This window comes from Chionomys nivalis, chromosome 21, assembly GCF_950005125.1.
Source record: "Chionomys nivalis chromosome 21, mChiNiv1.1, whole genome shotgun sequence".
In the NCBI taxonomy this organism is placed as follows: domain Eukaryota; kingdom Metazoa; phylum Chordata; class Mammalia; order Rodentia; family Cricetidae; genus Chionomys; species Chionomys nivalis.
In genome coordinates, this window is record NC_080106.1 from 5,624,058 (window position 1) to 5,737,243 (window position 113,186).

The 113,186-nt window shown below is 46.8% G+C and overlaps 3 protein-coding genes and 1 pseudogene across 5 annotated transcripts; 3 read left to right on the forward strand and 1 right to left on the reverse strand.

Annotated features, from left to right (window-relative positions):
• Positions 1-15,308: 15,308 nt before the first annotated feature.
• Positions 15,309-75,598, forward strand: LOC130863765 (eukaryotic translation initiation factor 3 subunit A-like). The gene is made up of 3 exons (XM_057754042.1): positions 15,309-15,902; positions 69,555-69,639; positions 75,478-75,598. The coding sequence occupies exons 1-2, from the start codon at positions 15,434-15,436 to the stop codon at positions 69,572-69,574; spliced, it is 489 nt and encodes a 162-aa protein (XP_057610025.1). The 5' UTR covers positions 15,309-15,433; the 3' UTR covers positions 69,575-69,639; positions 75,478-75,598.
• Rhou (ras homolog family member U) lies at positions 57,852-66,973 on the reverse strand. The gene is made up of 3 exons (XM_057754040.1): positions 66,602-66,973; positions 65,196-65,254; positions 57,852-60,792 (listed from the first exon to the last, which is right to left on the reverse strand). Exons 1-3 carry the CDS (start codon positions 66,870-66,872, stop codon positions 60,337-60,339), a joined length of 786 nt encoding a protein of 261 aa, XP_057610023.1. The 5' UTR covers positions 66,873-66,973; the 3' UTR covers positions 57,852-60,336.
• A 15,805-nt stretch (positions 75,599-91,403) lies between the features above and the next one.
• LOC130863842 (ferritin light chain-like) lies at positions 91,404-91,929 on the forward strand (annotated as a pseudogene).
• An 8,260-nt stretch (positions 91,930-100,189) lies between these two features.
• On the forward strand, positions 100,190-107,877 carry LOC130863326 (zinc finger protein 120-like). Of its 3 annotated transcripts, none has more exons than XM_057753249.1 (5): positions 100,190-100,362; positions 102,739-102,865; positions 103,114-103,174; positions 103,937-104,679; positions 106,560-107,877. In XM_057753249.1, exons 1-5 carry the CDS (start codon positions 100,360-100,362, stop codon positions 106,757-106,759), a joined length of 1,134 nt encoding a protein of 377 aa, XP_057609232.1. In that variant the 5' UTR covers positions 100,190-100,359; the 3' UTR covers positions 106,760-107,877. The 3 variants fall into 3 exon arrangements, 2 of the variants coding, with proteins under 2 accessions (XP_057609232.1, XP_057609233.1); XR_009055720.1 differs by having other exon boundaries at positions 100,214-100,362; positions 103,937-105,116; positions 106,560-106,606; XM_057753250.1 differs by lacking the exon at positions 106,560-107,877 and having other exon boundaries at positions 100,214-100,362; positions 103,937-105,826.
• The last annotated feature ends 5,309 nt before the right edge of the window (positions 107,878-113,186 follow it).

Below are 113,186 nucleotides of genomic sequence, written 5' to 3' on the forward strand. Positions count from 1 at the left end.
ACAACTACACATACAACCGTACACACACTACCACAACACACAAACATATACACACAACCACACACACATACATACACAACAACACATACAACCATACACACACAGTCATACACGCACAACCACACACACATACACACATAACCACACACACAACCAACATACATACATACACACACACACAGTAAGCATTCCAGAGACTGAGAAGAGGTGCCCTAAACATTTAGTTTCCTTTGCAAGACCTCCTGCTGAGGCCTGCTGAGACTTTGCCTAGGGGCAAATACAAATCTGAATGGCTGGCAGTGTTTCCTCCGGTTTCTCTTTCTTCTCCATTCTTTGGTTCCTCAGCAAAGCAGTTTGGGTTAGAGAGGGCACAAGTGTGCCACCTACTCGGTGCCTTTTACTGCAAAGGAAGGTTCCCGTTCCTTTTCCTCTGGGAGCGCCAGGACTGAGGAGGGGCTTCTGGGCCATTAGAGGTCATCAGAGGGAAGAGTCGGCCCTGGTGCCCATACCTACCTGCAGCCCGAGTAGGTGATAGCCAGAGGCCAGAGACTGAGGCAGGTGGATTGGTTTGCTTCTGCCCACACCTACAGAACATCTCACAGTGGGGATCCCCAAGGCAAAAACAATTCAGTGAGAAACCTTTGCAAAGTGAGTCTTCAGATGTCTCTGATAAAAACCACTCAGGTAGATTCCTCTACCTGTCTCTAGCCAACTGTCTGGAACTTCAACCCTGAGAAGCACTTGGAGTCCTCTTACCAGTGTCCCTCACTTGGACCCCTGCGATGACCTCAGCCTCCTCACTGACAGCTGCTCCTCACTGGGCCTATCACTATCAATGGAAAGATGACTTTCCATCCAGAACAAATATTTACAGTCCAGGGCTCTCAGGTTTGTTCCATAGCTCTGCTGCCTTTCAGGGTTCGCATTGCCCTTCCTCAGAACCTTACACTTTTTTCTTCTAGAAGCTTCTCTGTCTTTCATACTCTGCTCCCTACCATAGTTCCCTTCTCTGATCTCCCAGGGTTTCACTCCAACTTCAAATTTTGAAGCTTCCCCCCTTCCAAGACAAGGGTAGGCCACAATATACACTGTCATTCTCACGGGTTTTCCTTACAAACCATCTCCCAAAATGAGGGGGAACTCAGACATTTCCAGAGAACAGACTCCTAGGGATAAACAGATAATAGTCCTATGCAGAAATCTTCAGCTCCATGGCAGTGCACTGGACAAAGACCTGCGGCTGTGTGGAGGATCACAGGTGATTCTCCTGGGTGAGTGTGAGCAGCTACAAGCCTGGTGACCTGGTTTGTAACCCCACGTGTGTGAGATGAACGCACGAAGAGATCACTGACCTGATGTGTAACTGTGTCGTTTTGAGATGCCAGTAACTAAGCAGGGCAGACAGGAACTGCACAGGAGCCAGGATTTTGTATGTACTTGGCGTCAGGTTGGTATATAAATTCACATCGCAAGGTTTTCATTTTAGGGTGTAAAATGCAATCCCCATGGAAACCTCAAAAATAGCTATAGAACACATGCGTATGGAAATGAGAAGGGACCAAAGTGGATCAGCAGGAAAAAAAAACATACTCGTACCACTGTAATGCAGGAAGAGAGACAACAGCATATCCACAAGGCAAACAGGAGACAGAGGATGGAATGTCAAAAGTCTGTGTATCCGCCTGTCCAGTTGCTTAAGATGAGATTCGCCAGCCAAATGCTGGAAACTGGCAAAGGGCATAGAAAACCCAGCGTCTGTCTGCCGTCTGCAAGAGACTGAGGGTCCAAGGACCCAGCGAGACTTAAAGGGAAGGGGTAGAAAAAGATATTCCACACAATTCACTGAGCAGTGTGAATAAAGTAAGCCTTCAAGAAAAGCCTTTGAATTCAAATTTCGTGTTCGAGCAGGATTACAGGGACAAAAATGATATTTAAGCAAATAAAAGGCTCAACCCGGCAAGGTGTGAAACCTCAGCTTTCTAGGAATCTAGCAGACCAGTGCAATAAAAGACTGGGAAACCCCTCTGCTGGAAGGGAGGAGCAGGCAGCTCCGCAGAGGTGGGTGGAGGCTTTAATACCTAATGCTCCGTGGGTTTCGGAACTGACTGAGGAGGGAAGTGAGTTGTAAACCACACAACACTCAGCTAGACCTGGTCAGTCTGTGCAGAGTGTACCACCTAAAGTAGCGTGAACTGGGGTTTTGTAGGTACTTGGAGTTAGAGTGATATAAATTCACAGTACAAGGTTTTCATTTAGGGTGGAAAATGCAACTCTGTGGAAACCTCAAAAAAAAAAAAACTGTAGAATATATATACGCAGGAGGCTCTGCCCAATCACACCAATAAGGGTCACAAGAAAAACTTGTAGATTCTAAAAGACGTGTGTCCTACCAAGAGTCTTCCCTGCGATGAAGCTAGAAGCCAGGAACAGAAGAAAAATTGGAACGTTCGCACATCTGTGGAAATTAAATGACACACTCCGAAAGATAACAGCTCAAAGAGGAAATATAGTAACACATGAAAAGCTGTTTAACACCAGGCATCATTGGAAAAGGCAAATCAAAATGCACAGAGTCTTTGGTATCTTGTATCCATTAGGATGATGATAACCAAAAAAAAAAAAAAAAGGAAGAGGAACTTGTTTAGAGCTAAGATGTGGAGGACACAGCCCAGTGTTCCTGAAGGCGGCATGCAGGAGACTTGGGTTCTGGTGTGGTGTTGGGAGATGATGAGCTTTCACAAGTGGGGCTTAGTAGGCGGTGTTATGTCTTGGGCACTGCTCAGGAAGGGATGAAACTCTCAGGAGGGTTGCTATGGAAACCTAAGCTTAAGCATCAGGTTAGTATTGATTTGAAGGTCATCACATGGTGTTCATCTAGTTCCTTCTAGTTTTCCTCAGACGCACAGAGAAGTGACCTTCTGCACAGCTGCAGGGCGGGCAGGAGGTGGGCCTGGACCCAGGTGGACGATCTTTCAAGAGTCTGGAGATTGCAGAGGGTCTTCTGGGGTGGCCTTATAGGGTAAGAAGGAATTCAGTTTGTTTGAATACACTACACTGCTTGTTTGTTGTGTCATCTTGGACCGACAACTTAACTTCAAGGGGCTTCTGCTTTCTATCAAAACACGGAGCACACACCTTTCTAACTTGCTGCTGTGTGTGTCTACTTGCTCGCCGGTGGGTGCAGAAGAGGTTATGGTGATGGCAGTGTGCATGTTTCACTGGCTAAGGCCCCATCAGCTCGTCAGATGGCTCATGCTCTGAATTTATTTTGCGCTCAGCATGAAGCTACATAAGTCATGAAGAGACGCACGTGTTCACAGGAGAGCAGACTGTCTGCAAAGCCATATATATGCTAAACAGAGAGCAGTGGTTATTCTGATTGCTTATAATCATGAGTCAAGGTGGGGTGATACTGATGCTAATCGGCTCATACTTGCGTTTTATTTTCTGATTGGTCCCCCCCATCTTGAATGGAAATCTCTCACAACAATCCTGAGTAGCTGGATGCATAGACCCAGGATCAAAGGGCTTCTCACAAGCATACCAACCAAACAAGGCCTGGTAAGAGAACTGTGCCAAGCTCTCCTGCTCCCTTTCAGTCCCCGTGGAGCACTGATGACCTAGAACGGACCTGTGGAAGACTCCGACTTGCCTCCCCCACTGAAGATGCGCATTCGTTCTTCACTCTGGGGTTGGTTCGTTATCTCCAAGGGAAACAGGCTTCCCACTGCCTGGAGAGATGAATGGAGGGATGGAGGGTGAAGAAAAGACAGCGTAGAGGCTGGAAAGGGGCTTTCCCCCACCAAGACAGCGAAAGAACATGGGATCCCTCATAGTTAAAGATCACTGGTGTTGGCCCTGGTGGTGCAGGCCTGTGATTCCAGCTACTGAGAGGCTGGAAGAGGAGGATGACAAGTTCAAGGCCTTCCTGAATACCTTCAAAAGAAAAAGTAAAAAGAGGGTTGGGTGTATGGCTCAGTAATGAGAGATTGCCTCCTATGTGCAAGGCCCTGGGTTCAGTGCTCAATTCTGAAAAAGAAAAAGACATTGAAAAATACTTGTGAAGTTAGGCTACTATGCAGTCATGTAATTTTATACCTAACTTAGGTGGCAAGAAACAGAAGGGCATTTCAGCACCTTCATTCTTCATTTTCATTCTTTCAGATCAACCAAAAAATGCTACTTTCATGTAAAGAAAAAATAGGAATAAGATGTATGGATTAACTGTGGGGTTTTGTTTGTTGGTTGGTTTTGTGTTTTTGAGACAGGGTTTCTCTGTGTAACAGCTCTAGCTGCCGTAGAACTTACTTTGTAGACCAGGCTGGCCTCGAACTCACAGGGATCCACCCACCTCTACCTCCTGAGTGCTGGGATTAAAGGCATGCGCCACCACCTGCTATGGATTAGTTCTTATTCTCAGATCTAATCATCCATGGACATTTGGATTATTAATTTTTAGGATTTAAAATTCTTTCCTCTTTAGAAATTCTTTTTTTTTTTTTTTTTTTTTTTTTTTGGTTTTTTGAGACAGGGTTTCTCTGTGGCTTTGGAGCCTGTCCTGGAACTAGCTCTTGTAGACCAGGCTGGCCTCGAACTCACAGAGATCCGCTGCCTCTGCCTCCCGAGTGCTGGGATTAAAGGCGTGCACCACCGCCGCCCGGCTTAGAAATTCTTTTGAGATCGAGTCTCACTCTGTAACTCAGGCTGACCTTGGCTTTTTACTCTTACTGTGGCCGGCTTGATTCTAGACTTGCAGACCGTGGCCAGCTGTTTTCCTTTCATTAAGGAAGACACATCTACTTAAGTCTTTTGTTGTGGTGGTTAAGCTCCTGGAGAAGTTTAGTTGCACATGCGCATCTCCATCCTTGAGTGTCAACACCTGTGCGGATGCCCCTGCCAACAGACCATGCAGCCATGCAGCACTCCCTCTAAACAACAGGCTGCGTCTACTTCAATTTTTAGTTCATGCTTTATTTAAGTTGGCCACGGCACGCACCGTGCTGCTGTATTGATCAAACGCCGTGAGAATGAAGCTCAAAACGATGCCCCTGATGTCAGCGCATTTTATTCTTTACATCCGAGCCCTCCCCCACCCCTGTGTAGGATGACACCCCTTCTCCAGACTGCAGGGGTACAGGAAGCAGCTGGTGGGTGTCGGCCCGTTACAATCACTGTCATTCTTCCCGTTCACGCTGTGTCCAGGTCCACTGAGAAAATATGATAAACCCACATTACTAAACGGGCTCACATTTTCCACATTGTGAAGGGCTCCTTCACTCACAGGATTCCAAGGGGATTCATTTACGTAGGAAGTTCTCTGTGTTATTTAAGTGGAGCCTATTTACAAACTGCCTGGAAAACACGGACTCTCAGGGACTCATTTGTCAGCTAAGGAGGATCCATGCTGGGCCCTCACGTCTCTGAAAGACTGTGAGCTGCCTGAGCAGGACAGGGCCCTGCGGTCCTCTTAAGCTGCTAGAGGACAACAGACAAACCACTGGAGATGAAGGGATGGCTAAGGTTCATAGTCAGCCTGACGGGATCCAGAATCACCGAGGAGCCAAAGCTGCTAGAGCCATGGTTCTCAACCTTCCTAGCGCTGAGACCCTTTAATACAGTTCCCCATGGCGTGGTGACCCCAGCCATAAAATTATTTTTACTGCTACTTCATAACAGTAATTCATAATGACTGTTAAGAATCATATTGTAAATATCTGTGTTTTCCCAGTGGTCTGGGTTTGCAACCCATAGTTGAGAACCATTGTTCTAGTATGTTTATTGAGGTGGATTGACCCTCCCTGACTGTGTATGACATCACTCTGTGGGCTGAGGTCCTGGGCTGCATTAAAAGGAGAAAGGCGACCGAGCATAAATCTTCATCTCTCTCTACCTCTTCACTGCGACACAGTGTAACCAAGCAACTGTCTTGTGCTCCATCACCACGATGGGCTATATTCCTTAAGCTGTGAGCCACGGTCGCCCGTCCCTCCCGAAGCTGGTTTTCTAGGGTATCGTGTTTCCTCAATGAGAAAAATCACTAACAGGTGTCTTCCATGAGCGCAAAGTTTTGTTAAAGTAAGATTGATCCCCATGAGAGCGGAGACCAGGCTCCTGGGACAGGCATGTCCTTGACCCATCCCAGCCATCCAGAGGGTTCTGAGCACCTACACCTGTCTCTGTCCCGACTGTCCAGGAAAAGCCTTGGCGTCTTTGTATGGCTGAAAGAAAACCCTTCAGTTGAATGACTCCCTGAAAAGAGAGTTTCTCCTACCCAGGGTTCAGATTTGAAAAGACAATGACGAGAGACTGAACCCCAAAAAGTCAGAAGTGCCTTATGTCGAAGTGAGCACAGTTAGAGAAAGCGCTCCTTTCTCCAGCTGGCTCTGGTTCATATGTGCTGAGGGCTCTTTCCCTGCTGTCCTGTGGGGACAGCTCCTGGGTGGGACTCTGAGGGGAGCATATGTTTTGTATCTGCGTGGCCCCAGCTCCCTTGTCTATAGTGACCATAAAAACAGATAGCTGTCTCGTGGCGGGTCCACACTCCTGCAAAAAATAATTTTTCACCTCTGCATTTTCCCATCAGGATTAAAAGACTTTTTTTTCAGAGGAACGAGACCTCCTCCCTGCCTCCCTCCATCTGTTGTCTGTCTGTCTAGCTATCTAACTTTAAAGCTCATTTGAACACAGTGGTCTCTAAGACAGAAAACAGGCACCTACAGAAATAATTTTAGGGATATGCTGGAGAACTTCTGGTGCCATTCTGAGACAAAGGAAGAGATCCAGTTTCCCGCAAGTGTATTTGTCTAAGAGCAGAATACTGTTAAGGCCTTGGTAATGTTAATGCCAAGCCTTTGTTGTAAATACCCATATTAACGTTTCTTTTCCCTTCCCATATCCTAAGTTGTTAGAGACCAGTGGTTTGACTCCCTAATTGGCAACTGTTAGACCTGGTACCCCAGCTAACTCAAGCAGAGGACAATATGCCAAGCAGCCAGTCCAACTGCGGACACAGCAGCCCAGTTTCTTCGAACATTGCAGAGACTGCCTAAGGAAGCTAGCTACTTTTGACCACAGCTACTTGCTATGGAAGCTTAACTCTAGCTCCGAACAGCACCGTTCCAGCCAGGGCCATGTCATAAAATGGCTTGAACTGGACCTTTCTGCCACCTCAGCCTCAGCGAACTCTAGCAGCCATTGGTCTTCTTTTTCCTTTTTTTAGATTTTCGAGACAGAGTTTCTCTGTGTTATAGTCCTAGCTGTCCTGGAACTAGCTCTTGTAGACCAGGTTGACCTTGAATTCACAGAGATCTGCCTGCCTGTGCCTCTCAAGCACTGGGATTAAAGGTGTGCGCCACCACCACTGAGCTTCTAGCAGCCATTTTCAATCAGCCATGGGGTGGGGGAGCGTGTACCCTGTGGTCCAAAGAAGCCATGTGATTGGTACAAGCGCAGTTCACAAAGGACTCCCAAGGTTGATGCAAACACCCTTGTCACACCTCCTTTTTGGCTATACAAGCAGGCATGTTCATTCACTTTTCACTGCCCTGTTCTCTCTCTCTCTCTCTCTCTCTCTCTCTCTCCTCTCACACACACACACACACACACACCTCCAGGTGTTGAAGCGTTGGCAGTGATGGGGAGAAATCTGATCATTCTGAGAAGCTTTGAAAGTCTCCCCAAGTGATGGCACCTCAGTTTCATTGAATAGGAAAAAAACAAACCTCAAGACTAGCAGAATTGAGAGGAGGGGCCGCTGTGGAGAGCTCTGCAGGCCGAAGTCAGACGGGCCATGAATTCCTGCCCGTGACTGTCAGATGGTGGAGGACCTCTCTCCCTCCCACCTCCAGCATTTCCTGTTGTCACCTGGGGCTTCACCCAATCAACAGGCAGTTCTGCCTTCTGCACCCAACATCACCTGATGGTCTCTGATTCAATTCAGTCCTCGTCTACCTGTGTCAGAACCACAGGCTGAGCCCTCATCGTCAGACTGCTGGACCTCATCAGTTGGTTGAAAGTTCCTGGTCTTGCCTTAGCTTTTAGCTGGCAGGCTATAGGTGGGGTATCCACACCCTCAACTTGGGTTTGCTTACGGTCAAGGCACGAGAGAAAAGCAGAATTCTAAGGGTGCATGCCCCTCCAGAAACTTCCACCGTCCAGCCCTCAGAAAGCTTCTGCAAGCTGTCCTTTAGATTTTAGTGGAAACTTCATTACGCAGTTGTGGTGGGCAACACCGCTGGATTGGTGACTAACTCCACCTCCAGTCCCATTCTCCCCCAGACATGGGGTAGGGCTCTAATCCAATTTACAGATCCACGACTGGTTTCCTTAGCAACAAGCTTGGCTAAGGCATTGCAGTGTTGGGTGGAGGGGTTGCTTCATCAGAACAAAAGATATTCCACCCATCACTCAGGAATTGACTAGGGTCAGGAGCTCTGTCCCAGGGCCTAGGATGGAGACTATATATATATATATATATATATATATATATATATATATATATATATTATACTTTATAGTTGCAACAATAAGTGTGTGCATGATGTCTGTGCACTCATGCATATAAATGCATGCATGTATGCATATGCTTGTATGTTCATCCAAGCCGCTACATAAGTAGCTCTGGATTTAGGGGCTTTCAAAGCATTTCATGGGGTCTTCTTTGCGTTAGGTGTTTTCCACTTACGACTTGGCCTGCAGGCTGATATCTCAGTTGCCACTTGGTCAGCTGCTTCTCAAGGACTTACTGTCCACTCATTGGCCTCAGCCCATGCTGTACTCATGCAGTTCTGCTGACCCTGCCTCAGCCTGCCATGCCCTCCCCACTGTGAGCAGTGAGCCCTGCCCAGCGTCACAGCCCAGCTTCTGTGCTGAACCCTCATTACACAAGCACCGAAACAGCCAGAGGTTTGGACTGGAGCAGTCAGGTGCTTTAAGGATTCTGTTTGCCTTGTTCTGGTTACTCTGTGGGATGTGTCTTGATCAAGTTACTCAGGCTCTGAGACTCAGCTTCTTCACCTCTGAACTGAAAATACCTTGACCTTGTTGTCGAAGCGGTGAGAAGAAAGTAGAGCAGAGACTGGAACAGACTGAGCCATGGAACTGGGAGAAAACGACACCCACGGGGCCTGAACACCTCATCTCCTGCCTCTGCCAGGTCAGGACAGCAGTGACTGTCCCATGCTGGCAGGAAGCCAGGAAGAAACTGAGACCCCTGATCTCCTGAGTCTTCTTTTCCTGGGAGTGTCTGTCCACACAACCACTCTCCGTGAACAGATTGGAGCATCAGCGGGAACAAAGAGTCGGCAGGCCAGCGTGCCTGCTGACAGGGTGGGCAGGAGGGCCATGTTTTCTGCCCAGTGACCCCACCTTCATATTTGAGGGTAGAAGCGGCAGGGCTCTCTCCACCCAGGATTCGACTACTCCAAGCTAAAGGACATGCCTATTTTTAAATGTCCAAACAAAGCCACAGAGAGTGTTTGGGACTGGAGGAGAGTGGACTGGCGTGGCCCTGCCCTGCTCTCAGATAATAAGAATGCCTTACATCAGGGTCGCTGGGCTGTGTTCTCTGGCCAGCAGTGTGAGTCACCAGCCCCTGAGGTCATTCTGGCTCCGACTCAAAGTAAACAGAGCATTGAACAGCGTATCAGGTGAGAAGTGAAGGTTGGAGGGACGGGGGAAGGAAGTGTGTGAAAGGAAAAATACCAAAGCGAAGATGCCGGAAAAAGCCCAGGCACAGGGCAGGCAGAGCCCCTGCCCAGTTCACGTCAGCAGCGAAGGGCTGAGGCCTTGGCTTCGCCATATGATCAAGCCAGTTCGGTCAGCAGTTTGCAGAAAGAATGTGACCAGCAGATACCCCAAGGCTTTCTTCTCTTTGCTGTTGCACCCATTGTTTCTCTACTCTCCAAGCAAATCCTCAGGGCACCTACAACTGTCCCAAAATCCACCTCTCTGAATTAAAGTCTTCACTTGTTAAAGTGTGGGCCTCTTCTGGAAGACTCAGCGGTTTGGGATGGTCCTATGTCTATAGTCCCATTGGGGATTAACAGGCTGAGGTCTGGGTTGTACAGGGCAGGTCCAGTTCACCCAGTGGATGTTGCCCAGAGGCAGAGGCAGAATGCTGGACTCAGCTCCCTGTTAATGTTCCAGCCTCCAGCCTGCTGATTTCTCATCTCCAAAACGCTGGTCCAGAGTCTGATCCCCCACTGTGCATGAGGGACAGCTGGCAGGAGTGCCAGCTTCCTGTATTCTGCCTCAGAGCCCGCTGGCGGCCTGGTGCTCCCAGTTCCCACTGGCAGGGATGCCTGGCATCCTTACCCATCATATTCTGTGAGGCCTTGAGGAGTTCACAGGACCCACACAACACAGCGGTGTACGACAAGCTTCCAGGAGCCCCACAGGACAACTGAAAAGGCCAAGACTGTCTGGGGAGGTAATCCGTGGACCTGAAAGGAGCATTCTGTTTACTTCTCTTTGATGGCATAGTTTATGGTAATTCCTGCATTTTAGGACACATCACAAACAACCATTGCTGAAGACCTTTGCAATGTGAGCCTTCACCTCCTGCTCAGGACTCACTCGATGTTAGGTGGCCTCAACCTCTGGAATCTGTTAATTCGAGAAAACAAGGCGTAGCTCCAAGAAATCCAGAAGGTCATTTCTCCAGATCAAATTATGGCATATCTGTCCCCAGCTGTAACTTTTTCCTTCTTCCTGCTGATGTGTCTTGCATCATGGGAACTCCCAGGAAAGGGGCGCTTCTCCCTGCTTCTGTGTGGTCCTGACACCCATCCCAGTCCAAAACAGATGGAAGCAAAAATGACCTGTGACCACCCAATAAAACACCATGTGTGCTCATTAGCCCTGCTACCACGTGGGACTGTGTGCTCGGGTTAGCAAGCACCAGGGACCTCTGAGGAACTGCAGCAAGCTGCCAAGGTTTCCTCAAGGATGAATGTGTGCCTTGATATAGGCTGCTCTCACGGCCTGGCAGGGCCTTGTGCTCTAGGTCATTAAAATGCGCAAGTTGCCCTGCTTATCAGGACCTTTGAGCTCACAGAAGTTGCGAGGAGGCACAAGGAAACAATGGACTGGATTCCTGCCCCTGGGGAGTCTCTGTTTTCTGGGAGAGACAGGCACAGGGAGACAAAAGCTGGGTCTGGTGAAGGATGTACAGAAACGAAACGCGGCCTTCTTCCTACAAGAGTAATGGGTGGGTAAACACGGGAGGGAGAGCTGTGGACATTGACTCGACTACAGACTGGACCACAAGTCCAGGTGCTTAAGTGTGAGCTATTTGGGAGGAGGCTGTGAGCCTCCTTGAGCAGATGAAGGAAGGAAGATGAGCAAGGAGAACGTGCACAGAAGGCCTGCCCACGTGGAACACGTGACCCTGTCGCCTACCTGTGATTCGGCAAACTTAGAGTAGTCTTGGCACTGTCCCAAGTCTGCACTAGTCTGCAGAATTGGGGTTGGTTATGCAGGACAGGCAGGAACTAAGCGATGGCCTGTAGGCGCTGGCCTGGGGGCTCTAAACATCAGCAGACTTACAGGACCATAGAGCCTAGATGTGAAAACACAAAAGTTAGCAAGACTTAGATCTTTATGGGGGGGAGGGGGATGACACCAAACTTGCACTTTTTTTCGAGACAGGGTTTCTCTGTAGCTACGGATCCTGTCCTGGAACTAGCTCTTGTAGACCAGGCTGGCCTCGAACTCACAAAGATCCGCCTGTCTCTGCCTCCCGAGTGCTGGGATTAAAGGCGTGCGCCACCACCGCCTGGCGTGTTGTGACCTTTTAAATTAGACTAAGATGTTAGCAGCGGACACAGTGTGCTGCAATTGAAACAGAAGGCGGGGGAGCAGTCTTTCATATTAGAGGATAGCCATTATTTTATCAAGTTCAGTAAAACCCAGACAACATAAAGTGAAAAGAAGCAACATTACCCAAATGGTTGCCGATCATGTGTCAGCTCCTTTTTAGTCTCTACAACAGGCAAAGGACAAAATGACCCAGAAACATGGCTGGCTGAAGGAAGGGCATGCACACCTAACCAGAGCCTTCTAGAACCTTTGGAGAAGCCTGGCTACAAAGTCTGGGGTCACTGCGCTCAGCTACAGCTGGCTTGCTGGGGCCTCCCTTCTCTGAAGTGTGCCTACCTCTTCATTCCCATCAAAACTCCCCCGTTCACCACAAGATCAGCACACTCAGACATGAGCACAGCTCCAGCGCCTGCCCTGAGGAGACCACTAAACCCCCCCAATGTTATTGGGCACCCTTGGTGCTTCCTTCATACAGGTTTCTTCACACACTCAGGGCACCACAGCCTCCCACCTGTCTTAGCTGCTGTGTTCTGAAATACTTCTGCAATATACCTAAACAAGTGTCCTGTAAGCTCCATTAATGTGTACACTGTAAGAAAACTCAACGTTATAACAATATAACAGAGAGCCTTGTCCTTCCTATTGTGTCTCTGTAAGTGAAGTTGTCCTAGGCACACGAGCTGGGAAAGTGCCAAGTGTTTCTGGCTTGGGGACCTCCCTTCAGTAGATCAGTGCTGAGGGCAGGCCAGCAGCTTCCCTGGTAGCTAAGCTGAGTGTAGGCGGAGGAGGAACTGTCGTTTCGGAGAATGCTTCCCTTGACACAATCCTAGCATATCCCATGGAAACCCCTCTGCACACAGGCAGAACATTCAGAAACTATAAACCGGGCTCTGCCAAAGCAGCACCAAATTTATTCTTCCAGTCTCCGAGTTGCAACAACTATATCATGTGCAAAGCTCTGAGCCTTCTTCTGAAGTAGAGGAGGACAGATAAGAGGGCTTGCTCACTTGACGCCGAAGAATAAATTGTTCCACAAACAGCCTGGTTCTTCCTCACCATGATAGGAGTATCTGGACCAACTAGATGGACGACAAAGACAGCTAGGCATAACTGTCCAGAGCAGTCTCTGCCTTCTTTGGGACAGTTTTCCCTACAATATCTTGCTATATGCACACACATACATGTACACACCTGCTTGAGCAAATAGGTACGCATGTACAGTCACTCACGTAAGCACAAGGAGGCATGCCACAAGCACCATGCTCTCTATGTTGAATCCTCTAGTAGTCTGAACATACTCAGGTACACACAGATGTGCACATTCTTGCATAAGCATCTATCTTTATGTTCATAAGCGTTTCTGCTAGCATTGCACCCCACAAAGGGAGTAAGAGAGACAGAGGTGCAAGCAGACAGTCTGGTGGCATCTACAAAGGTAATTTGGCACCCATGGATTGGGCTGGCGGTAATGGCTAATTTCCATGGACTGGACTGATAAACAAGTAAGGGGATTGGCATTAAGGAGGGAAACCTTTGGGCGTGAGAGTTTCTAGAGCAAACTGACTAAAGAGAGAAGACCTTTCTTCAATGTGGGCAGCAATATCCTACGGCTTCTAGGGTTTTGAGTGACGGGAAATATTGAGCTGCCCAGTTCCATGACTGGCACTCTTGAGATGGTCAGGCTAACAACTGGGAAAACAAGTCTCTTCCCTCTAACACAAAGATGGCCCTGCCCACTCATGGGATTCTGTTTTGGAAGGATTAAATTCCTTGGTACCAGAGGAAGCTTTGTACAAAGAGGTGAAAGCAGAACAGACTCGCAGAAGCCCCCTTGAGCCCTGAGCTAGGGCAATCGTTCATGGGAGCTGGCTAATCCGACAACGTGAGTCCATCTCGAGCCAGCATGGCCCGTGTTGGCCAGCACAAGCCTGAATGTCAGCAGGTAGAAAACGCACAATGAATTAGTCACCGTTCTCACCCTGTGACAAAGACACGTGACAAAAGCACTTAGGGGAGGAAATGTTTATTTCGGCTCGCACTTTGAGGGTACAGTCATTGTGGTGGGGAGGCCTGACGGTAGGAGCTGAGGAGCCTGGTCACAAGTTCTCATCTTTATTCAGTCCAGGACCTCAGCCCATGAGATGAAGCTGCCTACACGCAGGGTAGGTCATCACCACTCAGTTAAACCTCTCTGGAAATTCCATCACAGACACACATGGAAGTGTGCCTTGCAGGTGACTCCAAATCCCTGAAGTCTGACAAGATTGACCACCACACAGTCACGGGGCCTGACCCTAGCTCAGCTGGACAATGACTGCCTGTTGTCAATCATGCTGTGCCACAAAGAATAGACACTGTCTTTAAAAGTTTGATAATGGGGGGCTTAAAAGACGCCTCAGTGGTGATGAGCAGGTACTGATCTTACAGGAGTCCTGAGTTCATTTTCTGGAATCCACTTGGTAGCTTACAATCATTTTTAACTCCAGTTCCAGGAAATCCTAGGCCCTTTTCTGGGTTCACAGGTTCCAGGCAAACACAAGGTATACATATATACATACATACATACATACATACATACATACATGCAATCACACGTACACATAAAATAAAAACAAATAAATCTTTAAAAGATAGTTTTCATAATGTGTTTGTTAGGAACTTGACTTTTATGTTAAAATACATTTTATCCTCAAAGATTGCACTGACTGGCTGTTTATCTGGATTTCTGAGTTACTGGTGCCCTTACGTTTCTTACAGGAGTGGATGCCTCGCCAATCCCTAAAGCTTTAGCCCTGATGAACTCTGGTGGGTGCTATCTGTTACCACCATGGTAGGTTTTGATGGTTCTGACAGTCATGTCTCCGTCCTTCCTCACGTATAACCTATCCAAAAAAATAAAGATAAAGAAAGGCAACAAAAATAATAGAAAAGAAATGAACACTGTAGAGTACAAAGAAGAAAACCAGCCATGGGCAGCCAGACCCTCTTCTGGTTGTGAGCTCTCCAGGCACAGGGCAGAAACAGTTTGGGCTACTGAGTCCCATGGGACAGTGCGGTGCAAAATTCCCTCAGGGAATGTATTAGAAATCTGTGAGCAGGGGATGGCTGTGAAGCCCAAAGGGAACTTGGAGGGAGTAAGAAGCAAGATTAGACTCAGAATGGAGAAGCGTCTTTAACAGAGGAGCTTCTTTCTCTGCTTTGGGGCACATTTCAGCGGTTTACGACTTTTCTCTGCTTTGGGGCAGATTTCAGCTTTTTGCGACAGATATTTCAGCAAGAGAGGAGGTCCAGCCTTCCAGGTTCTCCTCAGAGCTCCAGGAGCCTGTGTGTCTGCCTGCTGTCGTACCAGGAACAAAAGTAGATATTAATAATGTGGTTGAAAGAAAAAAAGAGAGGAGGGAAGGGGGCAGAAGGAAGGAAGACAGGGGCAGAAGGAGACAGAAAGGGGAAAAGGGAATGAGGGAAAAGGGAAGGAACAAACCCGGCCAGGTAATCAAAAACCAGAAAAAGTCCGAGGAACTTTCATGGCACAAGGAATCCGAGGAGGCCTCCAACCCTGGCCTGAGGACTGCTAAGTTTCTGTGTTTGTGATGACACCGGACCCAGTAAGGACATGAGGATGGACAAAGGGGACAGGAGAGGCATGAAGATGGACACTGGACACAGTGAGGACATGAGGATGGACAAAGGGGACAGGAGAGGCATGAAGATGGACACTGGACACAGTGAGGACATGAGGATGGACAAAGGGGACAGGAGAGGCATGAAGATGGGCACTGGACCCAGTGAGGACATGAGGATGGACAAAGGGGACAGGAGAGGCATGAAGATGGGCACTGGACCCAGTGAGGACATGAGGATGGACAAAGGGGACAGGAGAGGCATGAAGATGGGCACTGGACCCGGTGAGGACATGAGGATGTGCAATGGACATTGTAACGATGTGAGGATGGACACTGGGCAAAGTGATTTGAGGATGGAAAATGGACATGGTGCCAGTCTGAAGATGGACATTTGTCATAGTGAGGACATGAAGCTGGACGATGGAGACATACACAGGATGGACTCAGTAAGGATGAGAGGTAAGAATTCAGAGATATGTGCTGTGTAAACTTAATAGTAAAAACAAATGTGACCATGTGGTTGCTGGTATTTTCTCTGTGACAGGTCAGCATGGTTGCAAGTGGAACTCTGTGTTTATAACTTTTCTGTAAATCTGAAACTCTGAAATTGTTTTATATTTACAGAGAAGATTTTAAACACTGGAGTAATGGCTTCACTCTCACAGTAGGATCAGAGTCAGGAGACAAGATACGTCTGAGAACATCAAAGATCAGCTTGGCAGGCTCCAGTTTTCCCCAAGCCTCCGGGGAGAGGCCCTGTGACTGGGCCGTGAGGAGGCTTCTGAGCTTCGAGACACATAGCAGAAGGCGGAGGCTCAGTGCCTCTCACCCCATAAAACTTGGGTTGTTAACCACAATCTGGGTGTTCTCAACTGAAAACTCATAAAACCCAGGGACTAAAAGCCCAAGACTGGGGACATGACAGAGAGTTCCCTCCCCACAGAGGATCATTGTCCCAGGGCTGGCCTGGCTTCTTAGAAAGTCCTTCTGCTGGTCATGTATCCTGGACGGCTGGCGTCAGAGCAGTACCCTGGGCTAGGTTTATCCTCTGTTTCCTTGTCTAATCCCAGAGTGGATGAATGGTGAGTCTCAAGAGATCAAAAATTAAGATTATCTGGAGTGACTAGTAGCTCTGAGTCTGGGAAGCTGCTCAGAAGCAAGACTTCCCAGCCTCAAGCCCGCTGTGTTTACTTAGGCCTCTATTTGCAAAACCCAGCAGGGCAGGGCCTTTGTGCTCTGAGCTGACAAAAAAACATAGTCACACTTTATAAGGCACGCACGTGCTGGCTTGCTCTTGTGGACAGACAATGCCTAGGAGCCGCAGCCCCAAACCTCCCTCTTCCGTACCAGGAGGCAGCAATGTCCCCACAGGCCTTTGTTTCAGGGTAACTCATAATTCCTCTCACTGACTTTCCTGTAAATTCTCAGGAGTGCTGGACTCCCCAGTGAAGTGTGTGTATTCTGGGTATACCGGAGGTCCCCTTGTGTGTCCAGCTCCATGTGAGCTCTGTGGGGACAGGCAGAGCCAGGACAGGCAGAAGGACCAGCTAGGCTGGGAGGCAGCGCATGGAAACAAGTCTCTGTGATTTCTCCACAGCAGGAGGGCGGTGCATAGCTGCTCAGTTAACCATCGGGGCACAGCAACCCGCTTAGAGGTTCTGAGGCCAAGCTGATCAAGACCCATAGTTCAGCCCAGTGGCCCATCACGGACTTGGGGCTCAGTTTCATAATACCCTGGTTCCTTTCTTCCTCAGCTCCAGTACTCTGCCCTCCATTCTACTTAGGCTTTTCCTTCCCAGTTTCCTGAAGCTTCCTGCCTCTGTTCTGATTTCACCTTCTCAGCCTCTGTTCCCATTCCACCTTCTAAGACCTCAGCATGGATTCTCTTACGGGACCTCTTGGGCAGAAGCCGCTCCTCCTAAAGCCTGCTGGCTCCTCCTGGGGCTGGTCTGTAAACCTGGACGCTGTTTTATGGACTACCATTCCCTCAGATCAATGGCTCTGTTCTTACAGCAAAGTCTAGAGTTGGGGGAGAATGCCAAAATGATGGCTCCTTCCCCATACCGTTCTCCATCTTTAAAACTACTTGTTCATAGTTTCTTTAACTCATCCCTTCTGTGTTTATCAATGGGCATCTGCTGTAAAATAAGCTTTCCTTTATCTATGGGTATTTCCCTAGCCTCCATGAAATACATTTGCTATTTGAAAGACAAGTAGCTACTATGCTTCAATGACCTTCACATGACTTTATTTGCAGTGACAAGTAGAAAAATCGGTGTCCTGTCCCCCATTATTTTGAACTCATAGAGATGAAGACAAAGTTGAAAAACAGCTTCCCCGTTTAACACCACAGAGCTAACGACAGCACATCAGGAGCCAGGACCTGGGAATGCTTCTGAACCCCCATGCCCTCTGACCCCCTGGGTTTCTTTTGAAGCTTCCAGATGCTGAGTTTGCAAACTTAGGTCCTTGCAGTCCTCTGGATGCAGGTGACTGTGTTAGTATCAGGAGGCAATGGCCGCCAGCCTGAGTTTGGTTTGCTTGATCCCCTGTTCTCCCCCATTTCCCACCTCCTCTGCCCACAGGGAAGGCAGGAGCCAGATAGAGCCTGTATCATCTTCCTCCCCAGTGGTGGCCTGCCTGGCTCTGTTACCACTTTTCTGTGAACAGAGCTGTAATATCTCAAGCACAGACCCGAGAACTAGAGTTCCCAGTCTCTTTTTCCCCAGGCATTCTCCTCTGTGTTACACCCATGCTCACATGGGTTTCTCAATCCCCGGGCCCCTCCCTTCTTTCCTTTCTGTTTAATTTCTCTGGGGAAGTTGTGCCCTTCTGCGCAGTTCATTGGCTCATGTGACAGCAGGTGATATTTTGCCTGCCTTATGTTATCTGTAAACGTATTAATGACTAATCAATGAAGAGGGTGGGCCTGATGACTGCAGGACTTTTTGTTGTTACTGTTAAAATAAAATCAGACATACAAGCTACAAACAAATAGGGGCTGGGAACAGAGCTTAGTTGGTAAAACGCATGAAATTCTGGGTTCAGTCCTCAGCACCACATAAAGCAGTTGAGAGATAGTTCTGGGAGGAATACAAGTTCAAGGTCACCCTCAGATACCTGGGGAGTTTAAGGTCAGTCTGGGCTGTCTGAGACTCTGTTTAAAACAGACAGACAGACAGACAGACAGACAGAAGGGTTGGGGACATAGCTCCGTTGGTACATTGCTTGTCCCAATCCCTAGCCGCCACATAAAAAGTCAAGTATGTCACTAAATGCTTATAACCCCAGCAGTAGGGAGGCAGAGACAGGCAGCTCCTCAGGACTCACTGGCCAGCCTAGCTAAACTAGTGAGCTCCAGCCCTGTGGGAGGCTGTCTCAAAAGACAAGTGCATGGTTCCTGAGGATAACACATGTTGACTGTGGCTTTCGTACTCAGACATGTACAACCACACATATGCACTCTTAACACCCCTTCATCTCTCTCTCTCTCTCTCTCTCTCTCTCTCTCTCTCTCTCTCCCTCCCTCCCTCCCTCCCTCCCTCCCTCCCTCTCTCTCTCTCTCTCTCTCTCTCTCTCTCTCTCTCACACACACACACACACACATACACACCTCAAAAAGAAGAAAAAAATAGGAAAATAGTTAATCAATTTAATGCATTTAGGCGTCAACTAAAATTTTGTTGACTACATATAGACTTGTTATTTAGAGCATTGGCACTAAACCCTAGCTGGCACCTTTGCCTTTCGGGCCGTGCATCCACACTACCTTCTTTCCGTGTTCCCCTCACTTGTCTTACAAGTCCTTTAAATGGATATACTGCTGCCTTCATTTTACAGATGAGATTTACAAAGTATAAAGTTACCCCAAGTTAGTGAGGGGCAGAACCAGCACCCCCAGCAGCATCCCAACTTGAGCTACACAGCGAGCCACTTTCCCCTAGCCTGATTCCCCATCGCTTGGAATGTGTGAAGAGAGGAATGGGCTCTTGGCACTAAAGGCTGCCTGATGTTGTCACATGAACTCTGAGGTGTAGAACTTTGGTGAGTGCGGCAGCCTGTTTGTGGTGCAGTCTAGATGCCCTGCTTGGCTTCTTTTGTGGGAGGGGTGGGACCACCAGGCTCTTCGGTGCCTGGCTAAGGCAGTGAGGTCAATAACAGCCTGGGTGGCCATCATTTCCTGCCTTTTGTCAGAGAGAGTAAGCTTCTGATAGTGCGATTTTGGTTTGTGCTCGCCAGCATTTCCAAGTTATTGACTGCAGCTCCACACACGGGATCTACAAGGTAAGAAGAACCAACACCAGAATCCGAAGGAACAAGTTGAGTTAGGGAGCTCCCCACCGTGTCCTTTGCTGGGTCTGAGATATTAGGACATCGGCTGCCTTCTCTCTGTCTTCTTGTCTTCTTGGTCTTCGGCTATGTGTGACCTCAGGGCATCCACAGACATTCATACTGAATTAAATGTCAGTGAGTCTCCTTGTGTGAATATGTACATGGGAGCTTTTTCTTTGGACTAGAGAAGGATGAGAATTACTCTTGGAAATCTCCTGGAAACAGCATAGGACAAAAGGGACACTACAGAGCCTGAGAGTGGAATACGGACTGAAGGTGGAAACAGAGGAGCACCCAGAGGTCAGCACAGCAACTTTTTATGTTTGGTGCTTAGCTTCTGTTTGCTTGGTTTTGAGACAAGGTCTGATTATGGAGCCTAAGCTGACCTCAAACCACACTAATTGTTTCTCAAGTGCTGGGATCACAGGCATGTGCCACCAGATTTGGCCAAGATAACTATCTACCGGGCGAATATTTACATTCAACCCACCAGTCTCCCCAATTTTAGCAAAGTGAATGGGCTAAACGCGACTCTTCCTTGACGTTTCTATTTTCAGGGTCCCACTTGTTGGCTAACTGTGATTCTTTTTCTGTTGGTGTCCAGAACAGATATGTTCTTGCCTGGGACACTGAGCAGCCAGTCCGCCTGTCCAGCCTCTTCTCTGGGCCAGCTTCCCTGACAAGGACTAGCCACATTGAGGTGGAGATATGAGTGTCTTTCCCTATCTGCCCTTCTGCGGATGCCAAGCTCAGCTTTCGGGACCCTTTCCACCAAAGTGCTCACCCAGTGTCCTCATGCAAATGCCCAGTTAGCCTGGTGATGGCGAGCTGATGGATGCAGCTGTGCCCTTCTGGAGCAAGCCTCTCCTCCTTCTGCGGCTGCCTCTCCTCCTGTCGAACATATTTTATTTTTATTGGCTAGGGCTTTGGAGAACTCAGAAGTCGGAGAGTGCTCCTAGGAGAATTCGGTGGGGTTTTTCTGCGCCACCTGGCCGAGTTTTGTCACCTGACAGAGTAGGCTGACATTTTCTTGCCAAGCCCGTGAGGTCATTTGTTTGACTCTGTCGTCGTAAGTTATTCATTAGCAAGCAGGAGGAAAACATCCCGAGCAGAAAGGCTACTCTGGCTCTGGCTACTGTTTCTGGCCCCCTCCCTGGCCAACTTCTCACTCTTGCTGCCGGGACTCTGATCTTGCACGGCTGCATACCCTTGCATCTGTGGTGTGCTCTCGGCAGCCCACCCACCTTCCTCATCTCATACTCAGGGCAGTGTAGGGGAAGGCTTCTCTGCCAGGGGCCCGCTCCATCTCTCCTTTCCCTCTTTGTAGGTGGAGGTCCCCGGAGCACCTTCCACCATCAGGACCCGGGTGCTCCATCTTCTGTTCCCAGAATCTTTCACAGCCCAGAGCAACACCGAATAGGTTTTTGCCCAAAGAGTAGAACCAGGCAAACCAGCTAATTTGCTTTTTCTCTTCCGGCTTCTGATTGGGTCAGGCCTCCTGAGCAGTTTTAGAGGAGAGGCATCTGGAGAGCAGGGAATCATACATGCAGAACACAAGCCTGGCTGTCTATGTTCCAGACCCCAGGGCTCTCTCTCCACCTGCCACTGCTACCACGGCCTCTGTGCTGCTCCCCATTCATTCAGGAGAGGGTCTCCCCAGGTCACATTTCGGTTAAAACAGGCTCCATCTAGAAGAAAGCAAATTGTACCATAGTAAACCCTTCTAAATGCTAAGAACGATTCTCAAGTATACCCAGCCCAGAACCTGAGGTTGGTATTTTCAATTAGAATGATATGAGTTGGTACGACTTTACTAGCTTACATACCATGTTCCCCCAGATTCAAATGGCTGGGATGTTGTCCCTGCCTTTGCACAGCCTGGAGCATCATGACCTCCCTTATGTTGGGAGAGGAGCTCAAACGACGTGTCCCGATGCTCCTTGCTTGAATGAGACAGTCCTAAGACATTACACAGTTTAACATGGTCACCACTTGGACTCCCATGAATAACTGGAGATAGACTAGAGAAAGGGAAGCAGAGAGAATCAACATTTACCCCCTGTTCTGAGAGCAATGCTGTATCCAGAAACAAATGCAAGGTAGCCCTAACAGGGCAGAACAGCACACACCACCCAGTCACACTCAGGAGACCCAGGTGCTAATGTTCTTGGCTGGAAATCATTGAAAACCTCCTCTGTGGGCTGGAGTCTCAGCTGTTAAGACCACACACTGCTCTTGCAGAGGACCTGGTTTCAGTTCCCAGCTCCCACAGGGTAGCTCACAACCACATCACTTCCTGTTGCAGGGGACCCAGAATCCTTTGCTGGCCTTTGTGGGTACTGCATGCACACTCATGGCACACTGATACATACAGGCAAAACATCACACACATAAATTAGAGTGTTCCTTCGCATGAATGGAAACCCTACAATGTAGATAGTCCTACCCTGGAGGGGCCTCACCCTGTCAAGAGGCCAGAGAACTTGCTGGTAAAGGCATCTCCTGTCCTGCTGAGAACCCTCAAGAGCCTCAGTCATTAGGAAGGAAACTTCCTGAGAGATTCAGGCTGGAAAGGCGATGAAGTCACACACTAATAATTCAGTGCCTTTGTCTGAAGATGTTTAGAAAGGCTCGGCCATGCAGAGGGCTGCAGAACACCCACGGCTCTTGTGGAAGCCTGACTCTGAGCCTGGCCCGCGCAGACACTGTGTCAGGAGATGTACCTCGCAGAATGACAAGCGTGGGGTGAAAAAGGAAATGAAATAAAACAGAAAAGTAACAGAACCAGCAAGTTCACTGGCAGCAGAATGTTTGATTAACAAAAACAGGGCTAATTACCACTTTATCTGTGGCAGCCATGAAATCACAGAACTGCACTAAGCCTTTGTGAGCATTTGAGCGCTGGGTGGATTAGAATATTCATCAACTGTATCCCTGTTAATCTCATCCACTCGAATGCTAAATAAAATCCATAGGGGAAAAAATCCTGGAAAATCAATCAATCAATCAGTCATCTACTGAACTGTAACAGCCTGTGGACTGTGGGTGGTTCTGTCTTCCTAACATGTTATCTCTGCCCCCACCCCTCTTAAGGCAGGGTCTTGTGTAGCCCAGGCTAGCCTCATACTCACTATGGAGTCAAGCCTGGCCTTGATCTCCTCATCTTCTTGCCTCCAGCTCACACGTGCTGGAATTTACGGGCAGGGGCCACCATTCCCCCTTGCCTTGATGTTTTAACGACAACAACAGAAATAGGTAGAGGCGGAGACAGGAGGATGAGGCCTTCAGGGTCATCCTTTGCTGAGGTCAGCTCAGGCTACGTGAGAACTGATCTTGTTTTTAAGAGAGCAATAAGAAGCAGGTAAACGAGCCTAGCAGTAGCTTAGCATACAGAGTTTTAAAAAGCTTTTAACAATGGAATGCCAAACAAAAAAAAAAGAAGGAAAATTCACTGTTTTTCCATAAGTAGCATACCATCGTTAAAATTCCTCCACCAGGTAACAAATTCTGGCGAGCCGGACTGTAAATGTATACTATTTAAATTCTAGGAGCAGATATCATCTAAATATCGCTAGGACGTTTTCCTGCACAGCTGTCAGCGTGCAATTCTTCCTATCTCCCAAACTCCAGATTCCATGTGTCTCCTTCTAGGCTAAATAATTATAAAGATCTTCCCAGCCTCCTCTTCCTTTTATGCGTTTTCATCGCAGTAAGAGGCATATAACAAGGTGCAACACTGTAACCGTAGAGACGACAGTTGAGCAGCGTTAAGCTTCTTCATATCCTCGTGCAACCATCCTCCTCCTCCTCCAGTGTTCTGTTTGTTTGTTTGGCCCATTGATTTTATCTGTCTATTTATTTCTTTTTGAGACAGGTCCTCATGTTATAGCTCGGGCTGGCCTTGAACTCATGGCAATTCTGCCTCAGACTCCTGAGTGCTAGGGTGGGAGGCGCAAGACACCACAAGGCTCTCTAGAGCTTTTGCATCTTCCCAAACTGCAATTCCACCTCCTTTAAAACGCCCCAGCAGTGACCGCTTTCTGCTTCTCAGACAGACTGTGCGAATGTCTCATGCAAGGAGGAGTCATATGGTTTTTATCTTTCTGTGACTGGCTTGTTTCCCACAGGCTGAAACACTTGCCAGAATTTCCTTTCTTTGAAAGGCAGAGTCCACTGTGTGAGCACACCACATTGCTATCTGGTCACCCTTCGCCAGACCTTTGGATGGCCTATTTTAAACACTGCTCTGGTGACGGGAAGTCTCCCCCTGGTCCCCGCTCTTTAGCAAGTATACCCACCAGAGCAACAGCTGGGTCCGGGTGCTTCCACTTCCAGTTTATAGGGGTGCCACGCTGTCGTCCATAGCAGCTGTGCCATTTTACCCGTCGGCAGAGAACACGATTTCCCTTCTTCAGATCCTCCCGTTTTCTCCCGGTCTTCTCGGAGGATGTTACCATGCAGGGAATCTGTCCTTGTCTAGCAGCAGGTCAGAAGGAGGTTGGCCCTTCTGAGCCAGCCCAAGGCCTCTGGCTACAGTGAAGCCAATATTCCCACAGGGCTGTCCTGACCGTTAAAAAGGAGAGGAGATCCCGAAAGTGCCAGCCCACCAAATGGTCCAAGTCTCCGATTCAGTTCCTAATCCCGAGAACTTGACCCAGCCCCATGGACCTCCATGGGCCTCAAATAAAGATGCAGGCTTACACACAACTCTCGAACCTTGGTTGGATGGCCAGCAACCAAGCCAAGGTGCAATGGCTCCCCGGTAGGCATGTCTGTACTGGTAGCTCCATGTGCCTCAGAGGGAAGATTGTCTACCGCCATGCACCTTCTTCCTCACCCTGGTGTCTTTAGGAACCATCTGTCACCAGTCAGCCTACTTGAGTTCTTCCTGTCCTTCACAGCTGAGAGGGGCAAGATGTCCAGGATAGGCCAGTATTGGTAGAGGTGGCACTCCAGTATAACGTGAAGCAGACCTCAAGCGGTATCTGCCCTCCAGGGAGTGGGACTTGCTTTTCTGGGGCTTTGAGATGTGGAGTAACTCGGGCTGAGTTAGAGGCCAAAGAGAGGGACGACGTTTGAGCCTAGTCAGCAGAACAGGACAGACAAATGGGTTTTTCCTCAGCGCCTAGCTGGCTTCCTTGTTTCTAACTGGTGCAGAGAGGTTACAATGTAGGATGAGTGGACAAGATCTCGGCTCTGCCCCGCCAGGCTCCACTGCAGGGGCTTGAATGAGGTGTGGGGGGGAGGTAACCACCACCTCGTCTTCTTGTGAGCCGACAGAATGCAACAGTTGCTGCGGACCCCATGTTTGGGTCCTCCCAAAATTCTCATCCAAGATGATGGTGTTGGGTGTGGCTTCTGAGAGAGGATTAGGTCATGAGGGTAGCACTTCCGCAATGGCATGGGTACCCTCATAAAATATCTTAGAGACTTTCCCTATACTACCCACAAGCCTGAGTCTTCTCCCTGAATCCCACCCACCCCACATAGGTGGCTGAGCAGAGAACGTCACGGTGTCCCTTTCTGGGACACTAAAGCTGTAGACATGCTCTCTTGCAGCCCCTACTCCTGCATGCTTGGTGTGGTTGGGCACGACTCTCTTGTCTCATCCCTGTCACCTATGGGTCTTCCTGTCACCCTCTCTGCTCTCTTTCTCCTTCCACGCTTCGCATTCCCACCTTTAGTCTGAGTGACGCTACTGTACACAGAGTGACTCTGTGTCCTGGTCACTCAGGCCCTCAGTCTCCTCACATCTGGTACTTTTCTCCATTTCACCACATATACCCATCTGGACTGGCAGAAGTGCAGGGCTGCTGGGAGCTCAGGGAGTGCCACACAGCTACAGAGCCTGGAAGAGGCTCAGCACTTACCCCTTTGCCAGCTCACATAGCCATTGGAGAAAAGCTGAGGAGCCAAGAGCTGGGCCTGATGTCCTCCATCCCTGAACTCAACAGGGCATGCTTCACCACTTTGCCCAAGTCAGACTCATTCTTATGATGCACTGTAAGCGGCATGGCATCAGGCAGACAGGCACAGAAAACACAGTAACAAGAAAGAAACCACCGGGAGGTGCTGGTGCACGCCTTTAATCCCAGCGCTCAAGAGGCAGAGGCAGGCGGATCACTCTAAATTCTAGGCCAGTCTGGTCTACAGAGTGAGTTCTAGGCCAGTCAAGGCCACATAGGGAAACCCTGTCTTGAAAAACTAAAATAAAAGGAAGGAAGGAGGGAGGGAGGGAGGGAGGGAGGGAGGGAGGGAGGGAGGGAGGAAGGAAGGAAGGAAGGAAGGAAGGAAGGAAGGAAGGAAGGAAGGAAGGAGAAAAGGAAGGAGAAAAGGAAGGAGTCTAGCCCCTGGGCCCCAGGAAACAGGAGTCTGGTGATTCCACACACAAGGCTCTAACCCTATGGACCCATCAGCTTCGCTCATCTCATCCTCTTTGCTGAGCTCCCGGAGAGAAGACTGGATCCGCTCTCATGGTTCTCAACACTGCTGGTAGCGGTCCATGTTCTCAGGAGAGCTTCAAACCAGACATGACTTCTGTCTCTTCTATGGAGCGGAAAAGTCGCTTCACTGGCTCCGATGTTCCTTCCAGCTCAGAACCCATGATTCAACGGCCTGACCTAAACTAGGTTTCATGCAAATGACTTCTCTCGGACTGGCTGTACCAACCCCCAAAGCAGGAACTCAAGGCAAGACAGAAGCACTCTGTTCTCTCTGCTGAGCCTCCTCCTCATTGCCCTTCCAAGCCTGACCCCTGCAGAGCCATCACAAACCTTTCTGCCTGCCCAGTCTGTGCTGCAGACTTCATATGCATGCGGCAGCTTTCAGTTTCCCTCAGGCACCACAGGCTTCTTAGCACAAGGCATTGCTATCTTCTTTTCGTAGAGAAGGACACAGACCCGCATGCACGAGCAAGAGGACGTGCTGAAGCCAGAGGGGGCAGGTCCCGTCCACAGGGACACTCTGGACCTAAGAGCAGCAAAGGCATTCTGCAGCCTGCCTTGCGCTTCCTTCACACAGCACAAACCTGCACACGCAGGTGACAGGGGCAAGGACGCAACTTAATCAAAGCCTCATGTGTAATCGGGCTCTGACGTCGTTCAGTCTAACTGGCAACGTCGCGCACTTGTGTTTACGTTGACACTGTGCATTTGTGTTTGTGGTAAAGTTTAGAATTACAGCAGTGGCAGAGGCTGTGTTGATTTAGTTACGGACCCCAGAACGGCGCTAAGTCAATCATCAAAAGAAAGCAGGCAACAAGAAAGAGGCAGTCAGCCAAGGAAATATAAACTACCAAGGAAAGAGGGTCTTGGAGTCCTGGAAATGGATAACATCAAGAAAAAGTAAAGACAGGGTGCCTGAGCTCGGCAAGTAAATTACCCTTTTATTGTTTCAGGGAAAGGCTGCTCTTTCCAGGAAGATGCACGAAGGAGAACCAGGGAATGTGGAGGCCTGATCGGGTCACCAGCGTTTTAACAACCCATAGTGTCCACTGGGCTCTATCCTCTCATTTGCAGAAATAGCAGCTGAAATAAGGCTGTCCTGAACCCTGGGACATCCCTTGTAGCTGACTGTATTGGGGCAGGCCTATGGCCTGCTGGGATGATAAGGGAAGAAAGGTCAAGCACCTTGTGGGCCACAAAACTGGTCACCCCAGGACAGGAAAACCACCCACTCTTAGCTTTGGTCACATGACTGTGGGGGACCCAGGCAGGACCCTGGGAGCTGCAGGGATGAAAGTGCAGCTTGAAGGACATATAGGAAGGAGGAGAGGGAGGCATGGGGTACCCACGTAGAGCTGCAACCTTGTGGTTGGTCAGCCTGCACTTCCGGAGCAGATTGTGTAGACCAGGTACGGAGTTGCACCCCTGCACCTCCCCAATCCTCTACCCTCCTCTCACCCCAAATCTTGTATTTAGGCTCCAAAGCAAATCTTGTATTTGCTCACGTGCATGTTGACATGTCTGTCAGAGGAAAGCCAAGACAGGTAGGTGTCTTACCACTCCCAGGGTGCCAGTGGGCTGAGCTGAATGGAGAAGGGTGCAGCATCATTTGATTATAAAGGACTTTGCAATGGGCACAGCAGAATATACCTGTAATCCCGGCACTTGGGAGAGAGAGATAGGAGGATCAGGATTTCTTTCATTCTTTTAAAAAAGATTTTTATTTGAAAGTTTTTTTTTTTATTTTACATACCAACCACAGTTCTCCCTCCCTCCTTTCTTCCCACTCCCCCGCAACCATTTCCCCCCACCAAGCCCCGATCCACTTCTCAGAAAGGGTAAGGCCTCTCATGGGGAGTCTACAAAGTCTGGCATATGAAGCTGAGGCAGGACCCCTGTATCACAGCTGAGCGAGGTATCCCTTCATAGGAAAATGGGCTCCAAAAAGCTCAGTACAGTGCTTAGCTGTGGATCTCTGCATCTGCTTCCATCAGTTACTGACTGGATGAAGCTTCTCTGATGACAGTTAGGGTGGTCATCAGTCTGAATACAGGGGAAGGTCAGTTCAGGCCCCCTCTCCACTATTGCTAGGACTTTTTTTTTTTTTTTTATTTTCAAGACAGGGTTTCTCCGTAGCTTTTTGGTTCCTGTCCTGGAACTAGCTCTTGTAGACCAGGCTGGCCTCGAACTCACAGAGATCTGCCTGCCTCTGCCTCCCGAGTGCTGGGATTAAAGGCGTGCGCCACCATTGCCCAGCTTGGATTTGGACTCTTAGCTGGGGCCATCCTTGTGAATTCCTGGGAATTTCCCCAGCACCAGGTTTCTCCCTAACCCTATAACGCCTCCTTCTAACAAGATTAACCCTTTCCTTGCTCTCCCTTTATCCCCCCCCAACTCAACCATCCCGTTCCCTCATGTTCTCCTCACCAAACCCTCCTTTCCCCCTGCTCCCCTCCCAATTTACTCAGGAGATCTTATCTAATTCCCCTTCCCAGGGGCACCCAAACATGTCTCTCTTAGGGTCCTCCTTGTTACCTAGCTTCTAAGGGGTTGTAGATTGTGGCCTGGTTAGCCTTTGTTTTATGTCTAATATCCACTTATGAGCAAGTGCATAGCATGCTTGTCTTTCTGGGTCTGGGGTACTCACTCAGGATTTTTTTTTTCTAGTTACACCCATTTTCCTGCAAATTTCAAGATGCCATTGTTTTTTTACCACTGAGATGTGTAGATGTACCACATTTTCTTTCTCCATTCTTTGGGTGAGGGGCATCTAGGTTGTTTCCAGGTTCTGGCTATTATGAATAAGGCTGCTATGAACATAGTTGAGCAGGTGTCCTTGTGGTATGAATGCGCAGAGGGTCAGGATTTCAAGGCCAGGCCAGCTTCAGCTACATATTAAGTTCAGAGCTAGCCTGAACTTTGTGAGATCTTGACTCAAAAAGCGTGAAGATAAGTGTGCTCTGTCTCTGCAAAGGACTGCGTTTGGCAGAGCTCTGTGTCTGAGGACAATTCATGAAGGGAAAGAGTGACTGCAGTGGCCAAGGTCAGCACATCACCCCAGCAAGAGGGCCATGCCATGCTCAGCAAATGCTGAGATAGCATTGATAGACAGAGGCAGAAGAGAGCTGCTCCCCCAAATGCATGGTAACTCCCCCTGCAGAGAACATGCACTCCGTCACTCTGTCTCCCTAGAAGGCTGGAAATCAAACTGTGGCTTTAATCACCTGTGTTTACTCTAACCTGGCAATAGAGTTGTTTAATAGGAACGAGGAGGCAAATTGCCCCCCAAAAAAGGACATGGATGTAAGCAGGTGTACATCAAACACACTTCAAAGGGTTCTGTTGATCAGAATAGGGTTAAATACACAGTCAGTCTTCATGACTGGCAAGATCTGGGTCGGCAAATTCAGAAAGCACCGAAACTTTTCTGTAAGCCAAAAGTCAATGTTCATATACTCTCATGGTCACTCAGAACACAGCACAGTGAGCGTTGGCTCCTTTGATGCACAGGCTCCCAGTGGAGGCGGGGCAGTGGTGACCTGCCCTCTGGTTCAGCTCTCAAACTTTTGCAGGCTCTGTAGCAACAGCTTTTCTTCTCTCCCTAGCAATTGTATGCTTTTGCTCCATGGGTTGCTGTCGTAAATGCCTCCTCCAAACACAGAATGCTAAGTTCTGTGGGACTCTTAATAAGCATCTCTTATGTTGGGTGATCTTCCCCCAGCCGTGTGTTACAGCGGCAGAGTGTGAAGTTAATGGACCATCAATGTCCGTTGTTTTAAACAGAAGGGAGAGCACAGCTAGGTCACACAAAGATGGGTTGGTAACAAAATGTGACTATTTGCTCACAGGAATTTATCTCTGGGTCTCCCCCGAGGAGTAAGTGTGTCGTATTCACTAATGTGGTGTTCATGGCAACTTAACAGACCATATCTGTTAGGGGGAATGAAAACTGGCCACGCATTGCGGCCCGGACTGTGGCTTGAACCATGCAGAGTGGATGGTGGAATCGTTGACGGCTCGGGGCCCACAGTGGGGAAGACAAGGTTATCAAGCAGCAGGCTTGACAAAACCCTTGCATTTCCTCCACTCCTAGAACTCTACGGCCTCGTCTTGTTGCCATGAGTACCTTCTTGGCTATCCGCATCAGTTTATGTTTCCCCGGGCATCGCCCAGACCAAACCTTCCGAGGCATTTCATTTGGCCATGGACTTGATACCAATATTCCCCTATACCTTCTGCCTCGGAGCCCCCCCCCCGCCCAATTTAACCCTTCAGACTCAAAAGGACACAGTGGGACACCCTCAGCTGAGTGGGAGAATTGCAGAAAGGTTTTTGTAATGAGCCTGGAGTTCACTGATAAGAGAGAGGACTTTGGAGCACAAAGGGAAAGGCAAGCTTCTCCCAAACAGGCCGGTCTCCAGGAAGTCAACTCAGCTGAATTCCAGGAAGATGGGGCAAAGGGAAGTGAGTACAGATTTGAAACATTAAGGAGAAAGGGCAAGAGAGGTAAAGGAAAGGAAAGAAAGAAAAGAATAAGAGATTTCTAAGAAGAATCTGAACATGCCTGGTGGGGAGGGGTGGGGTGACTTTGTCGTGAACCTAAGGGTACCTGACCCACAGAAAAGTCATTACTCTGGGATCCTTGCACTGTGATAAAACTGAGCAGGGGCTAGAAAACGTGGCGGACCGACCAAACAAACCTCATTTTGTTTGTGTTGTGTAGATCAACTAAGAATGCTTTTATATTTTGAGGTTTTGATCCTGAACACACACACAATATTTACATGTATGGGGGTTTTGTCTGCATGTATGTCTGTGCGCCATGTGCATGCAGTGCTCCTGGAGGCCAGAAGAGAGCGCTGGATCCCCTGGGACCTGTGGAAGCTGGCAAGCAAACCCAGGTCCTCTTGAACTGTAGCCATCGTTCTTACCACGGAGCCATCTCTCCAGCCCGAGATTCTCATCATATGGCTAATAGTGGAGACCCTTTTCTGGGCAGAGACTGGAGCTGTGTTACTTCTTTCTAGCCTTCGCTGGGGTGAGGGGTGGGCTTGTTGGGGCCCCTGATCCACCCCAGGCATCTGGCAGCTGTCATTTATCAGCTGGAATCCTCCAGGCAGACTCCTATGCTGCGTATGAGACATTGCCTGGTGACAGCTGAGTGAGTGTCTCTGCTGGCTGAGGTCCTTCTGTTCCACCAGGTGGAAATCATGAGCAGGAGAGGGGAAGCTCTTTGGTGCTGGAAGTCCCCAGCCCTTGAGTGTCTGAGGCCAAAGGGCTGGACCGGCAGACCTGACCTACAGCTTCAAGCCATGCAAGCTAGGGCCTAAATCTCAGGACTTGGAAGCTAGAGACTTACAGCTCTGAGAACTTGGGTTAGCAACTTTCTGCCCTGGGCTTTAACCAAGAGTGACGCAGGCACTTAGTGGCCGCAGGCAACACTGCTAAGTTTGCAGAGGGAGACTCGTGGCCTGTAACATTGGCTGGGCAGAAACACTGGTGAGTCCAGGCCACATGGGCATAGGAAAGCAGGCTTGCCATGGCCATCCTGCTTGCTGGGCTCCAGATCACCCATTTCAAGGCCTAGGTGTAAGCATGTTACTTAAGTTTTTGTGACTCAGATTTTCAACAGGTGTGTGTGTATGAGAGAGAAAGACTTGGGACCATTTTTGTATCCTAGGCAAATGTTCTACCTTTTCAGCTACATCAAAGCCCTCAAACCATTTTGAGTCCGTATCTTCTACCTCTCCACTCAGTGCCTCTGGCTAAGTGCGAGGCACAAAAGGCCTAATCTTCCAAAGCAGTTCAGAGTTAAGAAGTCATTTTTGTCTTCTTCTCCCATAATCCTAGCAGACACACTCAAACCCACTGTTAAGGTGGACTAGCTCAGTATCCTTTAGATGATTAAACTAACTGCTTCTTCCTGCTCCTTTAACCTGTGTGGTGGGGCTTCTGTCCCCGCAATCCTAAAACACAACAAGGACTACCCAGCCCCAGCGGCATTTCCTATGTGAATCCTTGCCCCATCCAGTCCAAGTCTGGCTGCTTACTATTTCCAGGCTAATCTTGTTGGGATACACGGCGCTGAGGGGCTGGAGAGATGGCAGTTGCTGCTCTTCCCGAGGGTCTGAGTTCTATTCCTAGCACCCACATCTGGCAGCTCACAGCAGCCTGTACCTCCAGCTGCAGGAGATCCAAACCCTCTTCTAGCCTCTGCAGGTACCCACATGCATTGTGGTATTACACACACACAAATAAAGATAAATAAATAAAAATTTTAAATTAAGAAAAGGTAGCGGCAAGGTGTTGAGGAAGGAAGGTGATTTTATTCAAAATCCAACTAGACTGGAATATGGAGGACTCTCAAGGGTCCGTCTTGCCAGGAAGCTGATTTGGTGGTAGTGGTATTTTATACAGGTGGTTGATAGGTATTCCCAGACTGGTGGGAGCCTTTTCTTAGCAAGGAACCATCCGATACCCATCTGATCCTATTCACCTCGTCTCAGGATGACTTCCAGTTCTGTGAACATTAAGAACAGAGATGTTATTCCCTCAAACTGTTCCTGTCTTTGACTCCTTTGCCCCCACACAGTTCCTGACACAGTGAACAGGCTGGAGGGCGACACTTCTCTGAAGCCGTCCAGCTGATTTCCAAACTGACGGCAAAGAAAGGAAACAAACCTCCCGACAGCTGCGGCAGTCAAGGGTCAGACGATGTCACAGGGCACTGTGCAGGAGATTTGGTCTCAAGGCTGATGTCACCACCTACAATTCTAGTGATGATGTTGGCTTTACTCTGGATCTTCTCAGCCCGTTCTGGCCTCCTCTTCCAGGAAGGGAAATCAAACACAAACCCAGCTGACTGTGTCCTTGCCCGAGACAGGCTGAGTAATGGCCCCAAAGACACTCCGGCCCTAATTCTTATTTCCAATCGGGTTTTATAGAGGTGGCTGAGTTGAGGATCTTGAAGTAGTAGATTGTCTAGGATCTTCCAAAGGACCCTGAACGTCATCACTCGTGTCATAAAGAAAGATGAAAAAGGGGATCATGGTGGAAGAGGAGGAAGTGACAAAGCCAAGGAGGAGTTTGGGGTGACATGGCCATGCCAAGAAAAGCCAGAGGTCACCAAAGGTTGACAGAGGTGAGAAGAATTCTTCCCCTGTCTTCTAAGCATGTACAACTTGATTCCAGTTGCCTATCTTCAGGGTTTTGAGAAAATGCAACACCCCCATTTGAGCATAGGAACTCAAATAATGGCCCAAACCCCTGTTCTCCATACTGTGGAGCCCTGGAGGTCTATTAAACCTGATTCCGAATCACAATGCACTTTCTGGCACTATGTTGCTTGTCCCCAGCTTTACTTTCTGCCGGTGCTCAGGACTTGGAGGCCTCTTCCACCAGGGCTCTCCATCAGTCGACCCCAAGACCACCTGCCGCAGCTCCTGTCTGACCCAGGCATCTCTTAGAAGCTGTGTGATCTGCTTCACCTACTTGATGCATTTGACTTTCAGCTCCCAGTGGAAGCAGCAATGGATTTTCACATCAAGTTAAGCCCATTCCTACTGCTAAATGTGTTCATCCACACAGCAATGGAACTTTATTGATTGTTGACTGCCTATAAGTGTGACCTAGGCAGGCTCTTAAGTATTAGGATGCTTTACTGTCGACACAAAATTAATTCTGTGTGGCCATTGTGCACGGAGATATGCGTTTCTTATCCAGGGGTCTCCTGGAAGTGCCTTCTCCCATGGTGTTTCTTCTTAGCCCCACCCAACGTCCTGTGCCTAGCTCCTCTGCCTTCAATCATCTCTCTGGCATTCTCAGAGGTCAATTTTCAGCGTTTTTCTTTCCTATTTGACTTTTCTGAGGATCGTCACTCTATTTTTCTTTCTGCCCCCCCCCCAACTTTCTCCCATCTACCCAGAGGAAGTATCTGTTTGGGTGCCTCCCACACGCTTGGAGCCCAACATGTCAAACATGATTTTCTTCTTTTTTGTTCCTGTCTATTAATCTTCCCACTAATGTGGACAAGTAGAGCCCCTGGGCAGGGCTCTGGAAGCCAAAGTAGGACAGAGGGAGGACAGAGCAGAGATAAGCAGCAGCTAACGGCACAGAAATGACAGGCATCTGGGGCAGTGTCCACAGGGACAATGCCGTGAGACTTCTCTTTGGAGGACCCCAGCAGAGGTGCAGAGCCAGACGCCAGATACAAACAAGGCCCAGAAGAAACAGTAGGCCCTCGTGGTCATGGGAGACAGCGCAGAAAGACATTCTACAGAGACAGGCTCCAAGGTCATCTCAAGGGTGCTTAGTGACTCCTGTGGACACGTCTACTCCTGTGCCTCCTTCCCTGTTGCTCAGCCGTCCAGCCAGAATCCTCAGACTCGTTCTTGGACTTGCTTTGCCTTTAACGTGTCCTAGCAGATGGGTTCTATTGAAGGCTATCCCCAGCATCTTCAGTCCCATCCCATAGCCTCCGAGGAAGGCCCTTTCCACAGTGTCTTCCTGCACTGATCACACACAACGCTAGCTCTAGAACTCCAAAGTCACGAAATTGTCTAGCTCTTTCTATAGCATCTAGGATGAAGTCTCCTAAGGACACTCCAAGCTCTTTCCCGACACTCTCCTTGTCTGGGGCCTGCAAGTGAGTGCTTAAAAAACATGACAGCTTCCTATAAACTTGCAGATTTCTGGTTCTTGGCTTGGAACCTGGCTGCAAACACTCTGAGCGTTCATCACTTAAATAAATAGGCAGAGAGTCAAGACGCCAAGTTCAGAAGGGAAAGAAACGCGTTAGCTTCAGAGCCCACAGCTGCTGCCTCCCCAGCCTCTGTGACCAGCCACTTACTGAGGCACAGAAACTCCATGCTATCCCAAAAGCAAGACCAGTCAGGAAATGAATAAGTCCTAGATGAATCCAAGGCTGGACCCTTTGAGTGATGCCAGAGACAATGAACAAGGGTGGGCGGGAAACACTCAAGAGAGTACACAGCTTGAGGAGATTCGTGCTTTTAACATGCTTTTAACATACAACTTTTAACATACATAGAAAGGATGAGATCTTGCTCAGTCACCCTTGCCCCTTTCCCTCTCTCAGTATCTTTAGGAAGGGGTTCCAGGGCCTCTCTCCCCACACTGCTGGTGGAAACCAAGTCACCACCACGCCCTGCCTATAGAAACTAAGATCTGTGGATGTTCAAGTCTCTTAGGTAAAATGGCACAGTACTGGCTTATGACCGATGCAAGTCCGTCATATTTTAAACCCTCTCTGCTTGACTGACAGTACCTGAGAGAATAACTGTCTGAGCAGATGTTACTCTGTGTTACTGAGGGGATGATGACGAGGAAAAGGTCTGTGTATGCTCTGCGCAGACGCGGTGGTGTCTGGAGCAGTTTCCATCTATGGTTGGTTGAGCTGGAACATGTAGAAATGCAGGGGGTGTATGTAAGGTACTTGGATGTTGCTGGGTGGGACTGACAGATGCTGCGACTGTGTGGAGCTGTTGTTCCCCCTCCCTGACCCTGGGAACCTGAGGATCCACAGTCCTTACCTGACTTCTCGCTCTGTCTCATGAAGCTCAGCTGGGGTAGAAATCCCACAACAGGCTTCCGCTGTAGCCCGACTCCTCTGCTCAGAGATTTCCCTGGAACTGCAGTGCTTGGAGTGAAATAGAATCAGGCACCTGTAACATGCCAGCTTTGGGGCTAATTAAATGACTTCATATCCTTATGGCTTATACTGACAATGCTAAAGAATAATTCGCTTTATTGACAAAATTCTCTTTGTTTAGTCATAGAAATTATTTCTGCAAAATAACTCAGATTAATTCGTTATCTAGATATCTGCATATTTTTATGTTGAATGTTGTGATATTGTTATATCGCCACCTTTGACAAACAAAATGAAGATTTCACATGATTCAATCCAGTATCTTCAGCCGCTGATGGAATCTCTGCCTCAGGGCTGGTGGGGAGAAGCTTACTCTGAAGCCACAGTGGTGTGCCTCTAGGGGAAGAGGCTGTCTTTTCTCTAGGGAAACAACTGGCATTCTAGTTCTGTGGACTCTCAGAGGCAAGGAAAACAGAGCAGCCAAAATTGCTTTACATAGACAAATACTGAGGTCCTATGGTTTTAATTGAATTTCCCTGTTGTCTTAAACGGAGGAAGTTTATTCCTTGTGATAGGACCAGATGGTTTGGCCCAAGGGAGGCTGGACCGTAGAGCACAGAGAAGGCCTAGGAGGCAGGCAATCCCAGGTCGCCACATCCCACACTTGGTGCACAGCTAAAAGGTACCTACATTGTTTCAGCACACCGAGCTTTGTAGAATCCTGTCAGACAGCACCGGGGAACCTTGGGATTGGGAGAGAAGATCAAGAGGGCTGGAGAGGTAGAGAACAGGGCTCAGGCCCAAGTTCAGGGCCAGGCATGATGGTCATACTCAGAGCAGACTCCTGACTACTAAATCAATGTGGGAGGACCTTAGCCCTGACCACAGTGACTCTGAGGAGATGTCTTGATCTTGATGAGAATGAGATGGGCTCAGATGGGGAACGGGGGTTTAAGGGAACCAAAACAAAGACAGAAACCTAAGAAAGACAGGGGCAAGTTGTGTGTGTTGATGTCCACCTCAATGCAGAACCTAAGAAAGACAGGGGCAAGTTGTGTGTGTCGGTGTCCACCTCGATGCAGACTCCATTTGACTGGTCAGAGATGAGGAGCAAGGTTTGCTGTGGTTCTAAGGTTAGGTAGGCAAGCCCTGGGAGAAACTCTTGCGTTGTGGCAGGATTCCCTGGCGAGCAAGCCTCCCCAGTACGGCCACACGGGAATGAACGGGCAGAGGCCCTGCTGGACGCTGATCCCTCTGGTCTTCGCATTGTGCAAAGGCTGGGAGAGCTCAAGAGGCTCTGAGGCCACAAGTAGAGCCCAAGGCCAGGAAGGTAGAGGTACTAATGCAGTAATACACGGGGAATGAGCTGCCGGCTAGCTGAGCAGGTGGGGGAGAGTGGAGGTTTAGGCAGAGTGGACTCTGCCAGCCGTAAGACGCCCCTGTTATGCCCTAGACCAGATATTAGTGAAGGCATCCAGCCCAGCTGCCTACCTTCCCTGTCTCCTTCCCACTATGGGCAGGGGAAGAGGGAGACGTGGAGTTCTTAGAATTATTCCCTCAGCTTCCCACCCTTGTCTCAGGAAAAGAAGAGGAAGCACCTCACCTCTGAGACGCAGGACCCTTGGGGACGTCTCTGGGCATGACCTGGGCCTGGGTGACTTATGACACTTTGTAGATAGAAAGAGTGCAGTGTGCAGAATGCTGACTCCTCCTGCACTCTGGAAGGTGACAGTACAGATCACACATGTACCAGGCCCAGGGAATACACACACACACACACACACACACACACACTGCATACAGCATCATGGATTTACATATTCTTGTGCTTACATACCATACACACAGCACGAGCAGACACAGATTATACTTCACACATCACACACTCACAGTCATGCCCAGAGTACACGCCCACACTGCGTCCATTTACACATACACCAGGCACTCACATAGTACATACACTAACACACATCCATACCTCGTCCACACAGAATACCTGAAGAAGTTCTGAGATTTGTGCCTGTGGTGGGAACTTCTATGGCGGGTTCCAGGGTCCTGGGGGAAGCCAGCATTAGGGAAGAAAGTCACTTACCTGACAGGGCCACTTGTGCAGAAGACAGGCGGCTTTCTGTGGAGAAAGGCATATTTTTGTTCTTGTAATATGACCCTGCGGTCTGGTAACTGCTTTCGGTTAATTGTGAAAACAGCCTCTGCAGACAGAGCCTTTTGAAGAGCCTGCTCTTCTGAGTTGCACAGGACACTTAGGGTTGGTCCTGCACTGGGGGATGGTGGCCATGTCCTGGTTAGGCTCAGCGGTGGATGTGCTGGAACCTTCCCATGCGGCCACTCCGCAGCAGACACTCAACAGTTGAGTGTCTGGGTCGCTTTCTGATGATGTGCTGTCTCGTGGCTCCATGTGCACCTGACCTGCACCCCCCACAGGAAACCTCACGTTCCGATTCCTCTCTGTCCCTTTGTCATTTAGCTTCTCACACACTTTTGATGCCACTTTTGGCTTGTCCTTTATAGTGGGCCATCGTTCTGGGGAACTCGGCACCTCCTTCGACAACAACTGTCTCTGATTAGTATCCCCAGGCAAGGAGGGCGCTTCTTGAAACACTCCATTTAACCTAGTGATGCATTTTCTCGGAGGTATCATAGAGCCAAGTCATCGGCCCCAAGGTACCCAGGAGATAGCACCAGGCTCCCGGATACTTGCATAGAGTAGACCTGAAACTGTTGCAGCCTTGCTGAGTTAGGTCTCCCATGTGTGGAATTAAGCTGTCAGTCCTCTGACCCTCCCCCACAGGTACGTGGTTAGAGAACCACTAAATGCAACTTTATATCACATGGAATTTGTATTAAGCTTTTTGTTTTGTTTTAGTTTTTTTTGTTTTTTGAGACAGGATTTCTTGGTACAACAGTCCTAGCTGTCCTGGAACTAGCTCTTGTAGACCAGGCTGGCCTCGAACTCACGGAGATCCACCTGCCTCTGCCTCCCAAGTGCTGGGTACACCACCACTGCCCAGCAGAATTGTGTGTTTTTTTTTTTTTTTTTTTTTTTTGGTTTTTCGAGACAGGGTTTCTCTGTTGTGTTAAGTTTTTTAAGAGCTGCAACAAAGCGTTATTAATTGAGCTACTTGTTGCCGAGGGGTGGGGTGGGGCTTTTCCCAATGATGTCTGTTTTTTGTTGACAGTTCTGAGCCAGCTAGATCACCTGAATCAAATTTAGACAGCAAGGTGTAGAAAGGAAGCTAAATCTAACAGCAGCAACTGACCCGGGTTTGCCTAAGGTTACAGAACTGGTTAATCCTGAATTTAACATCAATCCCAGATTCCTGTCTTTGAGAACCCGTCGGAAAAGAGCTTGGGATCATCTGGGGTCGGAAAAGAGCTTGGAATCATCTGGGCAAAGCTGTGGTGTCCACACAATGGGACAGCTAACTGCCATCAAGGAAACAAGGCCTAAGGCCCTACAATCCCAAGGCTCTACAATCCCCAAACTCATGGCTTTCACTTCCCTGTTACCAGCCGCGATGTCAAGAGATCCCTGTCTTCCTTCATCTTCCTGGATTTTGCTGATACAGGGGACAGAGCATTCGGGGTGTGTCTCAGGACACAGGGGGCCATGAGCAGAAGCTCTGTAAGATCCAAGGCACCTCCAGGGTCTGACCTCACATTCACCTGTGCAGATCGCCCGCATTCATTTTGCTAAATGAAAGAATTTACATAAATATGCTACTTGTGTGTCTGTGTTTAAATATCCTGTTTGTATGTGTGTGTCTATACATATGTGCATACGCATTTCCCTTGCATTTGTTTGCTTAAATTTTGTGCTGAAGATACAAGTTATTTATCTGAAAAAGTAGACAGCTTGTCACGACTCAGAGCCTGATGCAGCATGGCAGGTCTGACTTCCTTCTGGCCCTCTCTACCCCACCTCATCTTCTACCATGCAGTGCAGTTGTGCCCATGGTTTATTTAGGAAATTATTATGGAAAGAATAGTAGTGGGTGTTCTCTGGCCGGGTTGCTTTGTGCCACGTCATATTTAGTAAGAACAATCCACGTTGCTAATAGCTGTCGCTCCAAATTCTTTTTAAATGTGTGTATGTGCGTGTGCGTGTGTATGTGTGTGTCCATGCGCCACAGTGCATGTGTGGAGGGCAGAGGACAACTTTCAGGAGTCAGTGAGTTCCAGATATCAAACTTGGGTTGTCAGGCTTTGTAGCAGGCACCTTACCCCACTGAGCCATCTCCCTAGCTTTCATTGCAAATATTTTGAAACTCGAAAGCAGTGGATGCAACCAGGTTTCAGCACAGAATTCATCATGCCTGTGAAAGCAGTTCTCTCTTCCATTTGTTTTAATGCCACCAGTAGGAGCAAAGAATGGCTTGCATTCTAAACTTAGTTAATGCAGTTGTATAACGGATCAGGAAATCTTGCCTTTATGCAAAACAAATGGCAAGGGAACCGACTGGTCCAATTCATTGCATCCTGTTGGATTGATTTCCCAGATCCCTGATGGGTTTTCTCTGAAGGCTCAGGTCCCAGAAATCCCAGGAGACCTTTTCCTGGAGGCAGAGCCTCCCACAAAGGAACACCCTTGCTCACTGTAGAACAGCTTGACACAGGCTAGCCAGGGTGAGACTGTCACTAGGAGCCTGGCAGGGCTATGAGTTCTCCCTAGAGAAACAGACACGCAAGTGACTGGCTGGGGACAGCATCTTAACTGCCTGCTCTAGTCTGCATCTGCTACCAGGCCACTAAAACTAATGGAAGTTGGATTTAGCTAATGAAATAGCCCGTGGCCAGATCAAACAGCAATGAAATTCATTAACTTCTCATCTAACGCGGAGGAGCCCCAAATTGAATTTCATACGCTGTTTGCGGAGACAAGGCAAAACCAAACTGCAGGGGAAGAGGAGATCCTTGAGATTTACCTACAGAGTGCCAACGTGTCTTCTCGTCACCCTCACGTCCCACTCTACGCCTGAGTGTCGTGCTCAGTCACATTCTCTGCTGCCAAAGGATCCCACAAGTGCTATAAAATCCTTTGCTTGGGAGTGAGGTGCTAGGTCAGCCATGGGCGCCTATCAAGCCATCAGGCACTTGTGAAAAAAGCAAAGTCTCCCCACAGAGGAGGTTGCTGGAGGACAGCTTGTGGGTATAACTTGAAGAGGCTGTGTTTAGGTTACGGGGAGGACCGAGGGAAGCTGTCCCCCAGCTCTAGTCACTGGTCACCCCAGCCGGCACTGCTGGTCATTTACCAGGTCCCTACATCCTTGTGGGAAGAAAACCAACTCCGTGACTTTCCTGTGAAATCCAACTCCAGCCAGGGCAGTACTGAAGGACAGGAACACAGTTCACAAGAAGAGACTGTGCTCCAGGATGATCCAGGCACTGACCGGACCAAGCGTGAGTGCTGTCTACTCAAGATGAGCAAAGGAAAAGTCCAAATCCTGGTCAAGGAGGACCTCAAGGGAGCCTAGAGGAAGCACTGGTCTCTGCTCCAAAGGGACAAGGGAGGCTGACAGATGCCCTGCCCCTGCAGCTCTCACGCCCTCTCCCAGAGGGGTAGGTGTATAACTGGACCTAGGGGTGGCATTGGACAGCCACAAGTTGCTCCCTTCACTTGGCTTCCCTCTAACTTTAGTTGCTGAACTTTCTCTGCACCTGGTCCCTCCTGGTCCCAGTCTGTTTATGTGTGAAATGCAGGCTTGGTTTCCTTTTGTCTTGCTGTGGTAAGTCTGAGTGGCAGGGGCTCCTATGGACAAGAAGCTCTGAGTCCGTGGGATCCTTCCGTGAATGGAAACGCTATGATCCCTCTCCTGCTTGATCTAAATAAAATTCTTACTTTCAAAAACTTTCCAGAAAAGCAGCACAGAGAATATACTGATGTGGGATTCCAGTCTGTATGCTGTGAATACCATTGGTTAATAAAGAAGCTGTCTTGGGCCTATGCAGGGCAGAATACAGCTAGGCAGGGAGAACTAAACTGAATGCTGGGAGAAAAAAGGTAGAGTCAGAAGACGCCATGTAGCCCTGCCAAAGACAGATGCCAGACAGAACCTTACCAGTAAGCCACAGCTATGTGGTGACACACAGATTAATAGAAATGAGTTAGTTTAAGATACAAGAGTTAGTCGGAAATACGCTTAAGCTAATTGGCCAAATAGTGTTGCAATTAATACAGATTTCTGTGTGATTATTTCAGGGCTGAGTGAACGAACAAGCAGCCTCTGCCTACAGCTTCTGGAACTCTCCATCCCCACTGTTACTGTGTTACAACATAAGGCTACATTTAAGTCAGCCACAGCTTGGGTTTGTCACTACTGAAAGAGTTCACACAGCAGTAGGCTTCACTAGCTCCCTTGTCTGCCTCACAGTTTGGGGTCCCTTCAGGGTCCCCATCATATTTGCCTCCTGTGGTCTGTGACCATTTTTCTCAGACTTCCCTTGTGGGGAGAGGAGTGATCTCGACAGTTTTGAAGGGTTCTGGGAAGATGTTTAAAATGGGCTTCAATTAGGGGCTTTCCTGCTTTCCTTGGGGATAGACTAGAACATAGATTTGGGGGAGACCACAGAAACAAGTACCCTCTCATCCCCTCCTATAATTGCTTGCTCCCAACTAACTCATGGAGGAGGTCAGCCTTGGTTAGTGGCCTCAGAGGAAGTCAGTCTTGGTTAGTAGCCAGGAGGTATTTTCAGGCTTCTCCCTGCCACCAACCCTGCTGGGAGCCCCTGCTCTTCCACAGAGGGTAGAGCGCTCAGGCCAAGAGTCAGGCTCCTTTTGCAGGGGGTCTGCTGTCCCTGGGCCCTGTAGGTGGGGCTTTAGTATGGAGTAGTTTTGATGTACACTCCCTTTCCAAGGCCATGGGAAGTGTTCCAGGGCCGCTAGAGAACTCAGGAGGCGACGGCAGGGCAGAGCAGTGTTCAGCTTGTGGTGGGTATATAACGGGGCAAGAGGCGGCTCGTGGTGGGTATATAATGGGGCAAGAGGCGGACCTTTACTTGGGGAGCCATGGGGACCCTGCATTTTTTTGTTCTGTGATAGCAGAACCAGTTCTCTTGGGGAGGCTGAGCTTCTGCTCAGTGTGGGAGGGCTGTGCTGTTCCAGGGCTTGTATGTCTGTGTAATTTATGACAGGGGCCATCTGTGTGAAGTCTGACACCACATGCCCTGAGACCTAGGTCGGAAGATGCTAAACCCCGCCAGACTCCTCCTCTAGTTACCTAAGCCCAGTGTCTCTTCTATCACAATTCAAACCTCACATTTTACTATCATTCCTTGTGGCTTGGGGATTCTAACCCTCAGTGACTCCAAGACTTGGTTTTCTGTGGACTGATGCTCCTATTTGGGTCAGTCATTCCTGAACTCTGTCCAGAGTGATACACAGTCCTCACCTGTGGCCGAGAATGGTGGCTAACATCCATAATGTCAGTACTCAGGGACTGAGGTAGGAGGAGGATTGTTTTGTAGCCAGTCCAGGCTTTAAGATGAAACCCTGTTTTAAAAGGGGTAAAAATCCTCCCCTGTTCATTCTCAAGGCTGATCTCCAGTTACGACATCTGTCTGGCTCACTGTGCTGAGCCTGATGTACATTCTGTTTTCTCTTCCTCCTTGACCTACGTGCCTGGCTCTCACCACGTTCTATACCATCTGTGCCCACTGCCTGCTTGGTCTACATTGGGTCTTTTCCAGCCAAATCTCCAAGACTGGTCCTTCTTTGTCATCCAGGAGTCTTCCTTATCTAGTCAGGGTGAATCTGCTTTTAAAATCATAGAGTTCCCTCTATGAGGCCCACCCTCTACAGCATCCCCTTTGGGCAACCCATCTCAAACATCAGCTCTGACCCAAAATATTTTCTCATTCCTTCATCTATTTCTGGTAAAATAATTGTTCCTTCTTCCTTTTTCAGTCTCTTGCTCAAGAATCATCTCCTGTTTCCTACTTTAATTTTCTGGGCTTGCCATTACAGATGATAAGGCAGGGCTACATGGACACAGAAATCTGTCTTCCACAGTCCTGGGGGCCAAAAATCCAAGATCAAGGTGAGGATGGGTTGCTTTTCCTGCTTTGTCCTTACACGCTGTCCCTCTGCGTGTGTCTGTGGCCTAATTTCCTCCTACAAAGGCGCCCGTGGGATTGGATTTGGGCCCACCCTAATGACCTAATTTTAACTTTACTACTTAAGTGTTTCCAAATATGGTCACATTCTGAGACACTAGGGGTTAAGATTCTAACATAAGAATCGGAGGGACAGAATTCACTTTGTAATATCTTCTTTCCTTTCTTTCTCCCTCCCTCCTTTTTGTTGCTATATAAACCAAAGTTGAGCCCTGAATTTTGATAAAGATAAAAGAACAGTGAAGATGTGCTCTGTGTCCTTGGGTAGCATCTAGTAGCCCAGAGAGAACAGCTGAGTGGCCAGCAGGATTTGAGGCGTCTCAAGGCTAGGAACTCCTGCTGCCGGTCCTGATCTCTCCACATTGTGCTGAAAGCCGTACCCAGCTTCCTGTCCCAGAAAGAAGTGGCTTCTTCATCTTGGATGGACTTCTCGTCATCTTGGGATTCATGATGCCTAGATCTGGGCCTCACCAGACAGGGCACTGTAGTCCTAGCACTCAGAAGCCTGAGGCAGGAGGATCGCCACAGATTTGGGGCCTGCCGTAGCTACGTAACAACTTGTTTAGGTCAGAGGTGAAGGAGAAAGAGAGGAGAAACAAAAAGAAAAATAGACTCATACACGGGCAGAATAAATGATCAGCAAATCCTGGTTTCATTGAACCCGAATAAACTGATATTGTGTTTTTATTCTTGAAGGGTTTTTTTGGTTGTTTGCTTTTGTTTTGTTTTGCTTGCTGACTAATGGACTTTGCCATCAGTCTCAATGGACAAAGGTCAGCAAATATATTTTATTTGCTTTTAAATCCATAAAAATATAGATTTATGCCTCAAAAGAAGCAATGGCTCTGCATATTGGGGGGACAGTAACTTCTGTGATTTCTTCTATTTAGAAATCTCACACTTTCCCATTGCAAAGTATAATACATCTAAAATTGTAACTGCAGTGCTGAGTTAATATGTTACATTTGACACAAGCCAAAAATAAAAATGAGTCTCATACTCTGAGAATGATGAGCAAATTAGTTGGAATCTCACAAAGACTTAAAAATTTTTGTTTTTTGAAACAAAATCTTCTGTAACCAAGGCGGAGCCTTAAGCCCTTCTGAGCCTCCCTTCTCTCAAATGCTGGGGTTCCAGGTGTGCTGTCTTTCTTAACTTTGCAGAAAGTCTGAGGAAGTAAAAAGTGCTAAATGAGAGGAGGCGACCTTGGGCTGGAGAGATGACTCACTGGTTGAGAGTAGACCCCGCCCCTGCAGAGGACCCTAGTTCAGCTGCTAGCTACCCCCCCCCCCGCCCCCACACCCGTGTTGAGCAGCTCGCAGCTGTCTGTATCGAATCCAGCCTCGGGTGACTGGACATCCTCTTCTGAACTCTGTGGGCACCCGTACTCACATGTGCATACCCCCATACAAACACTCGTACGCATGTAATTAAAGGAATAAAAGTGACTCTTAAAAAATATATCTTAACAACTATCTGCAGTATTCATGCCCATTCTATTTGCAACTGTGGCACAGCATTCGTACTTGAGGGTTGGATCCAAGTGAGGCTCATACCGTGCAATCATCAAATACACACCTTTCCCCCTTGTTATCCAGAAACGGGTATCAGATTGCCCCTCAACCTCAGCTGTGTTTTCTGGAGTAAGATGTCTGCTGGCCTTATGCCGAGTATGGGGCAGCAACCGGGCTCAGGCAGGGAGGGAGCTTCCACACTGTGAGAGTCCTGCATGCTCACAGCCCTTCACCTCCGCCGTGCTTCTTCTTGGCCTCGGCAACCCACGGTGACTTTCCTGCAGTGGAGGTGACAAGAGTCACGAGAAGTCACCCGTAGGAGCTGAGGTACCTGGGAAGCCTAATACCCAGCGCAGGGTGGCCCACATCTGAGGAGTAAAGCTCCACCAGGACCTGTATAGGAAAAGAGTTGTCACTGTGAAATAACAGCCCGCGGTGAGAAGCCCAGCAGCAGACGCTGACACAGAACTTCTTCCTGTGGGGAAGCAGCGTGGCGCACATCAGCACTGCTGATGTGTTTAACATCTTCTACACGGGGTCTAAAAGACCCTTAGCCAAACACTTCTGGCAACATGACATTTCCTACTAGGATTCTTTAAAACCCAGCTTTTAGTAGATTCAGGTTTGTGAAGTAAGCCCAAAATTAAGAAAGGGTAACAGAACCAGCAGCTGTTATTCTAGCTGGGCATGGCAGAACTTGCCTGTTATCCCAGCACTAAGGAAGCTGAGGCAGGAGATCATTGCAAAGTTTTTTGGTTTTGGTTTTGGTTTTTAAAAACTGTGTTTCTCTGTTTGCATTCCTGAGTGTTCTAGAACTTGCTCTGTTGTGAGCTAACCAGTGTGGGTGCTGGGAGCTGAACTGGGGTCCTCTGACTTACCAAAGAACAGTAGGAGCCATCTCTCCAGGTCCCGTTTTTAAAAAGGTCTAATTCTATAGGCCAGATGGCCTGGAAAAAAATTTTTTTTGAAGAAGCAAAATATGATCAAAAGCCAAAATCTAACTCCATAATGCTGAGCTGCATTAAACTAAATGAAATGGGCCTGAGGGTGTCTCAGGCAGTGTGGCCAGATAGTGTGTCTCTGATTCCTCCAGAGAGTTCCCTCACAGAAAATGGGGAGGTTCACAAAACTCAAAAAAGTCACAAGGTTTAATAAAAACCTTCTAGAGGAAGGACTCATTGGCGGAGCTGCCTGCAAGCTGGGCAGTGGCCCTCTGGAAGAGTAACCCGTGCTCTTAACCACTGACCCACCCTACAGACACAGTTAGCTTCTCTTAACCAGTCTGTTTTTGTTTTCATGATGGTGAGCTTGTTCTTCTAGCCTCATGCTGTAAATTTTGATAAACCAGCCTACCTCTGTTTTAGGCTGGAAACCATCTTACGGCAAATATTACATAGTTTACTTTATAAACTTTATATAACATTATATAAGCTACATCTTATAGTAAATACAAGCATTCCTGTTTTGATTAAATCTCTTTTTCTCAAGGAATGGGCTATGCCAACGAACCTTAGCAACAAATGGTCTTGTACTGCCCATTCCAGGAAACAGCAACCATGCCTTAGTTTCAAAGGTTATTATGACCACTTGTTGCTATGACCACGTTGTTATCACTACCTTGTATCGGGAGGTTGTTTCTGGAACCCTGCCTATTTGTCTGCCAAATCCCCCATTTGGAAACTCCTAACCTATAAGAACCCTTATCTTCCTCATGCCCAGTGCCGATCTCTTGAACCCATCCTGTAGGGAGAGACAATCTGTGTACATAATTTTTTTTTAATTATTAAAAATTTCTGCCTCCTTCCCACTGTGTACACAAATTTTAAAAAGCTTCTTTAGCTTGTAAGTGGTGGTGCACGCCTTTAATGGCAACACTTGGGAGGCAGAGACAGGTGGATCTCTATGAGTTCGAGTCCAGTCTGGTCTACAAAGTGAGTTCTGCGGCAACCAGGGCTGTTACGCAGAGAAACCTTGTCTCAAAAAAAAAAAAAAAAAGTTTGCTTTAATTAATTTGGCTATGATTTGGGTCAGATATCTCTCTCCTCATATGTGTGGGATTAACAATTTCCCTCACTCAGAGTAGGTTTGCCCACAGCAGTCTCCTTTGCTTTCAGGATCACAGGAACAAATTTAGTCCAGAGAATCTCCGAATGGGCGCAGCTACCCACAGCCCCTAATGTTCACCCTTCCCAGTCCACTCCGTTAACTCCTCTTAGCATGTTTCTACTTTCTCCAAATAAATCCCTTTGCTATTGTGTCTTTGTCTTTGGTTCTGATTTATTTTCTCACCATATTTCACAGACAGCCTACAAAGAGTAACCGGGAGGTGTAACAATGTTAGTGTCAGTCAGCCTCCCAGTAGGAAAGAAATTACATGCCTCAGGGCCTTAGAAGACACTAAGTGGCAGCTATCTGCAAATGCAGAACAGGATTAAGGAGCGCAGTGAGCCTCTGGAGCACTCTGGGGAGCAGCGGGAAGCAGGTCTCTAACAGCCCCAGGCCTACCGGGAAGGTGGGGCTTATTTGACTTATTTATACTCTACACCGAGCCTCTGCCAACCTGATCACACCATCCCAGGGAGGAGCTGCCAAGAATTCCAGCTCCCCCCAGCCCCTCACCGCTGTGCAGAACCCGTAGGATCAGTGGGGGGTGGGGAGGTGGGGGGTGGCACAGAGAAGGGGCTAGCCCTAAGGCCCCCTCTATATGGAAAACAAAAAGAGGAGCTCAGGTCCCAGGAGGTCTGTATAATGTTCATATTTTGTTTTTAATCACCATGCCAGGCTCAGAACACATATGCACAGGGCATGATATTCCTTTATTCCGTAACTGATCAAAAGTTAGGAGCCTCCGCAGTGGAAGGCATCGCAACTGACAGGATATTACTGTATTTCCAAACAAAGCAGCATTTCCTTCTGGCAGTCAGTAAGCACTAAAGGGGATACAATAGTCTGAGCCTCTTGTGCTGCACACGGAGCTATCTTCAGAGATGCTTTCTGTTATTAGCAACCCCAGAGCAGAGCCTCCTCAGATTCCAAGATCACAGACTTGGCACAAGAAGCAGCCAGATAAATCTCGATCCTTCTGTGGTTTCCAGGGCTGGTACCTACGAAGGTACTGTGTGCCTCAGTTTCTTCATCCACAAAACAGGGATAGTGATAGCATCAGCTTCTTGGACTACTTTCCAGCCACCATGCTACCTTCCAACCCTGCTGCTCAGTAGGTACAATTGCAGGCAGTCTTTGACACATACTGATTCCAACAAGTCTCTGGCTTCATCTGTCACTGTGTGTTCTCTTTGATTGACCCCCATGGCCAGGTCCTTGGAATCCTTCTTCCTTGTTAAGACAGAATAAGGCTTGATTTCCCAGTCATGTTGTTTGTCTGCAATGAGAACCAGGATTTTGCAGGGTGTGAGTCCCTAGTTGGGGGCACTTATGCTATCTCCTAGCTTCCAAGTTTTCAGCCCCCACTTTTAGAGTGCCCAACTGTAATTGCTCCAGGGGCAGGCTTAGTGAGCACTTCAGACAATGCAAGCTTCGCCTTCACCTCCTTGGAGGGCAGCAGGGACTCTGTCTTATTCACCATCTCCCTTCCGCCGAAGCACAAGGCCCAGTGAAACCTCCATTGGATGAAAATGCTTGCCTATTTGAAATTGAGCAAAAGTGTCAAAGGCTGTGTTGGTAGTCCTATGAGCTGTCAACATTAGGAGCTGGGCTAAGTGATTTCAGGTTGAACCCCTATAAATTGAGGCCTGGCCTCTGTTCTTCAGGTTGGCCTCTGAAACTGGTCAGGTAGGTTACTGATAAAAATACAAATTTGTGGAGCTGGGTGGCGGTGGCGCAAATCTTTAATCCCAGCACTCAGGAGGCAGAGGCAGGTGGATCTTTGAGTTTGGGGCCAGCCTGGTCTACAAAGTGAGTTCCAGGACAGTCAGGGCTACACAGAGAAACCCTGTCTGAAACAAAACAAAATACAGATTTGTAAAATAAAATGTATAGACCTACTCCACAGGTAGAATAAGGGTGGCCAAACTGAATTTTAGTCAGATAACAGTTTCCTTGTACGTCTATGTCCTCGTCATTGCTTGCACCCCAGATTGAAGAGCATCTTTGGAATTCCCATCGGGCCCAGGCCCAGCCCCTCCTGTGTTCTCCCCACAGTCTGAGCAACCACGAGCTATGCTCAACACTACAGCCCCTGGGGTGAGAACCTGGACCAGAACTCCATATTGGAGAGAATGTGGCCACTGACCCTCACTTGAACTGGTGCAGGTTTGCTGGTTCCCATTACCAGGCAGGAAGAACCACAGGAAGACGGGGAAGGGATTCAAACTTTCATGGTCACCCCTATTCTCCAAGTGTCTATCGAATTTCCACCTTGGACGTTTGGAAAGGGAACATCTGTGCTGTAGATCATCCGTAGACCCAAGTGGGCCATTTGCTTCGCGAAGCTAGAATAAGGGCAGCACCTGGCTCTTGCGTGATGAGAAATGCGGGGCCCAGGTCAGCAGGACAGAATTCCAGAGATGCTACGCAGGATCTCCCCAGACTCAGAGCGATTCCAACGGCCCCGCTGCTTCCTGAAACCTGAGTGTGATAACACTGAGGGGTGATGTGGGGTCTGCCACTCAGCTGGAAGCGAAGGCTGCTGCGGGGATTGCAGATAGACTGGCTGAGATGGGGGCTCATTGTCTGGGGAGGAGAGTAGCCCCAGGCATCACGGTGAGGCTCACCGTGGTCAGCTTGGACAAACTGAGGTGGAACCTCCTCCTAGGATGTGAAGTGAGTTTCCATTCTTCGTTAACTGCCATTTTATAGACTCCAGCGAAATCCTAGCTCTGCTGCTATCCAGCCATGGTTGAACTTGGATAAGTAACTCAAGTGTCAGAATATATATATATATATATATATACATATACACACACATATATGTGTATGTATGTATATGTATATATTTGTTTTGAGAATCAAAATAATTGCAGAAAGCATAATTGAGCATACGCAAAAACCTGGCACACAAAGGTTGCTGTTTTCACCATGGATGGAGTCTGAGCCTCAGCAAGAGGAAGCAGCACCAGGTAGCCATACCACACACTCCCCAGCACCCCAACCAGACTCTGGTTAGGCAGTGTGATGCCTGACTGCCTCTGCCCAATGTGATGCTCTTCTGAATGGCGACCGGGCCCACAGGCTTCCCTGAGGTTTCCTTGAGACCATCCAGTGTGCACCGTTTCCTGGGGTTGCCCTGTTAGTTTCTTGGTGTCCTCTCACCCCAACCTTTTAGTACATAAATCTCTGATTCCTCTCTCCTGCTGCACTGTTTCCTGGTGAGGAACATGGTGTGGTCCTCAGCTTTTACCAGCCTGGAACACGCTCACACAGCCTGATACCCAATACATTCAGGAAAAGAGTAGAGAGAGTGATTAGGTTACTGCTCAACCAGGAAAGACCCGTGTAGAGAGAGAGACGGACAGAGGAACAGAAACAAGCACAGACAGAGACAGTCAGTCACAGACACACGGAGTGAGGAGGGGAGGAGAAAGTGGGGGCTACTCCAGTGTCTATCACCCCCTCCCCACCACCCTCAGCTCCTCTGGCTCACCTAACCGAAGCAATGGCAGTTCCCAGCTGACTTCAGCTGACTGGGTGCTCAACCAACCTGCCCCACACTCGGGCCAGTTCTGGCTTGTGCTCTCCCCAAACCTGTCAACTGTTAACAAGCTTGAGATTTCCTCACCAAGAGGTCTTTCAGGCTCTGTCTTTTGTTTCGTTTTCCCAATTGTCCCTTGAGGAAACAGTTTTTCCATTGAGGAAACTCATGACCTCTGACTCCTGCCCCTGTGACCTCCAACTGCTCCGACATGTCTCTTATTCCGGGCCTGAATGATGAAAGGACTTTGGGTCCCAACTAAGCATCTGGCGCCCTAAACAGAAGGAATAAGGCCCTCTCTTGTACAGCTAAACCCAAACCAACATGTAATTCAACAATTTCAGTGTAAAACGTTCATGCTTTAGTCTCAACGTTGACAGCCGCGCACTATGTCCCGTAACTGAGCGATTCTGTACCCTGCTTCTGCAGCCCTGCCTGTCCTCTGTGGAACTCTGCTTACTTGTCCTGAGCATCCCTGCTCTCTCGGCTATCATGTCTCTCTTGGGAGTCTCAGAGAGATAGGTTAAATCAAGGTTAATTCATAATTTGACACACCCATAGAGATATCTGTGCTTCTCAGATAGGAGGGAGTTGATCCCACCGGCTGGCAACCCCAACAGCCACAAAACATCCCACTTCCCTTGGTCTGTCTCCCTGTAACAACTGGCAGCCGAGCTGCTGTTCCAGGCTTTAGCCATGCTAATCTTGGGAAACTGCATCCCGAATATTTGGCCAACTCTAATGAACCAACCTCAGCCACAATCCTAACAGGTCACAAATCCTTCAGGGTAGGGCAGAGAGCATGGCCTCACAGCTGCCAGCAAAACCAACTCCATCTTACCCTGGACACTTTGTCATGGTTGGTCTCCCCTGATGCTTCCTAGGGAAGCATGGCCTCCAGATGGAGCCTTGTGGAAGCTACCTGTCTAGAGCATAGAAAGTCTACACAGAAATAGCCTGGAACTAAACTTTCTCACAATGCCGGAAATGAGAAAATGGAGTACAGTAAAATATCGGATGGTATTCACTGGGCTACATGCTGGCACCCGTCAAGGATAAACAGTGGCCGGGGGAATCTCAGCCTGTGTAGGGAAGCTCCAGAATACTATCCATGGGAGGAGGGTCATCTTCACGAAGACAGAAAGGGGATTCCCAGGACTGGAGATAAGGTTCAGCAATTAAGAACACTTGCTGCCGGGCGGTGGTGGCGCACGCCTTTAATCCCAGCACTCGGGAGGCAGAGACAGGCGGATCTTTGTGAATTCGAGGCCAGCCTGGTCTACAAGAGCTAGTTCCAGGACAGGCTGCGTAGCTACAGAGAAACCCTGTCTCGAAAAACCAAAAAAAACTGTGAGTTCGAGACCAGCCTGGTCTACAAGAGCTAGTTCCAGGACAGGCTCCAAAACCACAGAGAAACCCTGTCTCGAAAAACCAAAAAAAAAAAAAAGAACACTTGCTGCTCTTGCAGAGGACCCAGGTTCAGTTCCCAGCACCCACAGACTTGTAACCATCTGTAACTCTGGTTCCTGTGCCCTCTTCTGGACTCCATGGGCGCCATGCGTGTATGTGGTGTATATACATACGTGTCGATAAAGCACTCATACACACAAAGTAAAATAAATAAATCTAAAAAGAAAAGAGAAAGGGAATTGCTTTGAGCCCTCCTGTCTTCTCCAGGAAACAAGGTCCAAATGCATAACCAGCAGACGGGGCCCTGGTTCCTTGTGTCCCAGGGCTGCTGCCCATTTTCTCTACAACCCCAGAGTCCTCCTCCATCTCCTTTTTCAGTCTCTCTCTCTCTCTCTCTCTCTCTCTCTCTCTCTCTCAAACACACACACACTTGCACATGCGTGCACACAAATGCATGTCCTTTACTGCTTTTCAGTTTTATTTTGTGATTGCTGAGTAGGTGTGGGATAGTGTAAAATTTCCCTTCGCACATTCACGGGAAGAAACCCAAAGAGTGGGAAGCCGGCACCACGCACTGCTCAAATGCTTATGAACAGTGCAAGCAGCCAGTGGCCCCTCTGTGGAGTTGTGTGAGCAGAGACGTCTGTGTGAGAGGGAGGCAAAAGAGAGGCTCCCAAATATCTACCCCTCGAACTAGACTCTGTGACCATGCAGATTTCATGGCCAAAGGGACACAAAATGGTGGAAACCGCTATCAGCTAACCTTTGGGTGATAAACACCCAGGACTATTTCCAATGGACCCAGTGCCAGCTAACCTTTGGGTGATAAACACCCAGGACTATTTCCAATGGACCCAGTGCTTTCGTGACAGGAGTCCTGGGTGGCAAAGAAAGAGACGGAAACATCAGTGGTGTGTGATTCCACAATGGGCGTCAAAGGAGCAGGAAGACACAAACCATGAGGCGGGCAACCCCAGAAACTACCAAAGGAAACCCAAGCCTCCTGGCTCAACTCTGTAGAGCTCTTTATTTCTGGATGTGAGGTCCCATCAGATTACTAGCCTCTGAAACAATAAGGTAGTTAGGCTTGGTTGTTTAAATGCCTGGGTTTGTAATATCTTTGTTATAGCAGCAACAGGAAACTCATACAATGAATTAGGTTTATGTCCCAGAGAAGAGGCCTGAAACAGACTTCAAAGTCTGCCTCTCTTCTTAGAGACAGCGCGCTCTCTCCCTCCCTCCCTCCCTCCCTCCCTCCCTCCCTCCCTCCCTCCCTCCCTCCCTCCCATATGATGCAGCCTCTCCCTCCCTCCCCCCTCCCTCCCCCCTCCCTCCCATATGATGCAGCCTCTCCCTGAACCTTCTTCTCAGGCTGTTGCCAAACTAGGCAGCTGCCTTGAAACCCAGTCAGGCTTTACTGTTCTACACAGCAGCAATCATTCTCACAGCTTCTTCAACATCGTCCGTAGATTTGGTAAGACAACTGGGAATTCCCAAAGGGAGGAATTAGTTAAAAGAGAGGATTTTTTTCCAACATTAAAACATGAGAAAAAATCATAACAGTGGAGGGATTTGGGTCTCTGTATGATAAAATGCTGGACAGTTTGAAAATGGAGTGACTAAATGAGAGGATATCTATCTAATTTAGATGTGATTTATGTAATGTCAACAGGAAACATTATCAGCTTGATCATTTTTGTCTTATCACTAAAAATGCTGGTTAATCTGAGTGGTAAAATATAAGCCTTAAAAAACCAAATAAAGATCATAGAGATATTCAAATCCAAACAGAGGACTTAAATGGAGAGCCAATTTTAGCTTTGCATTATAAAAATAGAGAGGAACAGCCTAAGGTTTTCAGACAACCAACCTTAATATATTCAGTAACCTTTCAGGAATTGCCAAATGGCAGAGGTTCTGTTACAGCTAACTGGACTCCTGTGCCAGTGTTAGATTTAAAGAGATTCAAGGAAGCAATAGTCTCATATGGCATGCATTTTGTAAAGTAACTGTTAAACTAGTGGTCAGTTTGTAATAGAATTATCCCTAAAGACTGGATAGATTGGTTAAAGATGTTTTAGAGAGCCTGGTCCACAATTACAATGGAATACCTGATTCAGAGAAGAAGCTAAGATTATTGAACAACAGAATAAAGCTAGAGGGAGGGAAATCTTCCAAGATCAAATTCTTGGAAAAGGAGACTATGCCACTACAGAAAGGCAAGCTGTGTATGATGACCACACCCTGGTTTTATGCCACACAGCAGCTTTGAATGCTTGGGACAGAAATAGGAAAGAAAATTGAGTCATTTACTAAAGCTATCCAGGGCCCAAAGGGAGACTTTACAAAGATTAACTTTAGCAGTAAATAGAATGATACCAAATTCAGAAGCTAGACAAATGATAATTGAATCTCTGGCTTTTAAAAATGCCAATTCTCTATGTAAAAGGATAATTAGGCCATTAAAGGCAAGGTCAGCACCTTTAGAGGAATGAATTTGAGATACAATTAATATTGAATCTCATAACCATGATGATGCATGGATAGGAGAGGTGATTTCCAGAGATTTGAGGAAAAATGGACATGTCAAATGTTATAATTGTGGCAAACAAGGTCATCTTAAAAGGGATTGAACACAGTGTGTTCCTAGAAATATTTTTTTCTAAGAATAATCCATTCAGAATGTCCCTCCCTTCTGGATTATCCAGAAGCTGTGGCGAAGGCTGGCATTGCACTAATGAATATAGGTCAACGAGGAATAGTCAAGGTAATTATTTGCTGTTGGGAAACTCTGTGAAGGGCCAAACCCAGTTAAGCCATTTCCTTCCATTGTAGAAGAAACTCCTTTCCAGAGCAATCAAAGAATTCAATGCCTATAGCAAGAAATCATACTGTTCTGGATAATAGAACAGCTATAAAAGAGAGGACAAAAATTTCAGGGGAGACCATAAAGCAAGTATTTTGCCAAATTTTTATAAATGAACAAAGACCAAAATTAAAAGTATGAATAGATGATGTTGTCATTGAAGGTCTGGTAGACACAGGTGTGGATGTAACAATAATTTCATGATGCCCACATTCCTGAGAGGTGAGGTGGGTGGTTTTTGGTTGTTCAGTGGGTCATGGATATTTGTCATTGTTTAAGGGGGTTGGTTACAAGTTGTTATTGGTAATGGTCAGGAAAAAAGCTAAACAAAGGAAATTAGATTCAAGGTTCTTTTGAAAAGAAAAGGGGGGATATAAACATGACAGGAATAAAGGGTAGATTATTGAATCTACTCTGAAAAAAGGGAAGATATAGATATTATTATTTACCTGGTGCAGAAAGCAAGTTATGATAGAAAGTAAATTAGGTACAAGACTTTGGACTCACCAAGATAGGGTAGATATGGAGTATTTTCTCTGAATTTGTCAAATGCAAATAGACAGACATTGTTAATGTATTTATTGCCTGAATATGTTGTATAAAGTTATTGAACTTATTGTATATAATTTTCTTATATTAGTTATAGCCTTTTTATTTTAGACAAAAAAGGGGAAATGTAGTGATATTTCTTTTGTATTTTAATTAATAAAGCTTACCTGAAGAACAGAATGCAAAACGGCCACACTAGTCAGCCATAGAGCCAGGCGGTGGTGATATAGGGCTTTAATCCCAGCACTAGAGAGGAATATAAGGCAGGCTGAGGCAGGAACTTGTCCACTTTTAGTCTGAAGATTTCAAAGAGGTAAGAGATCTCCAGTGGCTTGACTGGTTTTGCATCTCTGATCTTAAGATTGAACCCCAATATGTGCCTCTGGGTTTTTATTATTCGTGCAGCAAAGAGGTGTACCTGGGATTTAGGTGGGGCCCAGGCTCTTCCACGGCCGCACTTGCTGCACTCCAGTCTTGGTCGGCCAGGCCTCAGCATGTGACAGGTATCTTTCTGCCTTCTTTCCTCTTAGAAACGGCTCTGCTGGTACTTCTTGTTGCCCACCTTTTCCAGGTCATAAATCCTGAGAAGTAGCTCTGACATCTACCCCGGGGTGGACACACTGTCCCCATGTTCCAGGTCCCTCTGGGCTGGAGTCTACCACTCTAAGGTTGATGCTGAAGGCTGTGAAGCTAGCCTACCATTGACCCCGTGGCCACACACGGGGCGGGAGAGGTTTGACTGCTATCTGCACAGCATTCCCCACCATCAAGGTGGACTGTGCAGCTGGCATTTACAAAAGCTGCAGCCTGCCAGGTGCAACACAGCGGTCATCTGCTACCAGACAACTCCAATCGTTAATCTTCTTTCTTTTAAAAAAGATTTTATTTTTAATTTGGTGTACGTACATGTGTCTGTATATAATATGCACACTTAAGTGCAGGTGTTTGCAGAGGCCCTACAGCTGGAGTCACAGGTGGTTGTTAGCTTCTGACGTGGTCGCAGGGAACCTAACTCAGGACCTCTGGCCGAGCAGTGCACGCCCCTAAGTGAGTCATCTTTCTAGCTCAGTGGCATTCAATCTTGATTCCCCTTTGGTTGGGTTGAAAAGTGCCAAAATTAGTAAAGGACACTTTCTGGGTCCACAGGGGGATTGAGGGGAAAGAGCCACCCCACCCTGAATGCAGTCTTCGCTGTTCCATAGGTTGGGGCCCTGGAGGGAACAAAAGGGGAAGAAAAAGCCTGCAGCACACACACGTACTCAATCTGTGTTCTGGTCATCACAGGTGAGTGGTTATCGCTCTAGGATCCTTAATTTTGACATTTCACTTCATATCAGGTTCAGAATCGATGGGATCTGCTAACGAGGGATTGTGACCTTTAAAACCCCCGAGCTAAACAAAATCCTTCAAGTTGTTTGTGGTGGATTTCATGTCAGAAACAAGATGGAGTGTGTCTGCTCGTATCTCCTAGAGAGCTACACCCTCTTAACACTGTGAGATCAACTTCCAGAATCATAAAGCACATAATGTCCTTGTCATCCTGGGATGCAGGTACCTGGGGTTTCAGAAGCACCATTGCAGGTGATGGGGTCTTGGCTTCCGTTTCCCTTCTTGTGCCTTATAGATCCCTGCCACATGCCACCCAGGGTACTCATCTGTGTTCACACATGAAGCTCTCGGGCCCTCAGGTCTTCCTCAACACTGAACACCTCTGGAATCTGAAACACAGGGTGAACATGCAGAGGGTCCCAATCATTGGACCAACCCCAGAGAGCCCAAGGACCTGTGTTGAATGAATGTGTCCTAGATGCTTTCCCCAAACACAAGAATGCTTCCTAACCTGTGCCAGGCCAAGGCGTGCCTAAGTTTCTGTTCTCCTGATAGAAGAGACGAAGACAACTATGTCCACAGGTCAGAGTTTATTTCATAGTGACTCATTTATAGCATTTTCAAGTACAAGATTCTGTCCAACATCTTTGACACGTGAAAACAGAAAAGCACAAGTTGGTAAGGCACCTGCAGAGTGGTGAGGCTCCCCTCTCGGCTTGAGACTTCTGGGGAACTGCTCACATGTCTGTTGAGCAGAAAATAAAGGTATCAAAAGTCTGTTTGCACACATGATGAGGTGACAGCTTGGTGGCCTGCTACAGTGTTTTCCAGGTGACTCGGCCTACACTGAGAGTCAGAAGAGACATGGCTACGCACACGGCTCACAGAGCCCTCCCGAGACACCAGCCTGTATGTTCTGCCACTTTCCAGCCACAAAGAGAACCAACTTTACATTTCATTCAGGCACAGACTTCTAAAAATTTCTCAGCCCAAATCTCTATATTCGAAAAGTAAAAATGCAGGAAACCTCAAGTACATCCAGACCTTATTACTCCACAGGCTGCAATAATATATTGAAAACTTGCAGGTCAGTGTCAACCAGTACATTTGTGGCATAACAGCTCAGGAATATTCATCCTGGAAGGAAGTGTCCAGAACTTGGTCACACAGCATCCTTCATGCCACTTCCCAGTGACCCAGAGGCCGAGCGCGAGGCCCCATGGCCCTGGCACCATACATCAAAGTCTGTGTTCTAAATGTTCATGTCCTTGGTCTCCACTACATTGGCTTTTATTATAACATTTAAAATTAAATAACTCACTCCTCCCCACCCACCTTCTGTACACAGGATAGACGGAGCCTCCTCTTGGAGGCGGGCTTTCCAGGCAGCCAAGCACAGTAGGGCAGTAAACTCAGTCACGAGGCCAGTTACAAGCATTTCTGTAAGTGAAGCAATGCTACCGCTCAGGCCACAATGAGACGCGTCAGAAAAGCGTGGCTGATGTCACTGGCACTGTGCTGGAGGCTCAGTAACAAACAGTTCATCTTTCCTGGTGGTTCAGCAATTAACCTTTTCACTTTAATAAAGGAAGTCCTGGGTCCTATTCGCCAGCAGGAAGAAGTCATTGACCTGAAATATGACCTGATCTTTTTACTTTTTTTTCTATAGAAAAACATAAGGTTGACTTTTTTTAATATAAAAAAATTTTCACAGACAGAAAATTTTGTTACCAGGTGGCCACAAAGAGGTACCTTGCCCACAGCAAATGAGAAGCTGGGATTCATTGGCCCCTACGGCACCTTGGAAGTACCTACAGCACTGTGACAGAGCTTTCCGGACACAGGACAGCCCCAAGACAGCCAGCTGTAAGCCCCTCCCCTCAAAGGACAAGCGCCGCAGCACGATCTTGTGAACATCAGAAGTATGTTCATCCCACATTCTAAGATAGTTTCAAAAATGTGTAAAAGAAGATAACATTCTACAAAATGATGTCTGTTCAAAAAAATGTCAAGAAGAAGGCATGCCACCCTGACACCTGCAAGCACGCTTTGTGTGTCTCAAAATTTCATCAGCCAACCAGCCGCCTGCATGTGTGAGTACACTCATGTGTGCATGCACACAAACATATGAGTGTGTACCCAGATGGACATTTCAGCACACTTAAGGTGTGTGTGTGTGTGTGTGTGTGTCCCACAATTGACTATGGCTTCTCTCGAGGGAGGGACCCCCTTCTTGCAAATGGGATGCTGAGCTTGGCGGCTTTAAGTCCCTAGACAAGAACCTCCTCTTGCTTTCCTCCCCAGGACACAGATGGCCCAGTGCACAAGCCAGTCCTGAAAGCAAAGAGCACTCTCTGATCTCAACGTGAGTCAGTTGCCCCCTGAAAATAATGCCAGCTCTGCGCCCAGCACTTGCCTTCCAAGAGCCATTCCCACCATTTTCACAGCAACACAACTGGTCATGTGATTCAAAACAAAACAGAAAGCATTACAAGCAAGTGTTCTCTCCAGACAGCACAATGTCAGGAGCCAGCGGGATGTTTTGGTTTAGAATCTTAAGCAAGCAAGGCTGAGTGAATGGCAAAGGGACGGGTGTGAGGTCTTCTGGTCAGGAGCAGATCTTTTCTTCAGATTTTTGCGCTTACAAAAACAGGTATGGTTTGTGTGGTTTCGGAGCCGGGACTGATTCTCACCAAGTCTGGTGTGCTTGGCATTCACTAAGCACTCAGCAGCCCTTAGTCAGGAGAGGGGCACGGTCTCCTTTGTCCTGTACAATGCAGCAGAACTTCATGTAACCTAGCTTGGAAGAGCCCTTTTCATATGAATATAAATTAATCCAGAGGTCTACAGCTCTAAGTTTCCAGAGTTACAAAAAACAAAAACAAAACAAAACAACTTAACTTCCAAATTTCTCTAACATAGTTTGCATATGAATCTCAACTCCAGTCTCCCAGACAGGAAATTAAGGACAAAGGGGCACACTTTGAGGGCTTGTCCTATGACCACACCCACGTTACACAAAGAGTTTCTTGCAGCTTAAACACCAGCTGCTTGTGAGGGTCAGGCCAGGCAGCAGTACTTTCTCCACCAGGACTTGGACAGGTCCCGCACCTTATCTGGGGTCCTGCTTTTAGACTTCTTCGGCTGTTGCTGGGAGTCCGAGTGCTGGATACCAGCAACAATGGCGGCGTCAAACACCTCTTTGAGGTTTTTCTGAGTCAAAGCTGAGCATTCGATATAGGAGACAGCTTTGATTTCCTCAGCGCACAGCTTCGCTGCCTCCTCGGGGACTGGCTTTTCCTTGCATTTGTCCAGTTCAATGAGCACTTTGACATCTTCTCGAAGGTCCGACTGGGTCCCAACCAGGATGATGGGGGCCTTCGGGCAGTGACACCGAATCTCCGGTACCCACTTCTCACTGACGTTTTGGAAGGAGGTGGGACTCACCACGCTGAAGCACAGCAGGAAGATATCCGCGTTGGTGTAGCAGAGGGGCCTCAGCTTGTCAAACTCATCCTGAAACCAAATAGTACAAGGACATTACTCTCATTAGCTCTCACCACCTTAGTGAATGGCCTTGAGGACCAGGGCAGTCACAGAAAGCCCCTATTTTTACAGTCAGGAGTCAGTATCTCAGACTTGCCCTGCTGCCTGCCCTGGGACACAGGTGCAGCCTCTATAAGCTCTGAGGGACGGCACAGCCTTAACACTCCAAATGTGCTCTTTGTTTCTTTTTTTTTAATTTATGTATTATGTATATAGTGTGAGGGGCACCAGATCTCATTATAGATGGGTGTGAGTCATCATGTGGTTGCTGGGAATTGAACTCAGGACCTCCAGAACAGCAGTCAATTCTCTTAAGCTGAGCCATCTCTCCAGCCCTGCTCTTTGTTTCTTTAGTGATCACGACCACCATGACACTCGCTACAGAAACGCACTCAACGCTAATGAGATCTCGCTTTTTCTGGCCTTCAGCCCACAGTGACCTCAACTCTCTCTTTTTGCTTTTGGAACTTGGCAACTCTGAAGGTCAGTACTCATCCATGCTGGTACCCAAGAGCCAGCCCTGATCTGCCTGACCACAGCCGTGAAGGATGCTAATTCCTCCCGCCAGCCCCAGCGCAGTGTGGAACCATGGTCCTCAGAAATAAGAAAGACTGAGACATGAAACTAGGCTCCGTGTAGGCCACTATCCGTAGCAGTTTAACGAACTGGTACCCTCCCTGACGTCACCCACGGACACTGGTAATACAGGCTTGTCCTGGCCGTATCTTCTTTCTCTTACGTTTGTTCCTTCTCTCGTCTCTGCAAGTGGCTAAGCTTCCACACAGTGTTTCAGATAGAAGGAGCACAGCTGTCCCGTGGTACAGAGACCTGGAGCAGGTAAATGAACACAGACGGTCTGCAGTCTACCGGCAGATTCTCCAAACACCAGACACGGCAGGCACGAGGCAGGCATCCATGCCTGCATCTCCTCTCAGACATCTTCTAGAGCCCTGTGGCACCATTTCCTGCCAACAGGAAACTCCAGCTCAGCTCAGCTCAGCCCAGGAAAGCTGTCGTACCAGCTCCCTCTTATCTGAAATGTGTCTGTGGGTGCTGACATCCTCCAGCAGCCAACACTGGTGACTTCCCAAAGCAGGAAAAGCCAAACGCTCTCAACAGTTCCCTCGACTCGGCCGGCAGGTTCTGATCACCTAGAGCCCCATTCTCTAGGCATCCTTCTCCAACGATGGCTGTCTCTGTTAGGGTTTCTATCACTGTGATAAACATCAGGACCAAAACAACACGGGGAGGAAAGGGTCTACATGACTTTACAGCCTGCAATCCATCAGCCAGGGAAATCAGGGCAGGAACCTGGAGTCAGGAACAGAGGCAGAGGCCATGGAGGAGTTCTGATTACTGGCTTGTTTAGCCTGTTTTCTTATAGCACGCACGGTCATCAGCCCAGGTGTGTCACCTCGCACAGTGAACTGGGCCTTCCCACACCCATCACTAATTAAGAAACTATACCAGGGCCCGCCCATAGGACAGTCTGTCAGGGATAGGTATTAGCTACTTTTCTATTGCTGTGAACAAAACATCACGGCCAAGGCAGCTATAAAAGTAAATTTTAAAGAAGACATTTAATAGGGCTTATGGTTTCAGAGGGCTTGCTAGAATCTATGACAGTAGAGCCAAAGCATGGTGGCAGGAATGGCTGAGAGTTCACATCTTGATCCACAAGCAGGAGGCAGAAGGGGACACACTAAGAAATCATTTTGAAACCTCAATGCGGGGGTGGGGGGAGCGAGACACATCTCCTCTAACAAGGCACACCTTCTAATCCTTCCCAAAAAGTTCCATCAATGGCAACCAAGTATTCAAACAAACAAACCCATTTGGAGCTGGGGGTGTGTCGGGGTGTGGGAAGTGGGGTGGGGATGTGGGGGGTAATTCTCATATAAAGAATGACAGGGCATTTTCTTAACTGAGGTTTCCTCTTCCCAAATGACTCTGGTCTGTACCAAGTTGACATAAAACCAGTCTGCACAGGCTGCTTTCTTGGGTTAAGGGAACCAACATCTGTCTTATTTGCACTAGCCATTCTTGGTCTAAGGATCTATTTCCACTGTGGGTCAATAACCAAGTGGCCATACGAGACAACAGTTAATAAGCTCAAGGGAGAACCCAGCAGCTCGGGGTGTCTCTGCCCCTGATGAGGTCCTTATATGTGAGAGCTGAGAAAGAATGACTCCACCCACTGCCCCTCAAATTCATGGCCTCTTTTTCTTTATTATATATACATATATACAAATAACTATGTAAATGCAACCTGAATCCATTTGATATATTTTCTTTTAAACAGGATTTCACTGTATAGTGAGGCCCAGGCTAGCCTTGAACTCACAGTTCAAGGGCTACACAGTAGCCCAGGCAGATCTAAAACTTGTGATTCTCTTGCCTCTGTGTCCCAAATACTGGGAGTACAGGACTGAACCAATACTCTCAGTTTACTCCTTGACTTTTAGGATGTGATATAAAGGATACATTTAACTCCTTCTTAGGAATACTGAGTTGATTTTCCAACATATCCATCTCCTCTCAAAAACCCATAGGCCAAGGTTTCGCCCTGCACTGTGCTGTTTTCCTTGAGAGCTCCTGAGAACTGGTCTATGGCTATAGGTCGACAGCAGGCACGCCCAGCTCTACGGGCACCTTTGCCTTGCTCTTTCTGGTTCATGCACTATACCACACAGAGCCCTAAGGTGTGCCAGACGCCAACTCAGGACTCATCTTCCAAGGAAATCCCACCTCCTTCAGAAGCTAAGAGGGCGGTAGAGACATCTGAGGGGTAGCACAGTGATTCCTGAGCCAACATCCTAGCAGCTCCTCAATGGGGCTCATGATGTCTGTGCCTTGGGGTTCAGGTTTCCAGCCTCCTGTCTGGTCCTCAGGGTGCCTACAGCCACTACACACTTCTACCCATGTTCTACAGATGGAAAAACCCAACCTTCTCACTTTGTGTAAAACAACTCAGGGGGCATCATGCAAAAAGAGGAAGACCCAAGAAGATTTTTTCTTTGGTATTTTTCCTTGGTTTGCATGTTTTCAAAAGGCAGGGTCTCACACAGGCTAGACTGGCCTTAAATGCCCTATGTAGCCAAGGACTTTGACCTTCTAAACCTCCTGTCTTTACCTCCCAAGTGCTGAGATTTCAGGTGTGTGACCACCATGCCTGGCATTTTTGTTTTTGAGATAGTGTCTTATGTCCAGGCTGGCCTTGAACTCACTACATAGTCCAGGTTGGCTTTGAACTTGTGGCTTTCCTTCTGCTGCAGCTTCTTGAGGGCCGAGATTACAAGCATGAACAACTCTGCCTGGATTTTGATGCTTCTTTCCCACACAGTGAACATACTGATGGGGTCTGGCTCCTCTCAGGCATGAACAGCTTTCCCAGCTGGACTTCCACTCCATTGCTGCACTTATCACTTTGATGATAATCCGTTAAGACAGCCTCGTCTTCTGTCTCCTTGAGGTCTAAGGACTAAGCCAGAGCCACGTCCTAAGTCCGCTAGCTTAGAGCAGTGAGTAACCTGAAGGCCCTGGCTTGGGATGAGAACTGGGGGACACAGGCAGGCGATCTTCTTCAGAAGCATGGATAGTCAGAAAAGTATAGGGGATACGTCTACCCCCTGCGCTTCGTCAGCTCTAGACATCATGGGGAGACAAGCTCACTGTCACTGGGGCATCCAAGAACTCACAAGCACCACGTGACCTCGGTGACTAGATAGCTTCTGAGGCAGATTCAACCAGGCCCCAAAACTCTTCTGGAGGGCAGTGAGGGGACCGTATACCCATGACCCCTGCATCACTGCCTGGCTTTCTCTCCTGGTGCTCTGCCCTCAGAACCAGACTAACCAGAGAGAGCAGCCTTTCCTCTGCTCCGACTGAGTATGTCTCTGACCACCACGCCACTGCTCCAGAATCGAGGAAGACAGATGCTCATATTCACTAACATAAGCTACAATTTCTCCCTGAACAAACTTTTAAGTATCTGGCTTATTAGCCTTGAATCAAGAAAGTATAAAAGAGGAGGGGCTTACTCTGAGAAGTGATTACAAACCATTACTGTGTTTTCTCTTCTTTAGCAAAGGCCAGAAAAGCAAGAGCCATCAGAAAACCCTGTTCTGAGAAGGGCGGTTTCTGCCACTGCCTTCTCCTCTCTTGCCCTGAACAGGCAGGCCCCGTTTCACTGGCCCAGAGGGGTCCTTCTTCACCTCCTCAGCTCCTCCCACTGCCTGCAGAGGGGCTGAAGCAGGGGTGGGCCAGCTTCCCCAGGTTTCACAATGACCCAGTTACTAAGGGAATAAGTTGTTTGCAAACCTTTAAAAGGCTGTTTCCTTTCCCAGTGCTGAGCTGTGTAACTTGATACTGACCTGTCCTGCCGTGTCACAGAGCTGGAGTCTCACGGGCCGCCCATCTACTGACACCACAGCTTGAGGGGAAAAGAAAGAGCAAGATGGTTATCTGGACATCTTTCACCCCCTCTGAAGATTGGCAGCTCCTCTTCTGGTCCCTCTTAGTGAACGAAGAGCTTGGCTAAACCCAGTGGAGGTGTTTTTACGTACAAATGTTTCAAGGTGGGGGCTCCCTCCACCACAGAACATGAGGCAGCAAAGCCCTGACCCCTAGAAGGTGCCCCGGAGGTTAGTGTTTCCCTCTCAAGTCTGGAAGATTAATTTTCCTGTCACCCATGTTTCAAAGGACCTGGAAATAACACAAGGTGTGTGTGTGTGTGGGGGGGGATTAGGTGGGAACAAACTCTGCAGTTTTAAATCCGTGGAAACCCTCAGAGATAATTCTGTTTTCTCTTGGGAAAAAGTCTCCGGGCTTCAGGGTTTATCATAAAACTCCAGCAGTTTTGAGAACTTGGACAAACACAGGAGGCCTATCACCCTATGTGTGGAAAAGGGCACTCCTCTCTGTCAATTCAAAGAGAGGATTAAAAAGAAAAGCTGGTAGAGAGAAGCCACATGGGTTCTCACCAGGCTCGAGGAGGGGTGAGAGCAAGAACCTCCCATCCAGGAAACTCATGGAGGTTTCCGTTTAAATTAGACAATTTGTCTCTCTCTGATAGCCTTTCTGGTTGTTTATAAATGTTTATGCTAGTGGGGAGTGGAGTGTGTGTGGTGATGGGGTGGCGGGGAGGTTACCCCTGCACTTCTGTGTTACCCACGAGGTTTCTGAAATAGAGACAGTCAGGGTCTGGCTATGGAGACTGGAGGTCAGAGGTAAAATTTCTAGGGGCAAGATTTTCACAATAGTTCTTGTGATTTTTTTTTTTTTTTAAAAAAAACTTTTTCTTAAATTCCAAAAAGACTTCTAAAAAAATCAAGATAAAGGATTGCTTTACTTTTGTATCTTTGTATGATCCATGAGCCCACCCGTGAGAACTGGCTCAGCTAGGGACAGGCTGGAAGGACTGGGCCAACCGTCAGAAACCTAGACGGCGCAGGCGGGGCTCGGGCCAGGCAGGCGCCGGACTCAGAAGAAAGGAACGTTCTCGCAAGCCCAAGCCCTCCCCGGTGCGCCTGGCCGGCTCACCCTCGGGGCAATCCCGGTTGCTCCAGGCGGAGACCCCCTGGAACTGAGTAGCCACGGATGAGGGCGCAGGTGAAAAGAGCACCTGTGCAACAGCTCGTTCCTGAATCCCCGAGCCGGGTCGATCGGACACCCTGCCGCCGCCCCGCTGTGCCGGTGCCCGAGGACCCGCGCCACCCCGAGCTCCCGGGCCGGGCTCCCGCGCCTCCCAGCCCGAGGCCGCGCCCCGCTCCGCGCTCACCCGAGAAGTTGTCGAAGGCCGTGGGGATGTACTCGGTGGGGTAGCCGTTGGTGGTATAGCTGACCACCAGGCTGGTCTTGCCCACCGCGCCGTCGCCGACTAGTACGCACTTGACGCCGCGCCCCTCGGCGCAGCCCGCGCGCCCCCGACCCCCGGGCACCCCGGGCCCGCGCGCCCCGCGCCCCCCGCGCTCTCGGCGAGGCGGTACGGGCGGTGCCGCCGGCGGCTCGCAACGGGCGGGCAACGCGGGCCGGCCTTGCTGTGGGGCCATCGCGGGCGGTGGCCGCGAGACCAGCTGCCACCGGCGGACAAAGGCGGCGCGAGGTCCGCACTCTGCTGGGCGACTGTGCCCGCGCGGCCGCGATGTGGCCGAGCCTGCTCCGCCGGGCTTCCCTGCGACACGGGCGGGCGGGGAAAGAGGCGGGTCCGGCTGCACCTTCTGCAATCCGAGACCACAGCGCCCCCGTCTGCGCGCCGTGCCTGTGTACTACGCCGGCGTCTCGAAACAGTACCGCTGGTCGATCTGTCCCCCCACACCAACCCACGCGGACCCTAAGCTATCCCTGCCCTTGCTTCGGGTCCTCACCTTTCCCACTTCTCCCGCCTCCTTCCCAAGCTCTCTCAGCCTCTCTTCCTCCCCTTGCTCCTCCAGTTCCCCCAGCCCTGCCCACCCATCCTTACTGTGTTCCCCCATCTCTCCCGGTCCTTTCTCCTCCCTCTGCTCCTTCTCTCCAGTCGCCCCCTATTCTTTTTCTTCTCCACAACCTCCTTCTTGCTCAGATCCTTGTTCTTCCTCGCCCTATCCCCGCAGCTGTCCTTGCTCCCCCACGTAAGTGTCTTGGTTTGTAAGGGTACAGTGCTGTAAGCCCCCACTGGTTCAGCAGTCCCCCAGGAAGAGAGATAATTGTTCCAGCAGCTTGTCCTCTTGATGAGCAGGAGTTAAGTCTGATTACGGACAACTGTATGATTTTTCTTTTAAAATCGTTGGTTCTCCTTTGAGTGCAGGACCCCCCCCCCCTTTGTTAGTGCTCCCTCTCTTTGGCATGCTGTGACCTTGTATGGTCCAGCAAATTTCCTTATAGTCTTTAGTTAAGTGCAATTTTGGCTGCATTAGTGTCATCTAAAAACAAATAGTCTGTTTATCTTCTCCCCTTTTCTCTGCCCTTTCTGAGCCTAGCCAGGGCTCCAGACTTGCTTCTGGTGTAAGAAGAGCCTTATGCCGTTAACATGAGTATTATTTTTGCCAGTACTAAAGAGAAGTAGTAAAGGCAAGAGCTAGTAAGTATTGAGCCTTGTTATGTACCCGATATTGCATAACCACTCTGCCAAAACTAATTCCTTCCATTTTACAGTCAGGACAACCTGAGGTACAGAGACACTGGACAACTTGTTTGAGTTCCACATAGGAAATGATGGTGGCAGGCTCTTAACTAGCGTCCCATATGCAAATTATGCAAGTGAGACTGCCAAAGATGGTGTGGTCACCGGAATACAGAAGTGGGTTTGTCAAGAGGTGAGGTTTTTTTGATTTTTTTGTTTTGTTTTTTCTTATTGTTGTTTTTGTTTTTCGAGACAAGGTTTCTCTGTAGCTTTGGAGCCTGTCCTGGATCTTGTTCTGTAGACCAGGCTGGCCTGGAACTCACAGAGATCTGCCTCTCTCTCTCTGCCCCACCCCTGCGGAGTGAGTGCTGGGATTAAAGCCACATGCCACCACTCCCTGCCTAAAAGGTGAATTCTTTAATACAGGATCCCGGCTGGCAAAGAGCAAGGCCTCAGTACTGTCAGGCCCTATAACTGCAATGCAAGCTACTTTCAGGACTGAGGTATGGAAACCTAGGACCTGACCTAAAACGACCTTAGGAGCCTGGGGGATAAAAAAATCCCCCCCCATCTGAAGAACAAGAAGAAGGTGTCTTGGAACTTGATTAGAAGCTTAGGACGCTGTCTCCTGCAGCAGGACAAACCAAGGCAGCAAAGAGACTGGAAACTCTGAGTTTCAGACCATCAGCCCTCTTCTGCCCTGTACCCTTGCACCACCTGAATTCCTCTGCTCCGGGATTCAAGTAGACAGATTTGAGTGTGCTTTCCGGCTCCTTCATGGTTGACACCACATTAATGCTTTCTTAAAAAAAAAAACAAAAACAAAAACAAAATAAAGTATTGCTGTAATACTAGCTTCTAGGCATGTCTAGCTGCAAGCTTTGCTTGGTATTACTGTGAGATCTGACAATATGGGTACATGATACTATGTTTCTGTAAATGTTGCAAAATGTTTCTACTTTAACAATTGTGCATTAAGCCCATTATCCATTTTAAAGTCTAAGTCTCGGTCTTATGGAGTGGCCTTGAAGTAGCTCTGAACATTTGGGGAAGCAAGCCAAGTAAAATTAGGCTGGAGACATTTTGTTTGTGTTTCATGAGACATAGAACCAGGAGGAGAGAGATAAAGGAGGTGGCATGGGACCACTTACTACTGGGGTCATCGGAAACCAAGAGCCCAGGCTGCTGGCATGAACCTGAGCAGTTCCTGCTGGTAGGTAGTATACTTCACGTCTCATTTGTGACTGCAGACACTAGCCACACAGGTGTGGGAAGAGTGGCCAAGGCTGAACTGCCAAGAAAAGATAAAGTTGACAAGATTCCCACAGAGGGTGGCAGTTCAGCCTTGGCCACTCTTCCCACACCTTTACCAGGAGCAAAGAGCGGTGGAACTTGCAATGGATGGAACTAGAAGCCCCACTGGAGCAGTGCTTTACAACAAAACAAAACAACAAACAAGCAAACCCATATGGGTTCAGCAAGCTCAGCCCTGTCTGGTCGAAGTGTCAGGAACGTTTCTACAGGCAGGGGATACAATTACTAAGTGCTGATCTGAATCCGGTTTTTGTAAGGCAGCAAGTCTGTAGTTGTCTCGCGAAGCACAAAGTCATATGTGTCTGTGCTCTTCCTACAGGAAATGGATCTGGAACTTGAAGGAGTCAGAGAGTCGGTAGCTAAAAAGTTCGGGGAAAGGAGTACGTGCGATAAAGTTGTGTCAGGTCAGTAAGTCCCATAGGAATGCGACATTTTCTGACAATTGCGTTGATGCTTTCATTACTCATTAGCTTTTAAAACATGTAACTTATTTTCGTGCGTTTCTTACTTTAAATACTTAATATTGTATCTGATTTATTGTTCTTAATAGCTCTGACTGGCCTCGAACTCAGAGATCCGCCTCTGCCTCCTGAGTGCTGGTACGAAAGGCCTGCACCACCGTGCTCAGCCCAGAATAGTTCTTAAATTCTGATCTCCACAGGGTCCTCTGCCAATTCTGAACATTCCTCCTGGCCCCGAAAGCCCCTTACAACATTTTTATGAAACTGAACTGCGCATGTACAACCGTGCCCTCATGACTGATTAGGTTTCGCTAGGACCCAGGTTGGTGGTTGTTACCATGAGGAGACAACACCAGTGTCTCCTCATGTCCTAGGACACAACCAATACAAGCCCTTAGTCTCCTTGTCCATTTTGATGCTGAGGAGAAAAATGAGAAGAAACAGTCAACATTTTTTTCTTTTTTCTTTTTCTTTTCTTTTCTCTCTTTATTTTTTTTAAGAGGAGATGGGGAAACCATATAAATGACCCCAAGTTGCCATCAGGGCATCCAGTGGGTCTTGTGCAAAGTCACAACTGCTAGTATCATAGAAAAGGATCCCAACACAGGGCCCAGTTTGTGAGCACTGGCTCCTTACCCACCATCCCCTTGTTTATAATTAGGATTAATAAATCAAGAGCTCTCATTAGAACCATAAAATTCTAAGTGCAAACTCAATCATCAATGTTGACTGGCAGGAAGCATTTCTGAAAGGAAAATATCTGTATCGTTTTTACTAGTTGGGTAAGATGTGCTGTGTTGTGGTAATAAACTCAAAACTTCATTGCCTAGTTAATTTTTTGATAGTATAAAATGCACAGCAGCTCTCTAACACAGCATCTTCTCATATGATGACTTGGGGATTCAGCCCACTCATATCTGTGAATCTCCCTTGGTAATCAATGCATTTCTGTGCCTTTATAAATACATATAACAATGAAACAAACCAGCTATCCCAAGCAGTAAAATGCATGTAGTAGCTATAAAATGTATGTAACACCATTCAATCAAGAAAACAACGGATAGGGCTGGGGAGACAGCTCAGTGAATTAATGTGCTTACCACTCAAGTATGAGAACCTGAGTTCAAACCCCAGGAAAGGCAGATATACCAGTGGTCACCTGTAACCTCCATGTTGTATGGGTGGAGACAGGCAGATCCCTGAAACTCATTGGCTAGTCAGCCAAGCTAAATCAATGAGCTTCAGGCTCAGCAATAAACCTTGTCTCAAAAAATAAATGTGGAAAGCAATCCAGGAAATACACTCAACATGCATTTCTAGCTTCCAAACACAGGAGGACACATGTATATATACCAACTAACAAATTCACACACCACACACCATAATACACACACACATACACACACGCCACAACGAAAATGAACAAGAAAAAATGAATCTTCCCACCTTGTTCAGAAGTGAAAGAAGCCAGGCAGAGAAAAGTATGAACTGTCCGATGAGGGGGTGTGAAGCTCAGAGATGATGGATGTTTGCGGGCTTGAGGGAAGTTGTCACATCCAGCATGGAGGTAGGTGGTCAGGAGGTTCTCATCTGAAAGATGACTTCACCCCGGTCTTCATAGTAACGCGTGTGCTCTCTTTACTTCTGGAAACCACATTATATTTCAAAATTGGTTAGAAATACTCAAACATGTAAATCATACTAAATGGGATTTTGTGGAGAGCTGTTTGCTTTAGACCGGCACAGGGTGACTCACATATTATCCATTCCACGGATTAGACAATCCTCTTATCGTAAAAGTTTAATGTGATTTGAGTAACCAAAGCCCTGCTGGTGCAACGCTATTCCAGGAACGCCTCTTGGAAAGTTCTGCCACACATTATTCCCATATCTAATATTTATTTTCATATGGGCATCATCTTCCACAAGTGTTATTTTCGGTGTTTGATATTTTAAACCAACCTAACTGGTTTAGCAAGATTATTACAAAAAAAAAGGAAATGGCAATTCGTACAAATAACTTCCGGCAGAAAAAAATGAAAGCGCTGGGGAGGGTTTGGAGGGACATCAGGGACATGGCCAGGGGGAAGACGCTGGGCCTGCAGGCTGCAAAGCAGGCTGAGCAAGCACGGCACCCAGCCACTCAGCCGGCACCTTTCTTTCCTCAGTTTTGGTTTGTTTTGCTCTTTAGAATCCCTGCCCTGGGTCCTTCCAGCTGTTCCAGCTCATCTATTCACCCCACACAAGAGAGAAAGGCGAGTTCCATTGCCTGTGTCCATCCTCAGTGTCCCTGGGTGGTGTGGGGGGACACCCAGCTGTCTGACCCTCCCTGCCCCACAAAAGAACCCCTCTCCCAGACCTTTATAGCAATTGATAGGCTTCCAACTCCTAAACCCTCCGCAGAAACTCCCAGGAAACACTTTCAAACTGCCAAGCCCTCCAGGATAAGAACTCTTAAGAAACTCCTCCCAGTTATTGCAAAACCTTGACCTCCCTTCTCTTTGTAGCCACCATGAAGATAAGAGCAGACCAGTCAGCGATTCCCAGCAACCATGACTGTGGGCCAGAAGTTCTGACACTCAGACTGCCCCACCTCTCCCGGGACTCTCTGTCCCCAACAAATCACTCCTCCAGATGATGGGAATGGAGGGACACCAAAGGATTTCTTTAGGATACCACAGAGTTGCCAGCCCTCCCTGCTGGGTCCTCGGCAACAGAGGGAATGTATAGACACCCAGATGCTGTCCGGTCTGCCCACGTCCACCTCCGAGAAGGAAGCGGAGTCTACTGTGCCCAGGGCCAGTATTCTCGGTTGTGCTTATCCTCAAAGAATGTCTTCCGAGGCAAATCTGCTTCACATGGACTCTATAGCAGGAGAGAGTTTAGCTGACCGGGGACACCAATGTTTGCTGCATTGCCGAGTGGAGGAACCTAACTCATGAACTGGGATCACTACACGTAAACGAGACTCTTGAGTCTAACCTCACTTAGAAGTGAGGCCTTGGCTTCAAGGAGTTGGTAATTATGGAAGTCCAAAGATCCTTGTGAACTAACTGAGATCAGACAGGCCATTGAGGGCCGCGGAAGTGTGAAAGGTGGAAGGAAGTCTGGATGGGGGCACAGCTGACCTTTCAGGAGAGCAACTCTTGGGCGCGATCCTGGGTCCAAACAGACTGCCCCTTCCCAGATAATCCCAAGTGTACGCGTTACAGCCACTGCATCTTCCGAAGCTCGCACGCACAGATTCTGAGCCTGTTATTAGCCCTCCAGTTTTATACACCGAAGACAGCATCACAGGAAGACTGCTGTTCTCTTTTTCTTTTTTTAATCATTTGAACCAACAACATTTTAATTATGCTGTTATAAATTTTGTATAATAGAATATCATCACGTTCCTCTTTGAAAACGCAGTCTGTGTTAATTAGAAAGTTGGATGATCTTGTTTGATCATTATTCTTTCAACCAAAGAATGAAATTCACATGCCAATACCTTGAACTTAAACAATTATTGAGAAATTGACCGAACCTAAACATCCAGTTCCGTCCTCTCTAGCCTTACGTAGGACACAATCCCTTCAATGTGGGGTATCACAAATTATCAGTGGAGAAGACTGTTTCCCAGAGAGTGTAGCTCAGAATTGTTTAGGGTGCCCGAGTGAGCAGCACACAGATTCAGAAGTGCAGTCTGAAATATACGGCACAGCAAACGGACCTGGGTGAGATTGTTTATCTCTCCCCAACCCGTGTCAGTGAACGCCTTTGTGAGCCTCTGTGAGGCTGTGCTTAATGCTGCAGAAAATGGAAGTATGACCACACATCCAAATAATAAAACCTTTGCCTCACTGTAGGAGAGCTTCAGGCATGTATACGTTCACGTGGATGCTGGTGCCGCTGAAGGCCCGAAGTGTAGGATCTAGAGTCGCGGTTGTGGGACACCTGACGTGGATGCTGGTGCCGCTGAAGGCCCGAAGTGTAGGATCCAGAGTCGCGGTTGTGGGACACCTGACGTGGATGCTGGAAATAAAGCTCCGGTCTTCCAGCCCGGTGTGGTGATGCACACCTTTAATCCCAGCACTCAGGAGGCACAGGGAGGCGGATCAGAGAGTCTGAGGCCAGCCTGGTCTACAGAGCGAGTTCCAGCACAACCAAGGCTACTCAGAGAAACCATCTCAGAAAACCAAAACCAAACAAACTCGGGTGCTCTGCAGGAGTATCTCCTCCTAATGTGAGCCATCTCTTCAGCCCAGCTTTTAAACCCTTTAAAATTTGTATTTGTTATTGTGTGTGTGGTGTGTCGTAGGTGGGGGAATATGCATGCCAGAACACGTGAATAGAGGTCAGAGGACACCTTTGTGGAGTCAATTCTCTACGTATACACTCAGATTGTCAGGCTTATGTGGCAGGTCCCCTTTGTATCAAGATTTTTTTATTGGCTGCCAGCTCACAAATGACCACAAAGACATTAATCATGAAAGCTTGGAGTAGCTTAGGCTTGTTCCTAACTGACTCTTTTAACTTAAATTAATCCATTCATATTAATTTACATTTTTCCACATGACTCGTGGCTGTTACCTCTCCTCCTGCCCATCCTGCTGGTTCTGTGTCTCCTGGTGTCTCCACTTTTCTTCTTCCCAGAGTCCTCTTCCTCTCTGGAAGTTCTGCCTGACCTCTTCCTGCCTAGCTATTGGCCATTCAGCTCCTTATTAAACCAATCAGACACATCTTCACAGTGTAAACAAATATCCCGCAACACCCTTTATTCACTAAACAATGTCCCCAGTGTCCGCAGCTCTGAACACAGTTTCTAGGATATAGTCTTGACCAGCAGGACTGAGTTATAGCAATTTGCCTGTAGCATCCTAACTGCAGGTAATGATAATGTGTTGGGCATTTGAGAACCACTATCTTAATTAGGGTTTCTGTTAGCTGTGAAGAGACATCATGACCATAGTTACTCTTTTTTTTTTAAATATTTATTTATTTATTATGTATACAATATTCTGTCTGTGTGTATGCCTGCAGGCCAGAAGAGGACACCAGACCGCATTACAGATGGTTGTGAGCCACCATGTCGTTGCTGGGAATTGAACGCGGGACCTTTGGAAGAGTAGGCAATGCTCTTAACTGCTGAGCCATCTCTCCAGCCCCATAGTTACTCTTATAAAGGAAAACATTTAATTGAGGCTGACTTATAGTTCAGAGGTTTAGTCCGTTATTGTCATGGAAGGAAGCATGGCAGTACTCAGGCAGACATGGTGCTGGAGAGGTAGCTGGGAGTTTTACATTCAGATCCAAAGGCAGCAAGAACAGGGAATGAGACACTGGGCCTGGCTTGAGCTTCTGAAACCTCAAAGTCCACCCCCTGTGACACACTCCCTCCTACAAGGCCACACCTACTTCAACAAGGTCACACCTCCAATAGTGCCACTCCATATAAGTACATGGGGGTCATTTTTATTCAAACCACCACAACCACTGACATTTGATTCTAAACGTTCATAAATACACACACACACAAAATTTCAAACATGGTGACTCACACCTGTAATTCCAGCACTCAAAAGGATGAGCCAAATGGACTCTTGGGAGTTTGAGGCCAGCCTGGATTATGTACTAAACTCAAGGCCAGCCTGGGCTTTATTGTGATAACATATGTACGTATCAAGACATCATGTTATACACTGTAATATTTTGTCAGTTTCACCTTAATGAAACCAGTGATGGGTGAGAAAAGGGGAATTCTTTTAAATTTGCCATGAGTTTTCCTTTCTTCTCAGGTAGAGGGAGGAACTTCTCTGGTTCCCCCATTCAGTAGCATCTTTTTGGCACCCTGGGACGTGGCATCAAGTACCCAACTTCTTCGCCAAGGAGCTGGTATTTGGAGGTGACATTTGACACAAACAGATGGACAGTGCTGGGAAAGACACCATCACACAGTAGCTGCCCCAGGGCCGTGATGTGGACTCAGGCAGCTCTGCATGCTTGGGAAGGAGGATCCAACTAGGGGAAGAGTTAAGAGCCAGAATCTGACAGCAGGAACTGTCCATCTGGTCCTGTGACGTTGAAGGGAGAGATGCCACCCAGACAAAGAAAAGGTAAGTGGGTACAGGCCATGGTTTTGATGGGGTCAATTCAACACAGACCTGGAAGGCTTTGGAACAGATCTGAGAAGTAGCGTGGGGTGACTTGGGTTGCTGATAGGGAGACTGTAGGGGACAAGGGCAAGAAGAAGCCAGGCTTGGGACCTGCCTTGAACGTAGAGCAAGCAAGATCCCCCTGGTTCCACGGGTCTTGGATTTGCACACATACAGGAGTGGTAAGGACAGCCCCAAAGACAGTGGCCTGATAAACTGAAGCAATTGGCGTCTGAGACAAGGAAGACGTCAGCAAAGAGTTTGCTGGGGCAATTCCGAACTTGCCTTGCACATTTAAAGTCTGGTAGTCCATGGGGGGTTCTTTATTGGATATGTTGACCAGACAGTCATACACAGGAGTCCGGAGTTCAGAGAAAACTTAGTGAGCGATGTAAATTAAGTTTCATCAGCTGATCAACAAACACGGAGAAGGGGAATGCATACCCAGAGAAGAGAGACTGAGAGCTGGACCCCGTGTTAAATAAGAGGATCGACATTTTAAAAGCTAAGACTCATTGAGCATGGCCAGATAGCAGACACTGACTAGACAGACATGAGGAAAATCCCAGCCCAGGCCTCCACTGTAGAGGACTACCAGCGCTAAGCCCCAACACCCAATCGCAGACAGCTGGAGCAATCCTGTCTCCTGCGCTCACACTATGGTCAGCAATAAACCTGCTACAGCACTAGCTCGGCCCTACTGTGAGAGCGGCACCGCCTATCCTGCCGCCGATTGCTTCACAAGCGGGGCGTGGCGAGGAACAGAGCAATGCCCATGGGAACACGAGGTGTGGGTGCCTGAGGGTGAACCCTCAGCGTCCAGCCCAAGCTGAGCCCCTGGGTTCTTCCTGCGTCCACGTGCCTGCTGACCGTGGACATTGCCCTTGGCTGAGCCAGTCAGCAGACCTGCTGGAGCTGAATCCGCCCAACACAGCCCCTGCTCTCCAGGCTCAGGAGACTGGAAGCACAGCCAATGGGGTGCACAGCCAATGGGGTGCACAGAAGAGTCTGTCAGTTCTCAGCTTTGGCTGGGAGTGAAACGCCATCCGGGTAGCTTGTTCCTGCCTGAAGACGGAAAATGTCTACCTGGATCCTGAAATTACAGATGAAGCTCTTAGACTTACTTTTTACTCTTAGACTGAAAAAAAAAAAAAAAAGCCTAGTGGTGGTGGCTCACATCTTTGATCCCAACTCGGATGGGTGGATCTTGGAGTTCAAGGCTAGCCTGCTCTACAAAGCAAGTTCCAGAACAGCCAGGTACACAGAGAAACCTTAGAAACCTTGTCTCGAGAAAACGTGTGTGTGTGTGTGTGTGTGTGTGTGTGTGTGTGTGAGAGAGAGAGAGAGAGAGAGAGAGGTGATGACAGAGCCCTATGCCCACCGGGTACCATCTCTACTCAGGTCCTCGGATGCTTGTGCAGTCTGACTTAGTCTGAGAAAGGGTCCCTGGGAAACGGTTGTGTGGGATTCTATCTCAATACTCAACTTTTAAGACTATGTAGCTTAAGAAGACATGATGTCCACAAAGGAAGATAACCCAGACAAAAGGACTTGTGTGTTTGTCCTGGCATGCCCTGCTGGTGAGTGGCACAGAACCATGACCTTCCTCTTGTGTCCAGTGCCTCTCCGACCCTGAATAAATTTCCAGATGACTGCCCGGATTCATGGCTGTTGGTTGGTTCAAGCACAAGAGCCGGATTAAACTAGAGTCCAGTCTATCACTCCTGTTGACAGAGGCGGTCATCTCAGTAAGGTACCCGCCTCTGATAAGATCCTTTTAATGAGAGATGGCTCAGTGGTTCAGAACAGAGGACCCGGGTTCAATTCTTAGCACCCACATGATGTGTAGCTCCACTGTGTGCAACTCCACTTCCAGAAGACAGTGCTCTCCTCTGGCTTTAGCTACACCAGGCACACGTGGTTCACAAACACGCGTGCAAACAAAACTCTCATACATGTAAAGGAAATAAATTAAAAGGACCCTTTCAAAAAAGTTGATGCTCAACTTTCCCCTCTGCTGATGCCAGCAAGAGTGGCTCCAGTTTAAGTCTCAGAGAATGGCTCTGACACAGTGCCCCCTTGTGGGGACTTTCATAAAAATGAGAATTGCAGTAAGCAGGTGAGGTTTCTCTCCCGCTCGCTAGCCGCTCCAGGTTGAGGTACATCTAGGGATCTGCACGCACTAAAGTGACACCAAGAGACCACACAGCCTCCGAGGACAGGAGAAGTCATTTTGGCTCAGGGGAGAGTTACACAGAGCCTTTACCCTGTGCGCAGGGTAAACACAGAGAGTTACCCCGTGCCACGACTTTCTGACTCTGTCCCCACACACAGCTTTGTGCGGCTCTGCGGTAGGAGACAGGCAGACTGGAGGGTTGTCGCAGCGGCCAAACCACAGCACCCTTTCAAACCGGAGCACATCAAACATGGATTTCCGACAGTGTAGAGATCCGAAACCTTTGTTCTGGAATTCTCTGGGGGAAGCCATGCTCTGAGTCCGGCGCCTGCAGAGGCTGGCTCTTGGCTACTGTCCCTCCAGCTCTGAGTGCAGTCTGATCGCAGGTCCTGACCCAGCCCTAGAGATGGGCAGCCTGGGTCTTCTCATCTTGGAGAGGAGTCTGAAAATGAGGTCATTCTGGAATGTTCTCATGAGCAGAAGGGGAAGACATTGTTTTCTTCTTAACATTTTTTCCTGATAGATTTCAGGCTGTGCTTGAAGGAAGAAGAAACAAAAAACTCCAGGAGGGGAAAAATGAACTTCTCAAAACTATTATAAATCTCAAAGAAGTTACTTCTATCCTAAATCACACCAAGTCATGGGAAAGAGCACTCTTCCAGGGCAGTGAGTAGGTGATCTGCAAAGAGACATGGGTAAGAGCTCAGGAAATTCTGGAGGTTTCTGGTATACACAGAACAGGACAGAGCCAGAGAGCGGGAAATAAAGCAGCAGCATCTGGAGACCCCACCGGGCTGAAAATACTTCTCAAGAAAATAAAAGGTAAGATGACAAAAATGACAACGATTGTTCAGGAAATCACAAATCAAGTTACGAAGAAAATCTCAACAGAAATATTACAGCCCAGTCTTTGTTCACCATGTAATAAACCCGGAAACTGCTAACAACTAAAACCAAGAATCCGAGGCTGGAGAGATGGATTGCTGGCTAACGGTCCATACTGCTCTTCTGAAGAACCTGAGTTCAATTCCCAGCACCCACTTCAGGAGCTCATAACAGTCTGTAACTGGCTCCAGAAGATCCGGCGTCCCCTTCTGGTCTCCTCAGGCACTACACTCCCATACATAAACACATACAGACAAACACACATACACATAATTAAAAAAATAACAACAAACTATTCAAAAAACCAAGCACACATAAACGTTGTTACAGGTAGAAACGTGAAGTCTGCTACCAAGGACTCGTGGACAAAAGAGGAAAGATAGACTAAAGTTAGAAAACCTCTGTAACACAGTGGTGGGGACCCATAGCAGCAGGGCGGACCAGGTGTAACCGTGACAGAGATCTTCTTGAACTCTTCGTAGTGGGATACGGGAATGTCACTGGGAGTGGACTTTGAGGTTTCAAAAGCCCGTGGCAGGCCTAGGGTGTCTCTCTTCCTGCTGCCTGCAGGTCAAGCTGCAAAGCTCTCAGCTACTGTTCCAATGCCGTGTGTGTCTGCTTCCTGACATGATGACCACGGGCTAACCCCCTAAAATTACGAGCAAGCCCCCAATCAGATGCTTTCTTTGATAAGAGCTGCCTTGGTCATGGTGACTCTTCACAGCACTAGAGCGGTGGCTAAGACAGTGAGTGTGTACAGGTTATATGGTCAACATTATGTTTAAAATGTCCAGACTGCTGTGCTTAAGAGAGTCTTCTAACTTGCCCAAGACGACTTCCCAGATGATTTGGGCTATTCCCGAAACTGCCTAGTCTTGTACGTCTAGTCTTGTATGTTTTTAACCGCCCCTGCTGTTCTTTAAGATAACAGGGTACAAGCTTAGCCATTTGTTCTGCTTCTGTAGGAAAATGCTGGCTTGCTCACTTCTGAGGGATCTGTAGGACATCTGTTACCAAAGTTTGCTCTTTGGCCAGGCATGGTGGCGCACACCTTTAATCCCAGCACTTGGGAGGCAGAGGCAGCGGATCTCTGTGAGTTCTAGGCCATCCTGGTCTGGTGTGGGAAGCCCTTCTGTATATGTGTTGCTTTTATTGGTTAATGGATAAAGCTGTTTTGACCAGTGGCTTAGCAAAATAGGCTTAGGCAGGAAAAATAAACTGAATGCTGGGAGAAAGAAGGCAGAGTCCGTGAGAAGCCATGGAGCTGCCAGAGGAGAAAGATGCAAGCTGCCAACTGGAACCTTGATGGTAGGCCACGAGTCTCATAGTAAAATATAAAATAATAGAAATAGGTTAATTTAAGATATAAGAGTTAGTCAGAAATACACTTAAGCGATTGGCCAAACAGTATTGCAAATAAAATGGTTTCTGTGTGATTATTTCGGGAGTCTGGGTGGCCAGGAAATGAACAAGTAGCCTCTGCCAACACTGGTCTACAAGTGAGGTCCAGGACAGCCAGGGTTGTTACACAGAGAAATTCTTTTTTTTTTTTTTGAGACAGGGTTTCTCTGTGGCTTTGGAGCCTGTCCTGGAACTAGCTCTTGTAGACCAGGCTGGTCTTGAACTCACAGAGATTCACCTGCCTCTGCCTCCCAAGTGCTGGGATTAAAGGCGTGCGCCACCACCGCCTGGCTACACAGAGAAATTCTGTCTCAAAAAACAAAATTAAAAAAAAAAAAGTTAAGCTCTGCCTGCATGTAGGCAGGATATGTATTAACTTGACCCCAAGTGTGGTTTTGCCTTTATAAACTCCCAACTAACAATAGCTCAGGGGTCATACTTATAGAATTCCAATTCTCAGATATGGACCTGGTGCCAGAAATAAAAAGCATCTTCTTTGTTAATATTATTCCTAGTCAGACTGGTGAATCTCTGAAAGATCGCAGACCCACAACACTGTCTAGATACACATGTGGAGGTCAGAGAACAACTTACAGATGATAGCTATATAGCCCTGGTTGTTTTCACCATGTAGCTTTAGCTAGCCTGAAATTAATATGTAGACCAGGCTAGCCTTCAACTCATAGTTTCTACCTCCCAAGTGCTAGGATTAAAGGTGTGTGCTACCTTTAATAGGTGTGTGTACCTAAGAATGATATTTTTTTTTCTTTTGAGATAGGGTTTCTCTGAATAACAGCCCTGGCTGTTCTGGAACTCACTCTGAAGACCAGCCTGGTCTCAAACTCATAGAGATTGACCCACCTCTGCCACCCAAGTGCTGTGATTAAAGGCGTGCTCCGCCACCACCTGGCCTGAGAGTATTTTTTCTAAGATTAGAAGCTGTCACCTGAAAGTTCTTCCGGAAGCATAAGCCATGCATTTAAACAAGAAGGGGAAGCAACAGACGGTGCAGTAAGAAGTGCGAAGACGCCAAACCATTGGACAAGATCACAGGTCTGTAAAATTCTCGATGACGAATGATCAAGCTGACTCAAGCAGTAAAATAATCCAGCAAATCACCAGACTATAGGCCACCATAAGCACACAAACAAACAATAGCCAGCTAGCTAGCAAAACCGTAGCGAAAATCTATTTACAGCAGCAGCAGAGAAGAGAAACTATCCCAGAGTAAATGAAATCCAGAGACACACAAAACCACTATGAGGAAAACATTTTTAAAACTCCTCAAAAGAACTAAAGGCAAATGTGAAGGGTGATGTCATTTGTCCTGACATAAGAGGACTGGCAACATAAAGATGTAGTGCTTCCTAAGTCATTTTATTAACGAGGTTTTTTGTTTGGTTTGGTTTTAGTTTTTGGTTTTCTTGGGAGGGGTTGTTTTGTTTTTTTGATTTGGGTAAGACAATCCCAATGGGAATGCCAACAAAGCTTATTGTTTTTGGAGCTGGACGAGTTTATGCTAAGCCATGCAGAAATAATAAATATGCAAGAACAGACGGGACGCTGAAAAAGCTACATGAGAAACTAACTGTGCCAAATATTAAAACATCGTTCACAGTCCCTTGAATTAGAACAATGTATCTCTGACATTCAGACTGATCGTAGGAAAGAACACAGTTAGGGAGCAGGCCCTGTGCAGTTAGGGAGCAGGTCCTATGCAGTTAGGGAGCAGGTCCTATGCAGGTAGGGAGCAGGCTCTATGCAGGTAGGGAGCAGGCTCTATGCAGGTAGGGAGCAGGCCCTATGCAGGTAGGGAGCAGGCTCTATGCAGGTAGAGAGCAGGCTCTATGCAGGTAGGGAGCAGGCCCTATGCAGGTAGGGAGCAGGTCCTATGCAGGTAGGGAGCAGGCTCTATGCAGGTAGGGAGCAGGCTCTATGCAGGTAGGGAGCAGGCCCTATGCAGGTAGGGAGCAGGCCCTATGCAGGTAGGGAGCAGGCCCTATGCAGGTAGGGAGCAGGCCCTATGCAGGTAGGGAGCAGGCTCTATGCAGGTAGGGAGCAGGCTCTATGCAGGTAGGGAGCAGGCCCTATGCAGGTAGGGAGCAGGCCCTATGCAGGTAGGGAGCAGGCTCTATGCAGGTAGGGAGCAGGCTCTATGCAGGTAGGGAGCAGGCTCTATGCAGGTAGGGAGCAGGCTCTATGCAGGTAGGGAGCAGGCTCTATGCAGGTAGGGAGCAGGCTCTATGCAGGTAGGGAGCAGGCTCTATGCAGGTAGGGAGCAGGCTCTATGCAGGTAGGGAGCAGGCTCTATGCAGGTAGGGAGCAGGCTCTATGCAGGTAGGGAGCAGGCTCTATGCAGGTAGGGAGCAGGCTCTATGCAGGTAGGGAGCAGGCTCTATGCAGGTAGGGAGCAGGCTCTATGCAGGTAGGGAGCAGGCTCTATGCAGGTAGGGAGCAGGCTCTATGCAGGTAGGGAGCAGGCTCTATGCAGGTAGGGAGCAGGCTCTATGCAGGTAAGGAGCAGGCTCTATGCAGGTAAGGAGCAGGCTCTATGCAGGTAAGGAGCAGGCTCTATGCAGGTAGGGAGCAGGCCCTATGCAGGTAGGGAGCAGGCCCTATGCAGGTAGGGAGCAGGCTCTATGCAGGTAGGGAGCAGGCTCTATGCAGGTAGGGAGCAGGCTCTATGCAGGTAGGGAGCAGGCTCTATGCAGGTAGGGAGCAGGCTCTATGCAGGTAGGGAGCAGGCTCTATGCAGGTAGGGAGCAGGCTCTATGCAGGTAGGGAGCAGGCTCTATGCAGGTAGGGAGCAGGCTCTATGCAGGTAGGGAGCAGGCTCTATGCAGGTAGGGAGCAGGCTCTATGCAGGTAGGGAGCAGGCTCTATGCAGGTAGGGAGCAGGCTCTATGCAGGTAGGGAGCAGGCCCTATGCAGGTAGGGAGCAGGCTCTATGCAGGTAGGGAGCAGGCTCTATGCAGGTAGGGAGCAGGCTCTATGCAGGTAGGGAGCAGGCCCTATGCAGGTAGGGAGCAGGCTCTATGCAGGTAGGGAGCAGGCTCTATGCAGGTAAGGAGCAGGCTCTATGCAGGTAGGGAGCAGGCTCTATGCAGGTAGGGAGCAGGCTCTATGCAGGTAGGGAGCAGGCTCTATGCAGGTAGGGAGCAGGCTCTATGCAGGTAAGGAGCAGGCTCTATGCAGGTAAGGAGCAGGCTCTATGCAGGTAGGGAGCAGGCTCTATGCAGGTAGGGAGCAGGCTCTATGCAGGTAGGGAGCAGGCTCTATGCAGGTAGGGAGCAGGCTCTATGCAGGTAGGGAGCAGGCTCTATGCAGGTAGGGAGCAGGCTCTATGCAGGTAGGGAGCAGGCTCTATGCAGGTAGGGAGCAGGCTCTATGCAGGTAGGGAGCAGGCTCTATGCAGGTAGGGAGCAGGCTCTATGCAGGTAAGGAGCAGGCTCTATGCAGGTAGGGAGCAGGCTCTATGCAGGTAGGGAGCAGGCTCTATGCAGGTAAGGAGCAGGCTCTACAGACATTTACTATCATTCCTGTCAGTGGAGAAAAAAGAACAGCTTTTCAATAAACAGCTCTGTGACAACCAACTGTCATTTGGAAAAAGGTAGATCCTGATGTTATACTATACACAAGAATAACTTCCCAGTGAATCAGGAGACTCAGAAACCAGCAAAGAAAATAGCTGAATCTCTCTTTAAGCTGTGTATAGGTGAAAATGCTAATTAACTTTGGAACACAATATTTGAAGTTTGTGTCCTAGATTATAGTAAGAACGGCTTTCTAGGGGCAGGAGAGATGGCTCAGTGATTAGGAGCATTGGCTGTTCTTCCCCTGTAGTCAGATTGATGACTACCTTAGTTGTCATCATAGAACCTTCAACCAGCAACTAGTGGAAACAGAGAGAGAGAGATCTACAGAGAAGCATCGGGGCGAACTACCTAGGACCAGCCCAAGAGAGGGAGGAGTGATAATACAAAGAGGTCAAGACCATGATGGTGATACCCACAGAAACCGCTGACCTGAGTTAGTGAGAGCTCACTGACTCTAGACTGATAGCAGGGGAACCTGCATAGGACCAAACTAGGCCCACTGAATGCGGGGACAGCTGTGAGGCTGGGGCAGTCTGTGGGCCACTGGCAGTGGGACCAGGATTTATCCCTAGTGCCTGAACTGGCATCTAGGAACATGTTCTTTTTAGAGATGCCTTGCCTTGAAGTGAAGGGTCAGACTTTGTTGACTCCCATGGGAAGCCTTACCCTTTCTGAGGAGTGGATGGAGGGGTGGTGTGGAGGGAAGGTGGGGGAAGTGGGAGGGGGAGAGAGAGTGGGAACAGGGATAGCTATGTAAAATGATAAGAGATTGTATTAAAAAATCTTTATTAAGCCGGGTGGTGGTGCACGTCTTTAATCCCAGCACTCGGGAGGCAGAGGCAGGCGGATCTCTGGGAGTTCAAGGCCAGCCTGGTCTACAAAGGGAGTTCCAGGACAGGCTCCAAAGCTACAGAGAAACCCTGTCTTGAAAAACCAAAAAAAAAAAATCTTTATTAAAAAAGGAAAAAAGAAAAAAGAAAAATAGTCTATATGTTCAAGAAGTAAAGAAGTATGAGCATATTAAAGACATGGAAAAAAAGAAAGTCAACTTGTGTAGTTGGACTTTCCTTTATGGAACCCCCAGCCTGTAAATAAGGATACAGAGACTTATTCTTAACTATGAAGGCTTGGCTTTAGCGTAGGCTTTTCCCTAACTAGTTCCTATAACTTAAATTAATCTGCATTTATTAATCTGTGTTCTGCCAGGAGGCTCAGTTACCTTTCCTCGGTATGGCACGTCCACCTTGCTCCTTTCTTCCTTCCACCTGGGAGTCTCACCTAACCTCTTCTGCCCAGCTATTGGCTGTTCAGCTTTTTATTACACCAACCACAGAAACACATCTTCACACAGTGTACAAATATCCCACAACATTTCCCCCTTTTGCCTAAATAAAAAAAAAAAAAGGTTTTAACTCTAGCATAGTAAAACTATATACAATAAGAACAATTATCAGGTAAGAATTATACTCACAATGTCCAATCCATTTGTATTTGGCAAAACTGGAGAAAGTACTCTGTTATCTACCATATCTTGATGAGTCCAAAGTTTATAACTAAACCATTTTCTATCATAATTTGTAATAACAGCCCCAAAATATCTTTTTAGACCTTAAAATATTCTTATATAAACAACTTAAACTTTTATGTCTCTCAACCTTATATATTTTATACCTCTTTTATGAGTTTCTTTTCTGATTTTGATGATAAGGAAAACTGTAACTATAACTGTCTAGGCTTCAACCTTATCTTATTTATGGTTTCTATTGCTGCAATCAAGCACCACGACCAAAGAGCAAGCTGGGGAGGAAAGGGTTTACTAGGCTTACACTTCAGTATTACTGTTCATCACTGAAGGAAATCAAGACAGGAACTCAAAACAGGGCAGGATCCCAGAAGCAGGAGCTGATGCAGAGGCCATGGAGGGAGAACTGTTAAATGACTTGATTCCCCTGACTTGCTTTTATAGAACCCAGGACCAGCAACCCAGGGATGGCACACCCATCAGGGACTGAGCCCCCCCTTCATTGATCACTAATTGAGAAAATGTCTTACAGCTGGATCTCACAGAGGCATTTCCACAGCTAATGCTCCTTTCTCTGATGACTGTACCTTGTGTCAAGTTGACACATAAAACCACCTAGTACAAACCCATCAGAGATCCAAGAAGGATATAATGTTACCTGAGTTAAGAGGAAGTATGAGCAAGCAACTTCCAAAACTGTAGAAGTGACAGAGACATCTGATTGCCTATACAGTCACCCAAGTTTCCTCTGAAACACTGGGGCATCCATCCTTGGCCTCAAGCCTAGATTGTCTGCCAGACTTTTCTCTGAAGCAGGAATTTTTAAAGGACTGTCCTATCTTGTCTTGGAAAAGTTTGGTAGTTGCAATCTTTATCAACCAGCTAAAAATTAATTGCTAATATGAAATTAGGACAGAACTTTTGTTCATTTGGGGTTTTTTTGTTTGTTTTTTGTTTTTTGAGACGGGGTTTCTCTGTGTAGCCCCAGTTGTCCTGGAACTCCCTCTGTACACCAGGCTGCCCTCGAACTCACAGAGATCTGACTGCCTCTGCCTCCCAAGTGCTAGGATTAAAGGCGTGTGCCACCATGCCTGGCTAAAGACTTTCCTTCCCCAGCTTCAACCATTCTAGCTGGAGTTTGAATCACTTCAAACAGGACACTGTCAGCATCAGCTTGTGGGGTGTCGAACCTAGGCCTCAGGTAGGTTCTTTACGGGCACTGAGGAGAGGGGTAGGGTACAAAGCAGGAAGGTCTATGATATTTCACTGGATGGGGAGGAGTAAGGCAGGGCATAACAGAAGCAGAGAACCACAGGTGGATCCAGCATAGCACTGATTACAGCTCTCAGGAGACAGAGGCAGGGGGACCCTGAGACTGAGGACAGCTTGGACTACAAAGAGACCTTGAGGAGGAAAAAGGCCTTAATTCTTTTTTTTTTGTTTGTTTGTTTGTTTTTTTTTTTGTTTGTTTTTCGAGACAGGGTTTCTCTGTGACTTTGGAGCCTGTCCTGGAACTAGCTCTTATAGACCAGGCTGGTCTCAAACTCACAGAGATCCGTCTGCCTCTGTCTAGCGAGTGCTGGGATTAAAGGCGTGTGCCACCACCACCCAGCAGGCCTTAATTCTTAGTTGTTGTTTTATTTTTAGTATTTTTGATTAGAGCTATGTCTATCCGGGTGTTGCTAGGTGCACATGACTGCAGGTACTCACAGAGGCAACACATGTTAGATGCCCTGGAGCTGAGTTCCAGGTGACCATGAGCTGCCTGAAACTGGTGCTAGGAACTGAACTCAGGTCGTCTGGAAGAACAGTCCATGCACTGAGCCCTTAGTAATTGACACACATGGGGCTCCTCGGGGTGTCAGGAATTTGCAGTTTCTAAATCCTCTGTGTGTGTGTGTGTGTGTGTGTGTGAGAGAGAGAGAGAGAGAGAGAGAGAGAGAGAGAGAGACAGAGACAGAGACAGAGACAGAGACAGAGACATGGGGCTCCTCAGGGTGTCAGGAATTTCATTTTTTAAATCCTGTGTGTATGTATGAGAGAGAGAGGAAAGAGAGAGAGACTGCCAGGCAGAAAAGGGCACTGGACTCCCTGGAACTGGAGTTACAGACAGGTGTGAGCCACCGTGTGGGTGCTGGGAATTGAACCCAGGTCCTGTGGAAGAGCAGCCAGCGCTCTTAACATCTGAGCCATCTCTCTGGCCCCAAGGGGGCTGTATTCTTCTTGTCTGCCAGCCTTAGTGCTTGCTTCCGGAATCTGAATTTAAAGTATCCTGAGCATCATGTGATGCAGCCATCACACCCTCCAGAACTGTGCTGTACAAGCCGTTGGTTCACATCTCAGGCCATGGTTTCACCTAAACTACTTACGGTTTAAAGCAACTGCAGAATGCTTTAAGGTCTCGTGTAATCCAAAGGACTTTGTGACCACATCGAGCTTGTACTTACTGGATGCTCACTCTAATCTTGCCAAATACCATAAACCCTGGATAAAGTGATTAGAGACTTCCGGTCCTTCAACCCTTGTGTTGACTTTGCTAGTGTTTGGACAGTTGTCTCAGAGGGCAGCACAGCAGAAACCAGATTTACAGCTCTGCTGTTTGGGATGAATTCTACCAGCTACTCTTCTGTACTGTAACTTGTAAAACGCACACCACGAGATCTGAGCATGGGTATTAACACCAGCTTCATTCATACTGGTCAGAACTTGAAGCAACCAAAATGGCCTTCAGTACGTAAATGAAAATTACACTGCGGTCTTTCCAGATGGTGGAACAGAACTCAGTGCTAAAATAAAATGAGCTATTGAGCCATGAAGACCTCAAGTGCATGTTACTGAATGAAAGAAGTCACCTGAAATGGACAGACAGCACAGTTCCCACTGTGTGGCCTTCGAGAACGCAGTTGCCAAGAGTAGAGTTGGGAGGGTGGGGAAAGTTGAGCAGGAACAGGCGAATCACAGTGGACTCTTGGGGCAGTAAGCCTACTCCATGCCAAGCTACGTCATGGTGATAATAACAAACCATACCACTACAAATCTATAAAACCCCGGATGATGTTCAGCTCCAAGAGTGGTTCCCTCCTCTCTGCGAGACAAGGAGGCAATGAAGGCTGGTAGCTTTCCAACACAACTGACTTTGGGCAGGTGTGAAGCAGGGAGCAGGAGGATCCGGGCACATGTGACATCTCTCACCTTCTCTTAAGGAGCCTAAAAAGGCTCTCAGAAGCTTAGCTAGGAGGCAGAGGTAGGCGGATGTCTGTGAGTTCGAGGCCAGCCTGGTCTACGGAGTAGATTCTAGGACAGCCAGGGTTACACAGATAAACACTGTCTCAAAAAAGCAAAAAAGGGAAAAGCTTAGTTTTTCATGTTTAGATCCTTAAGTTTCTTTTCATAATCTCATATGATCAATTTAAGTCCTTTAAAATTATGAGAACATTATTAAATTATAGGATAAAATCATAAAATATTTTTCATTTAAATACTATATAATATGTTCTTTCAAAAAATAATCTTTAAAGCCTGGACAGGATAGCACATGCTTTGTACTTGGGCAGTTGAAGCAGGAGGACCAAGAATTCTTGACCAGCCTACGCTACAGAGCAACAGCTTGTGTCTAAAAAACAAACAACTGTACTTTTTTTCTTTGTAAATGCTCCAAGACATCCTATACTACATAGTGAGACCTCATCTTTTTGCTTTGTTTTTCAAGACAGGCTTCCTCTATGTAGCTCTGGCTGTCCTGGAACTCACTTATAGACCAGGATGGACTCGAACTCACAGAGATCCGCCTGCCTCTCAAAGGACGTAACCAAAGGTGTGTGCCACCACCTCTGGTGAGACTGTCTTTAAAAAATAACTCATTATTCTAGAAACCCACTGAGCAGAGAGAAAACTCCAGCAAAGAGCACAGAAATAAGAAGAGCAACTTTCAGATACTGGCCAACTATTTAAGTGTGTTGTTTGTGAAAAGGACACCTTCCACTCCCAGCTTACCCAAAGTGCTGTCTTCTCTGCTGCCAGCCCCCTTCTTACACCAGCAGAGAAAATCAACCTGTGCAAGTGCCCAGGGTAGCAGAACCAGTGTGCAATTTGGACGGTTGTAAGGGAAATGCCAACCTCAGTTCCCCTGAGTGTTTTGTAAACAGCATTGGATATCAGTGTACACAGCCAGGCTCAGGGAAGCTAGTTCATGAAATAGCTCAGAGCACTGCTGGTCAGCGGGAAGACTTGGAGGGAAGACAGAGTTCAGGATGCTGCAATTCTCCATGTCTTCCCCTGCTTCCGCCACAGCAGGCAGTCAGGACAAAAGAAGAAGGAAAGTAAAAAATAAAATAGAACCTAACCCTAAGGGAGCCCCAAAGCCCTAGCAAGATGCTCTGCCTCTAGAAACTGAATTTCTTGGTCCACAGACAGCCAGGTCGCAATGCCCCTGTAGGAAGAAGTTATAGAAGGAGTCAAGGGTCTGTCACACTAGAGAGAAAGACTGTTTTTCTAGAGAGCACTTTAGCAATGGCGCCTTCCACAGAAGCCATGAGAGGTGGTGGGGAGCAGAACATGACGGCCGCTGTGTTACAGTCTCAACGTCCAGATGCGCCCTTCTGAACCCTTGGCATCTGCTGATGGACGGTGGACGGGATCCCTGCTCTTATGTATCATCTGTTCTGTGAGGGGAAGAGGGGAAGACGACATCTAATTATCAGGAGGGAAGAGAACCGAGAAAAGGGAGGGGAGGGAGGAAGAGAGGCCAAGAGTGGAGAAGAGGCGTGTTGGAAATGGAATACACTTTTGCAGAAATCAAAGCAAGAGGAGGAAGAGGCAGGAGGGGCAAGTGCAGCCCCCAGGGGAGCTGGCAGTTCTATCGCCCTCATCTCTGGTTTTTTTCTTTAATAGTAAACAGTGGTTCATTCAAACAGAAAACAACTGAGTGCCCTCTCAGTTGGTCAGCTCTTTTACATTTCCTATCATTAAAATGCCCTTTGCTTGTTGATTGTGATTATTAGGAACTCGCAGTTTCGAGAGATGCAGCGGCAATGGCAACATGCGGACACTAGAGGGTGCAATGCCCCCAGGCCAACGGCTGTTAACCTTTTTCACAAAGCACCTGCTGCAAAGGCCCGGGCTCTGGGCACCGGCACAATTTAACACTAGCTGTTATTATGCCCACCAGGCTGTCTCCATGCCAGAGCCTACTGCAATGTCTGCTGTCCTTATTCCTTCCGGGACAACTGAAAATAGAGATACAAGCAGCTAGATCAAGACGCCCACAAGGTGAGGTCGGTGGAGGGTGGGGGGTGGGGTAGGACTAAAGCTCCTGCGTAGGTGGGGCACTCTCTGGCTTGTTAGTATTCTCATCAGCATGAAGGCTCTCCAAATTTAACAGGGCAGAGATCTCTGAGGCTCCACTGCGCAGGTACGAGTGATTACACTATCGACTATTAGCTAGTACCCTCTCATCACAAGGTTGACTTCTCTGGCAATCAGGTCCCATCCGAAGCTACTTCAGGGTCCCCATAAATCACTGGATCACAGGTTGTGCTGGTACAGTTGAAAGAGGCTTATTACAACCAACCAAAGTCTATCAGCTCAGGAACTTCCAAGGGTATAGGAAGTTCTGGGCCAGGAAATGGCGGGGGGGGGGGGGGGGGGGACCGACACAAATATTTACTTTTTACTATCTGACAATAACATAGTAACAGTTTACTTGCCACTATTTTGAATGGTCCAATAAAGTGAAGGTCAGTAAAGTAAAACTTATTGTTAACTTTATTGCTTTATTAAAAATAGTGTAGGCCGGCAGCCCTCAGAGATCCCGTGGATCTGTGTCTTGCTTCAACAGTGCTTGAGCGGAACAGACCCGGGCCCTCTCTTTGTTAGCTTCCACCGCTCCTCATCCTCTGCAGTCGCAGCCTCTGGGACCATCTTCTGGCCGCCTTCAGCTCCCAGGACCAGCCAGCACTGTCTCTTTGTTGGTAGCTCCAGACTGCGTCTCAGCCATGACCTTACAGGTTCGTCAGAATTATTCCACTGAAGTGGAGGCTGCCGCCGTGAACCACCTGGTCAACCTGTACCTGCGGGCCTCCTACACCTACTTCTCTCTGGGCTCCTATTTTGATCGGGTTGATGTGGCTCTGGAGGGTGTAGGCCACTTCCGCGAATTGGCCGAGGAGAAGCACAAGGGCTCGCAGAGCGTCTCCTCAAGTTGCAGAACGATCGCGGAGGCCGTGCATCCTTTCAGGATGTGCAGGAGCCATCTCAAGATGAGTGGGGTAAAACCCAGGAGGCTATGGAAGCTGCCTCGGAGAAGAACTTGAACCAGGCCCTCTTGGATCTTCATTCCCTGGGCTCTGCCCGCACAGATCCTCATCTCTGTGACTTCCTCGAAAACCACTTCTGGATGAGGGGTGAAAGTCAACAAGAAGATAGATGGGCAACCACCTGACCAACCTCCGCAGGTTGGCTGGACCCCAGGCATCTCTGGGCAAGTCCCTCTTTGAGCGGCTCACTCTCAAGCATGACTAGGAGGCCTCTGCCTCAGAGGGGCTCCCACCTCAGCTCTGCACCAGCCGGCCTCAGGACCTTCACCCAAACCTCTCAAGAAGCCACTAGGCAGCTTTGCAACGCCCTGGAGCCTCTCTCAAGTCTTGGACCAAGTAAAAATAAAGCCTTTTGAAACAGCAATAACAACAACAACAATAATAAAATAGTATAAGCCTGGTGTGCACACCTTTAATCCCAGCACTCAGGAGGCAGGGCAGATCTCTTTGTGTTTGAGGTCAGCCTGGTCTACAGAGGGAGTTCCAAGACAGCTATGGTTCTGTTACACAGAGAAATCCTCTCTCTCTTTTTTAAAAAAAAAGAAAAGAAAAAAAAAGAAAGAAAGAAAGTATAAAAATGAATAACCTCTATAACATTGGCTCTGGATACAGCAGCCCCTTCCTCTCATCCCCTCACCTGTGACTGAGAAATTCAGAAACTTAGGACAGGAGGGCCTTCCTGGAAGCTCACACACGCTTTCTCTCTGGTATGACCAGACTCAGACCCAAGCAGATGGAGGAGCCCCACCTGCTCCCACAGAGCAGCCAAGGCCTTTCCTAAGCTGGGTAGACGTCTGTTCAGACTGGTTTGCAGCTCATGGAAGTCCCAGGGTCCCCCAGAGGACAGGGCTTTGGCAATTTGGAAACCATTATTGCGTTTGACGATGCAGCACCGTGAAGGAAAAATTCCTTTACAAGAAGTGAAGCGCCACCGAGACACCAGGCAGCAGGGAGAAATGTCATCGAACAACACTTGCTCATGGGGCTGTGCTCATTACTTTCCGCGTGGCTGTGACTGAATACCTGACAAGGATGGTTAATAGCAGAAGGATTTACTTGGGCTCATGGCTTGGTGACGTGGGCCATTGTAACAGAAAAGCCATGGTGCTAGACAACTGCTGGGTGAGGCAGGGAGTGAGACTCCCACTTCACTCTGCACCTTTTCATTTTTATTTATTTTTGAGACAAGGTTTCTCTATGTAACAGCGCTGGCTGTCCTGGAACTAGCTCAGTAGATCAGGCTGACATCGAGATCATAGAGATCTGCCTGCCTCTGCCTCCCAAGTGCTGGGGTTAAAGGCTGCCTGGCTTTTAGTGTGTGTGTGTGTGTGTGTGTGTGTGTGTGTACATTCATGCATGTGCCATGGCACATTTTTTAGGTTTAAATGACTTGTAGAATTATTTATCTTCTACCACATGGGCCCCAAGGACTGAAGTCAGGTTGCAGGTTGCTAGGTTAACCAAGCCTTTATGCACTGACTTTGCTGCCCACCACCCTTTACTTAGTCTGAGACTCCAGCCTGTGGGATGGCGCCACTCCCATTCAGGGTGAGTGAAGACTACCTCATGGACAGATACAGCACAAATGCCATCACTAACAGTCTTAGTCACCTTTCTATGGCTGTGATAAGATACCACAGCCAAGACAACTTCCAGAAGAAAGTGTTTATTGAGGATTTGCTTACAGTTTCAGAGGGTTGGAGTCCATGACCAGCATGTTGGGGGCAAGGGAGTAGCTGGCAGGCACGGTGTTTGCACAGAGAGCTTGCAGATCATTAGACCTAGTTTGGAGAAAGGAGTTCGGGAGTTCCCCAGAGGTTAAATAGGTTCTTCAGAGCCTATCATATTCTAAGGCTCTTGCTTATGTTGCTGGATAATTAAATGACACATGGGGTAATGCTGCCCCCTCCTGGACTGTCTGGCACATAACTGACAATTTTTTTTTTTTTTTTTTTTTTGGTCCCCCCCAGACAATAGGCTTGCTGTCTGTGCTCAACCTGTGGAACTATTTGGAAACAAATTTTTGCAAAGAAATTGACTCTGTGTGGGAAGGTCTTTGATTACTGCTTTGACCACTTGGCAAGTTATGACTCTATATAGTTTCTATTTCATTGTGCTTGGCAGAGGTTGGGTGTGCGTTCCCTCAGATTCTTCAGTCACTCCCAGTCACCCCAACTCCCCTTTCCTGTGGAGTCATTAGTAATGGCTCCCCTTGATTCTGATGGCAGCAGTCTGAGGCTTCTTTCTTGTGCTAACGAATCTGGCTAAAGGTTAAGCTATTTCTTTTCATCAGTAAGCCTCCAGTTCCTTGGAAGTTCTCTGTTGTTCTCTGTTTTAGTGACCCCTGCCCTAACATTTCTTATTCCCTCCCTCCTGCTAACTTCCAGTTCAATTTATGCTTTTTCTGATTTCATAGGTTATAAAGTTAACTTGTGAATTTTAAATCTTTCCTGGTTTCTTAATAGAAACACGTTGGGACATAAATTTCTGCTTTTACTGTATCACATAAATGTTGGTACATTGTAGTACGTTTGGCACTCTAAGCATTTTATTATGTTTGGGTAATTCTTCTAGATTTAAGTTCTTTGCAGGAGGTGAGAAAGTATGTGATTAGTTTTTTTTTGTTTTTTTTTTTTTTTGTTTTTTTTCCTGAGGCAGGATCTTCCTGGGTATCCCAAGTTGGCATTGAACTCATGGTCCTCCATCATCTGCCTCATGACTGACGTCACAAATCTGTCTGTTATTTAAGAGTGTCTTGCCAGGGATAGTGGCACATACCTATAGTCCCAGCGCTCAAGAGGCTGAGTCAGGAAGATTTCAGGTTTAACATCCGTCTTGGCTACATAGCAAAACCATGTCTCCAAAAATAAATAAAAGTAAATAAGTAAATAACCAGCAAAACAACAACAACAAAACCAGAAACAGCCACCAAGGGCGTCTTGGTTCATCTAGCTTCAGCGAAACGTGAGACTAATCAGATCTCAACCCTACTTAATAAAGTGATAAATATGTCACGGTTCTGGGGCTGAGCTTTTGGTGTCTGGTGAAGGTCGGTAAGTTTCTTTGTAGTTTCCAAGATGGCCTTGCTACCTCCTCTGGCTGGAAGGAGCACTGTGTCTAGGTGGTGGGAGAAGCCGATTATGCCTCCCAGGGTCTTACTAAAGTCCCCACCTATTAATACTACCATATTGTAGGGAAGATGCAATGGTCTATATAGCTAGTTCTAGAGCAGCCAGGACTACATAGTGAGACCCTGTCTCAAAAGCAAAATGAATAAGTAAATAATAAATAAAATCCACACTTACAAGAGGTAATATAGCTCAGTTGAAAAGCACGTGCCTAGAGCACACTAATAGAAATTAAGCGGGGGCGGGGAGAGAAAAAGAAAAGCTTGTCTCTAACATCACAAGACCCCGGATTCAGTCCCTAGAATCAAAAGCAAATAAATAAGAATGAAAGATTTAAGTTGTGACTTACATACAATCTCTCCCAGGAAATGTCCCACAGATACTTCAGGGAAACATATTTGTTCAGAAAAGGTTCCCGAGGACTGAACAGATAGCTCAGTGGTTAAACACAACTTTTTTGCTCTTCAGGATTTGAGTTTGATTCCCAGCCCCCCTGTGGTGGTTACAAACATATATAACTCCAGTTCCAGGGGAGCTGATGGCCTCTTCTGACCTCCGTGAGCACCAGGCATACAAGCGGTGTGCATACGTATATGCAGGCAAAACACCACACACACATAAAATACATAAATCTAACAACAATATAGTTCCATTTTAAGATTTGGGTTTTTTTTGTGTGTGTGTTTCATTTAAAAATAATATATACTTACATTCTAGGATTTGAAATAGCAGTAGGCTTTTGTTAGGATACATACTTATTCATATTAAAGCTACTTCATAATCATGAACTCCTAGAGGTGTGTGTAACCTGGAGTCCTAGAGTGAGGCTTTGTGTGAATCATAATTGCATTTTATTTATTTTTTATTTTATTTACTTATTTTTAATTTTTTTCATAATTGCATTTTAATGCTGTTGAATGTGAATAATGGAAAATTGGTTTTCAAAAGCAGTTCCCACAGTACACTATGATATGAACCACACTAATAATTAAATCAGTGTTTATATTTTAAAAGAAGAATATAAATGGAAAATACCATGCATTTATAATTCCCAAACATAAAAGAAGAGAAAGATTGATGAAATTGGAACTATTAACATTAATAGTCAATCATCTTATGCAGGATTTAGAAATTTTAAAACACAGTGGATTAAGTTTAGTCCAAATCACAAGACAAGGCCAAGATTCCTAGTTCATGATTTTCTTGTATTCTAGGCTAGCAGAAATATTTTTGCTTTTTAATGACGACCTAGTAATTTGTGAACAAAAGGATATTTGAAGATATTTCATTTTTAAATATTAGTGTCTACTCTTTGTGTGTCAATACCCTGTGAGCATAAAGAATAAAGTAGTTTTGAAAACAAGCCTGATGTGGGAGTGATTTCTTTCTAATCTGTTGCTTTCATTGGTTAATTAATAAAGAAACTGCACAAGCCCCCAAAACATAAAAGTTAGAGAAGCCAAGGACAATGGCACTAGGTTTCGATCCTAATACATGAACTGGCTTTGTGGGAGCGTAGCCTGTTTGGATGCTCACCTTCCTGGACCTAGATAGAAGTGGGAGGACCTTGGTCTTCCTGTAGAGCAGGGAATTTGGACTGCTCTTCAGTATCGAGAGGGAGGGGGAGTGGACTAGGGGGAGGAGAAGTGGAGTGGGGATAGGGGGAGGGGAGCGGGGGGAGGGGGCAATATGTGGGAGGAGGGGGAGGGAAATGGGAAACGGGGAGCAGTTGGAAATTTTAAGTAAAAAAGAATAAAAAAAAAAAAGTTAATTTCAGAACCAAACCAAAAAAGCTAATCCTCTACCTTTCCATTGCAGAAAATATGTAAAGATGCAGAAATGAAGATAAACGACAGAGAATTTATCTCTGTGGAAACTTCATCATGGTTTTTATGTCGGAGTAAGCTAGCCAGAAGAGGGGTAAAGAAGAGTGTTCAAAAACTTTCAGAAAGACATGAAGTTGTTTGTCCTAAGGGAGAGCCACTACCTTATACCTCTGAGGGGCAAAAACCCACAAAGGGAGTTCCCACTAATGTGAAAAGTAAAATATTTGCCACTGTGTGCTTATGTCTGCAGTTTTGCAGATGGTGTCAGGAAAGAGGAATCCAGCCTCAAACATGCCCTGTACCTCCTTCCCCCTCACTCCTAGGAACACCTTGTCTGTCGCCTTCTAAGTTGTGAGAATAACTTAGACTATGGAAATAAAATTTCAGAAGGTATCCATACCTTTAACACAAGTCAGGAGAACTCATCAAGATACAGAGAATAAACAACAGAGGCTCCTGGATAGATACAGACAACATGAATATAAGCAACATGCTTGTGTACTTTAGATTTATTTATTTATTTATTTATTTATTTATTTATTTATTTATTTATATGAGTGCGTTGCCTGCATTTTGTCTTTGCACCATGTGTGTGTGCTGCCCGTGGAGATTGAAAGAGTGCATGATGAATCCCCTGGAACTGGTCTTACAGATGGTTGTTAGCTACCATGTGGAGGCTGTGAATTAAACCTAGTCCTCTGCAAGAGTAACAAATATTCTAAACTGCAGCTCCATATCTCCAACCCCCAGGACAAATGTTTGATATACAAATGATTAGAGTATAAGCCAAGATATCATAAGCTGAAGTAAGTAGCTGTCTCAAGATGTTTGCTAACTTCCTGGAGCCCAGGCACCATCAGCCTGCCAGCTCGGCACACTGAAATTCAGAGACCGTATAGGCAGGAAGGAAAGCTATCGGAGGCGGGCATGTTGGCACATGCCTCTAATCACGGCACTGAGGAGAAAGACACAGGTGAGTGTCTGAGTACAAGGGCACCCTGGTCTCGGTTAACTTGGAGGAATGCAGAGGGCAAAGCCTGTGAGTGTTTTAAACAGCTATGTACTTTTAAGTCTCTTAGAAAGATACTTTGTATTTAATCCAACCCTCATTTAAAATAAGTTAAGATGTTCTCTACTGTTATCAGTTCTGCTGTTAACCTATTGCAAGCAGCTTTTTCTTCTTTCTGTCTTTTTAGGAGTATAAATCTTACCTGTTAAGTTGAGAGCCAGTACAGTCAAGCTCAGACCCAGCCCTCCAGGCAGATTTTATACTGTAGTTACACTTAATAAACAGACCTCAACTGTTCAGAGATCTGGGGAATATGGCATTTAAATATTTAACTATTAAAAAAACTTTTCATAACAAAAAGAGACAGCTTGGCTGCTAGCAGCAGCACTCTATTTCCTCCACAGAAGACAGAAGCCAAATGGGCACAAAGCAATGTCCATCCGCACTTTGCTTAACTGCCAAGTGTTGACCACTGGGAAAAATTGCCTTTCTTCTAAACCGAAGATCTCCAGACAGTGGACAGAATTGTTGATATCGACAGCCTAGCTGCTCAGGTCAAGGTAGGCTTGTCTTCCTACAGATTTCTTAGCCCACAGAATCTTCTGGAGCGTGGCAGGCCCTGCACTAAACAGCAGAAGGCAAATACGACCTTCAGCGACCATGGAGGACCCGGAGGAGTAGTGCTAGCTGCCAACCAAGTAAGTTCTCAATCAAGTAAGTAATCAATAACTCAAGTAAAATTTTATCCTTCTCAAAGATCTCTGATGCAGTTTGAGAGCTGAGAGGTTTTGTCATGTAAAAGGACAGCCTCACCAAACCTCGAACTCACAGAGATCCGCCTGCCTCTGCCTCCCGAGTGCTGGGATTAAAGGCGTGCGCCACCACCGCCTGGTTTGCCTTTCATAGTCTTAAAAATACTTTTTATTGTGCAAAAATATCTGTCACAGTCATTCTGCTAGTGTTTAAAACTATGTTTTCAGAAACCCCCAAAATTCTTGTGAGTTCCAGTGAGCCAAATTAAAAGATCCACCTTAAACAGATCAGATACACCCCCTCTCAATTCCCTGGTCCTAAAATTATTTTTCCTAAACTTAACTTTGTCCTGTGTTCTGTTAATACCTTAAATAAGTCTAAGAGACACCCGACATTTCCATACCACAAACACTGGACAGGAGCAAAGAGACCAGCTACTCCAGGATGTGACCAGCACCCAGCTTTCTCAGGTTCCCCCCAAAGTCGACACCTGGTCTAACAATAAGTTCCAGGGCTACACAGTTAAGCCCTGTGGGCTTTAATCTGGATCAAACTTTTGGTAGCAGCCTACATGTATAAAGGATATTGATAAGGAAGCACTCTCTCCCTACCTCTTGCCTTAGCTCTGGTTAGCAAGGCCATTCCTTTGCTAGCATTAGAGCCTACGTCTTTGGAATTCTGGTGTCTGCCAAAGAGTAGCTGAGACATCCAGCACTGTGAACTGAACATCTATTGGAATCTTCAACTTCCCATTGGTAGCTAGCCATTGTTGTCTAACAACGGACCACGGCTCGTGAGACATTCTAATAAATCCACTTTCTACATACACGGAGAGATTGATTTCTACCAGCGCAGCTCATGCAGAGAGCCCTGACTAATGCAGTCTTGCTTTTTGTCTCCTGCCCGCTGAGGAAGATGAGCTGGCTAACAATAGTACTCATAAAGACACTCTTCCTAGCTCCATGATTCTCTGCGTATTCAACTTACCTGAAAGAGTACACTTTTATTATTATTTATTTCTCAAAGGTTTGCTCTAAATTCTGGAAGAAAACTTCAAAAGTAATGGATCCAACATCCAGCCTTCTGGTGGGCCACATACCTACCGTTATGTTTTTTTTTCTTATCTGGTCCCTGCATTTCTCTCCTCTTCTCTGAAGTGCCTGTGACCAACAGGTAGAAAGTTCCTTCAGGCCGGGCGGTGGTGGCGCACGCCTTTAATCCCAGCACTCGGGAGGCAGAGGCAGGCGGATCTCTGTGAGTTCGAGACCAGCCTGGTCTACAAGAGCTAGTTCCAGGACAGGCTCCAAAACCACAGAGAAACCCTGTCTCGAAAAAACCAAAAAAAAAAAAAAAAAAAAAAAAAAGTTCCTTCAGTTCACCTGATCTCAGTGAGAAACCACAGAACAAGTATCTCCTTTTGTGTCTTTATATCTCTCTTTAAAATTGTTAATATTCTGGGTACCCCGTGGGACAGGTAATCAATCACTCCACTCCCCATTGAGGGGAGGGCTGGGGAAACTAGTCACGTGGTGTCCAGGAGGAAGAAAGGGAAGTGCCTACTGAGTGCAGGAAGCTAGCGGGATCAGCAATTGGAGCGAGTGGCAAGTGCTATTGAAATGCAAATCTCTGCAGAACTGGAAAAGGTGTGGGTCTGAGGTGGAAGGCAGAGTCAGGAACCGTTGTGCGGTGCCTTTAAGCACACTGTAACCCAAAAGGCGGTGCACTTGTCACTCAGGCTTCACTAGCCAATCAGTACATCCAGGCCAAACTGCCAATCAGAAGTGGTGCAGGGCCTTTCCGGGAGCCAGGCTGCAGGCTTAGATTTGCGGAGGAGGTGGCGCCGGTGTTTTGATGTGCTGTGCTTTGAGTGCTGCTGCAGGGAGCTGTGAGGGGGCCGGGCCGAGATCGGAAGCCACGACATGGTGAGCAAGGGGCTGCTGTCCCCAGATCGGGAAGATCAGATGGGGAGTTGCTGGAGCCGGGGTGGCGTGGCCTCCCCAGGGCTGGGTGGGAATCTGCAGCCGTATTCCTCGTCCTGTGAGCTCCCACGCGGTCCCTGCTACTCCCTGGACCCAGGCACCGTCCTCTGACTAACTTTGCTCTGTGGGCTGCACCCGTGCAGAGCGTTGGGAGCAGGGAGCTGTGTGTGGAACCGTGTTTGGAGTCAACAACAACTCGCTCTTGGTGCAGCCATGGAAGGCGGGTAGCCTAACCTGGAGAGGCTTAGTTTCTTCAGTGTGTTCTAGACGTTCAGCATTTTGCATTTAACCTTTACGTGTACGGTTCATTTACAGTTTATTTTGTGGAGGTTGTAAAAGGCATCTCGTGTGTCGGGTAGCGCTGCACAGTTAGCTGTGATGAAGACGAGTAGGACAGGAGAAAGGAAGAATGTCTTCTACTCCGGGAGAGTGGAAGAATGTCTGCTAAAGTGAGACTTTCCAGACTAGGGCCCTGTCTGCTGGAAAGATGTAACCTGTTTCCTGAATTTACAAGGGGTTACTGTCAAGAGATTGTCTGTGTGTCTGGAGAGACTTTGGACATTTGAATGGTGTAGGGGTTGTTGCAGATTATGAGGATCATTGAAGTGACTAAATGCATTGTCCTCGTGGTGACCATTCGTCTATAGTGACCTGGGTCAGTATGTAGTTGATTGAATGTAAAACCTCCCAGATGATGATGGATTTGAACACGTCTCTTTGGTGACTTTCTTTCAGTTGCTTGTGAAAGTTTTATTTGGAAGAGACTTTCTGGATGGTTTTCCTCATTGGGAAAGTGATATGGGTGTTTATAATTTCAGTTGATTTCCTGTCCTGTGTGTCTACTGTGTTGTATTGATACTAATCAGCCAGCTTCCTTCTTGTGCTGCCTTCACCACTGTTAAAGACTCTATCTCTCTACACCCAACTGGCCCCAGAACGGCCTCAAACTCACTGATCCCCTTGACTCAGTATCCCAAGTGCTGGCTTTAAAAGTGGGCCAAAATTCCTGCCTTTTTTTGTTTTCATCTTTTTGTGTAATGTGCCTGGAATGTAGGTTTTTGACCATGTCAAACATATGCTGTTTTACTGAGCTTCACTTATACCATTAATCTTTAAAACTTGACAAAGGTTATCATTTGGTTTCCCAGGATGGCATGTATTCATGGCAAAAATACTGCCTGAGTCTTCTGATTCACTGGATAGCACATACATCACCTTCTTCCTGCGTGTTGCTTTTGTTTTGAACGTTTTTTTTTTTAATGAAAATGTGTATTTTACCTGTAAGCATGGAAATATACCACAAGGGTGCCTGATCTTCACAACGATCAAAAGATGGTTTCAGTAGCCGGGCGGTGGTGGCGCACGCCTTTAATCCCAGCACTCGGGAAGCAGAGGCAGGCGGATCTCTGTGAGTTCGAGGCCAGCCTGGTCTACAAGAGCTAGTTCCAGGACAGGAACCAAAAGCTACGGAGAAACCCTGTCTCGAAAAATCCAAAAAAAAAAAAAAAGGTGGTTTCAGAACCCCTGAACTTGGAATAATAGATAGTCGTGTTTCCTGAAGTAAATAACTACTATTTGAGCCCACCTGTATGCGGTACCAGGAAGAGCTCTAGTAATGAGATCTCTCTTCTCCTCGTTTATGATCAACATTTAACTATCAAATGTTTTTATCTCTCCTTTTGTAACTGTTTAAACATAGAGTGACTTTTAGTAAAATCTTATTGATGTTACAGTTTAATGTGGGCAGGTTTAGGTTTTTGGAAGTTAAATACAGATTCCTTTGTAGTAACGTCAGTAAGACCATGTGAGTTATTTCTTTCTGTGTTGTGTGTTTTTTTTTTCTTTAAACTGATTTTGGCATGGGAGACAAGGTCTTAGTATGTACTTCTGGCTGTCCTGTATGCTGGCATTCAACTCCAAGACAAATATTCCTGCCTCTGACTTCTGATTGCACATTAAAAGGTGTGAGCCAATATACTTAGTCTGTCCATTTTATTTTTCTGTTGTGTAGGTAACAGTTGTTCATACAATTTCACTCCTATGTATTCTGTAGCGTTGAATTTTTTACTTGTCTCTGTATGTTTTTAATAAGCATTTCTCTTGCGAGATGATATCCCATTCACAGCATAAAGAAATGAAATAGGTGAAGCCCCTATTCAGTTTCCTTCCAAAGTGACTTGGTGATTACATTATAATGTCTATATATTTGAATAAGTGTAGGGAGCACCAGAATCATGTGACTATGTTGTCAAAGAGCTGTACATTTACATTGTTGTCACTTTCATGCTCTCTGCTGTACACATGTCTGGGTCATTTCAGAATGCAGTGACCTATGATGATGTGCATGTTGACTTCACTCGGGAAGAGTGGACATTGCTGGATCCTTCCCAGAGGAACCTCTACAAAGATGTGATGCTGGACATCTACCATAGCCTCAATATCATAGGTAAAACTGAATTTTCCATCATGTTTTTAAATAAGGGGACAGCTGTTCCTTGGTTTTTGCTATTATTCTGTAATTTTTTTTTTTTTTTGGTTTTTTCGAGACAGGGTTTCTCTGTGGTATTCTGTAATTTGATTGATAAAGAAGAATGAGGTGAATAAATCAGGCATGGCTCTAAGGTAAAATGAATATGGGAATTTAAATTTTGCACAATTTTGCATAATATACCATACATTTTTACTCTATTGTAGGATACAGTTGGGAAGACCGTAATATTGAGGAACATTGTCAAAGTTCTAGAAGAAAAGAAAGGTAATTACCATGTGCAGGATGATACATATGTGCCTCTGGAGGAATTGTTATATGTCCTGGAGTTTTTACACTAAACAGCAGTGTAACTAAGCACAGATGCATTGATGATTATTGAATTCTCAAAAACCGTATACCTCGATTTCAAGTAGGTGAATTGCATTTGCAAGGCATTCTTTTAAGAAAGAAGACAAGAAACAGTGCCTTAACAGATATTACCATTTGAATCACGGCTCAGTGAGAGCTATTCTGTAGAACTTTCAATGCATTAATTTCTCACCACTCATAATATAAAGTGTATACATAATGAACAGGTGATAAGTACATCCCTCAAACCTTCTAATAAGCACACAACCCACATAAACTAGTGTTACTCATAATCTTGCTGTGACTGTGCTGAGTTTAGTGAGATGGGCTGTTAGGGTCAAGAGCCGAGGTGCAGTTTTTATAGAGAAATCCTTCTCTCCAGTCACATGTGTGTATTTGAATGTTTCCATTTTTTACAAATATGCAAAAATTTTCATATAGAAAATAGTCTGTAAATATAACTCTTTAATAAAGCATCTGTCATCACAGGCATTTTCAACGATGCAAAAGAACCCATTATGAATGGTAACAGCATAAATGTAAACCCAGTGATAAAACCTTAAGATCTGATTCCTCTTTAAAACTGGTCTAAATTGTCAAATTTATTCATAGAGATACAAAGATTCAATGGTGTATTAAATGTGGTAAAGCTTTTCTATATCTCAATTATTTTTGCAGGCCTGAAAGAAATCACCTTGGAGAGAAACCTTCTGTATATAATCAATGTACTAAAGCCTTTGCATACGACACACATATTCAGAGTCATCAAAGCACACATCCTGCCAAGAAACCCTACGAATGTAATCAGTGTGGTAAAACTTTTGCACGAAATTGGCCTCTTCAAAATCATAAAAGAACACACACTGGAGAGAAACCCTATGAATGTAATCAGTGTGGTAAAACTTTTGCTCATCCCAGTGCTCTTCAAGTGCATAAAAGAACACACACTGGGGAGAAACCCTACCAATGTAGTCAATGTGGTAAAGCCTTTGCATGGCCCAGTTATCTTCAAAAACATAAAAGAACACATACTGGAGAGAAACCCTATGAATGTAATCTATGTGGTAAAACCTTTGCACTACGAGGTAATCTTCAAAGGCATAAAAGGACACATACTGGAAAAAAACCCTATGAATGTAATCAATGTGGTAAAGCTTTTGCTTATCAGGAATGTCTTCAAAGGCATAAAAGAACACATACTGGAGAGAAACCCTATCAATGTTATGAATGTGGTAAAGCCTTTATACGTCACAGTAGTCTTCAAACGCATAAAAGAAGACATACTGGAGAGAAACCCTATGAATGTAATCAATGTGGTAAAACCTTTGCAATACTAGTGAGTCTTCAAAGGCATAAAAGAAGACACACTGGAGAGAAACCCTGTGAATGGAATCAATCTGGTAAAGCCTTTACACAACAAGGTACTCTTCAAAACCATGAAACAACACATACTGGAGAGAAACCAAATATAATCAATGTGGTTAAAGCCTTTGCATGCATAAGCAATCTTTGAATTCATCAGAAAAACATGAAACTTTCCAGATTCTAACAGACTAAATATTATAACTGTAATTCTTCCTTGGTACCTATTTTGTGTTACGTAATTTTACTATGTTTAAGTTAAAACCTTCCTTTTTATTAGACAGAAAGGGGAGATGATGTGGGATTCCCTGATAAGGAAACTAAATTTTAATCTTGGGCTCATACAACTTCTTCTGCCAATCCTGAACTTTAACAGAGCTCCAGTCATTGGCTGCAACAGAGTTCTGCAGTCAACACGTAACACTCAAGAAGTTTTTTGTGACATTCACAAAATAAAACAAAAGGGGAACTAACACAAATCTGTTTAATTTAGCAGGTAAGCTATTGAAAATATTAACAGTAAAAGTCTTAGACAAGGCAGAATAAAAATTCACTGTAATCCTCCCATTCTTTAGAATTCATTACAGATACATCATGTTTAACTTTGAAAAGCTAATAAATTATAAGCATATTAAAAAAAAACTTCCAAATTCCAAATAAAAGCATACATGCTCTCAAAACAAGATGTGATATGGATATTCTAGGTTTTATGATAAAAGACATAAAAGGGTGGAAAAATATGTAACCTCTTCACCGCATCTCAGGGCTCATCTCTGACACTTCTTTTTTTATGTTTTAATCATTTCCATTGAGCTATGTATTTTTCTCCACTCTCCTCCCTTCTTTTCCCATACCTAAGACCAGTCCAAGAGAGGGAGAAGTGATAATATAAGCACAGGGGTCAAGACAATGATGGTGATACCCACAGAAACAGCTGACCTCAGCTGGTCAGAGCTTACTGACTCAGGACTGATGGCAGAGGATCAAAATAGGCCCACTGAATGTGGGTATTCTGTGGGTCACTGGCATTGAGACCAAGATTTATCCCTACTGCTTGAATTGGCATCTCTGAGCACATCCTCTTTGGAGGGGTCCCTTGCTCAGCCTAGAGATAGGGGTGAGGGGAGGGCCTTGGTCTTTCCTTGATGTGAAGTGTTGGAGTTTGTTGACTGCCCAGGGGAAGCCTTTCCCTTTCTGAGGAGTGGATTGGTGGTTGGATGGGCTGGAGGGAAGGGAGGAGGGGGATGAAGTGGACTGGGGATAACCGTGTAAAATGAGAGAAGATTGTATTTTATTTTGTTTAAAAGATTCTTTTTTTTTTTTTTTTTTTTTTTTTTAATTTTTCGAGACAGGGTTTCTCTGTAGCTTTGGAGCCTGTCCTGGCACTAGCTCTTGTAGTCCAGGCTGGCCTCGAACTCACAGAGATCCGCCTGCCTCTGCCTCTAAAAGATTCTTAATAAAGATAGATTTATAACAGCTTCTCATTGTCGGTGTTGTATAGATCTGAAAGAGCCTATAATTACACCGTAGACTGTGTCAATCTACCTCTTTCTCCCGTCTGATTTCTGGTTTTGGAGTATACAAAGATAGTTTGACCTATGCTTATTATTCTGTTTTCTTTGAATTTTTTGCCTGCAGAGAAACATTTGATTCTGGGGGCTGCTGAGCTAAACCAACACTTTAAGGGTATTTTGCCTTAAAAATTTAGGTCTAAGGATATGTTACTTTGGAAAAGAGGCTCTGCTTTTGTTTCCACAGAAGATGAGAACCTGTGGGTTCCCACCAGGCTAATGTGGTTTGATAGAACAAGACTCACCAAAAGGTCTCCATGAATACTAAAAGCATTTCACCCAACCAACCACAGCAAGCAAGCAATTTAAAGAAAACAATGCCCAAATTCCCAAAAGGATTCTTTATAAATGTTTGTTTTCCTTTGCAGGAGGAGATGATACAGGGATGAATATTTTACATTGGTATGGATCCTGGTCTATATACAGTTTTTTTTTAAAGATTCTCTCCTTTTTTAAAAAAAAGATTTGTTTATTTATTATGTACATAGTGTTTAGCCTCCATGTATGCTATATACAATTTTACAGTAGATTTTGTTACACTGTGTATATTTTTTTTGCTTTTGTTTAAGGTATTATGTTTGTATAGCTCATTTAAAGATGTATAGTTAAGAAATAGATTAATAGATCGTCATTTATAATAAGCAAACTTATAGTCATGTTAGTAAGCTTTTGTAGGTACATAGAGATATATTTCAGTTGGATAGATAATATTCAGCACTCCAGAATCTTCAGCATAAGGCCTTTAAAGGTTTTAGGATAGGCTTATGTGGACAGTGAGACATGTCTGCTTCTGGCAGCACCATTTACTTTAGAGACGTTGATGGACGTTGAAGATGTTCCATGTAGTTGCCTACAATAACTGAATTAGCCATCAAAATTCCAGAGATTTGCCTGGTTGTGGTGGCGCACTCCTTTAATCTCAGCACCCAGAAGGCAGAGGCAGGCAGATCTCTGTGAGTTCGAGGTCAGCCTGGTCTATAAGAGCTAATTCCAGGACAGGCTCCAAAGCTATAGAAAAACCCGGTCTCGAAAAACCAAAAATATATTCCAGGGATTCCTTCAACTCTCTGGATTTTGCATCCAGTGTGTGTTGAGCCTTGTCACCAGTCAGTATCTATGAAGCAGGTTTCCCCTTGTATATGAGAAACGTGTACATTGGTTTGCTAAACATCCATTTTGTGCTTTTTTCCTAACTAATACTTATTGAAATAATATAATTTCATCATTACTTTCCTTCCCTTTTCTTCTCCAATCTCCTTTCACATCCTCACCTCTCCTCATGTCCCCCTTTTCATTAATTTTTGTTTTTCTCTCTCCTAAATATATGAATACAACCAGCTCAGTGTAGTTTTACATGTGTCTCTATGATCTCAGGACTGATCGATGGGATTAGCTAATCACTGAGCGAGGTGCTGCCCCGGGAAAGACCGTCTCTTCTCATCTCAGCATTCCCCACTTGCCCACTGTTCTTTATGTAGATTCGAGGCCCCAGGAGCTTTGTACCTTTCATGGTTTTGAGTCTGTTGGTGTCATCTTTGTTCAGGTCATCTTTACGCAGTCATGTTAGCAGAATCAATTGGTGTAAGTGTTCTGACCTTTCTAGGAGATACAGTCTCACAAGGAAATGTCATCTCCTTTCCCTGTATCTGAGTGTTAAGTATCTGAACTTAACACTCTAGTATTTCCAAGGTGATTTATGTGAATTTAGATTTAAAAAATTTATATTAATAAATTTTGAGTCATATGTTAATGCTTAAATATAGGATTTCATACCAGGTGTTGGGGGGGGAGAGAGAGAAAGAGAGAGAGAGAGAGAGAGAGAGAGAGATGGGGGAGGGCAGGGAGAGAAAGGGAGAGAGATAGAACAGGGAAGAGAGGGAGGTAGTAGTTACCACTAAGAAGGGGAAGAGAAAGAGAGAGTGTGGATTGAGCATGTCCACGTTTTAAAGGCTGCCTTGGGCATGTGCACAAGGACTTTCATAGGTTTAGCTGCCTCATGCATAGATCACATGACTATGCTGCAGGTGTGTCACTTAGGGCTCAAGGACCCCAGGTGGCTATGTAAATTGCCTGATCACTTGATGGCATGTGCTCAGCCGGCATTTGGTGTGGCTAGATATTTTGCCAAATTGCTGGATGATAGAAATCATAACATACTCGACAGATGTTTATCTCGTTAAATTGATAGCTTTTTACCAAGAGCAGCCTTCTCCCCTGTTGTGGTAAAAAGGGAAATGGTGCGGTTCCCTGAGTGGCTGCATCAGGCCACGAAGAGCTGCAGTGGTAAAATGCTGCCTTCCCCGAGTTGCCCATGGGCCACGAAGGCCAGCGGGTCCCAGACAGGGAGCCTCATGATGGATGAGCAGCAGAGACATGCCATGCAGAGAAAGTGGGTATCTATTTAGTGGTTTATGGAAGGGAAAAGGAAACGGGAGAGGGAGGGAGAAGTGGGACAGGGGTCAAGCAAAGAGAGGCAGGAAGAAAGAGAACCAGAAAGAGAAGAGGGGGAAAGAGGAGAAGGGATAGAGGCAGAAGCTGCCTAGGGAAACAGACACAAAGGAGGAGCTCAGGCTGAAAGCTGAAGGAAGATCTGCTTGCCTCAGTGGAAGGGGGGAGGGAGTGGGTGGGCTTTCTTCTTAAAAGGACAGGACAGACCATTGCATCCCTCTCCCAATAAATTTATAGAGATCTGCATTTGGGGAAATCATACAGATTATTAGCCTTGCCTCTGGAAAATCACCTGTGTGATCATAGCATCTCTGCTGCCAGATAAGTATTGAGTGCTGAGTATTGTGTATTAACCCCGCTGGGTATCTTAATTTCAAGCTACATCCTTACTTAGCACTCTCTGAAAACTGTCTGAAATTATTGTGTTCTGTCATTGGTTGTTTTCTTCAATCCAGTCAATAGCAAAGACACACTCTTGACCAAGTCATGTGGCCTCTGCTACAGGCTAGATCCACAGTTAGTGCTTGGCCTCTTCCTCGAACTGTTGATAGGAACCTAAATTTCTTAGTATCAAAAGGGATTGTTTACCCTACCTAAGAGGGTTTTCTCAGTTACGCCTTTCCCCAGACAAGCATAGTCAGCATTGCCATTCTTGTTGAGTGGTACTGGGATAGCAGGAATGATGTAAGAAGTAGAAACAGTGAGCACCCAGGAAAGGGACCATACTGTGTACAGTGCACTCTATTAAATCAGGACTACTCACAGCCTTGAGTGCTTTACTAGAACTCACTCAGGGAGTCCTGCAGCAAATGACTTCCATAGGTCTCCGTGGGGCTAATAAGTTTCAGGAAACTCGTTCCTGAATGAGAGAGCTCTTCCTCATCCTGTGTGGTCCTGAAAAACATTTGCTGACATTTTGCTCCCAAGGGAACCCTGTACTTCTTCATTTTGACTTCCTCTGCCCCTCTCTAGCTATACCCCTCCCCTCTCACCACCCCTATCATGTTCTGTCTTCCCAGTGGACAGCATCCTCTCAACACAGGCCTTGGGACTAATTTGACCATCCTGGAGGAGCCAGGTAGGCTTCTATACCTGGGGTTATTTAAAGTCTTTAGCCAGGATTATGTATTTTTTTCACTTAATGTAATTTCTTTATCAAGAATTAGAGAATAAGTAAAATGATTTTTACTCTCTCCAAAAAAAGATTGTGGTGTATCTAGCTTGGAAGTGGTTGAACACACACAGTTTTACTCCCAGCACTCAGGGGGCAGAGCCAGGCAGATCTCTGTGAGTTTGAAGCCAGCCTGGTCTACAAAGTGAGTTCCAAGACAGCCAGAGTTACACAGAGAAACCCTGTCTTGAGAAAAACTGACTAAACAGAAACAAGTTAAGAACAGTAACAAAAACAATGTGACATATCTCTAGTTCTTATAATTTCAAGTCTCTGAAAAACAAATAAACCACTAGGGGATTACAGAGAACGGCAACAAATCTCCCTTAGAGACCCAAGAAAAAAATAATATTAACTGTGTAAGCAGGAAATGTAAGCAAGCAACTTCCAAAAAGTGTGAGTAATGACAAATAGCTGGCTGCCTGGACGGTCACCCAAATTTCCTCTGTAACATTGAGGCATCCATCTTTGGCCTTCAGGCATAACATATCTGACAGACTTTTTATGAAGCAGGATATTTTGTGTCCTGTTTGTTCGGTTAGGACAGCATACTGTCAGAAGTTGAGGCAGGGGAATTTTCTTGCCCAGTGGCTTACTTTTGTCACAAAGAAATTTAATTCCATGTGGAGTTTCTTTGATGCCCATGGTCTTTTCTGAAGTAGATTGGTGCTGCCAGGAGCAGATATGTCTCACTGTCATAACAAAGAAGAACCTAAGTAATTAAAACCATCTTAAATGTCACATTCTGTAGATCTCTGAAGTGTTTGAAGATGATGTCTAAAATATATCTTTGAGCTTGAAAATATACTTAATGTGACTCTATGCTCTATTGTACTATGTGATTAACTACTAATCTGTATTTCTTCATTATTCTATGTACTTGATAATAATGATTTTCAAGGATAACAAGTTTGTATTACATTTTTATTTTTTTATTTATTTTTATTTTTTTGGTTTTTCGAGACAGGGTTTCTCTAAATGAATTATAGAGGAACAATACTTTGAACAAGAGTAGATATGTATGTACAGTATGTTTTAACAAAATTAATCTCAAATTTGTGTCAATATTTATAATTTGTATAAAAGTTCAATCCAATGTAAAAAATTAAAACTAGTAATTCTTTTTAAAAGTTTTGTGGTAGATTCTATAATCTACATTTTTATCTTTCCTATATACTCCCTTATTTTTTGAAGTAGTTTCAATAATCTTCTCTTTCATCCTATCATATCTATATCCCTTTTCCTCCTTTTTTCCTTTTTTAAATTTTTATTTAATTTTTCTTTTGAGACAGGGTTTCTCTGTAGCTTTGGAGTCTGTCCTGGAACTAGCTCTTGTAGACCAGGCTGGCCTTGAACTCACAGAGATCCCCCTGACTCTGCCTCCCGAGTGCTGGGATTAAAGGCGTGTGCCACCATCACCTGGCTTTTGTGTTTTTCAAGACAGGGTTTCTCAGTAGCTATGGAGCCAGTCCTGGAACTTGCTATGTAGACCAGCTTGACCTCAGACTCTCAGAGAACCACCTGTATCTGGCTCCTGAGTGCTGGGATTAAAGGAGTGCTCCACCACTGCCAGAACTTTTTTTTTTTTTCCAAAACAAGGTCATATCTGTATCTTTCCTTTTTTCCTTTTCAAAACAATAACCTTGAATCTAATTTCCTTTGTTTAGCTTTTTCTCTGATCATTACCCATAACAACTTGTAACCAATACATTAAACAAAGACAAACATCTATAATCTATTTTTTGGGTGTGGGCAGAGTTTTCTGGGCTACATTCTGCTGACTCAGGGCACTGATAATCTTTTTTTTTTTTTTTTTTTAATTTATTTATTATGTATACAATAGTCTGTCTGTATGTATGTCTGCAGGCCAGGAGAGGGCACCAGACCTCATTACAGATGGTTGTGAGCCATCATGTGGTTGCTGGGAATTGAACTCATTACCTTTGGTAGAGCAGGCAATGCTCTTAACCACTGAGCCATCTCTCCAGCCCCCTAGGGCACTGATAATCTTACGAGAACAAAAAGAAAATTTAGGATTCTGGTCAAGTCCTGACTGGAGTATTGTGTGAGGCTGGGTCATCCCAGTCGGCAGTCTTGAGCTCTTCTGGATGTAGAACTCAGAGGACACGCAACAGACGTGCCCTAAAACATTGGATCATCCACTCCCACTGTTGATTTTTCAAGGGTTTCTCCTTGATCAAACATTATTTTTCTTAACCAAAAATGAATCCACATCCTCTCATTTCCTGCGGAAACAAAAGTAAAACCTCTTGTCCAAAGTAACATATCTTTTGACTTAAATTTTGAAGTCAAGTCATTTTCAAAATATGTAGGTTGGATTAATCCACAAGCATTTATAACCAAATGTCTCTTAGCAGCTGTTTTTCTTCCTCAGCAGTCGAACAATTCAAAGATAGAACAGTAACATAGAGTATCCAGATTCTCTGTGTATTTCCCATGTTTACATGGAAGCTAACTGGGGTAGATGGGAGTTGGGTGCGCTAGTTTTTCTCCCAAACCCAGATAGGTTAGGTTTGGTTTCAGCCTTGGCCTGCGCCAGTAGCTAAAATGTCTCAGGCAAATAGTTTTTTTGTGAACTCATGCCCCAAAAAACTGGGTGCCAATTGGAACACAATTAATCAAAACTCAGAGACAGAAACTGGGGTTCAACCTGAAGATCCAAAAGCAAAGAAGCCAGCAACTGGCTTCTTACCTCAACCTCAGTCCACAATGGTGATCCTGCCTCCAGTGATCTGAAAATGAGACGTTTTGCTGAGAGTTGTTTCCTTCTGTGTTATATTCCTCTCTAGGGCTGGGGTTAAAAGCATGTACCACCATGATTAAAGTCTTAGATCACCTGGTTTCTATAGCAACTACTGTGGGAACGTGTCGTTGTGGATACTGGGATTAAAGGTGTGTGTTACCATTATCTGTTCTGTATGGCTGATCAGTGAAGGTGTTTTGTTCTCAGATCATCAGTCAAACATTATTTGTTACAATTGAAATGCCACCACAGTACTCATAGAGACAGGCTTTCTAGCTTCATTCTCTCTAAATATTCAACTTACACTAAGGCTACACCTTTTAGAAAAGAGTTTGTCCTGAATTATAGAAGAAAACTTCAAAAGCAATGGAGCCGTCATCCAGCCATCATTCTGACGGGAGACAGATCTATCATTTTGTTTTCTTATCTGGTCCCTGCATTTCTCTCCTGTTCTCTGAAGTGCCTGCGAATAACAGGTAGAAAGTTCCTTCAGTTCACCTGACCTCAGCGTGAAGCCACAGAACAAACATCTCCTTTTGTGTCCTTAAATCTCTTTAAAGTTGTTAATATTCCGGGTACCCCTCCACTCAAGGGACAGGGAATCCCTCCACT

Coding starts and splice junctions, on each gene's coding strand:
- LOC130863765 (XM_057754042.1), top strand. CDS start 15,434: ATGAGGATGGACAAAGGGGACAGGAGAGGCATGAAGATGGACACTGGA. Junction 15,903..69,554: donor GGACTCAGTAAGGATGAGAG/GTAAGAATTCAG, acceptor CTCTTCCTACAG/GAAATGGATCTGGAACTTGA.
- Rhou (XM_057754040.1), bottom strand. CDS start 66,872: ATGGCCCCACAGCAAGGCCGGCCCGCGTTGCCCGCCCGTTGCGAGCCG. Junction 65,255..66,601: donor GGCCTTCGACAACTTCTCGG/GTGAGCGCGGAG, acceptor TTTCCCCTCAAG/CTGTGGTGTCAGTAGATGGG. Junction 60,793..65,195: donor TCTGTGACACGGCAGGACAG/GTCAGTATCAAG, acceptor ATTTGGTTTCAG/GATGAGTTTGACAAGCTGAG.
- LOC130863326 (XM_057753249.1), top strand. Junction 102,866..103,113: donor CCATAGCCTCAATATCATAG/GTAAAACTGAAT, acceptor ACTCTATTGTAG/GATACAGTTGGGAAGACCGT. Junction 103,175..103,936: donor AGTTCTAGAAGAAAAGAAAG/GTAATTACCATG, acceptor TTATTTTTGCAG/GCCTGAAAGAAATCACCTTG.